At 35.4% G+C, this 144,179-nt stretch overlaps 5 protein-coding genes across 5 annotated transcripts; 3 read left to right on the forward strand and 2 right to left on the reverse strand.

Annotated features, from left to right (window-relative positions):
• Positions 1–19,850: 19,850 nt before the first annotated feature.
• On the forward strand, positions 19,851–57,823 carry LOC121369806 (protocadherin Fat 4-like). Its single transcript, XM_041494879.1, has 29 exons — positions 19,851–19,854; positions 20,581–20,853; positions 21,656–21,909; positions 22,784–22,951; positions 24,040–24,289; positions 25,784–26,053; positions 26,917–27,173; positions 29,212–29,379; positions 30,675–30,918; positions 32,236–32,520; positions 33,706–33,965; positions 35,594–35,764; positions 36,964–37,210; positions 37,721–37,990; positions 38,583–38,836; positions 39,393–39,557; positions 39,916–40,159; positions 41,095–41,370; positions 42,452–42,693; positions 47,645–47,812; positions 48,909–49,161; positions 49,619–49,897; positions 50,773–51,026; positions 52,192–52,353; positions 54,018–54,264; positions 55,443–55,727; positions 56,346–56,443; positions 56,976–57,053; positions 57,716–57,823. The coding sequence occupies exons 1-29, from the start codon at positions 19,851–19,853 to the stop codon at positions 57,821–57,823; spliced, it is 6,234 nt and encodes a 2,077-aa protein (XP_041350813.1).
• A 155-nt stretch (positions 57,824–57,978) lies between these two features.
• On the forward strand, positions 57,979–73,289 carry LOC121369807 (protocadherin Fat 4-like). Its single transcript, XM_041494880.1, has 13 exons — positions 57,979–58,221; positions 59,360–59,533; positions 60,336–60,588; positions 61,130–61,402; positions 61,844–62,097; positions 62,448–62,621; positions 63,140–63,392; positions 63,944–64,225; positions 65,234–65,487; positions 68,667–68,840; positions 69,446–69,701; positions 71,868–72,161; positions 72,685–73,289. The coding sequence occupies exons 1-13, from the start codon at positions 57,979–57,981 to the stop codon at positions 73,185–73,187; spliced, it is 3,387 nt and encodes a 1,128-aa protein (XP_041350814.1). The 3' UTR covers positions 73,188–73,289.
• A 4,769-nt stretch (positions 73,290–78,058) lies between these two features.
• LOC121370446 (leucine repeat adapter protein 25-like) lies at positions 78,059–90,329 on the reverse strand. Its single transcript, XM_041495674.1, has 2 exons — positions 89,647–90,329; positions 78,059–83,614 (listed from the first exon to the last, which is right to left on the reverse strand). The coding sequence occupies exons 1-2, from the start codon at positions 89,929–89,931 to the stop codon at positions 83,303–83,305; spliced, it is 597 nt and encodes a 198-aa protein (XP_041351608.1). The 5' UTR covers positions 89,932–90,329; the 3' UTR covers positions 78,059–83,302.
• A 6,287-nt stretch (positions 90,330–96,616) lies between these two features.
• LOC121369808 (uncharacterized PE-PGRS family protein PE_PGRS46-like) lies at positions 96,617–100,843 on the reverse strand (the record flags this gene model as incomplete). Its single annotated transcript, XM_041494882.1, has 4 exons — positions 96,617–97,025; positions 97,849–97,862; positions 98,448–98,468; positions 99,988–100,843. Coding segments are annotated over 4 exons (1,152 nt in total), but the record flags the coding sequence as incomplete, so codon positions are not given.
• Positions 100,844–100,891: 48 nt separating this feature from the next.
• LOC121369809 (mucin-3A-like) lies at positions 100,892–103,222 on the forward strand (the record flags this gene model as incomplete). The annotated part of the gene is made up of 1 exon (XM_041494883.1): positions 100,892–103,222. A coding segment is annotated over one exon (2,331 nt), but the record flags the coding sequence as incomplete, so codon positions are not given.
• Positions 103,223–144,179: the final 40,957 nt, after the last annotated feature.

Below are 144,179 nucleotides of genomic sequence, written 5' to 3' on the forward strand. Positions count from 1 at the left end.
TAAAACTTGCTCTAGGTGGGAGCCAGTACCGGCCTGCGAACCCAGTACCTACCAGCCTTATGTTCAATGGCTTAACCACGACACCATCGAGGCCAGTTTTATTTCACTGATGTAAATGGACAAATTATGGTCAGTTTATGAGCTGTATGAATCTTATGAAGGTGGGCTGGAGAAGAATTACCTATTGGTATTCAGTAAAGTTGTTTCTCTTGTTTTAGTCTTCTGAAAGTTTTGTCTATCACAGAACAAAATCATTTTTTTTCTTCAGTTTTTAAACTGTTTTAAATGTTAAATTATCTTTGTCAAACCCTTAAGATGAGGTCTTGTAAAAAGTAAAGTATAACAATAATTGTGAGTGTTTCTTATCTTTATTTGTTTCAGATTGTTGCTTCAGATGGTTTGCTGCAAGGGAAAGCTCTTTTATATGTTCTAGTTGAGGACGAAAATGATAATGCACCAAATATCATGCATCTTGATTTTAACGTCAGTCTTAACACCATTCCAAATGAGGTTGTTGGGACAATCCATGCAGTGGATGATGATGTATCTGAAATAAATGGAAAAGTCCGTTATTACCTCATGGGTGGAGGGCTTGATAAATTCAGAGTGAATGTTGACACAGGTATAGTAAATATAACAACATGTATATACAGTGGACTGTCTAAACCAGACTCACTTCGTACCGTCGAAATAGTCCAGTTTACATAGAGGACCGGTTTAGACAGAGTTCATCCCGAGTTATGGTTCTTGAATGATCGACAACTCGCAATCAACAATGACATTTGAACCCATTGATGGTTGGGAAACACAGTTATACAAGCCAGACTTGCAATCGATTATTTCACAGACATATAAAATATACCTAAAGGGAAATTCCTGAGTTTGCTGCAATTTTTAAGATGTTATCCACTAACAGAGACTTTTAACGATTGTAATTACATATCAAATATATTTTTCTGCATAAAATATTAGTGGCTGCATATTAAATGTGTTTCTGGTCGTTCTAATATTTGTACTAGGTTAAATTTCATTTTATTTCCTAAAACATTATTTATTCGTACGTACGAAATTATTTGAATACAAAATCCAGATCTAACGGCCTACCGCAATAAGAATAAACTTCACACGAGTGTGATTACATTTTGTATTTGATCTTGCGACGGTGTCCTGATTACTTGGCAAGTGACGATCATTGTTCAACTAATTACGCAGCCCGTCGTTAAGTCAAATCCCACTCTGGTGTAGACAGAGGTAATTAATGCATGAACGGTTCTTTCGTTCTTGATTTTTGATCCGGAGTCCGGAGTAGACAGAGTACGGATTAGGCAGAGATTTATACCTAAGAGATAAACAGTAGCTGGACGGGGCTTTAGAAATGGACCGGTTTACGCAGAGATCCGGATTACACAGAATCCGGTTTAGACAGAGTCCACTATATATGGAAAAAAATATTATTACCTCGTGGGAGGAGGAGGACTTGACACAGGTAATAATAAATATAACATGCATATAAATGGATATTGGCATGTTTAGGTAAAAGTTCCTATTACATATGTATAATAACACACATTTGTATTTGAATGTATAAATGTTAAAGGCAGGTATATGAGTGTCAGTAATCTCAATCTTATGTGAGACAAACCATTTTTTAAATTAATTTTTATAAATTTGTTTGACCTTGAACACTAAAGGAAACATTTTGTTTTCAATTATTGATTAGCAATATTTGCTAATCTGTTGACAATTGAATGGCAAATACCATTTAATAATAATGTTTAGAATTGTTTGGCAATCTCTGAAACATATATACATGTAGGTAACGAATATTGAACAAAATATTCTGTGCTATAAATAGATTGTTACGGGAGTGTGAGTGTTTGTTTTTTCAAATATGTGGAATGTGTTATAAACTGATGAGGGATATTTTTACAGTTTCAAATATAAGACAAAGTGAATGCTTTAATTAGTCTACATTTTTTGACATTTGAAGATTTAAAAAATAATAATAATTCACCCCAGCACATATTTCTATGTAGATTGCTTGATGTCATACTAAAGTGAAATCACATCTATTTTTCATTGAGTGTGTGTGACTTTTTCCATGCTCATATACCATGAAGATTTTGAGCATATCTGTTCTGGGTTCCGCATCTGGATAGCCAGAAGCCCAACACAAGACAGATTTCACTGAGTACAGGAATTGGCATTATTTAAACAAATTTAGTATGTGGTTGAATTCTAGGGGAAATAACTCTGCAGTCTTCACTTTTGGAGGAACCAAAGCTTGGACGGTATGACCTTTCTATTCGAGCTGTTGATTCAGGAACGCCACAGAAATATGACGAACAGATTGTGTCTGTAGATGTTCCAGTCAATTTTCCACCAAATCTGAATGACAGCTATGAGTTTAACATCTTGGAAAATGTCACAGTCGGCCATCTGATTGGCCAGATCACGGCAGTGGACTGGAATGTTGAAAATGGCCAAGATGACAAGCTCAAGTATTTTACTCATCAAGGTAAAGACAATGTTATAATAGAATAATTTATTGCCAACCCTCCACTTTCTTCGTAATGTTAATCACTAAAATATACCTTTAAGAATTTTTATTATTATTATTATTATTATTATTATCCCACTGCCCCCTTTCGTTTCTCTCCTTTGAATTCCATCTCATTTGAATTCCATCTCATTTGAATTCCATCTCATTTCTTCCCGATCTGGCAGCTTCTCCTATCTTTCAACTTCTTTTGCTGTCCACCTCCACATCCCAGTCCTTGTCTCTCCAACCGCGACAGGTGCTTGTCTCTTGTGGCTATCTGTACCACACACCTGCCATTCCCCATCAGCGTTTAGCTGTGGGCTTTGTCTGGCCACTTCGGGGAGTACGTGTTCAGTAGTTACTTCTGGCATTGTTAAGAGGCACTTGTAACTCACCTACTATGCACCCCTACTACCGGCGGTCGTTAGTGCCATGGGTCTGACCAGCTGTATTACCTTTAAGAAATTAGTTGACATATGCTTTGTTTGCATTATAGTAGATGCATATGATGAAGAATGGACTTTTTATATTTCAGAGTCACTCAAAAACTGTCTTAAGGTTAGGTGTTCAGTACCTGGTTGTAGTGTTTCTTTTTACTACCCTACCTGAGGGGACTATAGATTTCATCTTCATCCTTCTGTCAGTCCATCTGTGTGTGTGTGTCTGTCCATCCATCTGTCCCACACATAGTTTTCCGAATATTTTTTTCACAATGCTTTGAGATATTGAGCTGAAATTGTGTGTATAGCTTTCTGTTACAGATCACGTTATGGCCCTTGAACTTAGGAGATATGAAAATTTGTTTTCTGGAATTTATTTTTGTCGTGGCGGGACATAGCCCATGGTAAAGTGCTCGCTTGATGCACAGTCGGTTTGTGATTGATCCCCATCTGTGGTCCCATTGGGTTATTTATTGTTCCAGCCAGTGCACCACAACTGGTATATCAAAGGCTGTGGTGTGTGCTATCCTGTCTGTGGGATGGTACATATAAAAGATCCCTTGCTACTAATTGAAAAATGTAGCAAGTTTCCTATCTGACACTATATGTCAACTTTGATGGCGATCTACCCATTTTTCACACAGAGTTATGTCCCTTGAATTTAAGAGACATGGAAATTTGTTGGTTCCAGTAGGGGACATGTATTGCTTTAGCAGTGTTCTCGGAATGTTTGCTTGTTATGGGTGAATTTTTGTATTTTGTTTGATTAGCTTAAATAAAATCAATTCATGAATCATTCAAAGTGGTATTTTGATGTCCATAATTCACTGGAATTTTCTTTTAAATCTTAAATATTCCATTCAGTCATGTGCATTAACATAACACCATTTAAAGAGTAGCCCATGAAGTGGCGACAGCAGGTTTTCACTCTCAATATCTGTGTGGTCCTTAACCATATGTTTGACGCCATATAACCATAAATAAAATGTGTTGAGTGTATTGTTAAATTAAACATTATTATATGGTCAAAGGTCTTTATTTGGAAGCAAACTATGTGGTGTGTTGATTATCACCATTTTACTAATAAAATTATATGGCCAAAGTTCTTTATTTAGAGAAAAAAAAAGCAAGCGAAGTAAACTTTGTGATGTGTTAAATATCACCATTTAACTATTAATACATGACCAAAGATCTTTATTTAGAGACAAAAACAGCAAGTGAAGCAGACTTTGTAGTGTGTTGATTTTTTGTTATACACATGTTGGTGAGAACATCATTCTTTATTTTTTGATAACACATACTTGTTATGTGCATTAACATTTTAAAGACATATGACTGGCTGCTCCTAGGTGATGACCACATCACCAATATAAGATAATCTGAAACTGACTTGTCTGTGATGCAAGTTAAGGACAAGGGCTGTAAATAGGTTTTTGTTGGAAAAGGCATTTAAAAACAGTTTTTGTCAGGATATGTAAGAAATAGAATACAACATTTGTGTCCGTTAGATATCATTTATCTTACAACTTGTTCTTTAAAACATATCCCAAGCCATAGGATTTCAAATTTCATGGGAAACACTTTTTGGGTTCCGTGCCCTGAGATCATGGGAACCCATCAGAAGCTGTTTTTAGCTTCCATGAAAACAAGTTATGGGAACCCATTTCTTATACCATAATGCAATGTATTGTCAAAATGCTATGCAGGTTGGGTACTATGTTCGAATCTTGCCAACTGACTTTAAATGACAACAAATAAAGGTTCCAATCCAGCCAACTGACTGGTTTTTTTTACATCAAATAAAGGTTCCAATCCAGCCAACTGACTGTTATATGATGATTATGATGCACCTTTAATTCCACCTTCTGCGGTGACATATGTGTAAGCATCGTTCTGAGGCTTTGTGTCTGTCCTTGAATAAACTAAATGTGGAGATTCATCATTGTCGATTATTATATAATGTTAATAAGTTTAATGATGCCCAGTAGTTCTGAAAATCACCAAGTCCCCAACTGGCCGTTTGCACCATCACCGAGATACACCGAGTCACGGCGAGTGCTGAACGCAAGATACATCGATCTATTTGCATTACGGCCAGTTCTGGGCTGAAAAAGTTGAGTCTGCCCAAGCTACCGATTATCCAACGCACAAACCCATGGAAAGAGACATGTTTTCAAACTCAATATTTTCGACACAGTCTCTATCTCCAGTAGTTTTATATAAGAAACATTATTATTTGTATAATATATATATACATGTGTATATATATATATATATATATATATATATATATATATATATATATTACTTATAGATAAATTTTTTAATTTTTTTTAATCGACATAATAATCATGGGAAATGAAATTTCAGTTCTGTGGTTTTGCCAACACGCTACCGGTAATGATCGTTACCGTGAAATCTGATGGCCTGATATTCAACTTGCTTTCGCTCGTTATATACATTTTAAAACAACTCGTAAGATAAATGGTATGTAACGGCCACTCATGTATTATTCTCTATATAAACCACTGTTCTGCTGCAGCAGTCATGATTTGTTTTCTGATTACAGTTGCAGATTATCCATTTAAAATAGATGATGCTACAGGAATGATTTCCCTGACAAAGCCTGTGGACATGGAGTACATGGATGTGTACTACTTCAAAGTGTTTGTCAGTGACAGTGGACAACCAGTGTTCACGTCGTCCACCACTGTCACCATCCTTCTCGACAACGTTAATGACAACCCTCCAACATTCCCTGAACAGGAGTACACAGCACATGTCTCCGAGGATCACTTTCAGCCTGGACATAAGCAAATTCTTCATCTAGTATGTATCTCGAAGAGATTTGGCATAGATGTAGTTTTTGGCTTAACCCTATTGTTTCTCGGAACCTGACCTTATCTAGGAAAAAGGGACAACCCTAATTTAAAATGTTTTATTTATGTATTTCCCATCCACCCCTTTTTAAAAATTAATATATAGATGAAAGGAGTACATGCATAGTTGTAACATTTAATCAGGATTTTAAAAACAATTTTTGTAAAAGCTAATTTTAGCCTTGTATAATTATGGGTCTGTTTTAAGGTCTAATTCAGTACATTTCAGATGTAATTACAATAAAATGAGGATTTTGATCAGGTCAGTGGTAAATATAATGTGCATGTAGTTTCAAGGTGGGTGTATTTTGCCATGTACATGTGTTTAATAACTATATTTTTTGTTGAATAACTATAATAAACATAAAACTTAAAATGTTTGATATAATTTATTGACCAGAAGTTGAAATATATTACATTTTCCAGGTATGTGCATATGATTATTTCTAAAAATGATATTGATACTGGGAAGACATAATTAAAGCTGTTTGCCAAAGAATTGTATGAAAATATTTGACTTTATTTCATTTATTATTATTTTCTTTTTTCTTTTTTTCAGGATTACTCAATTGTCTTTTTCTTGAATAGCAAATTTTTACTATTCACTATAAACAATTTAGTTCACTGAAATTTTCTTACTTTAGTATGCTTGCAGTCATAAATTCACTTTTTTAATGAAATGTATTATTATTTTGGCTGTGTAGGTCCCAGAGCCGTATGTGATTGACAATGACATAATTGAAAATGAAGATGACGCTTATGCTGAATACAGTCTGACAGGAAAAGGCAGTGACCTATTTGACATTGATCCGTATAATGGCAATATAACTCAGAGAACTGCAGGGAGTTTTGATGCAGAGATACAACATATATTTAATTTAACAGTAAGATTTTGTTTCGTCCATGACATTATTGTGATATTGTGGTGGGACGTAGCCCAGTGGTAAAGCACATGCCTGATGCACGGTCGGTCTAGGATCGATCCCTGTCAGTGGGCCCATTAGTCTATTTGTCATTCCAGTCAGTGCACCACGAATGGTATATCAAAGGCCTGGTATGTACTATCCTGTCTATGGGATGGTGCATATAAAAGATTCTTTTGCTACTAATGGAAAAATGTAGCCGTTTTCCTCTCTGACTGTGTCAAAATAACCATATGTTTGACATCCAGTAGCCGATGATTAATAAATCAATGTGCTCTAGTGGTGTCATTAAAAAAACAAACCTTTCTTTCATTGTGATCTTTTAGTTTTATTATCTTGAATATACTATATTTTAGATTTATAGTTTAACTTATTTTTATGCTCATATCAAAAGGAGTTTAAGAGTACTGGGCACATTCCCCAGCTATCGATCTTGGTTTTTTTTGTCCAGGACTGAGGAATCCAAATATGGTACTATGAAAAAGTTTAGAATTTATATCCTTGTCAGTTGATAGAAATTTATGTAACCATTTTGAAGTGAAGTGTTAAGATAACTTGTACATTTTACCACAATCTTCAATAATTTAAGGTGTACAAATTTCCCCACAAATATTCATCTGATTAGCTCTACAGTAACTGTATTTTGAAATTAATATTGTTTTTAACTAATGTAGATTAATGACAGATAAATTTTAAGTTTTAAGTCCCACACCAGTCCAACCGGAATACAATTCGCGGGGACTGTAGGTTTTATCTTCATTGTCCTGTCTGTCTGTCTGTATGTCTGCCTGTCTGTCTCTCTGTCTGTCCCATATATATATAGTTTTCCAGATGCTTTTTTTAATATATACTAAGCTAACATTTCATGTATTGCTTTATTATGTTCTGTTACAGATCAAGTGTGACTTTCGTCAATTCCATTTTAACACAATTATGGCCTTTGAACTTAGGCAATATCAAAATTTGTTTTAGGGATTTTTAAAACAAATTGGCAATGCCTCAAGGTATTGAAATGAAATTTTGAATATAGCTTTATCATGTACTGTTAGACATCCAGTTTAACTTTCATGGCAATTTACACATTTTTTACTGAGTTAACTCTTTCACCACTAAGTTTTACAGTCTTGACCTTCCCTGCACACTGAGTTTAAATAGCAGATTTATGATCATGTTTGTTAAAGGATAAAACTACTTGTTTTATCATTAATTTTAGTTATAGGCTATACATTTCCAGAAAGGTGAATGGACGGCTGTCTAGATAAAAAAATAATACTTTAAAAATGTTAGATTCATCAGGTATAAATCTGGTAATTACAGGTAAACTATGCATATTACTCACCTATTTGAGTAGGTAGGACTGGTAATTTAAAAAAAAAAACAGTACAAATGTTTTTCTTGTTGGATAATTAATTAACATTCCAGTTATAATTTTAAAATATATATTTACAATGCTTTTGCAAAATTAAGCTTTCATTTCATCAACAGAAATATCATACCACACACCTTTGTTGTTAGCAGGATCTGTATCACGCTTTTTTTTTGGCATTCATGTTGGTAAATTACACAATTTTTCCATACACTGTATTGGAATAAAATAGCGAAAAGTACTCTATGGCGTTTGTGTTGACGTCAAACACTTTGATCTGCAGGTAACCGAATATGGCTCATGTGTCCAGGTAAACTCAGGCGCATAGTAAAACAGTGGCAAGTCATCTTGTAACTCGTCATCGGTCTTATTTTCTTCTAAATTGCCATGTTTAATGACATTTCGTTCACGATCGCCAATCTCGATTAAATCAAATGCACCAAAGTCCATATTATCCCACATTTCATCATCGGAAAACCCATCATCTGAATCGCAACCATTGTTTTCAACAGACGAAATTTCGTCACCTCGGTTCATGTTTAATTACAGTCAGAATATCAGTATAAACTTGGAAAAACTCATTCAAAATTCGCTAGAACATGGGCGCAGCCATTACAGTGTGTCACATGGCAGCTATGGTCGCGCGAGATTTTGTCTAATTATAATATTGACGCGTCACTCGGCGCCAAATATGAACAGGTGTTACAAGCCGCTAAACCGGCCTGTCGTGGTGAGAGGCACTGGTATCGCTAGCCGGTATACCGGCCTGTCGTGGTGAAAGAGTTAAGGTCCTTGAACTTAAGAGAGACAAAAATAATTAGGACCCTGTCAGTGTTTGAAATAAGCACTTGTCCCTTTGTTCCGACCGACAAGTGAAAATCTATTCAGCCAAGCAAAATGTGCCTCAGTGGTTGTCCAGCGGACAAATAAAAATGTTCAGTGCAGTTTCATTTTTAGCAATCACAAACATTATCCTTGTTGTACTTGAATAAAACAAACCATTTATTTGGACAAGTGAAACTTTTGGCAGACAAATAAATTTCTAGATGTATTTGTCCGGTGGACTAGTTTAAAGTCCCTGCTTATTTCTAACACTGCTGGTTTGGGACATGTATTGTTTTAGCAGTACTCTCAGAATGCTTGGGTTTTTTTTTCAGCTGTGGGTGAATGATGGTCTTCTCTCGAGCAGTGTACCACTGGTGGTCATTGTAGATGACTTGAACGATCATGCACCTGTGTTTAGCAATGTGAGTGACATCGTGGTTGATGCACACTTGGAGGTTGGCAGTGTCGTCACTCGGGTTCATGCAGTGGATGCCGATGTTTCCCAGCAAAATAGTGATGTTACATATTTCTTAATGGGAGGAGGTCTCGACAAGTTCACCATTAACTCTACATCAGGTCAGTGGTATTTTCAATAAAATATTTTTTTAAAAGTAATGGAAAGATTTCTGCCTGTTACCATCATTATAATGATACATGTATAAAGAGGGAACCTCACCATAACCCTAAAATGAACTCTAACCCAAAAATTAACTATAACCCTAAATCTAACCCTCTAACCATAATAATAGGGGGATAACAGTCAGATATTTTACCAAAATAATGGTGACTTAAAGTATATACATGTATGTCAGTCAACATATCCATTACTAAATTGGTGAATAGGGTTATTGAGAACCTAAAACTGAATTGTCTGTATACTTGATGTATTTCATCAACATCTGCTTGCATTTTTAGCAATTGATTCTACTATGTTTAGTAGCTTAAACTATATATTTGCCTCATTTTCCTCCTCCATCTTGTATATTTATTGTTATTTCTTGCTAACAGTTGTGTTATAATCAGTTTTAGCATTTAAATGAGATGCTGCTGCTAGGTAAATGGACTGCCAACCCTAATGCTGGATGTGCCATATTCTGTCAGTGTATATTCCTATTTATACATGTACATATATATACATATATTAAACAAGAGTCGACTGATGTCTGCATAATGACATGAGGTGGAATGCTAATGGAACTCTGGGGGAGGTTTGGAGGGGATCGTAAACAATTTTTAAAATTAATATATAATAAAATCATAACTCTTTTAAATTATGGTGGTCCTGGCCCCCCCCCCCCCCCCCCCCCCCCCCCCCCGATCCGCCTCTGCTTGTGTGCGTACATGTATGTGTGTCCATGATTTGGTGAGTGGGAGCAGTATGTGCTGTAAGAGTTGGAAGTCAGTGTCTGTTACTTTTGCTATCTGAGCTGCTGTTATCAGAATACACAAATGTAGTTTCACAATGGCTGTCAATGGTACAATACAGGTGAAATACAAGTCCAGACATCTTTGACTAGTGAGCCCAGATGGGACGAATACAAACTGAAAGTGAAAGCTCTTGATGCTGGATACCCTCCGAAATCGGCGGAATTAACTGTGTTGGTTACAGTTCCCCTGGAAAAGCCTCAAGCAGTAGCACCCATTCAGCTGCAAGTTACAGAAGGTGCAGATAATGGAACAGAAATTGGTTATTTCAATGTCACTGATGATGGCAAGGTCCACAGATATAGATACCAAATTGCAAAGAGAAATGCAGGTGAGTTGATTTTGTCTCAAGAGTTACAGTTTTATGCTTTCATATTTAGTGTGTACTTCACCAAAAGTTAGTTTGTTTTGTTTATTGACACCACTAGAGCACATTGATTAATTAATCATCGGCTATTAGATGTCAAACATATGGTAATTATGACTAGTAGTCATCAGATGAAACCCCATAAATGTTTCCTAATGCAGCAAGGGATCTTTTATACTATACACATTCTCACAGACAGGAAAGAACATACCACGGCCTTTGACCAGTTGTGGTGCACTGGTTGGAAGCAGAAAAATACCCAATCAATTGAATGGATCCACCGAGGTGGTTCAATCCTGCGATGCAGGCACCTCAAACAGGCACTCAACTGACTGAGCTAACTGCTGGCCAGAGTAGATCAAATGACACAGGTAACAAAACTGGGTGTCACTGGATTAATAAACGTAGTTAATTTGTTAAACACTTTACAAAAGCAAAAAGTGTTACCATTTTATGAATTATCAAAGTGGATGTAGCAATTTACATGCGCTACTAGTTGTGGCCAAGGGCACTCTTAGATTTATACTACTCAAAAGAATTTAAGGGTCAGACGATATTTTCGACATTATTTTCTGAATGTCAGTTATATTAGCTAGACCATAATGTCACGCATGGTATTGTTCCATTTTGACGAAAGTGGGTCTAAGCAACCCATAAATGAATTAAAATCCACTGTCATTGACACTGTCGACTAGTTCTAATGGCGAAAACATGCTTACATTTGCACGTAAATTAGGGCGAAAGCGAAAGGTTTGCTAAGTGCCCATAACTTGCTTTTTCACAAAGCGCTTCATTTGCACGCTTTGCACGTGTATACCATGTTCCCAATGCTGAATTTCTGTATAATTGGAGCTTGCCTTCGTGTACGGTGCACACTCCAAATTCGACAATGGTACGACTTCAACTGGCTATCGAAGATCGAGGAAGGGCTATTGCTTGGCTTCAGGATGACAATACGCAAAGAAATGTTGCTCTGAGACTTCATGTCAGTCAGAGTGTCGTTGGCCGACTGTGGCAACGGTACCAAGCAACGAATTCTGTTCGAAATCGTCCACGTTCGGGAAGACCCTGAAGCACTACAAATAGAGAGGACCGCTACATCACCAATATGGCTCTACGTCAACGCACAACCACTGCACGCCGATTACATGACAATCTGCGGACTGCGATTGGAACTCGAGTGTCTGATCAAACCATACGCAATCGTCTGAGAGCCAATAATCTACGCTGCCGTCGCCAGGCTGTTTGACCACCACTCCTACCATGTCACAGAATGGCCAGACGTCACTGGTGCACGCTTCATCTGTGGTGGCAACGTGTTCAGTGGGGTCGAGTGATGTTCACTGATGAGTCCAGGTTTAGTCTCCAGTTCAACGACGGTCGGGTTCGTGTCTACAGACGTCCTGGGGAGCGCTTCGCTGACGTTAACGTTAGACAACGTCACCGGTTCGGTGGTGGCAGCGTCATGGTGTGGGGCGGCATCTCTATCCACCACAGGACCCCCCTCTATGTGGTGGATGGCAATCTGAATGGAATCCGCTATCTGAATGAGATTATCCGGCCGTTGGTTCTCCCAGGCCTTCAGCAGATTGGCGGCGGGGCAGTTCTGCAGGATGACAATGCCAGACCCCACCGCGCCAGGGTGGTAACAGACTTTCTCAGACAACAAGGTATCGCCAGGATGGATTGGCCAGCATATTCACCTGACTTGGCCCCAATAGAGAACGCCTGGGACGAATTAGGCAGGAGAGTTCGGGATAACCATGCCCCTCCGGCCAACCTTCATGATCTGGGTCAACTTCTTATGGCAGAGTGGCAGGCCATTCCCCAAGAGTTCTTCAGACGTCTGATCAACAGCATGAGGCAACGATGTGTCGAGTGTATTCGCGCCAGGGGTGGATTCACACACTATTAAACGAATGTTCTAATGTGTAAAATCCATGTTTGACAACCTTCAACTTTGACAGCATGTCATGTGACTTTCTTGTATACAGTGACGTTTATTTGTGGGTTTTTGTAAATATGGAACAATAAATAAAAAAAATTGTGTAGTTTACATCATCAATCTAATACACTCTGAAACTTATTTGGTTATAAATTTTTGACCCTTAAATTCTTTTGAGTAGTATACATCTAACTTTACTCATAACTTAAGTTTACTCTTCTTTTTGAAATGCTCTTCAGTCATAGATAAATTTACGTTTATGTGCAAAACTACGTTTACTATGTTTAGTGAAATTGGGTCCTGGTTATCTGATTAACCCTAAAACAATTTTGCCGACCTTAAATATTTTTTTCACCTACTGATCTTCAAAATTGTAAGAGGATGCAAATTTACTTTATTGCTCTTTGCCATGACCAGTTTGACAGGTTTTAAAGTCCGAACCAAAATATTAACAACTACGATAAACTGCTCTACTACCTTTATTTTTTGTTAGATTTTAGCCACATTTTGTCCAAACAGAAATCTTGAAAAAACCATTACAATGATACAGATTCCACATACTAGATGATAACTGTCGCCTATATCAACTTCACTGAGATCGCATAGGGCAAAAAGCATGTAATTTTGTGCCAGCTGTCATTTTGACTTTTTATGGAATACTCTCCAAGAGGGGTGAAAGGATATGACTTAATCTAACAACATCAGAACATGTTACGATACAAAAGCAAACGTGATGACGCCATATTAAAAAAAAAAATTAATGTTTTGTTTACAGATACCACTAGAGAACATTGATTTTATATTAATTATGTCACTTACGTTGAAGGCTTTCACCCCTCTTGAGGAGTATTCCATAAAAAAGCAAAATGGCAGATGGCAGAAAACTGCATGTATTTTGGCCTATGCGATCTCAGTGAAGTCGATACTGGTGACATCGTTACAATCTCATATATGGAATCTGTGTCACTGTAATGGGTTTTTTCACAACTTGTGTCTGACAAAATTTGGGGGAAATGTAACGGTAATTAAAGGTAGGAGAGTAATTTATCGTAGTTGTTAACAATTTGGTTCAGACTTTAGGTATTAAAAAAATATATATATAAATATATATATAAAATAGTTAATACCTACCTACCCTAGTCTTTTTTCACATGTATCCAGAACCACACTAAACCTTCATAGCTTTGTCATGGTAGGTTTACTTTTTCTTACAGGAGGACAGAAGCTTCCTTTTGTTGTGGAGAGAAAAACAGGCATCATGAAAACTTTAACAAAAATCGACAGAGAGGAGGTGTCTGTGTACAACTTTTCTGTTGATGTCACGGATAAAGAAAATCCTGGTTTTAACTTCACCGTCGGTGTTGTCGTCACTGTTATTGATGTCAATGATAGCCCACCTGAATTCATGTCAGATATTTACACTGCATATTTGACAGAAGATGACTCAATGCCTGGCGAAGCAAGAGTTTTAAATATTGTATGTTTTTGAAAATATTAAATAAGATATTTTTGTAACTTTATAAATAAGTTTTGTTTATTAAATTAACTTAATGTTTTTTTTATAATATGGTGATTTGTAAAGAAGGATATGCTTGTTGAGTTCACAACTTTGGTTAACAAAACAAAAAAACCTCCAAGAATAAAGCATCCAATATTTATTTTTAAAATCATGTTACATGCTTAATGTGCAGTTAGAATGTACTGTGTAACAGTTAAAGTTTGTTTTGTTTAATGACACCACTAGAGCACAATGAGGGTTTTTTAATCATCGGTTATTGGATGTGAAACATTTGGTAATTGCTTTTATATAATAATTTGAAAGGAGAAACCTGCTACATTTTTCTATTAGTAGCAAAGGATCTCATATATGCACCATCCCACAGACAGGATAGCACATACTACAGCCTTTGATATACCAGTTGTGGTGCACCGGCCTGTGTAACAGGGTATACAACAAAATTTAAAAATCTAAACCATCTTTGTCCTTTGAACAGTGTGTGAAATTCTAAAAGTGGAAAGCCTATTGTATGTTTTGAGCCTGCTATTTTCTAGTTTATGTTTACAGATTTATTTTAAATTAGCAATACTTGTTTGTGTTCAGATACCTTTATTATTATAGTTTTAAAAATTACAATGTTGCAATAAATTTTTTATTTTTTTTTTATTTTTTTTAAATGACAATGTTACAGTACATAATTTTTTTAAATAATAAAATACCATGATTTACACTTTGATATTTTATTATTTGTATTAAAATATTGTATATACTATTATAGAAACGTTATTATTTCAGGTTCCGGAGTTAAAGGTTTCTGATCCTGATACCTTTGATTTGACTGTGACCTATAGTATAGCAGGTATTGGCAGTGAACTGTTTGTCATTGACCCACATACAGGAATCATTAAGCAGAAAGACCCAGGCAGCCTGGACAGTGAGAAAGACCAAGAATACAACATAACTGTGAGTTTAAAAAAACCTAAAATTGTTTTGTTTAACGACATCACTATAGAGCACATTGATGTATTAATCATTGGCTATTGGATGTCGAACATTTGGTCATTCTAACTAGTAGTTTCCTAATGCAGCAATATGCACCATCCCACAGACAGGATAGCACATACCACAGCCTTTGATATACCAGTCGTGGTGCTCAGGCTGGAATGAGAAATAGCCCAATGGGCCACCAACAGGAATCGATCCCAAACTGATCGCACATTGAGCAAGTGCTTTACCACTGGGCTCAGACCTTTAGTCAAGAGAAAGCAGGAGGTGTGTGTTGAAAAAGCAGGAGATTTTTTTAATTCACACAATTTAACCCAAAATCGCAAGATTTAAAAAAAACATTATTACAATAAGTTATATGAATACTTTATAATGTCATATATACTTCTTAACCTTAGATCTTGGCATTAAAAAAAAAAAAAAAAAATATTATTAATTTTTTCTTTTTTTCTTTTAAGTTTAAATATTATTATGATTTAATACATATTTAAAAAAAAAAAAAAAAATTTATCCAAAAATGTTAAGAACATGAACAAGAAATAAAAATTTAATTAGTACATTTATGGTATTATGGTATTATGGTAGCACCAAAGACAAATTTATATAAATCTTATAAATTAATATTCAGTTTTTACTACAATGAGGAACGGTGGCGTGGTACTTATTTAAAATCATTATAATGATGCAATAAACATTGTATTTTCATTAATCATAAGTAAAACCTCATTACGGACATCGTGTGAAATATACCGGAATTATACCCATTTCCGTGAGTAACTTTATGTCAGTGTCAAACACAACATTTTTTAATTGTACAAAAATAATTTCTAGAAGTGTACCCTTATAACCAACATTTTACCACACAAACATACAAAATTAACTGACACAAGTATGTTTATACAGCTAATTGGTCTTTTCGTTGTCTTGCTGTGACATGTGATTTTAACATGCATCTTGTGTATCGCTGTCAACAGTCTGGCAGTTCAGATTCGTCATAGTTGCATTATGTAATCCAGTGGGAAGACATGTTACAATTCAGAGGTGTTATTAGAACTAAATTGGATAGTTTAGGTTTTTTTATATGGCAACACTGAATGTCAATTCACAGCCTGTTGAATTAGCGGCAATACGCTTCGTAGCCATTACGATGACAACAAACATTATAATAACACGTCATTTTATAAACTCCATGTGCTTTTTTAACAATATAAATAGGCTATCCCACAATTCTCACTTCGGCAAAGGTAAAACAGTTGGGACAATTCGGCCTGTTACATTCTCAGAAACCAAAAGTAGTCGACATTTTCCGAATGAGAAAAAAAGGCAGAGTTACTTCCCTTCTGTTATTTTGACAAAAGAGGATCGATTTTTTTGTATGCTTACAAAAATGTCATTTAACAGGAGAAACTGTCTCCCGCACAGCAGAAAGGAGATTTGATCAAATACCGGGAGACTCCCGTGGAATCTGGGAGGGTTGACAGGTCTGACTGAGCTACGTCCCACATCCCCCCCCCCTGTAAGTTTTATAGACGCAGACCCCAGTTTCAACCCCAGAACATGGACAAAAATTTAGATTAATCTACCAACCTTGTAACTATAATAAACTATATGCTAGCTAGTCTTAATAACCATTAATTCTCAGATGTACGTGCATTTTTTAAAATATGAAAAATCCAATTTGTGGCATTAGAAACACTAGGATGATGAAAAACACTTCGGATGTATTGAATAGATAATCTAAACAATAGAACCTAAGAATTGTCTGATTTCATTTATTTGACAGTGGCTCAAATACATGTAGTTAAAAATATGTCATATTGTTTAAAACCTAGGGTCTGTCTAATTAAGAGGTCTACTACACTCACAAAACACTCCGCTTACCACATCTGAAAGCAGGGTCGTAACCTCGTGCATTCAAAATCATAGAAATAAGAATCATATTTATAAAGAGATTATTTCCAAAACACGATATGAGAAAAAACATGGTTTTGCTGCGAAATGATGTATCATGTACATGTATCACCATTAGCGATGGTGACATGGGGGAAGCTGCCACATCAGTGCTGGAGAAAATCCTCAAATTTGGATAAAAATGATAGAGAGATATTCAGGAAAAATTAGCTGACCTGAAATCTTTCACCATATATTTTCATCATTCTACCCACAAAATTAGTTGTAATCTATGTAAAAATGTATTGTGATTCATTTGCAACCCTATATAGCTGTTTGGAAGTAATGCTAATATTAAATATGCATAAATGTTACTATCCAGATTTTGAATTTTTTTAATTTGGGCAAAAATCAGCTTGCCCCCGTAAAAAAAATAGGAGCCAGTACTCCTATGTGTATCACATAAAAGAGTTTTAAATTTTTTGTTTATGAGCATAGATTGCAATTTGATGGAAACTGTTATCATATCATTGAGTATTACTAACATCAGTATAACTTCACTGCTAAACATATCTCCAAAATTTTGAAATGGGCATATATCATGTTTTGAAAATTAAATTTTCATATGTAGGCTTATATATACTCACCCATAAAAAAGAAATGACATTTCAAAAATTGACATATACTCTTCAAAAGAAGAAACGCAAAACCACATTGTCGTAACATTTGGAGAATTGATTTAATTATTGAATGGTGAGTCCGATAATTACCAAATGTTGCAGGATTGTTCACAATTCACTCTAGTCCATTGTGAGTAAGTGATAGGACACACCACCAAGGTCAAGGTCATCTGGAGTCAATACCGGGTGTGGCCTCCGCGTGTGTTGACAACTGCCTGGCACCGCCTGCCCATTGAAGCAACCAGAGTACGGATGACGTCCCGGGGGATGGTGGCCCACTCGGCCTGCAAGGCTGCTGCCAGCTCGGGCAGGGTCTGGGGCTGTGGTTGTCGCTGTCGGAGGCGTCGGTCCAACTCGTCCCATAGATGCTCAATTGGGTTCAAATCCGGTGATATCGATGGCCAAGGAAGGACATTAATGTTGTTGTTCTGTAGGAAAGCCGTTGTGAGACGTGCTGTGTGAGGCCTGGCGTTGTCATGTTGGAACACTGCGTTGGCGTTGGCCATAACTGGAACGATGTGTGGCCGGAGGATCTGGTCAATGTAGCCCTGTGCATTCAGGTTGCCCTGCACGTGGACCAGGTCAGTTCTGCCAGTGTGTGATATGGCTGCCCACACCATGACACTACCCCCGCCGAATCTGTCCACTTCCTGCACGCAGTTTGCCGCATAACGTTCACCACGACGCCTATACACGCGACATCTTCCATCATGATGTCGGAGCAGAAATCGGGACTCGTCACTGAACCACACCTGTCTCCATCGCAGTTGAGGCCATTGTCAATGAATCTGGCACCACTGCAGTCGGAGTCGACGGTGTTGTGGTGTTAAGATGACACGTCGAACTGGACGTCTGGCACGAATTCCTACCTCACGTAGGCGGTTCCGTACGGTCTGGTCGGATATCCTGCGCAAACCTGGTATTGCTGCGGCTGTGGAGGTGGCAGTAGTCAATCGTTCCCGAAGGTGGCGTACCCGGATGTAGCGGTCCTGCCCGGGGGTAGTGACCCGTGGTCGACCGGATCTAGGGAGGTCACGTGTTGATCCATGTTGCTGGTAACGGTCCCACAGTCTGGAGATGGTGCTTGGGGATACATGGAATGCCCTGGCAACGGCCGTTCTGGATTCGCCTGCGTCTAGTCGGCCGATGGCATTGTTTCTCTGTGGTTCACTGAGACGTGGCATGTCCTGGATTGTCAACTGTCGGCCAGATACAGAGGCCAGGCAATCGAACACCCTGCACTTTTATACTGTCGGTGTTCATGTTGCACGTGCAGACAACGCACGTGCAGTGGTGACATGGTTTGCACGTGGCTGCGTTTTTGCGAATATTCACATTTTGGAACTTTATTGTACAGTAGCTGCGTTTTATCGAATGTAACCGTGGGAATGTGTTTGGGACATGCAATGACCTTATATTCACAAAGCATGAACCGGTAGGAAACATAAAATCGGAGTTATAACCCATTTGTACCCTTTTGCGTTTCTTTTTTTGAAGAGTATATATAGAATGTATTGGTAAGTACAATAATTATTTCCACTTTTCTTTCTTGTGATATTCCTTTCATATTTAGAATATTTGTTGTTTGACATATTATTAATAATATGTATTAAATATACTTTTTAGTCATTGACGATGTCTTTTTTTTATTATTAAAAGACCCTCTTTCACTTTAGGTTGTTACAAAGAAGTTAATAATTCAAATCTTAATTTCTGGACTTGCCTTACAATAATGGGAAGTCATATTTTTCTTTTGTCTACTAACAACCAGTATATTTGTTTTCAGATTATTGCATCTGACGGGTTATTAACTAGCAACACAACTCTACAAGTCTTCATCACTGACCTAAATGACCACCCACCAGTCATACAGGCACCTGATAGAATGGTTGTGGATCCGAGCACACAGTTAGGAACTATAGTTGGTCGGGTTAATGGTTCTGATGCGGATATGACAAACGTGAATAATAATATCAGCTATTATCTGATCAGAGGTGCACTTGACAAGTTTGTGATTAATGAAGCAACTGGTAAGTATACATCTTTTTTAAGAATGTAAGAGAAAATGTGTAGGAGAACCCTTGCAGATGTAGCAGTAGCAAAGAAAAGACCATTTTAACTACATAATATATGCTACCCATATCACTAGAGTTTACAATCCACTACCTATCACTAATGATTACATCATGAATCTGCCCATTCTTATTGTTTTTGGTTTTCTTCAAGCATAGAGGGGAGGAGACGTAGCCCATTGGTAAAGCATTTACCTGATGCATTGTTGGTTTAGGATCGATCCCCATTGGTGGGCCCATTGGGCTATTTCTCATTCTAGCCAGTGCACCTTGATTGTTATATCATAGGCTGTGGTACATGTATGTGCTGTCCTGACTGGGATGGTGAATATAAAAGATCCCTTGCTACTAATTGAAAAATGTAATTGGTTTCCTCTAAAGACAATATGTCAGAAGTACCAAATATTTGACATCCAGTATACACATGTATGTATTGCCGATGATTAATAAGTCAATGTGCTCTATGCCATAGTGATGTATTGGTAGACAAGCATTGCTTTTAGGAAAGCAGTGATGTTTTGATTATCATTAGTTTCCGTTTCTGGTATCTCGTGGTTCCAGTTTCCCATATTGTTGGTGTTTTGTATCAGTTAATAAATTAACTATTGGAACTAGCTGTCAGTGTTTTGTAATGATTTGGTTCCGTGCCTTTAATACAGGCACTAGTGATGTTGTTAAACAAAACAAACTTAAGCTTTCTTCAGGCTTAATTCTGCATTTCAGGTGATATTGAAGTCCTGACTTCACTTTTGGATGAACCTAAAAGAAATGAGTACAACTTGACTGTAAAAGCTGTCGACTCTGGTTTCCCCCAGCTTTCAAATACAGCCATAATCAAAGTCAGTGTCCCTCTCAATTATCCACCAACATTAAACAAGAGCTTATATTTTAATGTCACAGAGAATGCTACTCTTGAAACCAGGGTGGGACAGGTTGTTGCAGAAGACAAAAATGGAGATGAACTTCACTACTTTATTAATGAAGCAGTTCATACAGGTATATTTATATAATAATATGAATGTTAATATTTCCTAATGATTTTTTATTAAAATAAGATTGTATGCGTAATCAGGGTAGCTGCAGATAGATTGAGGACATTTTTTTTTTTAACACCCATTGGGCTATTTCTCATGGTATGTACTACCCTGTCTGTGGGATGGTGCATATAAAATATCCCTTGCTGCTAATTGAAAAGAGTAGCCCATGAAGTGGCGACAGCGGGTTTCCTCTCTCAATATCTGTGTGGTGCTCAACCATATCTCTGATGCCATACAACCGTAAATAAAATGTGTTGAGTGCATCGTTAAATAAAACATGTCTTTCTTTCTTTCTTTTATTTTTTTACAATCATGATTACAAATCATGCACTGCATTTTTTTTTTCAGAATCATAAAAATTTTGATGAATTTTGTGACTGGTTAAGACAATTGATTGTTATAGGAAAAAAACAGGAATAAATTGGTGCTGGTTTGGTTAGGAAAATAGAATTTTTTTTTTTCATTTCCATATTAAAATAAATAAGGATGCACATTTCTTTGATTTCAGTATTCTATTCTAAATGCTTAAATATTAAGAATGTACTGAAGAGTGTATTGTTAACCTATTTTAAAACAGGAATAAATCGGTGCTGGATTTGTTAGGAAAATAAAATTTAGTTTTTTTAATTTCCATATTAAAATAGATAATGATGTACATTTCTTTGGTTTCAGTGTTCTATTCTAAATGCTTAAATATTAAAAATGTACTGAAGATTGTATCGTTAACCTGTTTAAAAAAAAAATTTAATATTCCTATACAGATCTTCCTTTTAAGATTGAACGAGACACAGGAATCATTACAGTGAATGCAGAACTTGATTGGGAATACAGAAGTCAGTACATGTTCGAGATATTTGTGACAGACAGTGGACAGCCTGCTGTCACGTCATCGTCCATGGTTACAGTTAATATAATGGATGAGAACGACAATCCGCCACAGTTACAGTCACAGCTTTACACAGCACATGTGAAGGAAGATGATTTAGAATATGGAGATATTCAAACTCTGACACTTGTAAGTCAGTTCAGTTTGTAATTAACTTGTTTGACAAAGGAAATGTAGGTATTTTTAAAAACAAAATTCTGAAGTACCACATTAAAGTTTGAAATGTTTTCTTACAAAAATGCAAACAACAATTGGTATTGAATGTAAATTTAAATATAGCACGGAAGATAATGTCTGGTAAATGCCAACAAAATGATGTGCTTGAACTCAAACATGTTTAACAGTTAATGGTTTGCTTTTTAAGCTACAGTTATTTAGCATTTGGTTTTGAAGTTCAACAACAAGAGTATGCTGTTGGGATGTTTGTTCATTATAAGAATTCGAGTCTTTGGTTATCAAACTTAATGTTCAGTGTAGACAAAAAACAACCATTTATCCCTACAGTTGTTTTTGCAGATCCTCCAGCCATAACAACACAAATTTATTCATGTCTCAATGAATGTAAAAATGTCAGCGAACACATATCTGATGACATCACTTACTATCAGTATTTAAAATTGTCTTATTAAACATTATTTTTTAACAACCAAAAATATAATCCAAAATAAAATATGAACTTTTAGTGTTAAATATTAGTAAGTATAAGGATTGTCTGTTATTTCTTTTTACATCCATCTGGGTATGAACAATAAAAATCATCCACAAATTTGTGTGTGAATGTCTTTGCCAATTCACACAGTTTCCTAATGATTTTCTTGGTTCATATTTTTGCTAATGATTTTCTAGGTTTATATATAATCCTGATGAACGTAAAATAAATTACACCCACAATCATGCATCTACAGGTAGTTTGTGTTCATTTGGAAGGTACCATTATTTTTATTTGAGATACATTAACAGTAGTTAATTTAAAACAATATTTTGAATTTATTTGGTCTTTTAGACACCATCACTTTCTGTCACCGACAAAGATGGTAGCACAATACCAGTGTATTACAGTATCCGTGGTGATGGGAGTGAATTGTTTCAGATTGATGCCAGCACTGGTATCATTCGACAAGCTGAACCAGGAAATCTAGATGCAGACATGCAGTCAATCTATAACATCACTGTAAGATTTTATTCTTTACATCTCAAGGGTGACTACACACATGTATGTACAGGGAAATGTTAAAAGTACTCTCAGGATTTGTCTTTGTCTTTGTAAATAATATATTTAATTGAAGTTGTGTAATAATATTCTTTAATTTACAAAAACTAGTGGATTTGTCTTCTCTTCTATGAAAAATACCTATATTAATTGTCTGTAATAATTATATTATTTACCACATTAAATTGCACTTATTCTAGTCATTTAAAAGATTTTTTCAAAAATAATTGTTACATGTATTATGTCACGTTTTTATTAATCTGTTACTGGTTCAAACAGAGATGACTATAGATTTCACCTCCATCCTTATGTCTGTCTGTCTGTCCATCCATCTGTTTCCACACATAGTTTTCTGGATAGTTTTTTCACAGTGCCTTGAAATATTGAACTGAAATTTTGTGAATCTCTTTATTGTGTACTGTTACAAGTCATGTAATTTACATGGTGATTTACCCATTTGACAGAGTTATGACCCTTGATCTTGGGAGATAATAAAATGTGTTTTTTGGAAGTTTTTTTTTTTACAATGCCTCAAGATATTGATCGAGCTTAAATTATGTCTGCATTTTTACTATGTACTGTTACAGATCAAGTTTGATGTCCATTGTGATATATACCCATTTTTAGAACTTTGAAAATATGAAAATAAATTTTTTAAACTTGTTTTGCAATGCCTCAAGATATTGAGCTGACATTTGTAGCTTTATCATATACTGTTACAGATCAAGTTTGTCTTTCATGGCGATTTACCCATTTTTGACAGAGTTATGGCCCTTGAACTTAGGAGATACGAAAATGTGTTTTTTAGACTTTCCAGAGTCCAACTTGGTTACACTGTATATGAAAAAACAATTGTTTCAGAATTATGAAACTGTCGTAAAGGATGAATTTTTTTGTCATATTTTTCATCTACTGGTACTAACAACATTGTATTTTTTAATATTTCTTGTTTCATGCATTACCTTTGCTATGCAAAACCTTATTAATCCCTCAGTAGGATATAGATTTGTTTAGCCATTGTTGGGTTTGTAATCATTTTTATTTTCCAGATTGTAGCTTCAGACAGTGTACTGTCATCTGAAGCTAACTTGTCCATTTTTGTTGAGGACATCAATGACAATACCCCAACGTTTAGTCCTGACACTAACCTTGACCTAGAGGTCAAACCTGAGACAAAGATTGGTACAGTTCTTGGTCAGGTCAAAGCATATGACAGTGATTTGACCAATATCAACAGTGATATAACATATTACCTTTTGAGGGGAGGATTGGACAAGTTTGGAATAAACCACAAAACAGGTAAAGAAGTTTTGTAACATTTATCAAAGGAATTGAATGCTTTATATGAAGTTTAAAGTTTGTTTTGTTTAGCAACACCACTAGAGCACATTAATTTATTAATCACCGTCTATTGGATGTCAGATATTTGGTAATTATGACATATAATCTTAGAGAAGAAACCCACTACATATTACCATTAGCAGCAAAGCATCTTTTATATGTACCATACCAGTCAGGATAGCACATACCACAGCCTTTGGTATACTAGTCATGGTACACTGGCTGGAGTGAGAAATAGCCCAATGGGCCACTGACGTGGAATGATTCTAGACGACCACACATCAGGCAAGCACTTTGCCACTGGCCTACATCCCACCCCCTGAATGCTTTATACAGTAAATGATATAAATTAAAAGTCAGTCAGGATATTGGGAGAAATGTATGAACCAACCAATAGTCCTAGACGAAGCTAAATGTACTAAAGTATGAAAGGAGCATTGGATTGGGGACTTGTGTTTTGCAGGACACAGTACTTCACATTAACTGTCACTCAGGGGCCTATTTCACGAAGGTCTCTTAGGCTCTGCTAGACAACAAAGCATCCTCTTTGCAAGTCTTTTAGCATTGCACTGCGAGATCGCAAAGTTGCGAGAGTTTAGTGAATTAGGCCCCTGGTTTGTTCATGTAGCGGATACAATAAGAATTCTTTGTAATTTTTAATGAATTTATCGATGTATAACAGTCACAAATTATATAAAATCATGTAGCATAGCAAAATAATTTTGTTACTAATTTTTTTACTGTTATGCATCGATAAATTCATTAAAAATGTCAAACAATTTTCATAATTACAAACAACATAACTTAGTTAAAAATACACATAAATTAGATTCTAACATCCATTCTATGAATGTTGCTCATGCTGGGGTGTCGTTAAACATCTATTCTATTCTATTCCTTTGTATGACTTGTTTTACGTAGTGACGTCCCATTTGACACATTGACGTCATTTTCTGAGGTTTATCGAAAGATAACATTCACTTTTTAATGATGTCATCCAATCCCAATTATTGGCAATGATTTAGCTAAATAAAATACATTTTAAAATCTTAAAATGCCCAAAGGTAACATGATGCCATCCTTCAGATATGTGAAATAGATGTCTTATATTAAGCATGTATTATGTGCCAAAAAAGATACTTAATACCCTAAGTTTGGGTTTAGTTGTTGGCTGCCTGACTATACATGTAGGTATATGGTTTACTAGACACTGGGCTTATTCCGATGTCTGTTTATACAGTAAAGTACTCTTATAACAAACCGGAAGGCACCATGATAGTTAGTTGTTAAAGCAGTATTTCGTTGTACACATTTGCATAATTTAAGTTGGTTGTTAATATATAGGGAGATAAAACGGGACTTCATGATCAGTTCATTCTATGCAGCTTTTCGTTCTAAGCATGTTGGTTGTAAGTGTTTTTTTACTGTATATGATAATTTATGTTTATACAGGAAACATAACCTTGATGGCTTCACTGTTTGATGAACCAAGACAAGATTTTTACCGTCTGCAGATTCGAGCAGCGGATTCAGGATTTCCACAAAGATATGAAGACATCACTGTGAACATTACAGTTCCAATTACGCTGCAGCAGAAATTAAATGATTTTTATGTTTTTGAGGTGCTTGAAAATGTGACTGTGGCAACAGTTGTTGGATCTGTGAAAAAACAGAGGTTGAACAGTACACACAAGTATTTTATTAATGAACTAGACAAGCGAGGTAAATGAAATTAAAAGTTTGTTTTGTTTAACGACACCACTGGAGCTCATTGATTTAGTATTGGATGTCAAGCATTTGGTAATTTTAACATGTAGTGTTAGGGAGGAAACGCGATATATTTTTCCACTAATACATGTAGCAAGGGATATTTTATATGCACCATCCCACAGGCAGGGTAGCACATACCACAGCCTTTAATATACCAATCATGGTGCACAGGCTGGAATGAGAGCAAGATGAATGATTAGAATCAACCAACTTTTATTGGTTTATTAATTAATTCTGTATTCATTCCGAAGGTCAGCTATTTTTAGTCCTCTACTGGTCCAACTGGAGGACACTGTAGGTTTTAGCTCCATCCTGTCTGTCTGTCTGTCTGTCCATTTGTCCCACATATACACATGTAGTTTCCCAGACTTCTACAATGCATCAAGATACTGAGCTGAAATTTTGTGTTTAGCTATATCATTTACTGTTAAAGTTGACGTTTTACTGTTATGGCAATTTACCTATTTTTGACTGAGTTATGTCCCTTGAACGTAGGAGTTATGGAAATTTGTTTTGCAGACTTTTTTTTGCAATAGCTCAAAAGTTTGAGCTGAAATTTTGTGTCTAGCTTTATAATGTACTACTACAGATCAAGTTTGACTTTCATGGTGATTTAATCATTTTATAGATAGTTATGGCCCTTGAACTTAAGAGGTGTGAAAATTTGTTGGGCCTATTTGGGGACATACTCAGAATGCTTGTTTTTTTACATTTCATTTTGAAATTTTTAACAAGAAGGCAAATTTATAATAATATTACATAATTTACAAACCCTCGACTTTGTTTTCAATTAATAGATTAAATGTGCCTTTCAGGCAGTTTCCCATTTGAAATTGAACGGGTGTCTGGTGAAATTGTGACAACTTCGGACCTGGACCGAGAGACGTCGGATATGTACAGATTCCGTGTTGTCATGATTGACACTTTCCCACCATATCAGACTGTATCCACAACTGTAACAGTGAACATTCTTGATGTCAATGACAATCCACCGATACTCAGCTCATCTTTATACAGAGCGCGGCTTATGGAAGATGACTCAAATCCAGGAGACAGTCAGACTCTCATCTTTGTAAGATACACATGTATATCTTAATTAATTGTAATATTTTGTTTTTGAACAAATCATTATGCACAAAATTGACACAATTGGTATGGATGCTTTACATTATATAATATAAAGATGGACCTAATCTCTATAAGAAAAAAAGTGTTTGCCTATTAAAGTGAAAGAACCTAGTTATTAAATACTGTTTTTCACTATTAAAGTTGTTTTTGATATCTGAAATCTGAGATAATGTAAATTTTATTGTTTAGATTATCCATTCTGTACATCCAAAGTGTTTCTGGTCATCCTGGTATTTTTAATACCACAAAAAGGCATTTTTCATATTTTTAAAAACTAATGGTTATGGAGATGAGCACTAGTCTATTTTTAAAGAGAATTTCTCCATTTCTACGTCACAGACTTATTTGACTTGTAACTTTATCCAAATGTGTTACAGGTTTGTAGATTAAAGGCACGGACCGTAGTTTTAGCCCGTAAAAATTAACAAACATGAAACACACATTTAGATAAGGTTATAACAGAGAGAAGCTAAAGTCTGTGATGTTTAAACTAAAGTAACTTGAGCTTGACTCAATAACCATTACTTCTAAGACAAATGTGCATTTTTAGAATTATGTAAAATGCATTTTGGGGTATTGCAAACACCTGGATGACCATGCTGAACCACCTCAGGTGTACGAAAATTAATATTCTAAATAATAAAATGTAAATACTTATAAATTTAATTATCAAAAACTGCTTTAAAACTAAAATATGTTGTATGTCGTAGTTGTTAAAAACTAGGGTATGTCACTTTAACCAAACTTCGTGTTAATTTTCACGAATTGAAACTGAGGTACCATGTGCAACTTAAATGGCATTTCAACATATTGTTTAATCATTGACTATATGCAAGTGTCTAACATATAGTAATTATTTTAAGTTCAATGTATTGGTATAGAGAATGAGAGAGAAAACCTACTGCTGATACATAGTCTATATGCTTTTAACTACAGACAGATACACATCCATGGCATTCATCAGTGAAAGTAGATAAATGACATATCATTATTTTTAATTTATAAAGCTGACAAGAGCTAAACCTACTACTTGAGCGTCCCATGCCATAGACAAATTGTTGAAGAAAATTTATTTCCAAAACAGTTCAAAGTGACAAAATTATTTTACACCAACTGAAAAATGTTCCAAATATTTCAGGGAGTTTTGAGTTATGATGGGAGGAATGAAGTCTGAAAACAAAAAAATAAATGGTATAATCTGTCCGTTTAAAGTTTGTTTTGAAATATTAATCTGCACCATAATAATGTTCAGGTATTTTTACTTAATATATAATTGCCCTGCCTAACAACTGTATTGTAATAATGGAAACCATGTTCTCTTATTGAAATCTATATATAATCATGCTTTATCTCATTTTAACCACATTTTTGACATATGCTGTTTGTTCTGGAAAATCTAATGAGATTTAATATTCCTTTTGGCCAGTTTATAAAAATAGCTTTTATCAGATTTTATTAAAACTACATGTATTTCAACAAGTAAAATGTCATGAATATGATTTTATAGTAAAACATACATGTGTACATTCATGTGTTTAATCCAGAATAAATATTTATCCTACAATCACTTTTTCTATTGGCCGATTATGATGACATTTTAAAGCAGAGTCATATAATAAACGTATACTAGCAGATTATGACTTTTGACATCACACATGTGATGTCATATGCATAGATACATTACAAAATTGCTCATTTGACTTCTAGGTCAGTGTACAATAATAGCTTTTCCTCTTAATGTTAAAGGATTGCAGGATAAAAATAGTAACTAGTTAATGACATGGGATATTGTCTTTATTCTTTTCGGGCAAAATGGGAAATTCTGCTCTGCAAGCCCTGTGGAATTTCCCATTCTTACTTTCACAGGATAAAGCCGATATCCTATGTTATTAACTAGTGATTCTCTTTGTAGCAATACAACAGACAGACTTATTGTCTATCCAAAAAGGTTTACTGGGTATTACCATTCTGTATATTTCCAGTCTCCTCAGCTTACTGTGAGTGATGCTGATAAAATCAAAACTGCAGTCAGTTACAACCTCTCTGGAGATTGGAGTCACTTGTTTGTCATTGATCATGACACTGGAGTCGTCCAGCAGAAGGAAGCCGGCAGCTTGGATAGTGAGAGTCAGATGGAGTATAATTTAACAGTGGGTGTTAATTAATTTGTGTACAAGTTTAATATAGGTTTTCATTTGTTTATTCTTTCATTCATTCAACATTAGGGGCAGGACGTAGCCCGGTGGTTAAGCGTTCGCTTGATGCACGGTCGGTCTAGTATCGATCCCTGTCAGTGGACCCATTGGGTTATTTCTTGTTCCAGCCAGTGCTCCACAATTGGTGTAACAAAAGCTGTGGTATGTACTATCGTGGTGCATATAAAAGATCCTTTGCTGCTAATCGAAAAAAGTAGCCCATGAAGTGGAGACAGCTGGTTTCCTCTCTCAATATCTGTCTGGTCCTTAACCATATGTCTGACGCCATATAACCGTAAATAAAATGTGTTGAGTACGTCGTTAATAAAAACATTTCCTTCCTTCTTTCATTCAATACTGATATGTTCATTTATAACAGTTCGTGTGATACTATATTTCTGCAAATAAATAGTGTGAAATCTTTTATTTTCATGAGCTTAAATTTCTGTGGTCTTGCTAAAAAACCCACATTTTGTTGGGTACTGTACTTTGTGGATCAAAACTGCAGTATCATAAATTTGTATTGTATGTATGCACATATTATATTTTAATTGTTCTTAAATTTGTTGACTGCACCAGTTAATTTCACAGTAGACCTACATATAGTTTTTATATCTACATCCTGTACAGATCATGAACCTGTTGTTTGTCTTCCATTTGGTCACATCCTAAGTTAAGAGAAACTGTGTCTGCTACTACGGTACTATTAATTGTCACAGTAGTACTTTGTTAAAATTGTTGAAATTACTGATTAAAATCATATTATCGATTTCTTGGTGCTTTTAATGGGACAAATGAATCTATGATCACAGTATTTTATATAATTTACAGTTGGTTTCATTCCAGCAATTTGTCTTATTCCACAAACCACTTTATGACAAGTTCAACAAACCCAAGTCACCAAGCCATTTTGAAGATTAACTTTTTCAACAGCAACTGATCCAATCTCTTTCTCTCCATAAAATATCCTCACCATTTCCTTTTAGCCTGTCTCTCACTCTATATATACATCTCTCTATTCTCTGTTACAGTTGTGTTTGAATTTGATTACATGAATTTTTATTTGTTAATATTTTACTGTGATAATATTCTGTATTGTTGCATCCATGTTTGTAATGTTTAAAAAGGTCTTATAATAGGCTATGCATGTTGACCAGTCGATAATCAGATTATAATAATAATCCATGTTGTTTAAACCAAGAATCAGCTAGTACATAGCCCAGCTTTAACCAGATGTCAGTGTTTTTTAGCTGCTGGTATCAGATGGGACACTGTCATCTTCAGCTGTGCTGCTTATCCAAGTGGAAGACGTCAATGACCATGCACCTGTTTTTGAAGATGACCGTTACATTGAAGTTGATCCTGCCACAAAAGTGGACACAGTGATTGGTCAGGTGAAGGCCACAGATGAAGATGTATCTGCCAGAAATAGTGAAATCAGCTTTTATCTTCTCAGAGGAGGCTTGGACAAATTCGCCATAAATGAAAGCTCAGGTTTTTGTTTATTTAATTCTTTATGTTCATGATTTAGGAAAGTGGTAGATTGTGCACCTGACATGAATGAGTGGTAGATGATTTTATTCAGAAAATTAGTCAGTGCTGACATATATAATTGTGGACTGGCCTTAGTAGTTAACAGGGCCGTACCCTTGGGGGGGGGGGGGGGGGGGGGGGGGGGAGTGGCAGTTGCCCCCTGAGAATCTCACTTTTCTTTTTTAACTCCAGAAAATAGTATATACATCTCAGGCTTTCATTTGTTTATAAAAAATAGTGCCCCTCCCCCCTAGGATTTTGATCAGGGTACGGTCCTGGTTAATCAGCCTAAATTCTGTTAATTAGTACTGGGTTCACATCCTAGTACTGGATCCCACCCAGAATTGAGTTTTAATGGCTCATTAGGGAAGTGTAGGGCCACTACACCAATATTTCTCTCACAACTCGCAGAGTCCAAATAGTTGAGGTGTGTATCCAGGACAGTATGTTTGGACCTTTATTGGTTATATAAGCACAAACATCAGTTTTTAATATAAATGATTGTGACTGTAACTTCACATGTAAATCTGAATTAGAATAGGATTAAGCAAAAACAACATGGATAAGAAACAAAATTTTATAATACTTTTAATACATTAAACTTGGAAATAATTTAGCATAATGTGCACTTTTTTCTTCTTCTTTTTTAGCAAGCCATATTGAAAAAGAATTGAAAATAATGATTAGATTTGTCATTGGTTTTAGCATGCTTTACCACCACAAATAAATACAGGTCTAGCTCTGGCACTCACCAAATTCGTCATTGGTGAATTTTATTTAAATTTGGCGAAATAATTTCATAAAATAATTGATAATTTGTTAGAAAATAACTGGGGTTTTGCAAGTTTTGAAATTTAATAGATAATTTAGCAAAACAAAGTCTGCTGACCCAGAGCAAGCCCTAAAATAGTGTGTTAATTTAATTTCACTTGTCAGGTGAAGGGGTGGGACGTAGCCCAGTGGTAAAGGGCTCGCTTGATGCGCAGTCGGTTTGGGATTGATCCCCGTCGGTGGCCCCATTGGGTTATTTCACATTCCAGCCAGTGCACCACAACCAGTATATCAAAGGCCGTGGTATGTGCTACCCTGTCTGTGGGATGGTGCATATAAAAGATCCCTTGATGCTAATTGGAAAGAGTAGCCCATTGCATGGTGGCAGCGAGTTTCCTCTCTATATATATGTGTGTGGTCCTTAACCATATGTCTGACACCATATAACCGTAAATAAAATGTGTTGAGTGCGTCATTAAATAAAACATTTCCTTCCTTCCTTGTCAGGTGAAATACTACTGGTTACTTCACTGACTGATGAACCCAGTCAAGACGAATACACTCTCCAAATCCAGGCCGTCAGCTTTGGCACACCCCTGCAATCAAACAAGACATTAGTGAAAATCAGAGTTCCTTTGAATCGTCCACCAACACTTGACAGTATTTACACATACGACTTGTTAGAGAACGTGACGATTGGGACTGTTGTAGGAACCATTAATTCTTCTGACCCTAATACAGAGCCGGGCCAGGTTGATAAACTGCACTACACTATTGGTTTTAACGAGACAGGTGTGGTATGGTTTTGTATACTGAATGCCAAAAGAAACTATATACACTTAATATTTATCACATTAAAAAATCATAACAAACCAGGGGCTTAATTCACAAAGCTCTCTTAGGCTCTGTTAAACAACAAAGCAACCTCTTTGCAAGTCTTTTAGCATTGCACTGCGAGATCGCAAAGTTGCGAGAGTTTAGTGAATTAGGCCCTAGATTTTATTAACAAACAAAGTACTTCACAAAATTTCATTACATTTCTAAATTGAAAACAACTGTTATTCATCATGGGGATTAATAGAGTGTGTCTGTGTGTGTGTGTGTGTGTGTGTGTGCGTGTGTGTGCGTGTGTGCATGTGTGTGTGTGTGTGTGTGTGTGTAAAACTAACTGTAAAATTGTAACACATTTGACAAAATTAAATCCTCAATCAGAAATTTGAGGTAAAATTTTATATGGAGTGAGTGATAACTTGATTAAATAGATGCATGAGTGTCTTTAATCTTGTTTAACCACATCGAGGGGGTACAAATTTATAACTTTTACTCACATATTTTCAATTAAAATGTTTATAAATACATAAAATAAAGTTTATATTTAAATCTTATATATTGAAGTATTATTTTGGTGTGTTTTTCTAATTTTCATTATATTTTAAATTAGTTAATGTTGATGAAAATCAAGCAAAAAATCTAAAAAGTTGTGTGTACTTTTGGCCATTTGTGTCCAGTATTTATATCCATTATTATTCCCAATAACTGTTTTTCTTAACTCAATTTTTTTGAAAATGAACTGCAATTCATATCCCAATATTTCATCAGTTTCGTTGTTGTAAAACAGTCAAATTTATTATAAAATTAGCTGTCACAATCAGCTATAAATTCCTGAAAATGACTGCAATGTTCTGCCATTGTTGTCAAGCAAAAAATACTTGCCAAAAACCACTTTTCCAACTCAAAATTCCTAGATAGTCTTCAAATGTATAACATGTATATATTATTTTAAACACATAGCCAACTTTACAAAAAGTATTTTTTTGCTAGTTAAAGTTATCTAACTTTCTTAAATAGAAGTGTATATTTATTAATAATTTACAGTAAACACAGGTGTTTAGTTATGTTTTGTCCACATATAAGACTTAAGCTCATATTACACAGTTGCACAATGCATGATCACATTTCATGTTTGTTATACAACAGGTGAAAAAATGCCATTTACAATTGATCCTGACACTGGTCAAATCACCACCACTGGAACTCTAGATATGGAGAGGATTGAATCATACAACTTCCCAGTATTTGTCTCCGATAATGGAAAGCCAGTATGCACATCATCAGCGACTGTATACATCAACGTGCTGGATGTTAACGACAACCGGCCACAGTTCGCAGCTCCCATACTGGTAGCATCTGTCAAAGAGGATCATAGAATGCCCAAAAAGCCTCAAATTCTAGATGTTGTAAGTTTTAAAATTAGGTAATTACGGCAGTCATCTATTTTACCTTCATGTTTCATATTAAGTTCCTGAAACTTGTTAACATTGAGTATCTTTTTGCTTTACTGTTGTGCAGGGGCGGGACATAGCCCAGTGGTAAAGCATGATTGATGCACCGTCAGTCTAGGATCGATCCCTGTCAGTGGGCTCTTTCTCATTCCAGCCAGTGCACCACAACTGGCTATCCTGTGTGGAATAGTGCATATAAATGATCTCTTGCAACTAATGGAAAAATGTGGCAGGTTTCATCTCTAAGAGTATGTCAAAATTACAAAAAATTTGACATACAATAGCCGATGATTTAGTAAATCAATGTTGTGCTCTAGTGGTGTCATTAAACAAAACAAACAAACACTGTTGTGCAGACTCCCATCCTTGGGAGAAAAAAAACACTCGCAAAAATAAAACAACTGAAACAAATATGCTTTTTGGAGTGCTTACTTGCTATCATGTCAAAATGTCCACTGAGCCCTATCATGTGCTTGTTCAGATTGTCAGACCAGTTTTGGGAGTAGCAGTCCTCCTACAGACAAATTAGCACTGGGATTTAGCTCAGTCATTTGAATGCTCACCTGAAGTGCATGTGTTGCAAGATCGAACCAACTGAGGTAATCCATTCAACTAATTGGGGTTTTTTCATTGCAACCAGTGCACCACAACTGGTCAAAGGCTGTGGTACAGTATGTGCTTTTCTGTCTTTGAAAAAGTGCATATAAAAGATCCCTTGCTGCTAATGGAAAATTGTAGCAGGTTTCCTCTGATGACTATGAGTCAGAATTACTAAGTGTTTGACATCCAATAGCCGATGATTAATTAATCAGTGTGATCCAGTGGTGGCATTAAACAAAACAAACTTTAACAGACAAAGTAGGATCATTGTTTGTTGTTTACACTTATTTACATGGTCTTAGCCAATTAAGGTTCAAGCATGCTGTCCTGGGCACACAACTCAGCTATCTGGGCTGGTTGTGTAGGACAGGGGGTTAGTGAAAGAGAAATCAGTGTAGTGGCTTTATACCTATCCATTGAGACATTAAACCTGCTCTGGTTGGGAGCCCAGTACCTACCAGCCTTATGTCCAGTGGCTTAACCACTACACCCCGAGGCTGATATAGGACCATTGGTCTATCCAGGATTTTATGTGTAGGGGCCAACCACACTGTCTATAAGTCATTTTATGGTGCAACAGAAAAATATAAAAGTATCATCCTGGCAATCCTATAGATAAAGCATGTGACAGTAATTCATGTGCAGAGATATGAACTTGAAAACACCAACAGTTTTGTTCAGATTTGAAAATGTTTGCATCTCCAAATTACATGAAATGCCTACAGGTATGTTAAAAAGATTTTCTTTTCCCACTGTATCTTTCTTATCTTGCTTAACTCCTAGTACTGGTAGAAGCTGAAGTGTTTTTTGTTTTTTTCTTCATTCAGGTATGTTGTCATATTTCATTCATCCAGCAATTTCTTTCTTTCTTTCTTTCTTTTTTCTCTATTCTATCCATATTTGCAGTGTCAACTTGGTTTCATTTTCATTGAGGTCAAAACACTATTTATTGTTTAATGTTTATTTTAACATATTTATTGCAGCATCCCCGAGTAAATGACATTACTGATCGAGATGCTGCAGTAGAACAGTGGATCTTTAGTATCAGTGGTGAGGGTAGTGATTTGTTTGACATAGATCCCAAGACTGGAGTCATCACTCAGAAAATGGCTGGATCTTTGGATAGTGAGATGATAGACCTCTACAACTTTACGGTATGTACATTATTAACAGGGCTTCTAGATTATGGTAGCCCCATTCCCATGGCTAGTGATATTCAGTGTTGGGCTAGTAAACAACTACTGTCGCCCGATGGCTATTGACATTTTTTGCTCAAATGTTGCAGTAACTCACACCCCCACCCCCAATGTTAGTGCTTTTAAACTATATCTCTCTTTTTAGATAATATATCCAATACTAAAATTGTATTAACTTAAAGTAAAGTAGGGCCAGTGAATTTTTAATCGTGGCTAGTAAATTTTTAAATCACTGATCCCATGGCTAGTGGATTATATAAAAATTCTAGAAGCCCTAACATTAATGTCCAAACAAAGTCAAATATCAAATATCATATAAGATATGAATGAATATTTATATTAACAGTGTTTCTCACAACAAACTAACTGAACATCATTTTGTAAGGAGGTACTGTAACATAATGTAAAATAAGACCATCAAATCCCATTTTGTTGTGATATTTAATTTGCTGCAGTTTAAACTCAATAAGCTGTATATTTTGTTGAGATATTTAATTTGCTGCAGTTTAAACTCAATTAGCTGTACATTTTGTTGAGATATTTAATTTGCTGCAGTTTAAACTCAATTAGCTGTACATTTTGTTGAGATATTTAATTTGCTGCAGTTTAAACTCAATTAGCTGTACATTTTGTTGAGATATTTAATTTGCTGCAGTTTAAACTCAATTAGCTGTACATTTTGTTGAGATATTTAATATGCTGCAGTTTAAACTCAATTAGCTGTATATTTTGTTCAGATATTTAATTTACTGCAGTTTAAACTCAATTAGCTGTACATTTTGTTGAGATATTTAATTTGCTGCAGTTTAAACTCAATTAGCTGTACATTTGCAAGGACCCTAGCACACATTCTGGCAGAAAAGAATCATTGTTGCCAATCTGGAATATGTGGCTGCTATTCCTCTTTTTAACTGATATGATTTTAAGCTTTTTGGTCTCTGATGGCAAACAAAAATATTGTCAAACTCTCAGGGAATGTTTTGAAGTGTATGTATTTTACCATTGCACATGAACATACATGTAAGTGTTTTCTATTGTCTTCACAGTATTGTTGTAACAGCTACATTCTCATTCTTCAGTGGATTATGGTAATTAAAGATGAGATTCTGAAAACATGGACTCATTAAAAAACACATGCCGTAATCATTGTGTTTCAGATCATGGTGTCAGATGGACAGTTGACTGGAGATGCTGTGTTACAAATACGTGTTGAAGACATCAATGACAACAGCCCTGTGTTTGATATGGCCACCTTAGAGGTGGATGTTGACCCAGCAGTGACACCTGGCTCTGTCGTCCTTCGTGTAAATGCCAGTGATGCGGATCTGTTAGAGCGGAATCATGAATTACACTACTACCTTGTTGAAGGTGGTCTTGACAAGTTTGCCATTGATGAATCTTCAGGTTAATGGCTAGTTTTGAATTGTCTAATGCAATAAACTGTCATGTCTAGGGATGAGACAATGTGTTTTTTAAATTTTCAATTCGATTTTTAATATTTGTTCCACAGTTGATTTATCACAATACTTTTCTCAAGTACTCGAGCAATCACATATACATTTTAATAAAGTATTTTAAGAGCAACACTTGTGAAATAATTGTCAATAAATATATCATAAAAAGAGAAACTAAAGGATAAAACTATGTCTTGAATAAAAAAAGAAAAATATCATTTTAACTATTTTACCACACTATAATAATGTAATGGGTTTGGGGAAAACCCATGCAAACATGTCACATGCATCAGAATCATCTATTGAGGACTGTGATAGGCTGAAATGCAAGCTACATAAACGCTAATGTACCTGTTAAAACAATTTAATACTATGATATAAAAATTGAAAAACAATGCATCAAACTGTGAGCCTAAGACTACAAATTTAATATATATACTATTTTCATCTCTAATTGCAGGTGTCATAACAGTTGCCAAGCCACTACTCGAAGAACCACTAAAGCCAGTGTATTATTTAAAAATTCAAGTATCCGACTATGGCAGTCCACGACTATCAAATGTCACACACATTGTCGTAAACGTTCCCATAAACTTCAAGCCAGAGCTGAAAGAAAGTTACAGATTTGAAATAGCTGAGGACACACCTGGTGGAGTGGAATTTGGAGAGATTAATGCAACAGATCAGAATGTGAAAGATCAGCTCAAATATTACATAGATGAATCATCAAGTAAGTACACTGATTTAGATATTCAAGATAACTATAGTTTCTCATGTATAATAATTTTTAAAATACCACACACTAGATTAAAAGTGGCTTTACTGAAATACGAGATAATCATGGCAATATTGTACAATATAGTAAGAAGTGTTTCACTGTAAATCTAGAAGTAGAAGATAACAAAGTAAGAGAGTGTAAAATGTTGGTAAGGTTAGGATTTCCAAGGGAAAAGGAAGGAAGGAAATATTTTATTTAACGATGCACTCAACACATTTTATTTACAGACATATGGTTAAGGACCACACAGATATTGAGGGAGGAAATCCACTGTCGCCACTTCATGGGCTACTCTTTTTGATTAGCAGCAAGGGATCTTTTATATGCACCATCCCATAGACAGGATAGCACATACCACAGCCTTTGATGTGCCAGTCGTGGTGCACTGGCTGGAGCGAGAAATTTCAAGGGGGATTGCTGGAGGCAAATTATGTTTTTTTTACTTGGAAACCATTTCTCGATCACTGTTAAGTCACACATGCTTATAATATGTTCTTAAGAATATGCCTATTATAGTATATATGTTCTTACATTGCACTTACAGGCAGCAAGCTGCCATTCATCATAGACCGAAACACTGGCATGTTACAAACTTCAGGTCCACTGGATCGTGAGACTCGAGATCAATACAAGTTTACAATCTTTGTCACAAATAGTGCAGCGTACACATCTTCAGCTCAAGTAACTGTCACCATCGGAGATGTCAATGACAATCCACCCATGTTAACATCGTCAGTATACACAGCTCACATCACAGAAGATCATTCAAATCCAGGGGAAGCAAGAACGCTATTTTTTGTGAGCATTTGGTTCTATAATTGGGTTTTATTGCAGTCTTTAAATGACATGAGTAAAATCAAGGCCAGCTGAAGATCACTCTCCTGAAATGGTGCTAAGCAAGCAATCACATGCAGGTTCAAATAAAATTTATTAAATCGATCTGCTCTTGTCCTAAAACATTCTAGGCTAGTGTGGAATGGTCACGAGTGATTACTGGCTTTTCTTGGTGAAGACTGTTATTATCATTTGGGCTTTTTTATCTTCTAGTGTTAGGATTACACTTTGCAGTGTTTGGAAATTTCTGATTTAACACACCAATCTGACTATCTGTACCTTCAGCAGGGTCATATTTTAGCCAAGCAGTTGATTTTTTCTGAAGATTTCCTTTACATGATGAGATCATTTCTATTACTGTTCAGACTCGGTTCATTCTCCCTAAACTTAATTGTATTTCTGTTAAAGCAAAACATTCATCCATATTTCTAGCTAAGATATATACAAGTACTAAATTTTTTATTTTTTTACTTAACTCAGCTCTGTCTATTTAATGAAACCATTTTTTTTTAAATTTCAGATGCCTGCAATATCAGCATCAGACCTTGACTTACATACCAAGATTTCCTATAGTCTGGCTGGTGAAGGAAGCAACTTCTTTAACATTGATACTTCATCGGGAGAAATAACACAGACAGTTCCTGGCAATCTGGACAGTGAAGCATACACAAACTTTTATCTAAATGTATGTGTAATTCATTTTGGTCAACAATAACTAATGTTCTCAAATGTCATACAGACATTATCATTTGTTATTGCTATATGTTCATGAAGAATGTTTTTAAAGAGTTTTATTTCATTTTGGCAAAGAGAGTAGTTAAATATAATGTGCATTTCATGCACAATTGTATGTATGAAATTAAAAAGTATGAAATGTACATCATAAACTTCCTTTAGTTTTTTGTGGAAGTATTACAAAATGTAATAGAAGAGCCATATATAAAATATTTAGCTGTTCTCAACAACTATTTTATACTGTTTTGCAATTCAGCATAATTATCTTGTACTTTACATTATTTAATACAACAATTCCTTTGTATTAGTTAACGGCGACCGATGGAAACTTGACAACCTCTGCTAGATTGGAAATCTTTGTTGACGATGTGAATGACAATGCACCAGTATTCTTGGAACAGTATAACTTTGAAGTGAATTCTTCGGCATCCATTGGCTATCCAGTTGGCAGAGTGTCAGCAAATGACTTGGATGTATCGGATAGAAATGGAAGAGTTACATATTACTTAATCCAAGGAGGTCTCGACAGGTTTTCTCTTAATTCACAAACGGGTAATGAAAATGAAATATGAGGTTTTTATTATTATAGTATTTGGGTTTTTATTCTCTTTAAAGGCATACTGACACTGATTTAAGGACCTTATTTCTCTAAAAATGGATAATAAATAAAAATTACATTAATTGTTGAAAACCAAATCTAGCTATCGCATCACCTTAACGGAACCATGGTGGAGTGAAATCCATGTCATGCCTCTCGACAATTTTAGTTTTTGAATTATGGACCATTGCAATAATTCAATTATTTTTACAAAATGTCATTAATAAATGGAGTATGGTGCTTATGAAGATGGTTGAATAAAGTACATTTAGGGACAAATCAAATTATTTTTGTTCAGGTAATACTCTGTGACAATATGCCTTTAATCTGTATGCCTTTGAAACTGCAATCTGAGTTGGCAGATGTAAATTGTGTAAAACTTGTATATATAATCATTTGTTGCATTTCATGTCATATTTTATGTAATAGTTCAAGATACACCAATGTAACAATTATATTTGCAATAATAAAAATTGTTGCATATATTTAACTAATACTGTTATAGAGATTGTATTTGCAAATAAATTCATGTGTTTCAGTATTTGATATAAAGAATATTAGAAAACGAAACATAAAGATTAAATTAAAATTAACTTGAAATTGCAATATAAATAATGTGATTATTTTTTTTATTTTTTTTTTAAGGAGGATGGGGGCTGACAAAACCTAGTAGTTTATGTTTTGGTGCTAGAATTTTTTTTTAAACTTGACACATTAGTTTCAGCATATCCATTATTTTATAATTATGAAAATTGTTATCTATTTTTACTACAAAGAATATTGTTATTTGATGGACAACGTAAGTAAAATTTAGTTATTTTGACTACATAAAATGCATGTGTACAGGGGATTTTAACTTTTTTTGTTGTTTGTTTTGTTTTACATATAGGAGACATATCAGTAAGCGAATCTCTAAACAGTCCTCCATATATTAGTAACTACCAGCTACACATCAAGGCCATGGATTCTGGACATCCTCAACACACGGATGAGACTACAGTAAATATTGTCGTCCCTCTGAATAAGAAACCTTATGTATCCATGGAAACAGTGTTAACTGTTAAGGAGAATGAGACTATTGGAACTGAGATTGGAATTGTCACAGTTTCAGACCCAGATGGGAATACAACTGCAGGATTGTCTTTCGTCATTGAAGGCAACAATGGCAAGTATTATGATTGGTAGTTGGGATATGTATCAGATTCTGATAGATAGATAGATTGATTGATTTGCCAGGACAGCACAATACAGATATATATATATATATATATATATATATATATATATATATATATATATATATATATGTGCTGTTGTACATTATACATCCGGCAAGGGGAGATAATTCTGCAGCATAGGTTATGACTCGGGATTGTATAGCATTGTTGTTGTGCTAGTACTAGCTAAGTATAAATAATAATGAAAATTAGAAACAAATGTTCCAATTCACTAGTCAGAACCGAGGGCTAGTAGATTTGTCGAACCCTCATTGTAGCATAAATACAGTAACATACTTGGAGGATATTAAACAAGCTTCCTTTTCGTATCATGTTTATGTCCCGATTGAAATAATTTTCAGTTGTCACAAGCTTTAGCGAGTGACAATGAAAATTATTTTACGAGGGGCATAAACATGATAAGAAATGGTAGTGAGTTTAATATCCTATTTATTACCCATAATCGATCTTAATTTATATCACTCAACTCGTTTGGTTGACGTTCCTGTAATGTTGTAGTGCACCAGTTGATGACGTCATGAGATGTTACATCCCACTTGGTGTTCTAGTGGGACCTATCACTTTGATATGTATCAAGATATTTGTAACCATATGGGTAATAAAGCTGTTAAGTAAACAGACCAATTTTTTTATACCAGTTTTATTTTGTAATGTGCATTTATATGTACTCACTAATCCAAGGGATTGTGAATGACTCATATTTTATTTACATGTATTTATCATTTCAGTGGAACAGGACGTAGCCCAGTGGTATAGCGCTCACCTGATGCTCAGTGTTTGATCGATACCTGTTGGTGGGTCCATTGGGCTATTTCATGTTCCAGCCAGTACACCACAACTGGTATACTAAAGGCCATGCTTTGTGCTGTCTTGTCTGTGGGATGGTGCATAAGACTATATGTCAAAATTACCAATTGTTTGACATCCAGTGGCTGATGATTAATAAATCAATATGCTCTAGTGGTGTTAAACAAAACAAACTTTAACTTTTTAACTTTATTATTTCAGTGCCTTTTGAAATTGATCCTGCCACTGGTTCTCTCAGAGTTTCCTCCCTTCTAGACAGTGAAAATGTAACACAGTACAGGTTTCCTATTGTGATTTATGATGAGGGTGTACCACGGCACACTGTCACCACCATGACAACCATACATGTGGAAAATGTCAATGATCGAAGTCCGCGATTTTCAGCACTCAGCTACACAGCAACTTTAAATGAAAACCTTTCAGACAATGATGCAATGAACCCAGTAAAAATTGTAAGCAAATTATAGAATACTGTTGAACTTTTACATTCATGTTAACCATCAGTTTTTTTTTTACATATACTCAATATCTGGGAATTGACACCCAGTAGCCAGTATGTTTTTTATGCTAGGGTGTTAATGAAAATTTTTAGGGGGCTTTCCCCCCCCCCCCCCCCTTCTCAACCATTGGGGGTGTAGCGATACAATAGGGTGACAAAATAATATGTATCCAGGGCTTCTAGAATTTTCTAAAAATCCACTAGCCATGGGATTGGTGATTTTCAGAATTCACTAGTTAAAAATCTACTAGCCCTAATGTACAGTACAGTATATTTGTACCAAAAATACTACAAAGTAAAACAACCCAAAGCACTTTATAATCACTATTAATAATAGTATTAATAATTATTAACATGTAATTTGTAATATGTTTATTTATAAGTGCAAATACTATTAATTATTCCAAATAAATTAATATATTTCATTTAGTGTATAATCGATATATGCACCTACTATAGGGTGTATACTACCAAATCAAATCCCATAGATGACAATAGTAACATATGTGGCTAAAACTCCTACCTGCAACGTATCAACCGACATAAACACCATGGATATAAATACTACCACCCCTTACACTTAAAGTGAATCAGAAAAAAATGGGGGTCAAGTTGCTCATTTCTGAGATAACGGGTAGCGTCTATGACTACCCTAGTTTCGCACAAAATTCGAGTACTTTTTTTTACAGGTACCCCATACATGTTTCAAGCACAAGGCTACTTGACACATTGGTACTAGATGAAATAAAATTGCACATTTTTTTTTACCCAAATGAAACTATTATTTTTTACAACCAACACACTCACATTTATAACCAATCACAGGACTTGTGGTGTTCACTTCTCTATCAAAAGTTCGGTGCACCTCGAACTTTGACCCAGCCGGAAGTTATTTGGTTTAGTACTACCTATACTGATAACATACATTTTTCAAAAAGTGTCCAGCTATGTGTCTTTATGACAACCAGGATCTGGTGTATTCTGACATAAACTGACAACCTCACTGAAACTGTTGTTTCTACAGTGCAACCTAATATAATGTACACCTCAAAAAGCATATATATTGCATATATTTTTGTACAAATGCAATATGTCATATTAAACAACAAAATGTTTTAAAATAAAACTCCTGAAGATATTTACTTTCAGTTGGGTGTGTGTACCCAGTTATATATGTAGAGACAACAAAGATAGTCAGAGTACCTCTACCCCTTTAAAGAGTTCCATTAAAACACATGCACTTGATTGACCCCTAGATTATTAAGACCTTAACAGGCACATGAAAGAAATATCAGTATTAAAAAAATACACTGTCTAAGGAAGGAAACACAAACGTGACTGTACCTGTATGAAGTAATGACTTAATGTCCTGAACATTAGTGTTGGGAGGAAATCCTGTATGCTGGGTGTGGGTGTCTTCAAGTTACCAGGTGTGGGAATTTCAAATCCATCGGCCATGCTGATTTTCATAATGAACCATCAAAACTATTGGCAGCCACCAATATTCCTGACTATATTTTATTTATAGCCTACTGTAGTTGGAGGTTTTAATAGTTGTGATATCTGGAATAATCATGCAGCTTTAACACATTTATTTTTGATTAATTACTGAAAAAAACTATTTTTAAATGACAAAATTACCCGAACATCTATTTTCTTGCATTATTTTCTAATCCAGATGAATACAATATGTACATTAGATGTATTCCTACAATCTGTAATCCAGCATTTTATTTAGCTAGTAACATTAGGTAATACAGCTTTAACAATAAAATAAATTATCAACTTAATCCAAGGCAGATAATCAAATCTGAAAAAATTGGTTCTGAATCTAGTATAAACTCAAAATGCTTTTCATGAGAGCTAACTAAGTGATTATTAAGAAAAAAAAAAGATCTGGAGATCTAAGTATATGTTTAACAACCTTATTGTTATGTACAAATAAGAACAGAAGGCACAATAGTGACAACAAATTTAATTATGTTTTTGGTAAAGTTTTTCTTCAAATTTACTTAAAATTTTGCATAAAACTACATATTTGTCTAAAATATAACTTAGCACCCTATAAATATGTCAAAATGACAATAAAAATCAACTTCTTTACAAATTTGAGTTTTCAGAATTTCATACATAAAAAATTAACAATGTTAATGAAAACTAAAGACATTAACCCGATATTGGCACATGCTATTTTTAATATAAAAATAAATTGCTATTAAAATCTTAGTTCAGGTTGCCTATATATAATACCATATTTAAGAGCAGTTGTATATGGCAAGTCAAATACCATGTAAAAAGAAATTATTGAAATCTTTACAGTATGAATTATAGGCCAAAACCAACTTTTCTTCAGTGCTAACTTTGATTCAAACTCCATTCAGAGCCATGTACAGAGATTATTGTCACGGTCAAGGTCATTGTGAACTTGCATGATCGAGTGATGGCTAATTAATCAACCAGTATAGTTTAATTAAATAAAATGACAAAATCATAATATTTTTTATTATGCACTGAATATGTGCTAAAAGGTGTATACTACCAAATCAAATCCCATAGACGACAATAGTATCAACCGACATAAACGCTACGGATATAAATACTACCACCCCTTACACTTAAAGTGAATCAGAAAAAAATGGGGGTCAAGCTGCTCGTTTCTGAGATAACGGGTAGCGTCTATGACTACCCTAGTTTTGCACAAAATTCGAGTACTTTTTTTTACAGGTACCCCATACATGTTTCAAGCACAAGGCTACTTGACACATTGGTACTAGATGAAATAAAATTGCACATTTTTTTTTACCAAGATGAAACTATTATTTTTTACAACCAACACACTCACATTTGTAACCAATCACAGGACTTGTGGTGTTCACTTCTCTATCAAAAGTTCGGTGCACCTCGAACTTTGACCCAGCCGGAAGTTATTTGGTTTAGTACTACCTATAGTACCATTTGAAAAAAAAGTACCTTTAAAAAAAAAAACCTGTTACATTTTGCAAAACTGGAGGTTGCTAACATACACATTATTTAATGCCAAGTGCTATCCTATTTTGCAAGTAAATAAAATATATAGAGGTTATTACCAGAGTGTTTTTCGGTATCGTCAGTATCATATATTAGGAATAAAAATTGTATTATGCGAGCCTCTGGCGAGCATAATACATTATTTTTATTCCTAATATATGATATTGACGATACCGAAATACACGAGGGTAATAATCTCTTTATCATATGGGCTCAAGCTTAATATAACGTGTTTTTGTAAACTGTACAGGCAACTTTAATTCCAGTCTGCCATTACTAGATATTCAAATGACGTAAGAATGTGGCGCGGTGTATTTTTAAATGGAAATGACATCAAACTCGAATGACATCATTTTGGATGTCCTTATATTAAAACAAACTAGGGCTTAACGTTTTTTGTTTTCTGAATGCTGGACTGCTTTCAGTGTCAAATTGCCATTGAAATGTTTTTATTCGATGACTATGAATGCATACGTCAATTATGGAGTGTCACACAAGTACGTTTGCTTAAATGTCAATAAACCTAGTGCTGTGACCTCGACTAATTTACATCTAATTTGCAAAGTTATCAAATTCTTAAAGTATGTGATCTGAAAAATATCACATACTTTGATTGCACTGAAAATGTAAGATATTATATGATATAAGTAGGTATAAATAAAAGTAGGTATCACATGCTTTTTATATGTACTGCTCCAGAAGTGGGTGGTATTTAGCTCAGTCATTTGAGCATTCGCCTGAGATACTTGCATCGCAGGATCGAACCGACTTAGTGGATCCGTTCAACTGAATGGGTTTTTTCTTATTCCAACTAGTGCACCACAATTGGTCAAAGGTGGTGGTATGTGCTTTCCTGTCTTTGCCAAAGTGCATATAAAAGAGGAAAAATGTAGTGGGTTTCCTCTGTTGACTACGAGTCAGAATTGCCAAATGTTTGACATCCAATTAGGAGATAACCATATGGAGTTTTTAGATTTGCAGGTGTTATTGTGTATTTGATCCCAAAAATGAAACATTTGCGGGCATCAAATAGACAATAACACCCGCAAATCTAAAAACTCCATATGGTTATGTCCATTGTAAACTGAATCGTTTTTCTACTGAACTAACTGTATATTTGGTATTTCTTGAAAAAAATACTTGGCTACAATCTAACTGTAGACCCTTTAATCGTCAACTTTGCCTTTTCCAATTGCCGTAACATCATTACAACATGACGTCATTAGCTTTCGGGGTGTTATTGTCTATTTGATCCCGGAAAAAGAATGTAATTAACCAGTCACAATACAGAACACACTCGCAGTCAGTTTACAATATCCAATAATAAAGTTATCAATGTGCTCTTGTGGTGCCGTTAAACAAAACAAACTTTAACTTTGCCCCAGAAGACCGATACATTGTTTAGATCATTACAAAATGTTAACTTTGTCAGCAATGAAAACTAATTTTGTGTACTTGATGGTGACTGTTTGCATTAATGATAAAATTATTAAATTTACATAGTAATGTGTCTTATATACAGGTACCACAGACTGGTGTACTTGACTGGTGACTGTTTGCATTAATGATAAAATGATTAAATTTACATAGTAATATGTCTTATATACAGGTACCACAGACTGGTGTACTTGATGGTGACTGTTTGCATTAATGATAAAATGATTAAATTTACATAGTAATATGTTTTATATACAGGTACCACAGATTGATGTACTTGACTGGTGACTGTTTGCATTAATGATAAAATGATTAAATTTACATAGTAATATGTCTTATATACAGGTACCACAGATTGGTGTACTTGATGGTGACTGTTTGCATTAATGATAAAATTATTAAATTTACATAGTAATATGTCTTATATACAGGTACCACAGATTTATGCAAAAGATGAAGACATCATTCCGACACCAATTGTCTACAGTCTTAAAGGCAATCATAGTGACCACTTTGTCATAAATGTGTCAACAGGGGAGATAACTGTAGCTGCAGGAACATCTATAGATCGTGAATATATCAGTGAATATGATCTACAGGTCAGATATTATATGCTACTGATTATTTACTTCTAAACATACTTTGTTTTTCTGAATTCTTGTTCTCATATAATTTTAGCTGTATTTACTGTATATTGTAATATAAAGAGAATACGTTAGCAGAATTTTAAGTAAATACATTTTTAAAAATGGAGTATATAGTTCCTACAGTTTGGACCTAAAAGTGACACATTATTGTGTAAAATCAGTAAATGTTTAACTGATGAAGAAGCATTGATGTTCAATACAAGGTTAGGTTTAAAACTAGCTCAATATTTCATTATGATTTGGCTGAAGATTGATCAAATTTACAGTTTTCACAAACTTAGTTTAGTGTACCAAACTGAACATGTTTTAATTTTTAATAGATGTTTGCTTCAAAGTTACAGTTTTTCCCTTAGTTTAGTGTACCAAAGTGAAACCATTTTTAACAGATATTAGCATCAAATTTACAAACAATTTTCTGTAACTTGGTTTAGCTAGTGTACCAAACTGAACATGTTTTAATATTTAGTAACATACACATGTATATTGGCATCAAATTTACAAACAGTTTTTTCCCTAATTTAATTTAGTATACCAAACTGAACAATTTTAATTTTTAACAGATATTGGCATCAAATTTACAAACAGTTTTCCCCCTAACTTAGTTTAAATAGTATACCAAACTGAACAAGTTTTAATTTTTAACAGATATTGGCATTAAATTTAATAATTTTTTTTTTTTCCTAAGTTGGTTTAGTGTACCAAACTTAACGTGTTTTAATTTTTAACAGACATTGGCATCGAATTTACAAACAGTTTTCCCCAACTTAGTTTAGTGTACCACACTGAACATGCATGTTTTAATTTTTAACCGATATTGGCATCAAATTTACAAACAATTTTCTTTAACTTGGTTTAGTGTACCAAACTGAACTTTTTTAATTATTAACAGATATTGGCATCAAATTTACAAACAGTTTTTTCCCTAACCTTGTTTAGTATACCAAATTGAACAAAGTTCAGTTTTTAACAGATATTGGCATCAAATTTACAAACAGTATTCTTTAACTGGTTTGGTGTATGAAATTGAATATGTTTTAATTTTTAACAGATATTTGCAACTGATGATGATGGGTTAGGACTTCAGAGTGAAAGTTCTCTACAGATTTTTGTTCAGGATGTTAATGACAATTCTCCCGTGATGGATCAAGATATGAGTTTTGAGATTCATCCAAGTGCAGCCATTGGTGATAAAGTTGGCAAAATTGTAGCAAATGATTCAGATGATTCTGCTCAAAACAACAGAGTAACCTTCTTGCTGTTAGATGGAGGATATGGAAAATTCTTTCTTGATTATGACACAGGTGCCATTTATTTTGTTAATTTCTTATATATGTTTGTGAATTATGATGGGTGTACAAAAGCATTTGCTTTACTAGTAGTCATTTTGTCTCTAAAGGTTTTACTTGTAAATAGATTTAACTGATTGTGAGCATATTTTGACCTTTACAAAAGAAAAGAAAAATGTTCCTGTGTGCTCTCTATGTCTATGATCATAATATTTGTAATAGTTTGGGTTATTCTTCAAATGGTGGTAACATAAATTATTCATTTCAGGAAATCTATTTTATCCACTGTCCAAGGGGTGAGGTTGAGGTAGAATATGTTTCACGAAAAGACAAAAGACTTAGAGCCGAATTTACAAAGCCTGTTTATGCATGTAACTACATATATAAACTATGCTTAAAAACCTGCGTTTAAGAAAAAAGAGGCTTCGTAAATTTAGCCCTTATAGTTTTGGGCATTTATTTTCTTCTACAGGTGTCATTTACGTAGCTGGCAGTCTCGTGAATGAACCATATCTTGAAAATTACACTCTCACAGTCAGAGCCAAAGATTCGGGCATTCCTTCTCTTTCGTCTGATGCTAATATCGCCATCACTGTTCCCATAAACAAGCCTCCTGTAGTGACACCGCAGTTTACTTTCAAAGTGGAAGAAAACAGGGATATTGGTACAATCATTGGTGATGTCAGCGTGCAAGATTCTGACAATGACACTTCAATTTCTGATGTTTCATACTCCTTGGAAGGACATCAAGGTTAGATACTTTAAGTTTGATCAGTAGTATTTGATTACAATATTGAATGGAAAAAGTTTGTTTAACATTTGTTTTGTCTAACAAAACCACTAGAGCACATTGATTTATTAATCATTGGTTATTGGATGTCAAACATTTGATAATTTTAAAATATAGTCTTAGAGAGGAAACCTGCTACATTTTTCCATTAGTAGCAAGGGATATTTTATATGCACCATCCCACGGACAGGATAACACATACCATTGCCTTTGAAATATTGAATGAAGCATTTATATATACCTATGTCGGATCAGAGCATTCCAAGCACAAATAAGTGGGGTGGCAATACAAAAAGAATCAGACTAAACTTATAGATAATCTTCTCCAAGTAGACAAAAGGACACTATAAACTAAAAAAGGACACTTTATTTTCCGGTGGTTTGGGGAGCAACTGTCTCTTTGCCATCCCCACCCCTTTACTAGATCAGACCCCGGGGACATGGCTATCAAATTATGTACCCTTAGGTGGAAAAGCCCTATCCCAAATTTCTGCTGCATACAGTAATGAAAAAAGATAAATAATTAAACAGGTAACCTTTCATCAGTAGGTGAACCATTTCCATCAACCCGGTTGTTTGCATGTTTCCTTTTGAGTGAACAGAGCTTCACTGCATTTTATATATTCATATGGTAATATTGTTCAGTTTATTGCTAAGGTATACCCGAGGTATTGAAGGGCAAAAATAATTATTCTTTCACAATGTGACAAAAATCTTTTAATGTTATATAAATGCCGAAAACTAAAAACAGTGGGTTTTGGGGTGAGGTTTTTAAAAAAATAAAATAATCACTGTCAGTATGTAAATTATAATGTTTATTTTAATTTGTTTTTCAGGCCTGTTTAAAATTGACCCCAGTACTGGCATAATTTCAACACTGTCGGAGATTGATGCTGAACAGATCAGTGGGATAGAGATGAGGGTTGTTGTGCTTGACACAGGTTTGCCCACCTACAGACGAACATCTCAAGTTAATGTCAGCATTGTGGGAATCAATGACAACACACCAGAGTTTTCATCTCCATCCGGCTACACTGCCGACATATCAGAGGATGTAGCAATGAAACCAGGCAACGTGTCACTGCAACTGGTTAGTAACACTTGAAAATAATTACTGAGAAACATTTGGTTAAATATACATGCTAGTCTTGAATTAGTAAACTGGTCTGGGAAGTGGCAGTCCTCTTTTTGACAGTTCAGGAGAAATGAAATCTCCAGTAAAGGATCTCCTAGGGAGTGGCTGTCCTATACACAAGGCACTAGATTGTGATTTATGGAATCAACCACTATTTTTGTCAAATACCCATTTGACTCTGCACTGTACAGAGATACGACCTTGATCAGTACTGGATGACCCCACCTATATGTAGCTAGGGTGTGTTTTAACAGCTCAATGTTAAAGTTTGTTTTGTTTAACGACACCACTAGAGCACATTGATTTATTAATCATGAGCTATTGGATGTCAAACATATGGTCATTTTTGACAGTCATAGAGAGGAAACCCACTACATTTTTCCATTAGTAACAAGGGATCTTTTATATGCACCATCCCACAGACAGGATAGGGCATACCACGGCCTTTGATATACCAGTCGTGTTCCACCGACGGGGATCGATCCCAAATCGACCGCACATCAAGTGAGCGCTTTACCACTGGGCTACGTGCTGCCCAAACAGCTCAATGAGTAGATGGGAGACCACTACACCAACTGACCAACTTCTCTCTTACCAGCTACTTACCACTAACCATCAACTCCTGTTATGGACTGACAGCCTAGATAGCTGAAGATGTGTGCCCAGGGCAGCATGCTTAAACCTTAAATCAGATATAAGCATGAAAATCGAGTTAAAATATAATGAAACTAAAATTAATTTTCTTTCTCTTTCTAAAATTGTATGCAGTGTTTCATCTTCTAGTCTATTGAAAAACACCTGAAAAAAGTATATAGTTAAGATTATAACATCATTTATGTCATTATAACAAGTGTCACATCAATAGCTGGGAAACTGGGAAACTCTTTTTACGTGCCCCTATCCACAAGGGTTCAGGCACGCCCACCCCGGATTCAGCCTCTGACTACGCCAGTGACCGACTCCGGGGCGGGAGGGTCAATAGCTGATATGAGTGGAGAATTACAGTTAATCACTACAAAAACCTAAAATAGTATTTGAAAAAACTTGGCTTTAACTAATAATACGGATATTTCTTAAGTTCGAAATGCTAGTATTTCAGTAATATTCTGAATTGTTTCAGCAACCATCATTCAGTGTGAATGACAAAGATGGTGGTGAAGTAACCTACACCATGGAGGGTGATGACCTTGTCCTTTTTATGATTGACCGTTTGACCGGACAGATTGTTCTAGTTCGACCTGATGAGATTGATGCTGATGTAAAGGCTGTGTATTATTTACAGGTGAGAGTTATTCTCTTCAGGAATGTGATATATAGAGAATACTACATGAGTGCCCATTAGATACCATTTATCTTACAACGAATTGTTTTAAAACGTATCTAACGACCAAAAGCAAGTTGGATGCATTTTTTAAAAATGAGTTGTAAGATAAATGGTATCTAACTGACACAAATGTAGTGTTCTATTTTTTACATATCGTGAAGAAAAAAACCTTTTCTAGCTAAAACCAATTTACGGCCCTAATTGTATTGTACATTACAGAGTGATCAATTTGACTGTGCTTTTTTTTCATTGAATGGTATGGCATTATACTAGAAGCAGCCAGTCGTACGTCTTTAAATTGTAATTGCACGTATATGTGTTAACAAGTATGTGTTATCAAAAATAACAAACAATGTTCTCACCAACAGGTGTGTTAAAATAATTGTTTACTTACTAGCCACATATGGCCTATTCCAGAATTAATTGCATAGAATGGTGACAGGGGACAACATAATGATGAATCCCCTACCAGTCCAACTGGAGAGTACTATTATAGGTTTCATCTTCATCCTTCTCTGTCTCTGTCTGTCTGTCTGTCCCACATATAGTTTTCTGGATGGTTTTTTCACAAAGCCTTGAGATATTGTATAGCTTTATCGTGTACTGTTACAAGTTTGACTTTTATCGTGATTTGGGGCAGGATGTAGCCAAGTAGTAAAATGCTCGCTCGATGCGCGGTCGGTCTGGGATCGATCTCCATCGGTGGGCCCATTGGGCTATTTCTCACTCCAGCCAGTGCACCACCACTGGTATATCACAGGTATGTACTACCCTGTCTGTGGGATGGTGCATATAAAAGATCCCTTGCTACTAATTGAAAAGAGTAGCCCATGAAGTGGCGACAGTGGGTTTCCTCTCTCAATATCTATTTGGTCCTTAACCATATATCTGATGCCATATGACCATAAACAAAATGTGTTGAGTACGTCGTTAAATAAAACATTTCTTTCTTTCTTTTTTTATCGTGATTTACCCAGTTTTGACAGAGTTATGGCCCTTGAATTTAGGAGATATGAACATTTGTTGGTCCCAGTAGGGGACATGTATTGCTTTAGGAGCACCCTCAGAATGCTTGTTATTTTAGGCCTGCTGGGTCTGCTTCTTCTATGCAATGTTCATTTAAATAAAAATTTATTTTCATGGTGGTTGGTATATATATTTAAAAAATTGTTTCCAGCCTATACTATCCATGTGATTAGTTCTATCATAACCCTAAGACTAGTAAGACTTTAATTAAGTGTGCTTATTGGGCTATTTCTCATCACAGCCAGTGCACCACAACTGGTATATCAAAGGTTGTGGTATGTGCTATCCTGTCTGTGGGTGCATATAAAAGATCCCTTGCCACTAATGGAAAAATGTAGCAGGTTTCCTCTTTATGACTGTATCAAAATGACCATATGTTTGACATTCAATAGCCGATGATTAATAAATCAATGTGTGCTCTAGTGGTGTCATTAAATAAAACAAACTTATTAATTAAGTGTGGTTTAGTTTTGAGCTTTTAGAAAATCATTTCAGCTGTTATTTTAAACAGGTATCACACAAAAATAAATCAAATGTTTCACATTAAATTAAATTTGTGTTTTTATGTATTTTTGGTGTATTTTTTTAAATATCAGATTGTAGCAACAGATGAAGGTGGATTATCAACCAGAGCTAATGTCACTGTTTTGGTTGGAGATATAAATGACAACAGTCCTCAGTTTGAGAAGAACTTCACATTTGCTGCTGCAGCCGATGCAAAGAAAGGCACAGTTCTGGGGAATGTTTCGGCAGTTGATGAGGATGTCAGTGTACTAAACAGTCAAATACGGTATACACTAAAAACCGGAGGCTTTGACAAATTCACTGTTGATCCTATGTCAGGTACAGTTACTATATGGTTTGATTCTATTTCTCATGGAGTTTATTTAATATAAACATGGTGATTATCAGATTTCTTCACTTAATTGTAGCTAGTGTTTGGTTTCATTAACTGCTTCATAAAAACAGACTTGCCAAGTATAAAATAACTAATGGTGCCATCTGTCTCTGCCATGTGATTAATTCTGTAACAGGCCTTTAGACATTTATCTTTAAATTCTGTCATATGAGGAAACATGTGATGAGCTTTGGTTAGGTGCCTCCGTACAAGTAGTATAGCCCAGCTTATTTGTCTTTGGCAGTGATCCATATTAGTATAGTCTCTATCCTTTGACCAATCCCACTTGGATGACCTGGAGTTATCCAAATTAGTGTAGCCTTAACCCTTTGACCAGTCCAGCTTGGGTAACCTGGAGTGATCCAAATTAGTCTAGCCTCAACCCTTTGACCAATCCAGCTTGGCTTGTTGAAAGTGGTGACTTACTTGTTTAGGTATGTTTTAGTTACTTTAATATATAAATATATTAACAGTTAAATGATAAAGTGTACCAAATCTACAACAGTTTACTTTTCTTTTGGGTTAACCTATATCAAATAGCGTCTTGACAAGTCAACTTGCATGCCCCCAACTTCAAATAAAACACTGAGTACTACTTCATCTGTCATTGATGATAATTTAAATGTGACAGAACTGGTGTTTCATCCCATTAGTAAATTCATATAATTTAATTCGAACTGGTATAATTCTGTCCAGTACTATTGTGTTTCAAGAATGCCAGTGAATTTAGCAAGATAATGTTTGTACAGAACTCTAGGGTAGACAAGACAAGACGACTTTTTGTATCTAAAATAAGCAGCATCACTTTATGGTGTGAGTTATTTTAATGCTATCTTAATGCTGAAATGGCCGTATCAAAGTTGCTGAAAAGCCTGTGTGTACATGTGCGTGTTCAGTAATGTTATCCTGAGTGAGTCTAGCCTGGTGGCCAATGTTTATAGGGGTTTAGAGTCATGCTTTTCAGGAAAGTATATGAAAATATATTTGAACATTTTTGTTTTACTTGAGCAGGAAGGTGTTTTCACCCCTGAAACCATGCCCTGCATACATGTACATGTCTGGTGTAATATTATTAGTAAAATACAATTTGTTGTTTTTTTTTGTTTTTTTTAAACACTGACAGGAGAATTAACAGTCACTGACAGCCTTGTGCGGGATCCTCAGCAGAGTGTGTACAGCTTAGTGATCGAGGCTGTTGATGGTGGGTACCCACCACAGTCGGCTCAAACCACAGTGGAGGTAACTGTGCCCATGAACTACCCTCCTGTCGTGCCCAGTCTCTCAGTGTTCAATGTTTCTGAAACATTCCCAGTTGGTCATATCATTGGTGTCATTAATGCATCAGATGCTGAAGCAAATGACACAGACTCCAAACAGGATTTGTCATTTGATTTCCATGACAACAATGGTATGTATAAACAAATTATTTGTCTATCACAATAACTGTGTTTCAATAATTATCATGTTAACAAGCATCATCTAAGTTAAAAAAGTAAAAAATGACATGAAGTTGCCAAAAATAGATTTATTATATGTATATTATAAAGTTTTAAAAGTAAGTTTTGAACATCATGTTTTATAATGGTTATCTAGTCACATCATTTGACTACAGAATGCATTTATTTTTGTTAACTGGATGTGACAAATTAACAAAATTATGACTGAAAAATAAAAATAAATTCTTATTTTTTTTCGGTTTTTAATATTTTACAACACCACACTACATTTTTGGTGCCCTTAATTCACTTTTGCTTGGGAATGTTAGACTTTTACACATTAGCTAATATCATCTCTTTGAAATGAGCTCTTTTATACATCTGTACTTGATGCTGATACTGTCAGCTACTATTCCCTGACCATCATTGTAATGTTAACTTCCATTCTGTTGTATTGAAGATGACCACCCATTCCTCATTGACAAAACGACTGGCATTGTGACCCTGGGGAGAGTACTTGATGCTGATACTGTCAGCTACTATTCCCTGTTTATCATTGTAATGTTAACTTCCATTCTGTTGTATTGAAGATAACCATCCATTCCTCATTGACATGATGACTGGCATTGTGACCCTGGGGAGAGTACTTGATGCTGATACTGTCAGCTACTATTCCCTGACCATCATTGTAATGTTAACTTCCATTCTGTTGTATTGAAGATAACCACCCATTCCTCATTGACATGATGACTGGCATTGTGACCCTGGGGAGAGTACTTGATGCTGATACTGTCAGCTACTATTCCCTGTTTATCATTGTAATGTTAACTTCCATTCTGTTGTATTGAAGATCCCCACTCATTCCCCATTGACCCTGGGAACAGTACTTGATGCTGATACAGTCATCTTCTGTTCCCTGACCATCATTGTAATGTTAACTTCCATTCTGTTGTATTGAAGATAACCACCCATTCCTCATTGACAAGACGACTGGCATTGTGACCCTGGGGAGAGTACTTGATGCTGATACTGTCAGCTACTATTCCCTGACCATCATTGTAATGTTAACTTCCATTCTGTTGTATTGAAGATAACCACCCATTCCTCATTGACATGATGACTGGCATTGTGACCCTGGGGAGAGTACTTGATGCTGATACTGTCAGCTACTATTCCCTGTTTATCATTGTAATGTTAACTTCCATTCTGTTGTATTGAAGATCCCCACTCATTCCCCATTGACCCTGGGAACAGTACTTGATGCTGATACAGTCATCTTCTGTTCCCTGACCATCATTGTAATGTTAACTTCCATTCTGTTGTATTGAAGATAACCACCCATTCCTCATTGACAAGACGACTGGCATTGTGACCCTGGGGAGAGTACTTGATGCTGATACTGTCAGCTACTATTCCCTGACCATCATTGTAATGTTAACTTCCATTCTGTTGTATTGAAGATAACCACCCATTTCTCATTGACATGATGACTGGCATTGTGACCCTGGGGAGAGTACTTGATGCTGATACTGTCAGCTACTATTCCCTGTTTATCATTGTAATGTTAACTTCCATTCTGTTGTATTGAAGATCCCCACTCATTCCCCATTGACCCTGGGAACAGTACTTGATGCTGATACTGTCAGCTACTATTCCCTGACCATCATTGTAATGTTAACTTCCATTCTGTTGTATTGAAGATAACCACCCATTCCTCATTGACATGATGACTGGCAATATGACCCTGGGGAGAGTACTTGATGCTGATACTGTCAGCTACTATTCCCTGACCATCATTGTAATGTTAACTTCCATTCTGTTGTATTGAAGATGACCACCCATTCCTCATTGACAAGACGACTGGCAATATGACCCTGGGAACAGTACTTGATGCTGATACTGTCAGCTACTATTCCCTGTTTATCATTGTAATGTTCTTTTCCATTCTGTTATATTGAAGATCCCCACTCATTCCCCATTGACCCTGGGAACAGTACTTGATGCTGATACAGTCATCTTCTGTTCCCTGACCATCATTGTAATGTTAACTTCCATTCTGTTGTATTGAAGATGACCACCCATTCCTCATTGACAAGACGACTGGAAATATGACCCTGGGAACAGTACTTGATGCTATTACTGTCAGCTACTATTCCCTGTCCATCATTGTAATGTTCTTTTCCGTTCCGTTGTATTGAAGATGATCATCCATTCCTCATTGACATGAAGACTGGCATTGTGACACTGGGGAGAGTACTTGATGCTGATACAGTCAACTTCTATTCCCTGACCATCATTGTTGAGGATCATGGACTACCCTCACTGACTTCAACTGGAACTCTCATCATTAACGTGGAAGATGTGAATGACCATCATCCGAGATTCAGCTCAGACATTGGCTACAAATCTTCCCTTCTGGAGCATACGTCATCAGCAAATGCATCAGAGACACTAACCCTTAAGCTGGTAATAATGTGTTTATGATGAAGTCTGAAACGATTGTGGGTTTTAAAGTGACATACCCTAGTTTTTAAACACAAAGGCATATTTTTTCACTAACAGATCCATTTTTTATTTAATTGAAATGAGATATTATTTAGATTTTTGTTTGTTTAGAGTATCTATTTTTGTAAATCTGAACTGTTTCTGGTCATCCTGGTGTTTCTAATATCATGAAATGCTTTCTTGATTTCTTTAAAAACACATGTTCATCTGAGAAGTAACAGTTATGGAGACGAGCTAAAGTCTATTTTTAAGGGTATTTCCCTGTTTCACTCTGTTGTAACTTGATCAAAATGTGTTGCATGTTTGTAGATTATATATATTCCCAACTTAGGTTCCATTTGTATGGGTTAAAACTAGGGTCTGTGACTTTAAATTGATGTATGGTTTATTTTGTATATTTAAAATATCAGACCACCTTTCATCAGTAATATTGCTTTAGTTTTAGACCATTATTATATCTGTCTTGTGGTCAGTATTTGTGATTAAACATAGAAACATTTATCATTATTTAAGGAAGAATAGTATCTTATATATACGAAAATAAGATATGCATGCATACATGGATAGGCTGGTGACATTTGTATACATTAAGCATTATGTCAGACACTGTTTAAATTCAAAATGTTTGAAGTTCACAAGAAAACGTTCATTTTTTTTTTCCACACTGTGTAATAATGTTTTAGCCAGTTGAAACAAAAGCCTTTTCTTGATTTAAATTGCAGTAATAATGCTTGTATCAGAGCCTTTGATTGTACCACAGCTGAGCCGATAAAGGGTATGCCCAAAATAATCAAGCCCACATTAAGTACAAACATGCTAACCTCAAAACATTTTACCTCAAAATCAACAGAATGTTAAAATGCAATTACATTAAAATAACTTGAAAAATGCTTTTCTGAATATGTACAACTCTTTATTGGCTATTCTAAACATTAATTAAGTGCATAAAAAGGCCTTAATTAAGGTGTGCTCAGAACAGACAAAAATCTGTGGTGCCCAAATTAGTGTGATCTAAAGCCCTGCTTGTTGTAACTTTAGGAAGAGTGTTGATATTTTTAGAGATGCATGTCTCATTTACAGACCATGGTATCATCGATAGGTGCCAGCGTTGGCCGTGTTTGATGATGACATCACAAGCAATGCCAGTGATATCCGCTTCAGGCTAGATGGTAATGAGTCAGGAAAATTCTCTGTCGATGAAGTGTCAGGAGAAATAACTGTGGCAGCTAAAACAACCTTCGATTCTGACACAAAGAACAAATATTTGCTGAAGGTAATTGTTACAATATTTCTTTTAATCGACAGTTTTAGTATTTAAATTGTTCTCTCATTACTTGGGTATAGACTTTTGAAATCTAAGCTCTGTGCCAGAATCTAGATATCTGGGCCCCGTTCCACAAAGCGATCTTAGCCCTAAGATCACCGTAACTGCATAGCTACCTTATGCACTAAGGTGATCTTAGTGCTAAGATCGCTTCGTGGAATGGGGCCCAGGGCCATAGTTAGTGGTAAAAATAATAGAAACTTACTGATTATTGATATTGATGTGTAAAGTATGTAATCTCCCTGAACAGGCTGCAAAATGGTATTTCAGAGCCTCTAGATTTTAACATTTTCTGGGGGCATGCACCCTGACCCCCTAGTGTTTGCTCCTTCCATGCTTATTCATTTCCAAGAATTCATCTGTCCCCCCCCCCCCCCCCCCAAAGTTTTAGCTATGGCCCTGGATATCTATGGCATGAAAGGAATGGAAAGTAGTGGAGTTCCAATGATCAATTATAATTTTGAACAGATTTGACTCTTATCAGCAAAATCTACAGAACTTGCGAATTTCTTTCATACTACATTTGTATTACTAACATTTTGTACATCAGATTTTAATTATATTATTAAAATATTATTATTTCTACCAACAAAAAACAACCCCAGGCATCCAGCAGTTACTATATTTATGCATAGTATTTTGAAAATTATGAACATAATCTTTAATTTTTCTGACGCCATATAACCGTAAATAAAATGTGTTGAGTGCGTCGTTAAATAAAACATTTCCTTTAATTTTGAAATGTCTGCAGTTGATTGCGGAAGATGAGTATGGTTTAGGACTTTCCTCGGCCACCATAGTAGAAGTGTTTATCGAGGACATCAATGACAACGCTCCAGTCTTCAATGAGATGTATGTCTTTAACGTCACGTCATCAGCTGTGATTGGATCACAGGTTGGAAGAGTGATGGCCACCGATGCAGACTCTTCACCTCAGAATAGTGCCATTCTGTACTTCATCGAAAGTGGTGGATATGGAAAATTCAGAGTAGATTCACAGACAGGTAAATTGGGAATATTAATTGGTTTCAAAATAAACAATATGGGCAGAAAAATTACAAAGCCCGTTTTTCTTAAATGCAGGTGTTTAAGCATTGTAAATGCATGTACTTACATGCATGTGAGACCCCCCCCCCCCCAAAACAAAATTGTTTTTTAAAATTCAATGTTCAATTTTTTTTGTAAGAAAGTCACTAGCCTTCATAGAAGGCTAAACACTACTACCATATAGGCTTATCCTATTGAAAAGTGGCAAGTGATCTATTAACTGTATTCCTAAAGAAAGGACAGCACATATCATATGCCAGTTGTGGGGATACTGGTTGGAATCTGGGAAACAAGCCAATACAATGAGTTTGTGAGAGGTGAAACATGATGCCACTATGTGGACTATCATTTAGCAACAAAGAATATTTGACATTTACTTGCTAACCAATATTAGCAATATGATAGTGTATACTGTGGCATAAATCAGCCATGGAAAACTGAAATCAGTGATGCTGTGTATGTTAATTATTAGTACTGGTATTTTGCCCTTTGTTCCAGGTTTGATACGGGTGTCAAGCAGTCTTGTACAGGAACCATTTAAAGATGCCTATGAGCTGAACATCACAGCTGTTGATTTGGGAAACCCACCTTTATCATCCCAGACAACTGTTCAAATTGTGGTAGATACATCTGATAACAAACCAGCAGTAATTGCTCCATCTCAAAACTTCCACCTCCCTGAAAATGCAAGCATTGGAGATGTTGTTGGTCTGATATCTCTTGGAAATGTTACATCAGATGACTTGGAATTCAGGCTGGCTATGTCAAATAGTGAGTGTATTTGACGTTGTATAAGTGACAGAAAATGTGTTGATTCTATTTGGAAAGAAGAAAATAAATCTATAGGATTTTTAAATCTTTAAATACTGATAAAAAGTGTTTTATGTGTTATGTTGTCTGCAACTGGTTAGAGAGGTATTATGTGTTACATTCCATAAACGTTAAAATAGTTTTTGTACACTTGTCTGTTTAAAATTGTATCCAGTTTAAAAATGTATTTAGTTCTGTGAAAACCTTTTCTTTAATGGGCTTAAATTTTCATGGTTTTGCTGAAAACAACCCATTTCATTGGGTACTTAAATTTGTGTATCTAAAAGGTATTATTATAAACTCATTCTTGTGGAAAGTAACACATTAATATGAACCAAGATATTTTTAACCATATGGGTAATAAATTATTTTTATTCATGAAAGCTGCAATTGATGTTTCAGTTCCCTTCAAAATGAATGCAACAAGTGGAGAAATACTGCTAACATCCTCAGTGGATCGCGAACAGACAGACGAGGTTTCATTCACAGTTGACATTGTCAATCATGGTGTCCCCACCTTCACAGTCACCACAGAGGTCAAGGTGACCATTGATGACGTCAATGATAACTGGCCACAGTTTTCAGCTCCTGGAGGATACAGAGGGGTGATTGTGGAGTATACAGATACCATGATGACAGATGGTTTGGTGTCACTGGTAAGAAATTCTGCACCAATTATTACATACAATACATTCAGCATATATCTACATGTACATGTACCTGCCATTACCAATAAATCAATTGTAAAAATTCTCACCTCACCTCCCAGTCTCCAAAAGCCTTGGACATATAAGGTTTTTTTATATATGGAAGGGACTCACTTTGGTTTTCCTTTCACTATCAAATTGGTTAATATATTTGCTTGAATCTTCTTTCTTTTTCTAGTTTTTTGGGGGGGAAACTAGAAATCCAGCTTTCCCTTACCTCCATACCTATGTTCCCCACCCCAATCTTTACCTATAAACTGACACGTCTGTATTTCTACTCTTCATGTATTTGTTTGTAGAATCAACTGATCCATGTGACAGATAAGGATGTAACTGAAGTGAACCGCAATGTGAGCATCTCCCTGTCTGGAGTGGGAGCTGACCTGTTTGTCTTGGATGAAGCCAATGGAGAGATCCGGGTGAAACAGCCACACCTGCTGGACTTTGAGCAGACAACCGTCTATAATCTACAGGTATGCAGAACCATGCAAAATAAATGACATGGCAGAAAAAGAAAATCAAGGCACAGTAATATAGGATCTATTCCACATGGATAAAATAGTATTTTTAAAACTAAAACGGCACTTTTAAAAATATTTTCGGGGGGCACAATCGCCTCTTCTTCCCCTGTGTAGTGTTTAAGCCATTGGCTTTATGGTTTACAGGTTTTAGGTTTATGTCCCAGTGCCAGCTTCAACCCAGTGGAAGTTTTAACCCTTTGAACCCAAGCGGCCGGAAAACCGGCCGTGACGTCAACTTCCAAATACCCCGGTGGCCGGAAAACCGGCCGCCACGTGTCTTTGTTTATAAACAATATCGCTAGGCAACTTCCTGACCAATCAGCGGCTTTGTTTCCAGAAAGTATTCCAATGAGAAGTTTGGAATTATATAGTTATACACCTTGCAAAACCAGAGCCACAACCAGTTTGAATACTGGATACCTTGATGCACATTATTATCATATTGACTGGGTTATTTTTGTATCTTGTAGCTCACAGCCACTGATTGTGGTGGAGGAGGATTGAGCACCTCGACAAATCTGACAATAGAAGTAGAAGACGTCAATGACAATGGACCACAGTTCGAGCAGAATTACACATTTTCTATCTCCCCGTCCGTACAGATGGGTTCGTCAGTTGGAAACATAACGGCGGTCGATCTGGATTCATCGGAGCGGAATAACCAAGTCACTTACATCTTACTGAGAGGAGGATTTGGAAAGTTTTTTATTCACCCAGACACAGGTAACATATTATGAAATGCCTTTAATTCAGTATATATGTTTTTTTAAGTGAATTTATTTCACTATTAATTCTACACTTGTTAAACGAGGAATTCATGTGTACTTTGTGTGTAATGTGTTATGCATGGTGCATAAACAACAGTTTATTTAGAAATCAATTTAAGTGCTTCAATATGTACGCAGTGCGTGTTGCCGTAGTGTACAATATGTTAAATGCCGAACTCTTCAGTGATCATTCCAATACGCATTATGCATCACATGCATAATCTGTACAAATGGATTCCTAGCTTAATGTGACTATCTGTATGATGTTGTTTCATGGGAGACAAACATTACCAATGAAAAAGGAAAGATGCATACATGTATATAAAAACATAAGTAAATAAGTTTATTGTATCATACTGTACAAAGTATATACCAACATAGTCTATCTACATACCTACTTACATACAATCATATTTTAACTAGTTGAATACTTACATTTCAGGGATGTTAACTCCACTGAAACATAAAATCATATTTTGAACCATTTGAATATTGTTTTTATTTCAGGGGAGATAACCACTACTGATTCACTGACACACGAACCTCCCATTGAGAAGTTTTATTTGGAGGTGGTAGCTCTAGATAATGGTTTTCCCAGACAGACAACATCAACTGTTGTTGAGGTGAACGTAGCTGTCAATCACAAGCCAACGATGCCTCTAAAGCAGGAATTCAATGTTGATGAAAATGTTGTGAACGGCACTGAGGTCGGCATCGTTATGGCCAACGACACAGACATTGTATCAGGTGGCTGGCAAAATCTGACATTCTACATGGAGGATAATACAGGTATGTGTCTATTATTATGATTTGTCGTATTTTAAATAACTTCTAGATTAAAAATTACTGGGTTTTCTTCTTATTTTCTTAATTCATATTTAGGATTGACTATCCTGTTAGCTCTTAAAATTATTAATATCACATTATGAAATTGTTTAGTTTGCCATTTGCCTGTGGTATTATAGTATCATGATTCACCTAATACACATGTATCACATCATTAACCTATCCACAGAAAGCTTTGTGTTATCTGTTGGTTCAAGTATTACAATATTTATATTGACAATCAGGTGTGTGAAGGAATTTAAGCAGGGGCGGGGGATCTAGACTGGTGAGTAAAGTTTATACGGTTGTCAAGTCATGATCCCCAGGAGAATATATTGCAGTTATGTCGGAAGGTGCCAAAAAGCGTGTGAGGGGGTGTGCACACTTTTATATTTACACACTTTTACACTATTATAAAGCAAATATAAAGCAAAATATCTGAAAAGTGGCCCCCCACTTCCTATGCCAGTGTATTGAAAAAAAAGAACATTTGTGCGAGCAGTGGGGGGTTGGGGTGATGTTCAACTCCTGAATCCTTCCCCTGCACACTCCCCTGAAAATATTAGAAAAAGCTTAAATGTGTTTCCCTCTCTGCTGGTTTTGAGAGATATTTATTTAATCGGCATTTTCATATTTGTTGTTATGCAATCATGTACCATTTACTTTTTATATACAGAGCTGTACATAGCCTAAACTAGGAGTGGGAGTAAAGAAAAAAGGATCACATCACTAAAATATAGGGTCTTTTCCAGATATACCAAAAGAACATTTTAAAACTAAATAGAACACACACACACACACACACACACACACACACACACACACACACACACAGACACACACACACACACACACAGACACCCCTTCTTGCTAGGTGCGGCTCTGATATATACTACTATATCTGGGTAGTTTTCAAACTGACAGTTAACTGTGTGTATTAGACAATACCTGACATATATTGATTTTGTTCAGTGCCTTTCACCATTGACGAGGAAACGGGACTCATTCAGATAGCTGGTGACATTGACAGAGAGGTGGAAGACAGGTTCTTCTTCAGCGTGTTTGTCGTGGACAGTGGCACACCTCGGTACACTGCGACATCGGCAGTTGTTGTGTATGTCAATGACGTGAATGACAATGCCCCAGTTCTCTCTGGAGGAGACCTCTATCTGGGAACGGTCAAGGAAGATGATGTTTGGGCTAACGGCAGTCAAATAGTTCAGATGGTTTGTTAACAATCTTTTATTACACTCCAGTGTAAGATATTGCTCATGTCATAACAATCACTCAATATCTAACTAGTGTATTATTGGCGTGATGTACAGGTAGGTCACTTGCTGACCCAATTCGTAGAAAAATAACGTATAGTAGGTCTCGGCATCTGCTTACTTCTGCATTTCGGGTTGTTTGCATTTGGTTTGTAATAAATAAAATACTAAACTAGCTTGCCTGTCGTACCATTTTTATGAAACTTGTGAACAGTGTTGATATCCTACTCACTTTCGCTCGTCGGATACCAAACCTGTTCACTCATTTCATAAAAATGCAACTGGAAAAAAGTATCGCAACACCCAAAACAATCAGGCCTCATATCAAAATTTCAAAATATTTTAAAAGTGTTTGTGGGGTCCACAGTCATGACCCTTTTGCTACACCATATATTGAGATACGGTCTGCACGTGCTACCGCATGCGGGTAGTGAAACGTGCATTACGGGTACCCCGCACTGGGCAAAACATGTGTTTCAAGTCACCGTTCTTACTGTTAGAAAACTGAGAAGATTTTGTGAATTAATTGATGTTATTAGAATATGGGGCCTCCCCAACTGTCAGATGCTGTCAGATGGCAGGTTATCGGCATGCGGAATGCGGGTATGTCCCTGAGAGCCATCGCAAGAAATGTTGGCCATCATGCATCCACCATCAGGCGATTGATCCGGAAACATCAACAAACCAATGACGTTAAGGACCGTAATCGTTCCGGACGACCACGTGTGACAAGTCATAGGGAAGATACCGCCCTTCTGAGACTCACCAGGATTCATCCGTTCATGAGAAGTGGTGTGTTGAAACAAGAATGGCTGCCAAATCGTCGTCTTTCAGACAGAATGGTGCGGAATCGACTCAAGACAGCTGGGTATAGAGCCAGATGACCCGTCGGACGTCCGTTGTTAACCCGTGCTCACATTGCCGCACGGCTGGCCTGGTGTCAACAGCGACATCAATGGAATTTAGCATCATGGCGGAGAATACACTGGTCGGACGAGAGTCGATTTCTGTTGTTCATGACTGACGGTAGAGCCCGTGTCTGGTGCCAGAGAGGTACAGCTTATGCCTAAAGGTAGTACTAGACCAAATAACTTCCGGCTGGGTCAAAGTTCGAGGTGCACCCAACTTTTGATAGAGAAGTGAACACCACAAGTCCTGTGATTGGTTATAAATGTGAGTGTGTTGGTTGTAAAAAATAATAGTTTCATCTGGGTAAAAAAAAAAAGCAATTTTATTTCATCTAGTACCAGTGTGTTAAGTAGCCTTGTGCTTGAAACATGTATGGGGTACCTGTAAAAAAAAGTACTCGAATTTTGTGCAAAACTAGGGTAGTCATGGACGCTATCCGTTATCTCAGAAACGAGCAGCTTGACCCCCAATTTTTTCTGATTCACTTTAAGTGTGAGAGGTGGTAGTATTTATCTCCGTGGCGTTTATGTCGATTGATACGCTGCAGGTAGGAGTTTTAGCCACATATGTTACTATTGTCGTCTATGGGATTTGATTTGGTAGTATACACCCTATAGGCACATCTTGCAGCAGGTTCCGTTTGGTGGAGGGTCCATAATGGTGTGGGGTTGCATGTCACACGATTGCAAACTCGACCTTGTAACTGTCAGGCAAAATCTAAACGGACAACGCTATCTCACAGACATCTTGGACACGGTTGTTGTGCTACTTTGATAATCATCCTTTGAACACAAGGCCAATTTTCATGGATGACAATGCTAGGCCGCATCGTGCACGTGTCGTCACTGACTTCCTACACCAGGAGGCAGTCACAACGCTACCCTGGCCTGCCAGGAGTCCAGATTTAAACCCCATAGAGATGATCTGGGACATCATGGGTTGCAGGGTACGTGAGAGGGAGCCTCCAGTACAGAATCTGGCGGAATTGGAACAGACTCTGCACCAGGAATGGAACCGAATACCTCAGCGTCAGATGCAATGTCTCGTACAGCCGATGAGGAGGAGGGGACGGGAAGTTATCGCCGTCGGAGGAGGTTACACCCGTTAATGAGGGTCTGGGAAGTCGATTTTGATGAGGGTTCTGGATTTTATTCTGACTGGAAGGGGTTCCACAGGATCTTGATAGAATGTTATGGTTTGTGTACTTGGGTCATTTGTTGAGGACTGGAGGGCAAAATATTGACAGTGACTGCACTTGCAAACTTCACACAACAAAACTTAACAGCACCTCATTTTTTTTAGGTTTTTCATCTTTTTGAGTTCTCAGAATAAAATGCGTGTTTTTGTTTAGTATGTTGTTGAATTTGTAATTTAATTCTTCCCTGAGGTGTATTTCATCCAAAAAGTACACTGGCATGACGTTTTTATTTGCATTTTGCATATGATTGACGATAGCATTTGGCTATTATCGAAAAGTTCGGGGTGTTGCGATACTTTTTTCCAGGTGTATATATGTAATCACAATTTACTCAGGTTGAAAGGAAAAGCATATTTGTTTTATCGGTGAATATTAAACGTCTTAAAATTAATGAATTGAAAGGTTATATGTAGTTTTGTTATATCGTTACATTTGTGATTTGATTTGGTAGTATACAGGAATTATCCCAATTAAATGAATACCATTAGAGACATTAACAGAGACCACTGCTACAGAACTGATTGGAACTTGGGAAATCACACTATATCTGAGATATATATTGTTATAGATGTTTTAACTCTTGTTCACTATGTCAGTGGAAATATTCTTCAAATAGTCACACTTGGTTTTACTTGTAATTTATATCTGCGTATATGTGTATATACTGTGGTGGGATTTATCTCAGTCAGTTGAGGTGCTTGCGTTGCAGGATCGAACCATCTCGGTGAACCCATTCAACTGATTGTTTTTTCTCATTCCAACCAGTGCACCACAACTGGACAAAGACCATGGTATGTGCTTCCCTGTCTGTGGGAAAGTGCATATAAAAGATCCATTTCTGCATTAGGAAAAATGTAGCGGGTTTCCTCTGATGACTACGAGTCAGAATAACCATATGTTTGACATCCAATAGCCGACGATTAATTAATCAATGTGCTCCAGTGGTGTCACTAAATGAAACAAACATAAATAAACTTTTGTATATATATAATAACCACTAGATCAAATTTTCAAAATTTTTTAATTTCAGGGACTGAATATCACAGCAATTGACCTTGATGCGACCTCTGAGAACCAGCAAGTTGTGTTGCTGCTGGATGGGCCGGGAAGTGAGATGTTTTACCTGAACAATGAGACTGGTACTGTACATCTGACCAAACCAGGATCAGTGGACCGAGAGTTAAACGAGACATTTTATTTAAGGGTATGTATTTACAAGGCTTGAAACGGCCTGTGGCTAGGTCGCCAAATGTGACCATTGTCCTGTTTGGACGACTTAAATATTAAAAAAATAATGGTGTTAGTCGCCCAAATAATATTATCTTCTTTAGAGCTGTAAGACATAAGCCACTATTAATATATATATTACACATTAAAATCTTGCTCGTTTTTCGCTTACATAATTTGTCAACATGCATTATTATTTTTTGGGCCATCATATTTTTCGACAAGTTTCAAACCATGATTTATATTTAATGTTAGTGTAATAAGCAGTCAAAGTTGTATGCTCACATGATCACCAGTATTAAGTTGCTCTCTGTCATATTTCTGTTATTTTAAATCATCTATTTGATCTAGTATATTTGGCATCCATCTGTCTTATTAACTTAATAGGTTGCTACATACATGCCTAATATAGGTTTTACTGTTATAATATATATGTCTACAGTGGGCTTTCAGAATCTTTTTCAGTTATTGACCAAAATATATGTAGATATATCTTTTTTTTAATTTCATTTAATATCACTCATAATTGGGATTTATGTATGCTTTTTATCAATGTAATGTTTGTTTTCTTATTTTAAACAGATTCTTGCTATTGACAAAGGGGGTAAAGGGTTAACATCAAGTGCCACATTAAAAATAGATGTTGAAGATGTGAATGACAACTTCCCCAAGTTTGTCCAATCGGAGTTCAAATGTACACTGTCATCATTGGTGGGGCCTGGTGATGTTGTAGGAAGAGTTACTGCCCATGATGATGATGCCACAGAACCAAATAACCAGTTGCTCTATTTACTGACCAATGACACACTAGGAAAGTTCAGAGTCGACATTAATACAGGTAGGTATCTATTATAGAGAATGACACACAAGGAAAGTTCAGTCGACATTAATACAGGTAGGTGTATATATAGAGAATAGCACATTAGGAAAGTTCAGAGTCGACATTAGCACCGGTAGGTACCTAACATTGGCCCCTTCCCAATAACTAATGTCAATGAAAATTCCAAATTTCTCGGCTATAAATTCCAAATTTGGTGAATAAATATTTTGGTAATTATGTCTATTCTGATAAATTAATGTATTATATATTAGCTAGCATATCCAGTGTAATTAAAGTATGTGATATGTTTTAGATTACATACTTTCAGAATTTGATAACTTTACAAATTAGATGTAAATTTATCGAGGTCACGGCACTACGTTTATTGACATTTAAGCAAATGTGCTACGGTGACACTCCATAACTGACATATGCATTCATAGTCATCATTCAGAAACATTTCAATAGCAACCTTACACTGAAAGCTGTCCAGTGTTCAGAAAACAAAAAACGTTAAGCACTAGTTTATTTTTATGTAAAGATATCCAAAATGACGTCATTTCAAGTCAAAAAGACACTGTGTCACATATTGTTACGTCATTTGAATATCTAGTAATGGCGGACTGGATTTAAAGTTGTGTATACAGTTTACAAAAACACGTATTAAGCTTGGGATTTTATGATAAAGAGATTATTACACTTGTGTGTTTCGGTATCATCAGTATCATACATTAGGAATAAAAATAATCTATTATGCTCGCCAGATGTTCACATAATACAATTTTATTCCTAATATATGATATTGATGGCACCGAAAAACACTCTGGTAATAACCTATATTTATCAAAGTAAATAATTTATGAAGAATTCTCAAAAGAACTATTGATAACAGCTGTGGTAATTCAACATGTGAACCAAACAAATCCTGTTGTGACTTACCGTATTCACCTAAGATTGACTAACAAACTCTCCACCAGGCAGCATGTTACTTGGTATTTCTTGTGACATACAGTCAAACCGGCACAACAATGTCTTGTATAGAATCATGGGCGGATCCAAGGGGGGGGACCAGGGGGACGCGTCCCCCCAAAAAATTGTTCAAGTGCCCTCAAAATGTCCAAGTGCCCTTTTTGTTTGTAGAATTAATTTTTTTTTAAGTAAACAATAATTATATTGTAGATAAATGAAATCAAGATTTTCGTGTACATGCGCAAGCTTGCAGATATGTGTCTGTGTTATTGAGTCTCAATGGGGCCCCATTGAGGTTCTAACGCGAGTGACGCCAATTTACTTCATTATTGCTAGTATATTATGACGTAGAACTGTAGGAATTCATATTAATTGTAAATATCAAAACTTGTAGTAAGGTGCCCTTTTGACGAGTCAATGTGCCCTTCTTTTTTGGTCCCCCCCTAAAAATATTTCCTGGATCCGCCCATGAGAATTACATGTAAGTGGCCTGTTTATAGAAGTAACACTCCTGAAGAAGTCTCTAATATACATCTGACATGTCAAGGTTTAAAAGGTTTATATGATTACTTTTAAAGTGGGTGGTTTTACACAGATTTTAGTTTTAAATAGAAAAATAATTACCATCTGTTGTACCCTTTATAGCTTAATGGGTATTACACAAAATGCCCATTTAACTAGAATGACACAAGTATTTACCAATAAGACTGCCAAAAGCTGACATATGCACAAGATTGATAAACATGTCTGTTAATAGTATTTGTGTGATATCAATGGTTTTGGGTTGGGACGGGTCGTAGCCCAGAGGTAAAGCTCTTGCCTGATGCACGGTCAGTCTAGTATCAAACCCAATCGGTGGGCTCATCGGGTTCTTTCTCATTCTAGCGAGTGCACCATGACTGGTATTCAAAGGCCATGGTATGTGCTATCCTGTCTATGAGATGGTGCACATAAAAGATCCCTTAAAACTAATAGAAAAATATAGCTGGTTTCCTCTCTAGGACTACATGTCAGAATTACTTAATGTTTGACATCCAATAGCCAATGATTAATAAATCAATGTGCTCTAGTGGTGTTGTTAAACAAAACAAACTAACTTTAATAAATCAGTGTGCTCTAGTGCTGTCATTGAACATGACAGACCTTAATTTCAATAAATCAATGTGCTCTAGTGGAATCGTTAAAAAAAACTAACTTTACTTTTCATGTTTTTAGGAGATCTGATTGTCCTGGAAAGTTTTTTCTCCAGACCTAGACGAGATGAGTACAGCCTGACTGTGGAAGCCAGAGATATGGGATTTCCATCACGGACGTCTTACACCAAGGTGACAGTGAGCGCTCCAGATCTCCAGTACAACGATTACCCACCCGACATCAGAATTACGTCCTTCGTGATCAAGGAGGAGTTACCCATAGGAACAATAATAGGAAATCTTGATGTTGTGGACAAGGACGTGGAAAACACCACTGAGAATATTGTCGACTTGGAACTGATAACAAATGACATTGGTGAGTGACAAATCATTGAAAACCAAGAACGTAATGACGTAAACAGCTGCTGTGATAGTAGTCCGTGAAAATCAGTCATTAAAATCTGAATGACCAATTGGTTAAAATGTATGATTTTTGTGTACCTACATTTGCATGTAGTGTCTAATATATAATATAAGGAATGTGTGTTTTATAGGATATTAAACAAGCTTCTATTTCATATCATGTTTATGTCCCGAGTGAAATAATTTTCATTTGTCACAAGCTTTACCCATAATCAAATCTTAATTTATATCACTCATCTTGTTTCATTGACGTTCCTGTAAGGTTGTAGTACGCCAATTGATGACATCAAAAGTGTTACGTCCCACTTGGCATTCTAGTGGGATGTATCACATTGATGAAATTGGTTACTTAAAAATCATTTTTTGCATAACCCATGAATAGATATAGAATCCAGCATTTAGCCTTCTGCATAAATAATTTACATTTCTGCAAAAATTTGTATTAATCCTAACTGACTATTTCATCTATTTTTCAGATCCTGTACCATTTGAAGTACAGCCAACTGGATCCATTGTCACTACTGGTAAAATTGACAGGGACTCGAAAACTACTGGAAAACGATATTTCAACTTCAAAGTCTGTGCTACTGATAAAGGGACTCCACCATTCAATGTAACTCGAGACATCAGTGTTATAATCGAAGATGTGAATGACAATCCACCGACATTTACTATGAGGAAATATGAACATATGATATCAGATAGTTTTCCCACAAGAACAGTTATAGCAACTCCATTTGCTTTTGACAGTGTAGATGAAACCGATTCGGTCTATGAATATTCAATAGCGGGTGGCAAAGCAGGAGTGATTCACATTGATAAGTCCACAGGTGTTGTCATAACAACCGACAAAGCAAAAACACTGAAGCCAGATACCTTGACATACACTGTAAAGGCTGTTGACAAAGAAAACAACCAACTTTCAGCTGAAGCCAAATTAATAATCAAAGTCATCAAGTCTGAATCACCATGTAAATGATAAATATGATGAAATATTTTTAAAATTTAGTTAACTGAGAAAAACTGTTCAGTATAAAACTTTGTTTATAATACTAATGTAATAAAAGTAAATTTTCACCAATATACCGTAGTCATTTTGTTCAATCACAGTATTACATTTGTTTGGACAACTGCACCTTTCCTCTGACTGTATTGGTAGTATATCGTTTAATTATAGAATACAGGCTGGTGGACCAGAACTACCTTTATGTGGATACTTAATGTTGGCTACATTTGATAACATTATGAATTTGTAATGCTAATATTAGTTTATCAAGTGTTATTAGAGACACACTTTTGAAAGCTTCTCTGTATGGAATACACTTGCTGTAGCACCTCCAAGTTAGTTATGTTTAAGGCTTTTAAACATTATGAGTCCCCTACCGGTTGAACTGAAGGGGACTGTAGGTTTCATCACTGTCACATATAGTTTTCCGAATGTTTTTGTTTAGAATGTCTTGAGATATTAAACTGAATTTTTTTTATATAACTTTATCATGTACTGTTACAGATCATGTTCGACTTTCATGGAGATATACTAATTTTTGATGGAGTTATGGCCCTTGAACTTAGGCGATGTGGAAATTAGTTTTCGGTACTTTTGTTTCAGGCCTTAAAATACTGACCACCGTTACAGATCAAGTTTAACTTTCATGCCAATTTACCCATATTTGACAGAGTTATGGCCCTTTAAGGAGATAAGAAATTTGTTTTACAATGTCTCAAGACATTGAGGTGAAATTTTTTATATAGCTTTATCATATACTGTTACTGATCAAGTTTAACTTTCATGGTGATTTACTCACTTTTCACAGAGGTTTGGGTCTTGAATTTAAGAGATACGAAAAATTGTTAGGTCAGGCAGAGGACATGTATTACTTTAGCAGTACTCTCAAAATGCTTGTTTTAAATTTTATATGTTGATGGAGCATTCCACATTATTTTAAAATGCACCAAATTCTAATGCTAATATCCTGAATGCTTCTATAACTTTCATATAAATATTTCATCAACAGGCCTGTCTGGGAGTATATTGTTAGTGTGTAAATAAAAATAATGATAAATATTAACGAGCTAGGCCTCTGCTATTGAATGTTCCATTTTGTCAGTAATAGGTAATTAATTCATTTGTAAAGACCACCTAATGTTGTTTTATATATTTATTTTAATTTAATAAAACTTCAAAAATTGTCCAACAGATTGTGAAGACTGCCCAAGAGAATCTTCGTATCATTTTTCAGAACTATCCAATCAGAACTTTAGGAAACACTATCTGTTGCATATTAGTTGCTAAAGGTAGTACTAAACCAAATAACTTCCGGCTGGGTCAAAGTTCGAGGTGCACCCAACTTTTGATAGAGAAGTGAACACCACAAGTCCTGTGATTGGTTATAAATGTGAGTGTGTTGGTTGTAAAAAATAATAGTTTCATCTGGGTAAAAAAAATGTGCAATTTTATTTCATCTAGTACCAATGTGTCAAGTAGCCTTGTGCTTGAAACATGTATGGGGTACCTGTAAAAAAAAGTACTCGAATTTTGTGCGAAACTAGGGTAGTCATAGACGCTATACCCGTTATCTCAGAAACGAGCAGCTTGACCCCCATTTTTTTCTGATTCACTTTAAGTGTAAGGGGTGGTAGTATTTATATCCGTGGCGTTTATGTCGGTTGATACATTGCAGGTAGGAGTTTTAGCCACATATGTTACTACTGTCGTCTATGGGATTTGATTTGGTAGTATACACCCTAAATGACATCATTTCGGTAAGCAATGTCATCTTCCTGGTCTTAATTTTGTGCATTTCCATTTCTTATCGAGTTTTGTTGGAAGTAAGATTTTGTTAGATTTTACATTTGAACTTTGGTAGCAACTACCTAATAATAAATAAAATACCACTCATTTTGGCTAGATATCATTTTCATGAAACTTGTGAACTTTCCATGGTATTTGACCTCACTTCCGTTAGATCAGTTACCATTGGAAGTTCACTTGTTTCATAAAAATAAAAACTAGTAAAAACACATATAGTATTCTACATGTACAGTGTATATCATCAAAAAAGATAAATGATGTCATTCTTTATATTAACAAGCTACATTCATGTAAATTTTGTCACATCAAAAAGCATTTCTAAACTAATTCATCAATAAATTTATCTTGCCTTCATGTAAAATTCTTAAACCCTCGTGTTTCTACAACCTGTAAAATTCTTAAACCCTCATGTTTCTACAACCTGTTTGTAATGAAAGTATTATACATTGTATCTTTATCACAACACAAAACTGTTTTGAATATACTTTATTGAAATTAACAATATAAAGAGTATGCAATTGAAAATATAGTACAATTTAAATGAGACTTTCAAGAGAAGACCAGGTAATAATGATGGGACTGAAAACAGGCCACTATAGACTCAACTACCACATGTATACCAAAATCGGAGGGAAACAGTGGAACCTAGCTGCCAGTGTGGTACAGCATCCATGACTGTGGAACATTTCCTGCAGCATTGTCCCACCTACCAGAACCAGAGAAAAGCAGTCTGGCCTTCAGATGAACCCCTGAAGGAGAAACTCTTCGGTCCCTTGGAGAACCTATGGAATACAGCAGCTTTTGTTCGAGCCATTGGGGTCCCTGTGTGAGCGTACGACAAAGAAGAAAATGAGACGACTTCGACTTATGTTGCAAGAGGCAGGACCTTTTATATGCACTTTCCCACAGCCCTTGATATAATCGTCGTGGTACACCGGTTGGGATGGGAAACCCCCCAATCGGAGAATGAGACGATTCGATCCTACGATGCATGCATCTCAGGTAAGCACTCAAGACGGCTAAATCCCAACCCTAAAATGAAATGGTAAATCCATTGCTTGTTAATAAACATAACTACATGTACATATGTATGATTTGACAAATTAATTTTTTTTACATTTTGAGTTGAAAAAACAACAACTTGAAACATTAATTAAATAACCTTTATTCAAATTTGGTATCAACAAGTTGAATAATTATACAATATAAAAGTACAACCCAAACAACCAAATACTTAACAAGATACAAGAGCTGTATGTATTTACATAATATTCATATTCGATTCCTGAATATAATCACAGGTATATTATATATAAAGGACAATATGATGATTAACAATCAACAAAATTAATTATGGTAAACTCACAGATGTATGGCCCAAGAACAAGATGATGTCTGACCTGGACATAAAGTTTCTAGTTATTGCCAATATCTTAAAGCATGGACCGAGAAATTCACCTAACCATATGTTGGTCCACATTACATACCATCGTATACATAGCACCATCCCAACAATCACATTTTACCAATCTCATATGGATTAGGTACGGGTTCGCTACAATGTACAATATAAAAAATAAAACATTCAAGGCACCAGGCCAAGTTTCATCCACCAAATACCATGGTTACAAATTATGAAAAATAATTTTACATGACAACAAACAACCAAGGACACCATCAAAGTAAATTTTTATTCATAAAAATGATGCTGTAAATATTTTAAATCAAAAATACATCTTCACCATTTAACAGATGGAAGTTAAGTCTTCTTTTGGTATCTGCAATTTGATAATAATTAGACATAATCTTCTAAACTTGTTTATTTGAGTATTTGTATCAAAATATTTGTAAACTTGTTTTATAAACACCAAACAGCGTACATGAAAATACATAAATTTATATAAATTTTTTTTAATAAAACCATAAATTGTTATTTACTCTTGTGAATTTCTTCAGACAAAATCATAATAGTTTTTAACAGCAAATTGTTGACTTCATGTATTTTCAATTTTTATACCAACCAAACATAACAGATTGAAAGAGACCGGTATTATATTGCTATAAATATCAACAAATTGTATTTCAAATATTAGCCGAAATCTAATACATTAAATTTCAGTGAATATCAAAAATCAAGTTTCTAGCCTACATGTACCTGTAAATTAACTTATAGAAATGTCATATATATTTTTCAATGCCTACAATATTGTATCTCTAAATAGATGTATTGACCTATTAAACAGATCATACTTGTAGGTGGGTAATAGCAAGAAAGACTGTTTAACAATATCACTGTACAGTGGTCCAGCAGCAACTATTGACAGGCATGGATCCAGAATGTTTTTCAGGGGGTGATACATGATCAGGACTCACAGTAGAACAAATTTTGGCTTAGCCAAAACTTCAGATAAACTTCAGATATGTAGAGTATTTCCTTGAACATTATTAAAATGTGGTTAATTTAAGGAATATTTTATTAGCCAAACACTGAATGTTATAGCCACTTTGTACCGCAACTGGCTAATTTGTCAACGGACAGGGTGAGCCCTGCATGCAACTACTTAAATGGAAGCTTTATATTAGCAGGGAATGCACTTTAAAGTAAGTGGGACAAAAATTGTAATGAGTAAATGGTTCAGATTTCTTCAACCCCACCCTGGATCAGCACCTGATTGAGCATCTAACATGACTTCTTCTACCTGTATCTATTGAGAGGTATCAAACCAGTCGCTCTTCGACACTATGCTCTATACCACAGAGCTGCACAAGAACTCCCAACACCAAGAAGAAAGATATAGAAGGCAAAAGTCTGAGGCAAACTTCGACTTTAAACCAGCCACCTATGCACTCTCATACATTTCAAAAACAAGAAGTTTGTTTTGTTTAACGACACCACTAGAGCACATTGATTTATTAATCATCTGCTATTGGATGTCAAACATATGGTCAATTTAAGTCATAGATAGGAAACCTGCAACATTTTTTCATTAGTAGCAAGGGATCTTTTATATGCACCATCCCTGACAGGATAGCACATACCACAGTCTTTGATATACCAGTCATGATGCACTGGCTGGAACGAGAAATAGCCCAATGGGCCCACCAACTGGGATCAATCCTAGACCAATCGCTCATCAGGAATGCACTTTACCACTAGGCTACATCTTTAAAAACAGTCATTTCATTTCCATGCTATACAAACCAAACACATACATTACATTTCTTTGTTGACTGTTTTTGTTTTATATATACACACTAATAATTAGTATTATGCTAAAATACCTGTTCTGAACAGGCTTTCTGCCAGATAATAATTTGAGGGTATGTAACAAAAGCAAAACAGACCATAAGTGCCCTTACTCTATATACATATAGTCTGTCCCATACTGCTATAAAAAAAACATTTGTAAATAATTACAGTTTGGCTTGACATAAGTAGAAAAGTAAAAGTGTGTTGGAAAGGACAAAAATATACAATTTTTTGGTCCAATTTAGAAAACAATCAGCTTAGAAATAAATAACTTGTACCGGGTAGTTAATTCCATAGTATAGAAAAGGCATTCCCTGTCGGAAGGACTATAGGTGGTTATGGGTTTAAAAGTTTTGAAATTGGACACTGCATTTCATGTGCTTTGACAAACGGCAGTTCTCTTAGTATCGTCCATCTAAAAATTAAAAAAAAAAATTCCATTAATTCCACAATTTTAGGATACACAATTTTACCCTCTGTACCCTCTTGTAAACAAAAATAATGATTTAGGGTTCCACAACCATAACCAGCCTGTGACTATCCAACATAATCATTACTTTATATTAATAATAATTTTACACAAAAGATTATTGTAATTAATATGCGAGCTTAAATGGAGAACTGCTACTACTATTACTACATGGAGCATTTTGTTTTTTAAATTTTGGTTAGCTAAAGTTGGGTGATCAGTTGAAAATTGAGTAGCAATCACTGAAATGTGTGTAGCGAATCACAACGCAATAATACTGAACAGAGTTTTTCCTGTACTACTACTAACTTTAAAAAAATATATATATAATGTCAGCTTAAAAAAAAGTACTGGTCATGTAGTGGAATCTCAGAATTTTAAAAATGTATTTTCACTTTCAAGGGAGATCCTGTATATGCATCTTGTTTGAAATGGTCCAAACATACATGTATATTTGTTACAATAGTGGAAGGTATTAATCACATTTAAATAACAATTTCTGTTGTAGATAATAACAATACTAAATTAATGATGAAAATTAACAAATGTCCAAAATAATTTTTATAATATATAGGTATGTAACTTTAATAAGTATTATAACATTATTTTTTAACTGCCGTCTCCTTCAGAAAACTGGTCAAACAATGACCTAAAGAGTACAAAAATAGCCTCTGTATACTGTACATTAGTAAATTATGCAATTTGAAGAAATTAAATGTGGTAAATAAGATTAATAACCCAACACACCAAATTTTGTGCAATGTGAATGCAAAATATATAGTAAACTTCTTATATAGGTACATGTATAGATAATAATATTAAAATACATCTATATGTATGCTCTCAAAACACAGTCATGTATCAGTGCCATAATAACAAAATAACAAATATACATTATATACACTTCGAACAATCTTAACAGTTCATCAAAAAAGCAGTGTTAATCTAATGGTAAACCTGTACCTTATGTCGTATAAAAAATAAAAATAAAAATAAAATTTCAAATGACTAGTTAAAAGCATTTATACCCAAAGTTCATGACATTTTCTACATGTAATATAACTTCAGTATATAATACTGTAAAAAAACAATATACACACAATACAAAATACCTGGAAAGCAGTTAGTTCAATTTTCAAATCTATTTTGAGCATGACCAAATCTAAATACCAAGTGAACATGCACTTTGCCGCCCCAGATTATTATATTAATTTCCTCTATAAGCCTTCGCTCGAACTAAATTATCGGTTCCCGTCTGTGTTATTAGCTATATTTCCCTCGAATGGGTGATCCATCAAATATTAAATGGGGAAACCACCGAAAAGGATGAACAATTGCTGCGTTTGCACAGTTGGTTGTTTAAACCTTCTGATTAATTATTTAGGCAGAACAAACTATAGATGAATCAGGAAATCGCAACAATAGCCATACAATCCTTTTTTTATGTTGTTTGTTAGACGGCTATAATTATTTAGGCGGAACGAGCTATAAATGAATCTTTGCCATACCTGTCATATTGTGTGTTAAGCGGGTATCGGTAATGATCTTTCAAGTACAGCTAGTGTTACAGTAACTGTTAGATCAACCGTGATACCAATCAAACAATTAGAGCACAAACGGGCCTCGGCATAAAGCGTGACTTTAAACATGTCTGCAAGACCAGTTTTAAATGAAACAATGGGCGAGTTAATCAGCTGTCATCACTTCAGCAACCACACATTTAATTAATACCGACAAGGGCTTCTGCATCACACAATTGGTGTAATTTCTAATAAATTCTTTCACTCAGATATTTTGCTATATAATACATTGATGAAATTTTAAAGTTTGCAGTTACCAAAATAATATATATCTAATTTAAATTTCTGAAAAAGTCACTGAAATATCTGATGTTGATCGAATGGTTCGGTTGAACTACCTGATGGGTCGAACACTTTCTCGAGCACCGACAGGGTTTAAGCCAACGAAATTCAACTGTATATATATATATATATATATATATATATAATTGTTTAAATTTATACTTCTGTTCAAGGATTTTGGGTGCCATTTAACAATTACAGAAGGTTCAAGGAGGAAGGTGCTATTATTACAAAACATGGGGAAGGGAGTGAGTGTTTGTCATGTCAAATGAGTTATTTTTCAAACAATTGCCTAATATTTATTTAAAAAGTAAAATGTAACCAAATGTTGCAATTTAGGAATTTAGATTCTAGTATCATGACAGGTTTTCTGTATCACAATAATTATTTACTTACCATTTTAAGGAAGGTGTGTAACAAAATAAAGGCAAGTTGGAAAGTTATTATTTAAATCATGAAATATATGGGTCAATCGAGGTACTAAAGAATATTTGAACAGAGTTATGAAAACCATTTGAATCAAAGAGATAACAAAGTTATGAAAACCATTTGAATCAAAGAGATCAGGGTTTCCGTCTGACAATAAACTTAAAACAGACTTTATTAGAAATGAAAACATCTGTAATGTCATCTCTGGATAGTTGACTACAACTTGGTAAAACATATTTCGTCTGGTTTTGCTCTCTTATAATATTAACTATAATGGGGCCGTTCAAATATTACGTAATGCTATTTTGTTGTGAAAATTAGACACCCACTCCCTTGTAACGCTAGGCCATACACCCTCCAAAATATTACGTAATGCTTGGAGATACCACCCCCCAACACACAAACAAAACAATGTGGCAATGTTTATTTATACCCATGTGTACTACAATGACGTCATTAAAGTGACATATTTCTGTACAATGAAAAAACCCTGCAGGTTTTCACTTGTGCCATTTTAATTGATCACCGTCATGGTTGACAAAGAAAAATTATACCAAACCCTAATTGAAGGGTACGGAGTTGTCCAAAAAGACAGTTCAACTTGAAGTTGCCAAAGTTTGGAAGGAAATGGCACATTTAAGAGAAAACAAAATTGTGTTATGTAAGGCTGTTCAATACACACCCCCACCCCTTGTAACGCCACATAATGCTTGGACTTACACCCCTCACCCACCTAAAGCATTACGTAATATTTGAAATGCCCCAAACAAAATGATTTTTATGTAAAAATTACTTCTGGTCACACGATAAATACCAACAGAACATCAAATAATATTGGTCAAATTATGTCACAATGGCAATGAATGTGGAAGATTATTGACAAGTGTTATATAATATTTACATGTATTCCTGTGTGGTCTTTGCCTTAAAAATGTTTTACATGGAGGGGTGGGGGTGGGGGAGAGAGCCATTTATATAGGCTTGTTGCCTGTTTGCCGATTCACTTCATTTATTAGTTCCCTACCAGTCCAACCGGAGGGGACTATAGGTTTCATCTGTGTCCGTCCGTATGTGTGTCTGTCCATCCATCTGTCCCACATATTTTTTGCAGAAGGCTTTGAGATACTGAGCTGATATTTTGTGTATAATATCATCATGTATTTTTACAGATCTAGTTTGACTTTCATGACGATTTACCCATATTTGACGGAGTTATGGCCCTTGAAATTAGATGTGGAAATTTGTTTTCCACACTTTTTGTCCCCCCGACCTTTAGATAGAGCTGAAATTTTGTGCATAGGTTTATCATGTACTGTTACAGATCAAGTTTAACTTTCATGGCGATTTACCCATTTTTAATGGAGTTATGAACTTGTTGGGCCCGGTAGGAGACATGTATTGCTTTAGCAGTACTTTCAAAATGCTTGTCTGAATGAATATTGTTTTTAAAAAAAACATTGGGGGGGATTTTGCATTAGATTATTGTTGAATGATGGGTACCATATTACAGCAAAATAAAATTATAAATACACATACATGTTGTATGCAATATTTAACAGTGAAACTGCAGTCAGTTTTTTCATATAGGACTACAAAAGGACTATTTTATATTGAAACAAATAAAATATTTTAAATTAAACTAAGTTACAGATTGGTCATACAATAGTGCCTGTGATGTGATGTTGTTAATGTCCTGCATATCAACTGTAAATACATACACATATAGTTCTAAGCAATTATGCTCAAACATTCAGATTATTAAGGACTACATTGTACATATAGTACACATTATAATGTTTTCCCTAGGTTGTTTTAGCATGGTGTAGCACCATGCCTCAATAGTATAATGCCATCTTGTCTTAGTCAGTGCCATGCTGCCCTGAGATTAAACAAGCCTTTTTCAATACATTTTCTAAAATTACCTTTATAAAACACTCAGAAAATGCATTATTAATTAATAAAATATGCCTGTTATATATTTGCCATTAATTTTTTAAAGCAAGTACATTAAATACATTTATTTTTATTTCAATTAATGTTTTTTGTCTTAAAAAAAGTTCTCTACTCTACCATGTCTTGCCAAATTTCTAGGGCAACCCCTGCAATTAAGAAAATGTCCATAGCAAAAAAATATGTCATGTGGGGGGGGGGGGGAAGGAGAATTAACGTGGAGAATTAAAAACTCCACGGCATTGCCGATTGTCATGAGCAATTGCATGGCTTGTAGGGAAAACACTAAATTAATAAGTACTACATGTACACGTCCCCTTCATTAACAGAATGAAAACTCCGAGTCGACCCTCTCCTTAAGTTCGTTGATCTGCTGCAGGAGACTGGATGTGCTGCTGTGCATGGACTGTCCGTAGATGGTCAGGTCGTCCTGTGTGGCGTAGTCCGGCTCGTTCCAGTCGCTTTCGTCGTTCGACTCGTTGAGGCTGGAGAACGAGCTGGCACGGCTGCTCATATCCGTCCCAAACGAGTATTCAGAGTAGTTGTCCTGCAGCACCGTCTTGTAGTCCTGTATAGACTCGTGCAGCGACCACAGCTGACAGAGCAGAGACACGTCCATCTGTCTCAAGTCAACCTACAACGTATATAATTAGGGGATAACTATGTTGTATTTGGCCATTTGCGGACATTCATGTTGGTTTTACAGTCGCAAATTGAGTTTTACCAGCAATGCAGAGCAAAGACGAATTGATATTTGCAACTGTAAAACCAGCATGAACAACCACAAATGATCAAATACAACATAGTTATCCCCATTCTAAATCAATAAATGCATGTTCTTTCTAAAAATCGTTTAAATAATAATTTTTTAATGAATGCCCCGTTCTTATAAAATAATTATAGTGCAAACCATTAAAAAAAAGATTTTACATGTAATACAACTGTTGCTCCTATTATCGGTTTTGTATTTTATTGTTTTATTAACAACAATACCAGTTATTACAGACCTTCGTTTTTGAAAAACCCAGGTGTGCTAAAAATCGCACTCCTCAAAATGCTTACGAGGGGGGGTGGAAATCAAAACGACAATTAAGTTCATTGTGAACAGAATGGAAACATTTGTGGCGTTGTGGATTGGATTCAATAAACAATTTGTTCACTTCAGGGGCGCGTTATTTCGCGCCCGTCAGATTGAGTTGACGGGGGTTCACGGGCGTGATAGCGCTCGCGCCCGTCAAAAACAAAGGTCTGTTATTATTATTGATATTCCACATACTCATTCCACATACTCATCACAACAATTAGTGCTCGATAACGAAGATTCCTAATTCGGCATACTTACTTCCACATTCCTGTCAGCATCACACAAATATTTGTAATTAATTAAGTAATACAATTTAGAGGAGCACACATTTTGCTTCAGAAAAAGATTGAACATTGGTATTTTAAAAGTAGGCTAAGTACATCCAACTAAACAGCGAGAAGTACTAGTGTTTTCCCTAGCTTGTTTTAGCATGGTGCAGCACCATGCCTCAATAGTCTAACACCATCTTGCCTTAATCAGCACAATGCTGCCCTGAGATTAAACAAGCCTTTTTCACTAATTAATTCTAAAATTGCCTTTATAAAACACCAAAAAAATGTATTATTAATTAATAAAATATGCCTTTTATATTTTTTGCCATTCATTTATTAAAGAAAGCCCATAAATTACATTAATGTTTATTTAAATTAATTTTTGTGTATTTTGAATGAAAAACAAGTGCCCCGAAAATGGTGAAAATGCCCCAAAAGTGTATGGTCTACCATGTCTTGCCTAATTTCCCGGGAAATCACTAAGTACCATATGAATATGTAAATAGACTCATGGGTAATCCCCAAATTTCTGACATGGTATGCTTGCTTTACTGTACTATATGCAGAGTGAATTAGAATATTGTACTCATGAATGAACATGTACTTTATTGGCAAGGCTTTGGAATTAAAAAAAAAAAAATCATTAGTGTTACTTTATTCACAATTGGTCCACTTTGGAATATTGTAGTCAGTATCTTGTAGGTTCCCTGGTAAAATACTACATTACAAGACGTATGCATTTATGTATCAGAGCTCGATATAGGAAGTAAAATATGGCCTTCTAGCTGTTACTTTTATAAAACAGCAGGCTAAAAGAAATATGACCTGCTAAAAAAACATGGCATGCTGGAAATAAGGCAGCACAGAGTTAGTGTAAGATTAGGGACAGCGTGTAGACAAGTAAGACATCCTAGATGTAATTAGAGCATTATTAAATTAAAATATAGCAGAATCACGATCTTAACCGCAGCTAACTAAAAAATGAGATGATCGTATATGCACAGATGTCTCTAGAAAAATGGACTGCAATTGTTTAGGTAATTTTAGCAGGTGATGTTTTATTTCACCTGCTAGTTCTAAAGAATGGACTGTTTTTCGCTTTTCACAGGCTATTTCAAGCCCTGTGTATACATGTGTACACACCATCTGACCAGATATACATGTACATGTAAGTTTAGTGTCCAGAGCAAAGCAACTCACTTCATATGTCTGCCTTAAATTTCCAGGGAATATAGACTGACAAGTATTTATTTAAAAGATATGGATGATGGAAAAGAATCCTAATTAAGTTATATGCGAAGTTACTGGCAGAAATATGTAACACATTGTCAGTGCCCCACAACTGATGAGAAGAAGTCAGAATGGAGGCAGGAGTATGTTCACTGATGAATGTGGAGTATGGATATATACATGTATATAATAAATCATCATCCACAAAGAAAAAACTAATATTTTCTACGATAATGGTCAAAACTTTAAGAGCGTGGAGCAAAAAAATGGCCTGTACTGCACTGTACTGTGTGTCAATTTTTCCACAATCAAATGATGATGCCATTGCTATCATGAGACGATTCTATTTCTATGATATAGTATATGCCAAATTAAAATGCAAAGAGGATTTCAAGAAAAAGGTTACATGGATTGAAAAACCATCATTAAAAATGGTCAGGAATAGCAAATATAGGCAGGAAATATACATCAGGACATATCTGAAGGCAAAATGGAGATAATTGCTATGAATGTTGAACAGCAAGGTCTGAGGAATGTTTATTCTGATATATTACAGGGGACGATATTTCGAAATCTGAGGTAACCGAAAGTCGGTTCACGTGGTTTGTACCTAGGTAACCAAATGTTCGGTTACGTGAATTATATTTGGGTAACCCATTGGTTACCTGATCGGTTCCCTAAAAGTTACATTGGAATTATATTTTAAATACATAATTTTTACCTCAAACATGAAATTAAAACTAAATACAAAAGAAAACGCTTTATAAATCAGTTTCTTTAATGTTTGCTAAAGTTAACAATATTGTAAAAGGACTAAATATCAGCCCCATTAGATACAGCCCATTCCCGGTCTCGCTGAAGAATAACACGCAAGACTCACAAGACTAATAATAAAAAATAAAAAAAATAAAAAAATAAACAAATAAAGACTACCATTTGGCACAGATAATATGTAACATTTGGTATACAGCAGATAAAAAAATATATAAAAACTAACCCAAAACAACTGTCCAGTTCCTGTGAACACTTCCAGATTCTTTTGCTACTTTCACTTTCTCTATACTACAGTGACGTTCCAAATGTTTGTTTTTTAAAGCCCATTATGTGATGTTACTATTTTTCAACTTTTGTGACACTTTTGGATTACTGTTTACATTAAAACCGTTTTCAACATTTGTAAAATTATTGGAAATCCAATATTATTTCTCTATATCATCCTTTAGAGATAAAATAGCAGTTGATAATTTAGCCATCCCCAGCGGTACGTGCACATTTCTTTAAAACGTTTGGCTCAAGTCTACACTGAGCATTTAAATGATTTTAATTTAGACTGGTCGCACGTTACAACTGTTGTTTACTGGTTTGTAGCATGCTGCGTATTTAGTATCTAAAAATCAGTCTAAAACATTTATTGAAATACTATTCGGTCTATTGGAATACTAGTAGTAAGTCTGCGTGAATAAAACTTCCGGTAATCGTAAAGTTTGCCATTTTTAATTTCTGAACGTCTACAGGTCACGACATAACCGATCTGCGGTTTGCGTGAATTTAATTTTGCGTAACCGACACGCGAACAGAACGGCGGTTCGCGTGAAATATTGTGCCCTGTATTAAATGCTATGAATGTTGAACAGCAAGGTCTGAGGACTGTTTATTCTGATATGATATTAAATGCTATGAATGTTGAACAGCAAGGTCTGAGGACTGTTTATTCTGATATGATATTAAATGCTGACAATTCACTAGAAGTACAGGAGCACAATTTGAAACAAGTACAGAATATAAAGCATCGGATCGCTTGTGAAAACTGAACGGAAAGGGGTGATGAGTGTCACAGAAAAATGCAGCAGATTGATTGCAAACCATATTTAATATGCTGAATGATCACCTGTTTGTGCAGAAAGTGCTTGGAAATAAGGGCAAGCCACCAAGTAATGGTGATCCTGTATACAGACAACCAACTGAACGATATAAGGAACTTCTGTACATCTACGGTCTAGTGGAACAAACAGTCTGTGCTGGGGATCAAACATCACGCCACTGCCATTTAGAAAAGAATGTCCAGAGATACTTGCAGCACAAGGTGGGGGTGAATGACAAAATGAAAAAACTGATTTTCACCTCAATATTTGGAAAGGATGGCCTACTTCAGACAAAAGATTCCTTTTCAAGAGTTCAATTCCAAATTTAAGCAAGACATTTTTGGACATATAGTGATGCAATTCATAGACTACATGTATGTACTTCGAAAAACTTCTTCTGTGTCTTTGAGATGTGTTTGAGCCATCCAAAAAAGATTATTGGCTACCCATGAACTGGACCAATAATAAATGAGTTGATCAACATCATCATCAAGCTTTCTACCAATTTTAATACTCACGGTGCCAGACATAGAAAATCTGTACTGTAGAATTGACAAGCTACAGAACACGGATATTATGAAGTGGTAAAAAGATTGAAGCATATGACATATTCAACGTGGCATGGGAAAACCAAGGAAAAGAAAGATGTGTATGTCAAGAAGTTCCTATCAAAGAAAGTGCACAACCTCAAATCAGAGAAAGTGTAAGTAACATCAACAGACAGACAACTGACTATTACCAGAATGCCAACCACTGCAAAAAAGCCAGAACAATGTCAACATGTAAGAATTGATTGAGCTAGATCAAATAAAAAGGTTGAAATTGTAAAATGGACTACTTCTAAACATATCTGCACAAACCAACAAAATGTGTATCAGCCCCTAATCTAGAATAGAAAAAGTAGGAGAAGTGACTTCTATCTTCCTACAAGAAAGGGGAGAAGTTTGATAAAAATAGGCAAAGAGAATATTTATTGTTACATTTAGTAACATTTCGCCATGTTCCACATTCATTCGAAAATATTCTGATTTATACACTCGGTTCTAATCGTAATATTTTGATATAGAATAATACTTCCGGTAATACAATTTAAACAAAACAATTGTATGTTTCATTAAAAACATTATATTATTAAGTAGTTGATAATGTGTCGCTATATTAAAATGAAAGCAATAATTAGTATGTTCTGGCATAAATGAATGTGGCCACGGATTAACAATGCTTAACTGGAGTCTGGTCAAATTTTGCAACAAATAAGTGGGAGTTTTTAGTCGGAACAATAAAAAATAAAATGTTTGCATTGCTCAAATAAAATATAACTTTTATTGTGTGCATCAAACATACAAATGGATACTGGTATGGGACACAATAGTAACTGTTAAAAATATGTTACTGTTAAATGACATAACGGTTTTTGTCAGTTGCGTTTCTGTACACACCGTAGCTTGTTTCCTTTGATGTCCAGTGTAGACTGATCAAAAAAAAATTCAGTGTGTGAAAAAAAAGTGTGCATTTCGAAATAGTGGAGCTGGGTGCTGTAAAATATAGTAGGATGAGGGAAAATAAAGAGAGGCACAGAAAAATTAAAGGTGATGGCTGAGTGTGAAAGGTGTGCAGCAAAACGTAATAGTGGGTGGGTAATTTTTGACATGCTTCCATCAGAGAACTATTCAAGCATGCCTGTCGTGGGCACAACCTCTGACTTCGCCAGAGAGTTCTATCCATGACAGGGACTAGGGGCAATAGTGGGGCAGCCCGTCCCCTTAAATGGAGCAGCGACAACACCGATGTCGATAACATTTTATTGTTGTTATCATTAATTCTTGGTTTGTGGGCAGTAATTCTGAGGTTATCGTCAGTATTTGTCAGTCGTTGGTAATTAGTATGACTGACCATTTATTTCCTATCCCATGCACGTGCTGTAACCTCACCGTGGTACAGGGGTGTAACATGATCTTTGAGAATGGCCAATACAGCACAAAATTGAAATTTTGAGTAAAAGTCAGTATCTATCTGAGATATTTGTATTTTTGCACAGTTCTTTACACTGTAACACTGTTTTTCTTTAAATCTTGAATTTTTATATTGATGTTGATCATCACTTTATTTGTTTGCATTACCATAGTTTGACACCCAATAGCCGATGTATTTTTCGTGCTGGGGTGTCGTTAAACATTCATTCATTCATTATGTTCTATATAACATTTTTAAAACTTACCATTTCCTTCCTCAGTTTTGTCAATGTTGTGTTCAGTTGACAAAAAGGAGACCTATCACTGCTCGCCTCTCCGTTACAGAGGTTCCTGTTTGTATTACTATCTGAACCGTTTCTCACAACATCACAGTTTTGCGAAGAGGTGTCCTCTCTGTTTGCCTGTTCCTCTACTGAAGATTGTGCGTGCGGTGAAAGGAATTTCTCAGTTTCACGCGACTGGGATGTGTCCGACCCTACTAAACCGCTGAAACATGCAGGCAATGGTGGTAAACCGGGAATCACAGACATTTTTGGGTTGCAGTAACTACAACACCTTTGTTTACTTATCTGCAGTTTTAAAATCAGTTAACGTTGTACTTTTCATTTCATCAACACAAACACAACTTCCGAAACTTTTAGTTTCCGCTCCCACCTGTCAAAAAGCGCCCTCAGGGAATATCTCCTATTAAAGGGAAACAACTCTAATAGAAAAGGTTTTTTTTTTTTTTTTTTTTTTTATAAGGAGGCAGTGAAGGTTTTTTTTACTGTTTTGTTACTGTACATAGTCCTGTGCTACATTTATTCCTTGTCAGAAAGAAAGAAAGAAATGTTTTATTTAACGACGCACTCAACACATTTTTATTTACAGTTATATGGCGTCAGACATATGGTTAAGGACCACACAGATTTTGAGAGGAAACCCGCTGTCGCCACTACATGGGTTACTCTTTCCGATTAGCAGCAAGGGATCTTTTATTTGCGCTTCCCACAGGCAGGATAGCACAAACCATGGCCTTTGTTGAACCAGTTATGGATCACTGGTCGGTGCAAGTGGTTTACACCTACCCATTGAGCCTTGCGGAGCACTCACTCAGGGTTTGGAGTCGGTATCTGGATTTAAAATCCCATGCCTCGACTGGGATCCGAACCCAGTACCTACCAGTCTGTAGACCGATGGCCTAACTACGACGCCACCGAGGCCGGTTCCTTGTCAGATGCGGATCAAGGCAAAACCGTTGGGAGAGTATCTGGAGTGGGGAGCACACTCTGTAGTGCAGTAGGCAAAGTTTTTAGTGGGGCTGGGGCACAAGCCGGATTTTTTTGTTTTTTTTTTACCGTTATTTATATAAAGTAGGACAAAAAACACGGTATATTTGTGTCTTCGAGTGGGTGGGGGGGGGGTCACAGTCCCCCCGTCCCACTCCTCTGGTTCCTACGGGCCTGCAAGGGAGGAAGGGTGCAAGGGTGCGCAGTTCAATGGTGTTTTTACATTTTCCGTAAAGTAACGAAAATTGCCAGAAACGTTACCGTGAAATGTCAACATTCCTTTGACGTGACGTCAACAATGGTTTGGCGTGACGTCAACAATGCTTTAATATGTTTATTGAAGTCAAAGCGATACTACGTACATTCATCTGGGTATAGAAATGTGCGAATATAATCGCTTTTCGGCATTTATAATCATATTTATTTTAAATGTGTATAAATGTAAAATATCTGTGCATGGATCTAATACTACTGGATTTAATGACGACAGCTAAATACTGTGCTGATTGTTGCAATGTTTTCTACGAGTGCTGAGTGGATATGGTACATATTACATGAATAGAGGTAAGTGTTGAATTACTGAATGTTTGTTTATCAGGATCGTTGAAGACGGAAATTGGGGTGTGTAGGTTTTTATATAGAGAGGCTACCCACAATGGACCGGGGGGGGGGGGGGTGCGAGGAAGACTATCCCCCTCCGCTACGCTAATGTATATATACATATATTAGTAATATATATATATTAGTAAGAATGTACAAAAAATGTTCCCGAGGTTAACGTCGCAGATTCTAGTTTCAACTTGTACAAAGCTGTAACACATTTCGATAGTTACAACATAATGAATCAAGTCTGTGACATTAACGTTGAAACGGAAATATCCTTTAAAATAGATCAGCGCTCAACTCCATAACCGTTACTTCTCAGACGCACATGCGTTTAAAAATATATAAAAAAATGCATTTTGTGGTATAACCAGAAACACTTTGGTTGTACGGAAATGGATAATCTAAACAATAAAATATAAGTAACGTTTCATTTCAGTGATGACAAACGACTCCAATAGTGACAAATATGCTTTAGTGTTTAAAAACTAGGGTCTGTCACTTTAATTCAGTCGCAGGAACTGCAGTCGAGGGTGTTGGAGATGCGCACACACCCTACAAAGTTCGTCGTTCGAAGTGCCTCGAAAAATCCAACGTTTAGCAGATGAACATGATGCATTTAATACATTTTATTGGTTTTTAGTGGGGAACATGTTTACAGTGGTCAGTTTGATATTTCTGTAGAAGACTGCTATATAGACAATACATGTTAGTGTACTTTAAGCGTTGCACTCCCTCCCTAAAAAAATAATGAATCCGACCCAGCTTGTTTTGACCATATAAAATTGGAATATTACTAGCACCCATCTGCCCGCATCACAGACTCGTTATAACACCTGTACGATTTCACGCTGAATCCGCAACATGGAAAAAACATTATTCCGTGGGCTTGCAGAGGGAAAACTTTAATGAGCCCCATATGCCATTTTGGGTATACTCTTTCAAACTTTGAAATATGATTTTCAGCCCATCAAGGAACAAGAAAACCAGTGTTGGCAATTTTTCAAACCACTGAAACGTCCGCCATCTTGAATTTAAAAATGGCCGCTATATCAAATATATATTAACCCTCCTATTATGAGTTGAAAAGGTTTGTAGCAAATACACAATGTAGCTATTTTATATAGCCGCCATCTTGAATTTCAAAATGTCTGCCATATGAAAGTGTTTGTATCAATATATCAGTTTCTAACTGATCTAGAAACGTGATTTTAGTGACTACACTCACATCCCATCCCCCATTTTCTGGTCAAATCGTAATGGTAAAACCATTAATATCAAAATCAAAATCGTATCTCTGTACAAGTTATAGTCAAGAGTTGTTTTTGACCATCATGACTGGTCAGGTGTTTTGCCATAAAAAAACGACTGCCGCTTTTCAGGACGATGCATACGTCCTTCTCACTTTGTCTGAAGGAGTACTGCTACTTTCATTACTGACTAGACAAATCTAAAGACATTTAAACATCTGTGATGACATACACTCACGAAAGAGTGTTAAAAACGTGGCTCTAGTCTGTTGCGAACAAAGATTCTTGATAGTTCGAGTCATGTTCCCCCCGGGGGGCGGGACGTAGCCAAGTGATGCGCGGTCGGTCTGGGATCGATCCCCGTTGGTGGGCCCATTGGGCTATTTCTCGCTCCAGCAAGTGCACCACGACTGGTATACCAAAGGCCGTGGTATGTGTTATCCTGTCTGTGGGATGGTGCATATACAAGATCCCTTGCTGTTAATCGAAAATAGTAACCCATGAAGTGGCGACAGCGGGTTTCCTTTCTCAATATTTGTGTGGTCCTTAACCATATGTCCGACGCCATATAACCGTAAATAATATGTGTTGAGTGTGTCGTTATATAAAACATTTCCTTCCTTTGCTCCCTCTCCCCCTCCCGAAAATATATTATAAAAAGAAAATCCTCTATGAACAGGAGGGGTTTGACCCCCCCCCCCCCCCCCCCCCCCCCCCCGCCTAACTATAGTCTCTGCCTCACTGGCAAATCAAAGCATGTAGTATTTTATGTCACTGATACCGCTTTGGGCTCTAAGGTTTTGTTTTGCTGCTCCTGGTATGATCATTACTAATACTTTAAGTGAAAGGAATCTGGTTAGATATATTAACTGTACAGTTCCTTCAGAGAATTATATTCCAGATTACTGGATCATATAGGTAACATACTCTGGAATGTATTGTGCATAATCAGTGCAATCATATCGAAAGAAGTAAGTTAGTGAATAGTTGCTCAATGGTCAATCACGGTGACGTGTGGTACTTTAGAGCTGAAGCAATGTCACAATCTCCTCGATGTCCTTAATCCATACCTGTGGCGTCACACCATTGTTCTAGGTGTAGATTATTTTTTCTAAATCGATACCTGTGATGCAATGTGCCTGCCTCTAGTGAACTTTAGGCCTACATAACAACTGTGGTGCTACACCAATTTGTTTTTAATTTACTGACAACTGATCATATTCCTGTTAGATATAACCCACAATCAGATATGCACAAACCGTTTGAATACAATATTTCTTTTTTGTTGTCAGTTGCCCATTGTTGAAGTTTATTCAAAGTTACTATTGACGTTTTAAGTGATACTCATATTAGACGATCTGTTGCAAGTCTAAAAAATCATCCACATATAGTATGTACAATTTACTATTTTGGATGAATAAATACGTGTATTATCCCCCCTTTTTTACATTCAGTTCATGCTTGTATAATTGTTTTGTATTAATACATATCTGAAACAACGTTTGCGAGGCATACATAGTATAGTTGAAACTTGCATTTAGGATCCTCCAATGTTTAATAATAGGAGAGACTGTTAATGTTCTCCGTGTTCATTGTTTTTACCTTTCTGCTTTGGCAAAGATGTTTCCATCTTGTGTTCAGTAAGTATGTATTGTGTTTTGTATATGAGCAATAAACACCAGATTTAAACACAGAGTTATGGATAATTTTGGCAGCATGCAACTTTTACTGGTGGAAATAATGATAACGCCGATTCCACTCTCACTTTGAAAAGTGTCGGTTAAACGTTTAGAACTTAAATCTTGCAGTCAACATCTAAGGTCCATTGCCATGGAGGTATTTTAAAAGTCCATACTTTCATCTGGGATCATAAATAACGAGAACGACCAATACCAAATGCTAATTATCAATGGAAGCTTCCTTGCTAAACGTTTCAACTCGTAGCCAGATAACCCACCGTGATATGAATGCGTTGCATGTAAAGCCCCGATCACACTGCTAAGGATCAGGACGCCGGGTTAGTCACGGATACGATCCGGTATCATTCGTGACAATTCGTTGTGGTGCGTACTAAACTGTACCGATCCTTAGCGATCCGTAGCGACCCGTAGCACTCCCCGTTGTCAACTAACCCCAATCCTTAATAATCCTTGGTTTATCTGTTGAAAACCGTAGTTAAACCGTGGTGCATCGTAGGGGTCCGCGGATAGACCACTATCCGGAGTTACTCGATTCTTTCCATTTGATTCTACTGATCGCATTCCAGACAGATTTTATAATCACCAATGACTGACTGTACCCTCTATGAGCCTTAATCCCATCAGTACTACAAACATTCAAGTTATCTGAAGAGTTTTCATAAAAAGGTTGTTTTTTTTAATTTAAGAAAAAACGTAATCGAAATTGGGTGTATATATATATATATCATTGGTGTAGCCAGCATTTCATACTGGGAGTGGGTACACTACACTTCCCCAGAGTCGTGTTATGGGGTAATTAACAAAATAAAAGGTGGTATGTGCATTCCTATTATTTAATAGGAGAGACATGGATCTATGCCATCCTACCTGACGACGCCAGTAAACAACTGACGGGAGGCTATAGCCTACGTGTATACACAATGTAGATGCATTTTTAACAGACACTGAGTACGTCTCCATACTATTACTACGTTGTTTTTGGTTATTTAGACAACAACATTATACATAGGAAATATGAGTACACTTTATTTTTCAATACATTTATACAATATAAATATTGGTCGATAAATGATGAAAAAATGTTACTCGATTCTTTCCATTTGATTCTACTGATCGCATTCCAGACAGATTTTATAATCACCAATGACTGACTATACCCTCTATGAGCCTTAATCCCATCAGTACTACAAACTTTCAAGTTATCTGAAGAGTTTTCATAAAAATGTTGTTTTTTTTAATTTAAGAAAAAACGTAATCGAAATTGGGTATACAGTGGACTCTGTCTAAACCGGACTCACTTCGTACCGTCGAAATAGTCCGGTTTACATAGAGGACCGGTTTAGACAGAGTTCATCCAGAATTATGGTTCTTGAATTATCGACAACTCGCGATCAACAATGACATTTGAACCCAAGGATGGTTGGAAAACAGTCATATAAGCCAGACTTGCAATCGATTATTTCGCAGACATAAAAATATACTTAAAGGGACATTTCTAAGTTTGCTGCAATTTTTTAGATATTATCGACTAACAGACTTTTTAACGATTGTAATTACATATCAAATATATTTTTCTGCATAAAATATTAGTGGCTGCATATTAAACGTGTTTCTGGTCGTTCTAATATTTGTACTAGGTTAAATTTCATTTTATTTCCTAAAACATTATTACATTTATTCGTACGTACGAAATTATTTGAATACAAAATCCAGATCTAACGGCCTATCGCAATAAGAGTAAACTTCACACGAGTGCGATTACATTTTATATTTGATCTTGCGACGACGACCTGATTATTTGGCAATTGACGATCATTGTTCAACTAATTAAGCAGCCCGTCGTTCAGTCAAATCCCAATCCGGTGTAGACAGAGATAATTAATGCATGAACTGTTCTTTCGTTCTTGATTTTTGATCCAGAGTCCGGAGTAGACAGAGTACGGATTAGGCAGAGATTTATACCTAAGAGATAAACGGTAGCTGGACGGGACTTTAGAAATGGACCGGTTTACGCAGAGATCCGGATTACGCAGAATCCGGTTTAGACAGAGTCCACTATATATATATATATATATATATATATATATATATATATATATCATTGGTGTAGCCAGCATTTCATATTGGGAGTGGGTACACTACACTTCCCCAGAGTCGTGTTATTACCCCAATTAACAAAATAAAAGGTGGTATGTGCATTCCTATTATTTAATAGGAGAGACATGGATCTATGCCATCCTACCTGACGACGCCAGTAAACAACTGACGGGAGGCTATAGCCTACGTGTATACACAATGTGGATGCATTTTTAATAGACACTGAGTACGTCTCCATACTATTACTACGTTGTTTTTGGTTATTTAGACAACAACATTATACATAGGAAATATGAGTACACTTTATTTTTCAATACATTTATACAATATAAATATGCAAGAAAATCATGAAATAAAATTTTAAAAGTGTATGTAAACTTCAAAAGAACACCAGTCTGAATACACTACAGCGTTTACATAGTTCATGTGTATAGATCAACTTGGATTATCTGGCAGGGTGAACTCTGGGTCTAGAAATGGGTAGTCTTCTCTTTGGTGCAGGTTTCATTCTTTGCAGTTTACTGACGATAATCCAAATGAGAGCAGCAAGTGCCATGGTGGTTATTCCTCCACCAAAACCAAGCGCACCTGCCGTCAGAAGCCGCTGGTTGGAAATCCTTGGTCTGATGAGCGTGGTAGTCTTAGTTTCTCCAGTTACAGGGTGAATGCAGGTGCAGATCACCGTGCCGTATTTAACTGCTCTTTCCTAAACAGAAAAACCCTATATATTTCACTATTACTTAGAAGAAAATAACAACACAGATATGAAGGATTGATATGTGGAGATATGTGGAGAACATAGAACCAAATGGGGAGGTGGGTGACAAGTGCATTCCCCCCCCCCCCCATCCCCCCACCCCCTCCCCTGCAGTGCAATAATTACTGATATTTAAAAAGGTTATGTCTCCTTCCCAGCACATAATTTTATTAACTGCTGCAAAAATCCAAACACAATTTATATATAGTTTTAATTTAAAAAGTCTTATTGTTTCAACCAGGTATGTTAAACCAACTGACTTAATTTAATTTTAGTCACCATTTTGTAGTCAAAACAAGTCATGAAGAATGATGAGGAATTTGAAATGTTTTTATTATTTTCCCTTTTGGCTGCATAACTTGAACAGCATTGCGAGACAGCATGATTAAACCATAACTGCTTATTAAGCACAACAATAATTTGGAATGTAACTGATCAGGATTACCAAACATTTATATAGCTACCTTTCCATATTTCCTTTCTGGTGTTACTGCTCAACTTGTTCGTTAAGACAATTTGTTTACATATAAGCAGTGCGACATCCGAGTCAGTTGTAGTACAGTAAACTACTTTGTTTTTAAGTGTATTTATTTATTAAACTGTATTAATTTATTAAAATGTATTATTTATTTTTAAAACTTAAACGTTTATTTGAATTAATTGTGAATGTGTGGATCGACATATATCTTATACTATAAGTAATCTTTTATTTTTGAGATAACAAGCGAACAATGACTTTAGAAGAAAAAAAAGGATTATGCAATATACTTACAGCATATGCTCGATCTGAAATATCAAACGTATACCATTTCAATGTGTGATTAAGTAAACAAATAAATAATGCAAGCTTTATATGATAAATATATATTGATTGTAAAACCTAAAAAATAAATACAATGTCTAACCATAGTCCATATCAGCCAGTTTGTTAAAATACAGGTCCGTTCCTGCTTTGATCATCAATAAGCTGTAATATTTAAAACTGTAGACACAACTTACAAGATGCATATATATATATATATATATATATATATATATATATTCTTGTTATATTAAAGCTGCTGAACGTGTTTCTGATGTACGTGCCTTTGTTTCTTATAAAATGCATTTTGATCTACTACAAACAGTAGCACGACCAGCAACACGTTAGGTTTGCAAAACAATTAATAATTTAAGCAAGATGTTATATGTACTGTTAAATTCAATTAAATGGTAAACCAAAACAAAAATGTAATAACCTAAAATATGTTACACTGCCCAAAAACTAAGGTCAGCGGTAGTGGCTCTGTTTTAACTTAACCAAATTTCTACTTTCCAGTTGCCAAACACATGTACTGAATATAACCCAGAAATATAATCATTATAGCTTACCTACTAGCTTGCAGGATCCATCTGTAATAATGTAACACAATTTAAATTTAAATGTTAAATTAAATATTTTTCAAACAGGTGCTATTAAAATACCTTTACGTTTTGACGAAACATTAGGTCAGTAATTTGATATATTTAACAACTCGGTATATAGTCCTGAGTTGTGACTGTCGTTTGCATTTATTACTACATAAATAATGTATCCTCTAACGGGAAATGATTTCAGCGCACGCGCATTAAAATGTACGCTCGATTTGATAAAATAATGTTTTACCTTGTTCAATTTACTATCGAAATCAAGTAAGAAATGTTTATAACGTTGTCAGATTATCTTGTGAAGAGGTTAAATGCAAGCCGTGGTCAAATGTTCACATTCCTCAAATACTCCCGTAAAGCGGGGTATTGTTTTTCAACAGTGACGCGTGTCACGTGACTTCACTAAAACCTTTAAGGCAATGACTTTGCAAAGCATACGAGACTTCGACAATGACAGCGTTGTAAAACTGTTCCATATTTAGGTTGTTTAATATAGATGTAGTCATAATAGCTGTTGATACATGGTATTGTGGTCTATTAGAGTGCGCCGTGAGGCCCAATACCTCTGACTTCAGCACTTGAGGTTTCTATTAGGGTTATCCCACCCTTAGTCCATATCAGTCTAGCCTCTACCCATTGACCAGTCCAGCCTGGGTATCCCTAACAGACGCCAAAGCTCCTGCTTGCATAGCTCTCTGGGTCACTGAGACATACAAACCCCCTCACCACATCAAGGAATGGACTATGAAGGGGATTTAATATAGATAACATTTAATATTTTAAAGCAACAGTACAAAATGGCCGTCGTGTATACATTTCTCTCTGTATAAAATTAGTTTTTATGCCTACCTGTTTTTCGCCTCATTTATGCAGTTTGGATTTGCAAGATTTAAAGTCACCAGAAGTATTCCGATTTCAGGGTTCACGCGTGTGAAGATTCAACAAGATATATGTATATAGACCACTTTATGGGATAGCCCACTTCACGGTGTTCACGATACAAGGCACTTGTTATCCAGATAAAAATAGCCATTGCTTAAGTTTATGATGGTCGATTTATAGATGAAATATGTTTTTGAATTAGTGATATACTTTTCTCAAACACGTTTTATTAATGTTTTTAAAAAACCTCCCATAGCTTCCAGTAGAAACAATTATGGTGAGTTACTTCCAAAACCCTAAACTTTTAATTTTACTTATATGATTATTAAGATAAAAAATTTAGAAATTAAAAACGTTTTAACACTTTTTGTGTTCAGAAATTACATATGGAATTCTATTCTGAATTTTTATAATATTTTAAAATCAGTATTTTCCACAAAAATTACCCTCAATTTCTGTCACATTTAATATGAGTTACTGACCACATCAACAGAACAAGATTGTCCTTTTTATGTTCATGGTATTTTTATGGATGGACGAACATTCACCCTGCAAATGTTGGCATCTGTATATGTACTTTCATATTAGAAAACGTTTTTTTACAGAAAAACCTGGCACACACCTGTTTTGTTTCCACCCATGCCATCAAGACCAGATGAAGTCCAAGGTACACTGCTTCCACCTTTGGTCCCAGTACCACCATGTCCAGCTGTTGTCCGAGGTGGGATATTTCCACCCTGGCCCCAACTGTTCCCAGTTACACCACTTCCACTCTGGCCCCAACTGTTCCCAGTTACACCACTTCCACTCTGGCCTCCAGTGTTCCCAGTTACACCACTTCCACTCTGGCCCACAGTGTTCCCAGTTACACCACTTCCACTCTGGCCCACATTGTTCCCAGTTACACCACTTCCACTCTGGCCTCCAGTGTTCCCAGTTACACCACTTCCACCCTGACCCACAGTGTTCCCAGTTACACCACTTCCACTTTGGCCCACAGTGTTCCCAGTTACACCACTTCCACTCTGGCCCCAAGTGTTCCCAGTTACTCCACTTCCACCCTGGCCCCCAGTGTTCCCAGTTACACCACTTCCACCCTGGCCCACAGTGTTCCCAGTTACACCACTTCCACTCTGGCCCACACTGTTCCCAGTTACACCACTTCCACCCTGACCCCCAGTGTTCCCAGTTACACCACTTCCACTCTGGCCCCCAGTGTTCCCAGTTACACCACTTCCACTCTGGCCCCAACTGTTCCCAGTTACACCACTTCCACTCTGGCTCCCAGTGTTCCCAGTTACACCACTTCCACTCTGGCCTCCAGTGTTCCCAGTTACACCACTTCCACTCTGGCCCACAGTGTTCCCAGTTGCACCACTTCCACTCTGGCCCACATTGTTCCCAGTTACACCACTTCCACTCTGGCCTCCAGTGTTCCCAGTTACACCACTTCCACCCTGACCCACAGTGTTCCCAGTTACACCACTTCCACTCTGGCCCACAGTGTTCCCAGTTACACCACTTTCACTCTGGCCCCAAGCGTTCCCAGTTACACCACTTCCACCCTGGCCTCCAGTGTTCCCAGTTACACCACTTCCACCCTGGCCCACAGTGTTCCCAGTTACACCACTTCCACTCTGGCCCACACTGTTCCCAGTTACACCACTTCCACCCTGACCCCCAGTGTTCCCAGTTACACCACTTCCACTCTGTACCACACTGTTCCCAGTTACACCACTTCCACTCTGTCCCACAGTGTTCCCAGTTACACCACTTCCACCCTGACCCACAGTGTTCCCAGTTACACCACTTCCACCCTGACCCCCAGTGTTCCCAGTTACACCACTTCCACTCTGGCCCACAGTGTTCCCAGTTACACCACTTCCACTCTGGCCCCAAGTGTTCCCAGTTACTCCACTTCCACCCTGGCCCCCAGTGTTCCCAGTTACACCACTTCCACCCTGGCCCACAGTGTTCCCAGTTACACCACTTCCACTCTGGCCCACACTGTTCCCAGTTACACCACTTCCACCCTGACCCCCAGTGTTCCCAGTTACACCACTTCCACTCTGGCCCCCAGTGTTCCCAGTTACACCACTTCCACTCTGGCCCCAACTGTTCCCAGTTACACCACTTCCACTCTGGCTCCCAGTGTTCCCAGTTACACCACTTCCATTCTGGCCTCCAGTGTTCCCAGTTACACCACTTCCACTCTGGCCCACAGTGTTCCCAGTTGCACCACTTCCACTCTGGCCCACAGTGTTCCCAGTTACACCACTTCCACTCTGGCCTCCAGTGTTCCCAGTTACACCACTTCCACCCTGACCCACAGTGTTCCCAGTTACACCACTTCCACTCTGGCCCACAGTGTTCCCAGTTACACCACTTTCACTCTGGCCCCAAGCGTTCCCAGTTACACCACTTCCACCCTGGCCTCCAGTGTTCCCAGTTACACCACTTCCACCCTGGCCCACAGTGTTCCCAGTTACACCACTTCCACTCTGGCCCACACTGTTCCCAGTTACACCACTTCCACCCTGACCCCCAGTGTTCCCAGTTACACCACTTCCACTCTGTACCACACTGTTCCCAGTTACACCACTTCCACTCTGTCCCACAGTGTTCCCAGTTACACCACTTCCACCCTGACCCACAGTGTTCCCAGTTACACCACTTCCACCCTGACCCCCAGTGTTCCCAGTTACACCACTTCCACTCTGGCCCCCAGTGTTCCCAGTTACACCACTTCCACTCTGGCCCCAACTGTTCCCAGTTACACCACTTCCACTCTGGCTCCCAGTGTTCCCAGTTACACCACTTCCACTCTGGCCTCCAGTGTTCCCAGTTACACCACTTCCACTCTGGCCCACAGTGTTCCCAGTTGCACCACTTCCACTCTGGCCCACAGTGTTCCCAGTTACACCACTTCCACTCTGGCCTCCAGTGTTCCCAGTTACACCACTTCCACCCTGACCCACAGTGTTCCCAGTTACACCACTTCCACTCTGGCCCACAGTGTTCCCAGTTACACCACTTCCACTCTGGCCCCAAGCGTTCCCAGTTACACCACTTCCACCCTGGCCTCCAGTGTTCCCAGTTACACCACTTCCACCCTGGCCCACAGTGTTCCCAGTTACACCACTTCCACTCTGGCCCACACTGTTCCCAGTTACACCACTTCCACCCTGACCCCCAGTGTTCCCAGTTACACCACTTCCACTCTGTACCACACTGTTCCCAGTTACACCACTTCCACTCTGTCCCACAGTGTTCCCAGTTACACCACTTCCACCCTGACCCACAGTGTTCCCAGTTACACCACTTCCACCCTGACCCCCAGTGTTCCCAGTTACACCACTTCCACTCTGGCCCACAGTGTTCCCAGTTACACCACTTCCACTCTGGCCCCAAGTGTTCCCAGTTACTCCACTTCCACCCTGGCCCCCAGTGTTCCCAGTTACACCACTTCCACCCTGGCCCACAGTGTTCCCAGTTACACCACTTCCACTCTGGCCTCCAGTGTTCCCAGTTACACCACTTCCACCCTGACCCACAGTGTTCCCAGTTACACCACTTCCACTCTGGCCCACAGTGTTCCCAGTTACACCACTTCCACCCTGACCCACAGTGTTACCAGTTACACCACTTCCACTCTGGCCCACAGTGTTCCCAGTTACACCACTTCCACTCTGGCCCACAGTGTTCCCAGTTACACCACTTCCACTCTGGCCCACAGTGTTCCCAGTTACACCACTTCCACTTTGGCCCCTCGTGTTACCAGTTACACCATTTCTACTGTGACCCATAGTGTTACTGGCTACACCACTTCCAGTCAGTCCACGAGTGGTAGTCCATGAAGTCATAGCCCCAGGTACATTGCTTCGACCATACGGCCCAGTGCTACTTATTCCAGTTGTAGTTCCGTGTCCTCTGCTCACAACTACACCCATGGTTGAAGCTGCAGCAGTTGTTGTGGTAGGAGAGCTGAGCAATGATTGTGTAGTTGTATAGTCTAATTGAAAAACAAATCAAAAGCTTTGCATTTGGAAGAACTGAAGTTTTACACATATTTAATATTGTCCTTTCATTAGAAATAAAATCAGTTGTAATAGTATACATTAAAATTTAGTTTGCTAATTACAGTATTATATGTATATCTTAAGTTTATTTTTTAATGATGACCAGTTATTGTTGGGGAAATGACTGCATCCTTTCAGATAGTTTTCTTAATACCTTGCAGGCACAAACAAATGGTTTTCAAATGTGGTTAATTTTTCTAATGTGGATCTTCAGTAGAAAAATAAATCTTTCTTTCACATAAATGAACCTATTGTTAGCTTTTACATAGAAAATGAAGTGCAATGCCTTAATTATATGTGTGGGGATGTATAGTGAAGGAGGGCTGTATATCTAGTCCGATTGTTTTTTGGGTTTTTTTGTTGACATAATGATATATGGCATTTATATTATGGCATCATGTATTTGGCACAAATTGATTTATTTATACCAGTTTCACATTTTATTCCTTGTAATCCTATGACTTATGTGTTTATTGTTGAATGTACAATTTGTTTTCGAAATATATGATCTCATATGCTATCTCAGTGACATCTTGTCAATCATACCAGAATAAAGTAAAACTTTATAACATTGTAGTTTATGGCGCACACACACAGAATGTTTTCCTAAATAACACAAAACCTTACCAGTTTTACACTCTGGTCCTGTAAAGCGTGGGTCACATTTGCAGGCTGCCTTATTGCCAGTAATTAGACAAGAACCGTTATGGCATGATGGTGGACATGGATCTATATGGTTAAGACGATAAAAGGTTCTAATTACAAATATAACTTGATAATATTGATGTTTAGAAACAATTAAAACATAATTTTAATCCGAAACCCATAATACAAACATTCTATGACAAAAATATTTTTTTATATCAAATTGTCCTTTTTTAAAATTTCCGATTATATTTTATGAAACTATTATCACTATGATGAAAAAATAATTTAGGATAAACTAAACACATACTAATTACTATTATTAAAAACATTTAAAGCCCAAACATTTGAAACATATCAATATAAAAATAAAATTTTAGGTAAAATATCTTACCCTGTGCTGTAGATGGAACTATTTCAAAACACCTTTGTGCATCTGATGGACTAAGAATTGAAATAAAAACTAATTATATAATCAAACGATAGGTGATGGTTTTTTCAAGCAAATAATACACATTAAAAAAATATTAAAAACGAAAAAAAACAGCACATTAATCTACTCACCAGTCATACACAAAAACAATATAAAATTTTTAAAAGTGTTAAAGAGAAGCCATAACATACTAGTATGCATAAAGAGTTGTGATATTCTTGAAGGTTTTTATCTACAGAGGACAGCCAATCTTGACTATGATATATGATTGGAACTCCATCAGTAGCAGGACTGCCACTTACAGTGCATATCAATACTGGTACCAACAGTTAATTTCTACAGCTTTTGTAAAGAGATGACTGAATGCACACAAGGATGTGCATATATAATAAGTATTCTAGGATGTGCATATATAATAAGTAATTCTAAGAAATATTGCCTTCAAACCATATGATTATCAGCAATATTGGACAAGTAAAAAATCTTCAAAACTACATCTCCTCAGTAATATCATTTCATTCATTTCAACTTATTTTCGTGCTTATATCCAATTAAGGTTCAAGCACGCTGTCCTGGGCACACACCTCAGCTATTTGGGCTGTCTGTCCAGGACAGTGGGTTAGTTGTTGATTGTTAGTGGTTAGTGGGAGAGAAGAGGGTGTAGTGGCCTTACACCTACCCACTGAGTCATTAAAACTCTCTCTGGGTTGGAGTTGGTACCGAGCTGCGAACCCTGTACCTACCAGCCTTATGTCTGATGGCTTAACCAAGACACCATCGAGGCTGGTCAGTAATATCAGTGAACACATTATATGCTAGGCAACATAATCGGGCAATCATATACATGTACAAGGTTTTTTCTGTATACTGTTACAAATCTCAGCTGTACCTCTATCCAAAACAGACATAAAACTATTTGGCAATTCAGAAGATGTTTCTAAAAATTATCTTTTTAAAGCAGCAGTATCCGGAATATTTTTTATTATTTAAGCATATAGAACAGAAAATCCAATTACGTTTGGTACATATATGACGCCGCACTCCGCACTGGTTTCACTACGCTGGCTTATCCAGGTCAAAAACAAAGCCAGTATTTTGAAAGTGGGACACTTTTGACGGGCTCGTACCGATCTCGGTTTTCATTGGCTTATCACAAGTATAGAATTCCCCAACAAGAGATCACGTGAGATTTCGCAATTTTTGAACAAATTTAACAATTTTGATTGAGGGGTCATCTCATATCTTCAAAACATATTTATATCCATGGAGGTATGGTACAACGCCTTTCCAGGGGTCGGTGGGTGGGGGATTTGCCTTGAAATGTTGACAGTGGCCAGCTGTTGGCATACGCGTTACATGTAAGGGGATGTTACTAATTACGTAACGCTCTAGGAGTAGAGGAAGAGGGTACTGTGTTCGATTTACGTAACATTTTTCAAGACTATATGCTATTTTTATTCATTACTTAGATCTAAAAAGGTTTTTTTTGGAAATATGCGGTCAGTCTAGAATCGATTCCCTTCGGCGGGTATATAAAAGACCATGGTATGTGATATTCTGTCTGTGGGATGGTACATAAAAACGATCCCTTGCTAAAAAAAAAATGTAGCGGGTTTCCAAGGCGCGTGTGCAGGGATTTCAGCGGGGTTAGGGTTATAGACTGGGTTGAGCGAAGTTTATATGGGGCCATGCTTCCCCCAAGAAATACATTTCAATTTTTTTTAAGCTTGGGCAAGTAAGGGTTTCGACCTCCAATACCTTCCCCCAGCACATGCACCCGATTCCTCTCTAAGATTATATGTCAAAATTACCAAATGTTAGACATCCAACAGCAGATGGAAGGAAGGATAGGATATATTTTATTTAATGACACACTCAACACATTTTATTTACGGTTGTATGGGGTCGGATGATTATTAAATCAATATGCTTTATCTTTGATGTCGTTAAAGACCCCCCCCCCCCGTAACTTTACCCTTTCCAAACGAAATAATATTTATTTGAATTTGTCGATTTTAACACGTAAAATTAAGAAGTGAAAACGTTCATTGTCTACTTTAGTATATTTTATTTTTAAAATATATACATGATTAATGTGTTACTAGTATGCAAACTAAACTTTGAAAGTTCTACTAACACTTTATAAAATATCAATTCTGAAATAGGAAGGTACGACTGTCGATAATACGTTGTGGAGATCAAACCGGTTTTAACTAAAGACTGTAGTACCGTATCCTCAACCGAACGTTCTTCGTACAGCGCAAGATTTCTCTTTTAATGTTTTGAGACGAACCCTACAATTTGAAATCGGCAAACGCACGTGTTAACTGAAACTGACAACAGGCTGTCGTTTGTGCTTTGCCGAGCTATGGCGGCACAGGCGACGAATCAAGCGTATCCTTTTGACGATCTTTGTTCATAGCGAACACACACGAGTTTTTTAAAAGTGCATTTGAGTTTGTATTTCACATTATGGTAACCAGAGAATGTAACTTTAATGTACTAGTACTTACTTTACAGCAAATGTTTGTTTTCATATTTGTGGACATTTGTTTTTAAAAAACATTTCTTAAATCCTGAAGTATCATTAAGAAATACACACCTTGCCTTCAAACACACATTTGCATTATTCTGCACTCCGTTTGACAGTAATACGTCTGTTACACAGGTTCCATTTGAGTTTGTCGTGTGAAAGATGGCTGCTGCATTTCCAGAGACTTGGTCACTGTTTATAAAAATAAAAATGTTAAAAACATAATGTTAAATTCATTTAGGAAAATGTTTCCTTTTATTTTCTGCGATTTTGTAGTGTGTCAGTAAGGTTAATGATAAATAATAAAAAATAAAAAATATTTAAACAACTATGATAATACTGAAATATTATTGCTGGTCAGTGGTATAAGCTTGTATTAGTAGTAGTATTTTTAAAAATGAATTTCATTTATCTAAGACAACAAAGTTGTTTTGTTTGTTTGTTTTAAATAGTTTATAACAGCTTACCATTTTGAACTTTGAGGATTTGAAAATACAAGCAAATGACATGGCTCTCCATCCATACATCTTATTTTAGACTTGTCTGGCAGAGTTGGGTTCAGAAAATTATCCTGCAAATACAACGGGTGTTCTTAAAAATTATTATGTAGTTTAAAATGGTTGAGGAATCAAATACATTAACATGCAGCAGATGTTTCCTAACTTTGTGCTTCAAATGTCGGAAAATCATGTTTTACGTCAACAAAAATTCAAAATGTCCAATGTACGAGATTGTGATCCCAAAACACATTAGATAGCATGGCTATAGTTTAGTCTTCACCTCATCACCATGTGGGATCGATCCCCGTCGGTGGGCCAATTGGGTTATTTCTCGTTCCAGCCAGTGCACCACGACTGATATATCAAAGGCCGTAGTATGTACTACCCTGTCTGTGGAATGGTGCATATAAAAGATCCCTTGCTACTAATCGAAAAGAGTAGCCCATGAAGTGGCCGACAGAGGGTTTCCTCTCTCAATATCTGTGTGGATCCTTAACCATATGTCTGACACCATATAACTGTAAATAAAATGTGTTGAGTGCGTCGTTAAATAAAAAATTTCTTTCTTTCACCTCATCACCATAATATTCAGATATAATTTCCTTCTTACAGAATTGTTTATTCGATGATAAAGGAAAATAAATAATTATAGGACCTTTTAATTTAGTAAAATTACATCTTACCGATTAGTGACAAAAGTGTTAAAACTACCAACCCTTATATTCCAGTAGTTCTTATTACTTAACTTCTTTGTACATATAGTTTTATAAAAAGAACAAAACAATAATTATGGACTTTTTCAATATCATATCTTTAGGTGATTTTTGTTTTATAACATGTTACGTTAAAATGACACAGTAAAATTGTTACTGACTTATATGCAGTTATTTAAACAATTATAGTAGTAGTTTTCTACTCAAAGCTAAGAACAGACCAAAATCGCGTATTGAATTATTCTAAAACATAGTCAAGGACTGATCCAATTATTATAAAACATAAATAAAGATCGACTATCTATATATTAGATTTACTATTTTACTTACTTTTCCACCAACTGCATTTGAATTGCCTACGGAAAAAAATAAGAAGATAAAAACAATATAGAAACTTTAAAAATAAAATAGTATTTAATATTAGAGAGCTTATATACTCTTCAAAAAAAGTAGGGGAACCTGAAATATTAATGATAATATCAACTATTAGACTGAACATACGTTTTGACCACACACATCCTAGTAAAGAACGTTCGGGTCTGCTTATCAACACACCGAAACACATTCCATAGTTTGCACGTACATCACGCAGTTGCCCCGTACACGTGCGTGGGGTGTCATTCTCGATTTTGACCATTTCCAGGAAGGTCGATTAATCACTGTGGAACATTATTTCTATCAATCGTTTTCATTCTGTTGCTGATACAGTTGTTATTGTTTTGGTTTTAGTCATTTTTATAACATTTTCTTTCTTGAATTTATGTTCATATCTCATAGTAGTAATGAATGCACTTGGTTAACATGTTATTTGACATTAACCTTTGACCTTGTTTCATTTGACCTACTTAGATGTTTAGAGAACGATGTCACAGTACTGAGACCCTTTGACTAACTTACTTAGGCGGTCCTTGTTTTATGGATTAAACACGTTATATGTTTCTAAATTGAAAAACCCCGAAGTAAAAACTGCTTATATCGGGTATTTGCATCACTGAATTATTTATGCTATCACTTCTTGGCACTGTTCATCAGTATTACTTACCATTTTCCACAACATTCAAATTGTAACAGATACTGGTGGGCGATGAACTGAAAATGAAAAAGGTGTTCTGTACTATTATGTTTATATTGTTTTAAATGTTGGGTTTTCTTCTGCAAACCAATAGCATTTTATGTCACCATTAAACTCAAATAAAACAGTTTAAAAAAAAAAATATTTCTTTATTTTTATTTATGAAGACAAAAAAAACCCAAACATATAATGATTCTTCTTATTATGTTTGCACCAATATTTGATTTGATGAAAACACTCATTTGAAAAGTAAACCTAGTTAAGACTAATTCGGCCAGTTCGTTTCTCTGCCATTTCATTTGTAATTTGAATGATAGCTTACCTACTTCTAGCAGCACCGACTCTAACGCAGACGTGTTTGTTACCACTCTCCTGTGGTGTCACACTAACTTCGCTCTTAAAGACAGCGGGTGCACCAGGAATTACCAGGTCTGGAACTGGCTTGGAAATCGTCACTTGGGTCAGATTTGAGTGTGGACCAGCAACAATGGACGGATGTGTTCTGTTCAAAATAGGCCGTGGGTCAAAGAATGTATAATACAATTCTACTTTGTATTTTTTAACAACAAGACTTTCATTATATATGATGTAAATATAGGAACCACAAGTATGATTGAGAAGGAACTGACATGGGATGGCATTCACAATTTGCTTCTTTTTGTTCAACAAGTAAATAAACTGACCATCGGCTAAATAATTTAGGTAATGACTTTATTTTATGCTGTAACAAGTACAAACTACACAAAGCATCTATATTTGTATGTTGGAAGGAAGGAAAATGTTTTATTTAACGACGCACTCAACATATTTTATTTACGGTTATATGGCGTCATACATATGGATAAGGACCACGCAGATATTGAGAGAGGAAACCCGCTGTCTCCACGTCATGGGCTACTCTTTTTGATTAACAGCAAGGGATCTTTTATATGTACCATCCCACTGACAGGATAGTACATACCACGGCCTTTGTTACACCAACTGTGGATCACTGACTGCAACGAGAAATAGCCGAATATGTCCACCGACGAGGATCGATCCTAGACCGACCGCGCATCAAGCAAACGCTTTACCACTGGCCTACGTCCCCGGTATGTTGGGTGCTAAAGATATATCACTATAATGAATGAATGAATGTTTAACGACACCCCAGCACAAAAATACATCGACTAGTGAGTGTCATACAATGGTAAAAAAAATGTATGAATTGATTATCAACATAAATATAAAATTTAAAAAACAAAATTTAGATAGCTGTGCAAAGTATAAATATCACAAGTATATTAAAATTTCGAGTATATGAATATCACAGATAACTATTAAAAATTGGAATAAACATCAACGTGTCAAAATAAGTTGTGGGTGAAATCGAAATGATTCCATCACATTTTCTCTTCCAAATATATCAAATATATTTTTCTATGTCTGTTCAAAATGATTACACTCCACCATATATCACTATGTGACAGTAGGCAGAAGGAACGTTTTATTTATTTATTTTGTGCTGTTACATGTATTTGAAAAGAAATGTATTCCATACCCCGTCGATACAGTGTACACAGGAAAGCTGCATTTGTGCCCCTTTACACATGTAATAGTTGAGCCTTTTGGCATGGTGGGTGTGACAAATGTTGGCTGAAAATATGTATGGCATTACATATTAAAATGCATAATCAAAGAAAGCATTGGTTAATTTAGTTATTTAAATGTAATGTTTACAGACGAACATTTGAGGTCAAATTGAGACGTTTCAACAAAGTCGTGTTAGCATGTATGCATTAATCACTGTCAATATGGTAGTCATAAATATTATACAGATCAACATAACATAATTTAAATACTATTAAAACTGCAAAGAGATCAGATCATGAACATTTGGAAAACAATTCGTGACTTTAGGAAGTTGATATTAAAATATATTCAGTGGTTAAACGAGTTTGATCGAAGTGGATTTTAAATTAAGACTGTATTAATCCACTGGTATTTACTTCAGCTAAGCATGTTGTTTGTAGCAGACTACATGTACTTACTTTAGAACCAGATGGTACAGTAGCTGTTGAAACAAGAAAAGAAAACCAAAACATCTGTTAAATTTAGACAAAACGTTTGAATAAATAGATAAAATTGCAATATATTAATTTGAGAACAAATGGATACCAATATATAAGACAGCAGAAAATAGCGTACGGTCAAATGTGCATGCTGTTGGTATGATGATCATGAGATACGCGGCAAAGAAACGTAATGGTGCAATATATGACTAAAAATAAATTTTAGACCAATTAAAAGTCTGCTAATTATACATGTATTTATACCTGTTTGACATTTATTTCCAGACAGTCCCACAGGACACAAACACTTGTTTGATGTCGTTGGTTGAGGGAGGCCACCATTTTGACATATTTCTGAAATATATTTTTAAAACTGTATTGACGTTTTTTACACTTCGTCTTTCAACAGCAACAACATAACTGATTTGGTAGGGGTACTGGTGATGTTCAGTTAAAACAAATTTAGTGAACAATAAACAATGCAACACGAATTGTATAAAAGATGATAATAACTTAGAAGGAAATTGTTCCATTGTTGATGGATAATGTATCGAGTATTTTCCAAAAATAAAATTAATATAAAAGCATTAAATAAATATCATTATATATAATGGGAATAATCTGTCTGGTTTTCACTGTTGATAAGAGCTGGTAAAATATGATATACTTTGATGCAATTTTTTCTTATGATTGCTGATGTTCCTTTATCCACGTTAAAGTGTTTCAAGTACTAAAATTTGAAATATTTCTGTCTAATACTGATGTGTTATACTTTTATAAGTGGGTACATCTAAAATTGAAAATTATTGTAAATTGATCCTTACCTTGATCACAGTTTTGTCCATTAAATTTTACTTGACAGACACAGCTTGCTGAATCATCACTCTCAATTATGCATGATCCGTGCTTACAGTCCAGATTATCACATGGATCTAAATTGAAAACAGCAATGCAGAATACAATTTATTTGGTTAACATCATACGCACAATAATTACAACACCTCGTCAGTGGACTCATTGGGCTATTTCTCGTTCCAGCCAGTGCACCACGACTGGTATATCAAAGGATGTGGTATGTGCTGTCCTGTCTGCGGGATGGTGCATATAAAATATCCCTTGCTACTAATGAAAACCAAATATAGGGGGTTTCCTCTTTAAGACTATATGTCAAAATTACCAAATCTTTGACATCCAATAGCCGATGATTAATAAATCAATGTGCTCTAGTGGTGTCGTTAAACAAAAAAAACCATTTGTTTACAGCAATTATATATTATATTACATTTAAAAGTAAAGACAAGCAAAGTTCATGTGATTAAAAAGTAGTATTTTAATCAATTCAGTTAAATGTGTTTGGATAAAGGGTAAGATTGGATGAAGATAAAAATATATTGTAAACCTCACCAACAGTATAGGAAGGTTTTGTTACACTGTAACATCTGGCAGAACCGGAAGACCTAAAAGTGATATGTCATGCATTACATCAATATTTAAGTATTAATTTCCAGCTTTCTTGACATGGGTTAGAACCAATATAGATAACAGTTTTATGTGGAAACTTTGATGCCATTTAATGTTAAACAATTTATTGTTGACTAAATGTCATAGTTATGGCAGTCGTGCATACTTACATACATACATACATATATTCATACATACAAGGTATGCTGCATTTGTGTTTTCAATTCATTCATACACACATACATCTTGGTTTATAATTATGCTGATATAACCATTTTATATATTAGGAACAGTACTAGTTTCACAAGAAAATCCTGGAACATGCCATGTATGCACACTACTATCCTTCCTTAGGACACAGTTCTGTATTTCATAAGAGAGATATAAAAATATTTTCTAGGCATACCAGATAGTGATGATATTCTTTCAGTATATATATAATTTTTATTCAATATTGGTAGATTTTAGAATTAGGTTAGGACATTTTTCGAACATGTAACGTACCTAGCCTTGAGGCAGAAGTTGTGATCACCAAGTGAAGCATCGGGTCTGAGGGACACATCAGTAACACAGGATGTACCCTTTGGTTCCGTTTTCATTACGTGTACAATGCCACCTTTTGAGTTCTCGCTTATCACCTGTTTACTGAACAAAAGAATTAACTGTTCTTGTATTATATTTTCAATATAGGTTTTTTTTACATGTAAAAGAACAATAATTTTGAGAGAATGTTAGAAACAATCTTAACTCAGATAAAAAAAAAAGAAGGTTATACCACGTTGTTAACACAATAATTCATTTTTTCACAATATTTCTCTTTTGATTCACAGAAACATATGCTATTAATTCCAATTATCCCCTTAGACCCACAAATGGATAGTGTGGGTGTGAGTATATTCATTCCAGTACTAGTATAAATTAAAAAATAATACAATATCATTTATGTTTTAAAGTTTTATCAAATAGCATATTTATAATAATACTCTTCAAAAAAGTAGGGGAACTCTAAGAAGAATTTACAATTGCCAACATTGTAAGGTATATTAGCTGTGGGGAATGGTTATATGATAATAGTGAATTAATTGGACAAACATTACAACCGGTAGTTCAGTATTACAGTAGGTTTTATGACCACCAAAGATCTTGAAGGACAATTGGGGTCAGAAGTGAAATTTGAAAGTTGACGGGTTTTTTATCAGTAAATCTCTAATTCAAACAATAAAAATGACTAAAAACAAAACAATAACACCTGTATGATCAACAGAATGAAAAAGATTGACAGAAATAATGTTCCACAGTGATTAATCGACCTTCCTGGAAATTGTTAAAGGGGAGAGAATGACACCACACGCATGTGTACGGGGCAACTGCGTGATGTATGAGGAAACTATGATCTGTGTTTCGGTGTGTTGATAAACAGACCTGAATGTTCTTTACTAGGATGTCTGTGGTCAAAACGTATGTTCGGTCTAATAGTTGATATTAACGTTAATATTTCAGGTTCCCCTACTTTTTTTTCAAGAGTATATATAATCGTTATACTGTCCACGTACCACTGGCCAGGGTTGGATTTCTTCGAGTAGACAAACATGTGGCAAGTCTTGCCGATGTCACACCTCAGTTTACTGCCACTGAGAGGAGTTGGTTCTTCAAACGAATCCTTTGTTGTATTCTGATGATCAAACAAACAATACTGTGGTGTATTTGATTTTATTTGAACAATAAATCTGAACGACAAAACCGCAACACATGAACAAGGCCACTTCTTCGCAATGCACAGTCGAATGGGCATTTAGCAAAATAGTGATTGATTCCATATCTCTATCCAGTGCCTCGTCTAGAGGACAGCCACTCCCGAGGAGATCCTTTACTTGAGATTTCATTAACATTCCACAGAGGACTGCCACTCACAGACTAGTTTACTAAAAGCGGTACTCTCGTGTATTTATATTACTCTTATTGTTTATGCTCCACGACAGTATCGTTATGCAGTGGATGACCGTATAACAACAAAAAAATAAGTTTATTACACACCCGTTAGTGAGAACATCATTCGTTATTTTTTATAACACATATAGTGTCAACACACATACGTGCGAAAACATTTTAAAGACATACGACTGGCTGCTCATAGGTGATGACCAGATCACTAATGCCATACCATCCAATGAAAACAAAACCACAGTAGAATCGATCACTCTGTGACGTACAAGTTAACCTGAAATTGACTTTAAGCGCTACGGCCGTACATAGATTTTAGTTGTACAAGGTGTTTAAATTTATTTTAAAACTGTTTTCTTTAGATATGTAAGAAATAGAATACTACATTCGTGTCCGTTAGATACCATTTATCTTACAACTCGTTGTTTAAAAATATATCTTTAGCTCGTTGGATACGTTTTTAAACAACTGGTTGTAAGATAAACGTATCTAACGGCCGCTCATGTAGTATTCTCTATATATCGTAATAGATACGCTGAAGTACAATATAGCATGCATTTGTTTTGAATAGTGTAATTAATTAATATAAAACACATCATACACTTAACCGAAGACCATCAATTATCCTCAATTCAAATACTGAACCTTAACTATTACAAATTAATAAATAACAGCATTTACCGTAGTTCCTGGAAGTCCTCCCAAAATTCCTCCTGAAAATATAGGCATAACAGCACATCAGCCAATATGTTATATATAGTGTACACATGTATGTATGACCTGAACTGCATGTAAGGGGTCTGCCTAAACTATGACGATAACAATAGAGAAAACAAATTAACATGTTGTTATTTTACATTTATTGTTACCGTTTATAATTCATGTCTTATTAGCTACAAGAAATCATATTGGGAGATATGGAAGGCGAGTTCAGAATTAGAGAAAGTGGGGATTTACAACATTTCCACTTTTATTTAAATGGATTACTACACGTGCACGAAGTTACATGTACTTCATTTTCAAATTGTAAATTGTAAAATCTACATAATATTTATTTTGCTTCTGTCGATATTATCCTTTTGATTCTGATTTTAATACCACTGGAAAACATATATAATACTTTGACTTATTTATAATATAACACGGCATCTTGAAATAACTAGTTGCCTAAATTGATATGTTACATATTAATGTGTTCCAAATTTAAAACTAAATTCTGAAATAACGAATTGTATGAACTGATGTACAGTATTTTCATTTACTTAGAATTTAGCATTGCATTTTGATATAATTAAATAAATGAACTGATAATATTACACTGTACTTTAACGTCTGAAAATTTAATACTAAATTTGGACATAATTAAACGTCCAAACTGATATGTTGTACTTTAGTTTATTCAGAATTGTTAAATAACTCATTATCTTAATTAATTGCCGCAAACTATACCTGGTTCGGTGATATCTAGGTGATAGCATACACTTTGTTTTGAACTGCTGAAAAACATATATAATATACACCTTTTTAAAGCAAAAATATAAAAACTAATAAGATAATTATGAAATAAATATGTTCACTATAATTTAAATACAAAATCAAATTAAATGTCATTAACAGTAATATGTTTATATCACAGGAATAGATATCTAGATAAGATGTACCATAACTGTATAACCCCATTTAAGAGTCTGATACATCATGATCAAACTCTTTATAAAATGAATCCGAACATCTTGCTTTAAAACAATTTAATTTTAAAAAACGTTAACATCTTGATACTTTCTGTACAATTACTACTACATGTACATTTAGCATATATACTCGCAGAAAACAGTTCATGTGCATCAAATAAAATGGTCTCAAGTCAACTGTAAAGTTTGTAAATAATTGCAATTTATGACTTGTGTAGATATACCATCATTGTGCAGATCATCTCATAATGATTACGAATGACCAATAAATAATTTCTTGAAAACGATTTGATGTTTTTCTTCATTACCGTTAAATATACAATTTGTGCAATACATGCACAGGAAGCCTTTTCCATGAGTATAATTTTGGAGGCGGGTTCAAAAACTAATGTAAGATTCAGAGAATAAAGTGAGTTTTAAAAGAGAATGAATGAAGGAATGAATGTTTAACAATACCCCAGCACGACAAATATATCGGTTATTGGTTTTAAAAGAGAAAGCAAAGGCACACAGAACTATTTAAAACTATTTTTTTGATCTACCGTTTGGAAGTATTATCAGTTCTTAACATTTTAGGTCAAAGCTGCAGTTTATGCAAACATAGTAATATCAAAATGAATTCTTGATATGAAGAAGTCAAATTATTTGTATCAAGAAATACAAACCAAATAGTAAAACGGTTCTCCAAATATTTGTCAAAAGTCCAAATGTATTTCTACATCATGATACTAGAAGTTTTATTCAACCTTACAAAGTACAAGTTGAGTTATAAATATTGTATCTACAGAGATACATGTGCTAAAATACATTTTGCATACCACCACCGAAAGTGCTTTTAAAGATTCACTAATCCGCCCAAAATGTAACGACAAAAAAATGGTTATACAGAGCAATGTGAAATCATGCAGGGTACATGAAATATATTTTAATGTATTTGAGATACTCACGCGTCATTGGTGTAAATAATAACAATTATTAATTAATGTGTATTTATTTTTATTGGATTATATAAATGTAACACAGCATACACCTTTTTGTACTGGTATCATTGATTTCAATACATATTTTCTTGTTTCCATTTTCACTGGGTGTAATCTGAATGACTGCCTTAACAGTGGAACCTGAAGGTCCAATACCAGGAGATGATAATGTTGGAATATTCACTTTTAACCCAGGACTGTGTGCTCCAGCCATTAATTGTGGAATATTCCTGAAAATCACAAATTATAATCTGCGTCATATATTTGTCATATACATGTGTATAATAGAAAGTATTACCCTTCTTAAATTGTTTTAGTTTTTCTTAAGGTTTTTTTTTAAGTTGTATACATTATTTCACTGTTATACAAGATATTTCACAGAAAATTGTAAAACATTATTAATCAAATTATACAGATGCACTTATACATGATAATTAGCTCGTATAATACACATTTTAAAGGTCATAGTAAAACCTAATATCATTATTATATCATTCTTATTAATTTATTGTTTACAAATAATAAAATAACTTCAACATACCCATTGTTACTAGACATATAGACAGGTATTTCACACATTGTGTTCCTAATACAATGAAAAGTTGCACCATTCTTCATACTTGGTCCTGTAAACGTTGGCTAAGCAAAAGGAAAAAAGGCATGCATATACCTGGGCGTCGTTCTACGAACCAATCTTAGTACTAAGATCACCTTAGGTACATAAGGTAGTCATACACTTAAAGGCGCAGACCCTAGTTTTAATCCGTAAAAATGAACACCAAGTTTAGTTAATTTACAAAACTGTAACTCATTTGGATAAAGTTACAATAGAATGAAAGAAGAGTCTGTGACGTTAAAACAGGACTAGAACTCGAATCAATAAACCGCTACTTTTCAGACGCACGTGCGTTTTTGAAAATATGAAAAATGCAATGTTTGATACTACAAACACTAGGATGATCAGAAACATTTCGGTTCTACGGAAATTGATAATCTAAAGAATTAAATATTTCAGTGATCATAAACGGCTCTAATAGTGAAATATATGCTGTAGTGTTTAAAACTAGGGTCTGTCCCTTTAAGGTGATCTTAGCGCTGAGATCGCTTCATGGAACAGGACCCTGGTAAACCCAAAGTTAGTAGTAAATATAATACATAATGAAATATATTGTTATGAACGTTATATTGTTAAGAGTTTCTTCTTGTTAAGAGTTGTGAAATTCTATCTTTATATATATATATTTGTTTATTTCAACAAATTTATTTTGATTTATCCTGTTTATTATTATGTAGGCCTATAGTTTTAAACAAAATAAACTGAAATAAATTTAAAATAATAGTAAGTGGATTTCAAAAGGAGACTAGCAACTTACAGCAGTCAGTGATGGTTGCATGCTTGCTGAAATAATGACAAAGATCTGTGTGAAATTTAGATGACACACTATTATTGAAATATTTTTTTTACCTCTTACCTCAAAGTCTGCTACATGTATGATGTAGTATTAATATTGCAATGTGATAAGACAAACGTCATCAAATTATGTAGTGCGATTCCAGTATTAAGTCAAAAGGTACCAGCCTGACTAATTCAACCAAAAACAATGTAACAAATATACTATTTTAATTTTATTTAGCTAACAAATATACAGTTAATACCCACAGACAGAATAGATTAGAATAGAATAGATATTTAACGACACCCCAACACAAAAAATACATCGGCTATTGGGTGTCAAACTATGGTAAATCCAAAACTAAGTGATGATCAACATCAATATAAAAATTCAAAAATTAAATAATACACTTAATACATTCTCTTTCGTAGAACAAGACCTGAGTATTTTAATGTATTTTGATTTACACAACCCTGAATTAAAAGCAACAGGATATTTTCGTATGTCATGAAACTGCTAGAGTATGTGTATTATTAATAATAAGACATGGAATAACAATACGCCTCCAAGATATTCAAACATATTTCACTAGCATTATCATATGTATGGGGTAGTCACTATACCTTACATATTTTTGTAATACATTGTAAGTATGATACATAGCATATATACCTGTGTCACAGACGGATCCAGTGAAGCCAAGAGGACATTCACATTTATAAGTTGAAGCTTGAGAATGGCACACTCCTCCATTTTTGCATGGATGAGATGTACATTGACTTTTGTTAACTGTAAAACAAATAATTCATTATGCCAAAAAAAACATTTATTGTTAGTTATTAGGTTAATAGGGGGATTAATAGGAGGTATGTAGAACATTCAGCCACTATACATTCATGTCACTAATTGTATAAATGTTTTTTTCTTAAAGGGACATTCCCGAGTTTGCTGCATTGTAAGATGTTTCCGACTAATAAAATATTTCTACGATTAAACTTACATATTAAATATAGTTTCTTGTTTAGAATACCAATGTCTGTATATTCAATGTGTTTCTGGTCGTCTTAATATTTGTAAGAAGCCCAAATTGGATTTTGTCTTGAAATAATTTCGTACGTACGAAAAAACTCTTTTTGGGAAATAAAATGAAATTTAACCTTGTACAAATATTAGAACGATCAGAAACACGTTTAATATACAGCCACTAATATTTTATACAGAAAAATATATTTGATATGTAATTACAGTCGTCAAAAAGTCTCTGTTAGTCGATAAAATCTTTAAAATTGCAGCAAACTCAGGAATGTCCCTTTAAAAGCCCACTTTTCCTTAACTAGGTTTTCAAGACTCATTATTATATGCCTTATTTCAACGATGTAAATAAGTAAAATCCTTGTGTTTTATTAGGTATCAAGAGATATGTTGTTGTTCATCGAAATTTTTCTGGAATAGGGTCATGTTGAGGTTTGAATTGTAACATCACATAAAAGTAGATTACTCTTCACCATTTAATTTTCAAACCATATTGTTTTCATTTACATCTAGGGCGACCAACTTTCCGGAATTTTCAGAAAAATCCGGAATTTTTAACCCATATCCGGAATTCCGGAATTAATGCCAAATGTCCGTTTCGTTCCCGATTCAGTTAACCGCAAATTAATTCGACCCCACTGATGAAATAGTGCAAATATGGCAATGTACCTACATAAAAATAATACTGGTCCCAAGTTTGTCACTTTATTACTAATCTGTAGGTGGGCGTGAAACTGTAATACACTATTTGCTGATAAAGTGGGGCTTTTAGGGGTTTTTTTGGTGATGAGTTTTGATGTTTGGTCTGTGTGTGTGTATGTGTGTGTGTGTGTGTGTGTGTGTGAGAGAGAGAGAGAGAGAGAGAGAGAGAGAGAGAGAGAGAGAGAGAGAGAGAGAGAGAGAGAGAGAGAGAGAGAGAATGATGTTATATTGCTGTACTAGGTAGAGTAATTTTATTTACACTGATGAATATATTTATCATGTTTTGTAAACTAGACAAGCCATAAAGTATGGCTATGCTTAAAAAGGAAGTAGAAATTTGTTGCCACTTATGTGGATTGATTTATACTTTTATTATTGAATATATAACATTCCAATAAATAATACAGTTTTTTTATTGTTATGTATTTCTTTGGTTGTTGTTATTTTTAAAATATGTCAAATATGGCGCTATTTAAATTATTTTTTATACGTTTGAAAATTGCGTTTTCGCGTGCTTTAAACTATTGCTTTGAAAGTGGTGTTCGCGCACTTAAAATTAAAATACCAGAAAATTCCGGAAAAATATTTCCATTAGGTCGGTCGCCCTGTACATCCCAATGCCACTGTAACATAATACACTACACTCCTAAGCATATACTCTAAGTATGTCCAACCTATACCAGAATAAGACAGAACATCAGGGCATAAGCCTGAACAATCAGAAAAAAACCTTTGAGGTGAAACAGACGACACTGCTGCTGACCGCGGAATTCGTGAATCTCAACGACAAAACTGTAATACATGGTCAGAACCATATCTCTGCACAATACAGTCGAATGGGAATTTGGCAAAATAGTGGTTGATTCCATAAATCTCTATTATGGTGCCTCATCTGTCGGAGGACAGCCACTTCCAAGGATATCCTCTACTGGAGATTTAATCTCTCTTGTAAAAAGAGGACTGCCACTACCAGACTAGTTTACTAAATCAAAATCAGCACCGGACAGAGCTCATCAGTAACACTCCCAATTTGAATTTCAATGAGTGTTAAAAAGACAGAACACAAAATAAGAAGAATATTTGCAAATTTCCTTCTAGTAAAACGTACTTGTTTGGTGTGTAGTTGCTTTGATAGTTGTATCATATAACAGACATCAGTATCATTGTTTTACCTACCTATTTCACACTTCCTTCCCGAATAATCTGATGTGCATATGCAGTTAAATCCATTAAATGTATTTAAACATAGTCCACTGTTCAAACACGGACTGGATTTGCATGGATCTGTAAAAGTGATTAAACACAAGTTTCTTAATCTGAATAGCAAACGTGGTTTAAAAGAATAAAATGTCTGGAACAGAAAGAAAGAAATGTTTTATTTAACGACGCACTCAACACATTTTATTTACGGTTATATGGCGTCAGACATATGGTTAAGGACCACACAGATTTTGAGAGGAAACCCGCTGTCGCCACTTCATGGGTTACTATTTTCGATTAACAGCAAGGGATCTTGTATATGCGCTTCCCACAGGCAGGATAGCACAAACTGTGGCCTTTGTTGAACCAGTTATGGATCACTGGTCGGTGCAAGTGGTTTACACCTATCCATTGAGCCTTGCGGAGCACTCACTCAGTGTTTGGAGTCGGTATCTGGATTAAAAAACCCATGCCTTGACTGGGATCCGAACCCAGTACCTACCAGCCTGTAGACCGATGGCTAACCACGACGCCACCGAGGCCGGTGTCTGGAACAGATGATTAATATTATAAGAGGAATCTGACTTGACAAATACTTCAGTGATGTACAACAATTATTAGATTCTGTAATTAGGTTGGCTTTATGTTATTATGCTCACAATTCATTATGATTTATTTTAGTATTTTTCAAACTTTTGTCTTTTTTATTTCTTTCGAATAACACTTTTCATTACCTTTTGTTGGATCAACAGAATGGACTGTATAGCAACGTTTTTCACCAGAAGGTCTGAAAGAGTAATTACAAGCAATATATTATCAGGCATGGTTTGACTTCTTTCATACTGGTACCATCTTATTCAATCAAACATATTCTAGCTGACATTGGTTAGTTTAATAATTTTGATGTATTTCCACTTTGCTTCCCTTTGTTACCATAATCAACACTGGCGCACTGTGTTCTTGCATTGATGGTTTTGAAACAACATACTGCACTTTTAAAATTTGTGTTTTTGCATGAGATTACAGTACACAATTCGTAATTATAAAGCTGTTTATTCAATATTTTATGCATTACAAAAACATGTTTTCTGTTATCAGTTTATCACTATCAACATACCCTGCTAAAATACATGCTTGACTTCCTTTCTGAACTGTAGGTGTCAGTAAAACGTCAGTTGTACACTTTTGGTTTTTATCGGTTTCAGTATGAAATACCAGGGCCTGTGTGTCTAGGCTGATGAGATTTGAACTGTGAATATAATAGTGTTAGCTATGAAACATTACTAGTATAATATTTGTTATTGAAATAATTATTCACAGCAAATGTCAAAAACTAATCAAATCACTCTTAATGCATTGCATTCACGCTCGAATAAAAATTAAATTAAGCATATTTAAACAAACCCAGGTTTTTGTCATTTTAACTTTTTGTAAGATACTTTTTCTGCATACAAACATGTTTCTTTAATTAACCCCCCACCCCCTTGCTTAATGTTATGTAATATATATATATATATATATATATATATATATATATATATATATATATATCTGACACTATATGTGATTGTAAGATGATATTACCATGTGTTCTTACTGTCTTTTGATGTTGTCAAGGACATGTGGCATGGTTGGTTTGTGTAGCATACAATATTGCTGTTATTAGGCAAGTTGCCAGGCAAAAAGTAAGATGATTTCTGTAAAGTGAAGACACAGAATCTTTAACGATACCCCCAACACAGTGTTTAATCAATAGGCATAAACAGAAAACATTCACACTATAAATTGTTACGTTCTGTATTTAGTTTTTAGTGTTCAACATTTTTATTTTAAGCATACTACCGTGGTCACATAACCTATTAGCTTATGGTGTTTTCATAGAGATGAGATAGAGAAACATATTTTAAAATAATAACACCAAAAAATAAAATCAAAATAACAGTGACACTAAACGGCAGAAGAAAGGCATGATTAAAAAGAAAATGTTTGAAATGGGGTGGGGTGTGTGTGTGTGTCAATATTATCAGAAAATACTCACGGATGAGCCAGAATGAGAAACTGAAATATCAAATATCACTTAAATATCAGCTGGTTCAACATTTTTTTATCAAAAAATAATTATACAACAGGACAAACCTATTGATATTATATTTCATATGCATACAATATTGATATAATAATTTAAAATACCCAAATATTGCCTCGAGATATAACCTGCAAATTCTTGCGACATAAGTGATCATTTGATAGTTTTCGCTCCTGGTGAGCCTGTGCCATACATGTGTTACCTTGTGATGTCTGAATGTCTGTTATCTATAATCTAAAAACTAAATAACACTGTCAATCTCTGAATGGTTGTCGTATTTTGACAACATTTTTAGTAATTTATTCTTCTTACAATATTTGAAGAACGGGTAATGTGGATAATCAGTAACTCCAAAGAAAAACATTATCAAGATTTACAAATTTACTTACTTGAAATTATTCTATTTAGTTTACTTAAATACATTTCTAAAATCAGAATTATTTACCAATGTCTGAACAATTATTTATTTGCGTAACTTATTTTGTTAAATGTATATTCCAGACAACAGTTAAGAAGCATTTAAAGGTACTTTACAACGACATGTTACCTGCACTTGTTGTGTTGATCGTGTAGCAGATGTTGTCGGTTTCAAATCTGTAACAGTATATATGGACGTAATTATTAAAGTATCAAGTCGAACATGTACATGGGTTAGCCAACAAGAGAACTATTTAATGAAACAAGTAGCTTAGAAGAAAGTGTACACTTAATAAAGGTCAAGTGTTATTATATTAAACATATGTAGATGATTATATTAATATATAGATGATTTACTAGTGCATGTATTAAAATTATAGTAAACTAAACCATGATTGATGACTGCTTTAGCTACCAAATTGTCTCTGTAATATAGAATTGTTAGAGGAAAACTAAACTTAATTTTATTTTTAATCTTGTTTAATCTTGTTTTTCATCTCTTTGGTGAAACTCCTGCATATTTTTCATAGTTTTAGATGAAGTGACAGACTGCTGTGGTGCATGTTTGATGCCACCGGAGGGGCAGGATATGCCCATCTTTCATGAACACCTGATAGCATCAAATAATTTTTTTTATATATTAAACACACCTTTAAATCAAGTCAGCTATTTCACTTCCCAAAAATGTCAAACAAAGAAATTATGTACATTTATTTATTTGATTAAATATGTGTTTAAAAATATTTATTTCTCATAAGTTACCTATTTGTAAGTTTAATTATATTACATGTATATTGCTGTGAACATTTGTGAAAGTGATTGACTATGTGTCGTAAATTTATTTAGTTAGTTAGTTGAATATTTGATTGTATTATACTTTTAAGCAGTATATTTGCTGCCAAAATGTTTGTAAATCACCCCAGATATAATAATGATGGTGTTTTGAGCAAATAAAGTTCTGTAGTGTTTTGATAGTTATTCACGAGTGCATGTCATGACAAATATATTTATGCCAATGAGCTCTGTCCTGTGCTAGTTTTCATTTAGTAAACTAGTCTGGGAGTGGCAGTTCTCTTGATCGGCGCAGAAAGATGGCATTGTATTGTCAAGTAAAGAATCTTCTCGGGAGGCTCTTGATAGAGAATCTTTTGTCAAATACAGTTTTGCTCTTTAATAGTTTGACACCACATAGCAAATGCAGAGCATTAAAGGTTTAATGTATACCATTAACTGCAATGATGGATTATATTAGTCTAGCCACAATTTATTAATATGTTTAACTGAACAGGTCATACAATCTACCTCACCCCTACCAGAGTGTCAAATGGTGTAAATAGACAAAATGAACAATGTCACTTTACAAGACATTTAAATATATTATTAAACAATGTATAATATTTTATTATAAGTGATGTACCTGTTATTTTTAGTCCTCACGCAAATATGTTGCTCCCCTGTTTTTTGTGGAGTTACTTTCAGTTCAATGGATACTGTGTTTTCTAATCCTGTAGTATTATGCGTCCGAGTTGACGAAAGTGATGCGTTCACACCATTTGTTATTGGCCCAACAACCAAACTTAGAACTTTCCTGCAATTAATGGTCGATTATGCACATATGGACATCAACAACATCCTTTAAGCAATAGATGATGTCACGTCAACTTTTATTATCAGACACAGTATGCACTACGGCTTATTCTTTTTATATGTCACAATGTGAATTTCTTAAAAATAATGTGTCATTCATTTTGATCATAAAAAGTAAATCATATTCACACGCACACGCACATATGCATGCGCACACACATTTCAATTGCTTAAATATTATATATATATTCTCATAGAATTTGCATATATCATTTAAGATATTTATTCTGTTTATGCATATTAAAACCATATTTATATACTTACCCATTCGTATTCTTTTTGAAAAACAGTGGAATAGAGCATGTTTCACCTACACTGCATCTTATAACTGCTCCGTTGTGTGGCGTCGGAATGAGGAAATGTGGCTGTAATAATGAAATACTGGTAAAAGGCGAGTTATACTTCGTAACTGATTTCAGCTTTTCAGATGATTTCAGCATTTAAAAACAAATTATTGTAAACCAATTTTTTATTGAAAAGTTGATTTCACTTTTGTCTTTAAAACGAATACGTATAATCACATCCGTGGTTACAATGTGTGATTTGATGATTCAATTTCTAAATATGATTTAACTACAACTGTGTGATACCCCCTCCCCCCCCCCCCATTCCCCCCGACCCATTCCCTCAGCCACTATTAGTAAACTGCATATTTTTTAGGGCACAGACCGATTTGTTTTAGGGCACATTTTCTAAGACGTTGTATTCTTTGAGGGGTATTACTTGAGGTGGTGTATGTGTTTGGTACTATATATGTACGTGTCTTCTTTTTCTGACTTTTCTGTGCTAAATCTGGGGAAAATATTTTTAAGCCACCAATAAAGTGCTATCCTGCAGGTTTACAATGTATGATCTAGATAACAACTAACGGTTTTTTTTTTTTTTTTTTTTTTTTTTTTTTTTTTTTTTTTTTTTTTTTGTTAGTATGGTTTTTTGTAGTTAGACTTTTAACATACATGTAATACCCTTAATTACAATTACATAGAACAAACCTGAAGTAGACCCTGTATATTGTGTGTAGCTTTGGTCAGGTTTTGTCTTCCATCTATAAATAAAATAACCTTAAAATATTCATGTATGGCAATGAGCAGAAATGTCAAGATCACATTACAGAATGATATTTAAGTAACTATTAGATCTCTCTCATAATGTACACGGACGGAGCCAGAATGAGAAACTGAAATATCAAATATCACTTAAATATCAGCTGGTTCAAATTTTTTTTATCAAAAATAATTATACAACAGGACAAACCTATTGATATTATATTTCATATGCATACAATATTGATATAATAATTTAAAATACCCAAATATTGCCTCGAGATATAACCTGCAAATTCTTGCGACATAAGTGATCATTTGATAGTTTTCGCCCCTGGTGAGCCTGTACCATACATTTGTTACCTTGTGATGTCTGAATGTCCGTTATCTATAATCTAAAAACTAAATAACACTGTCAATCTCTGAATGGTTGTCGTATCTTGACAACGTTTTTGGTAATTTATTCTTCTTACAATATTTGAAGAACGGGTAATGTGGATAATCAGTAACTCCAAAGAAAAACATTATCAAGATTTACAAATTTAGTTACTTGAAATTATTCTATTTAGTTTACTTAAATACATTTCTAAAATCAGAATTATTTACCAATGTCTGAACAATTATTTATTTGCGTAACTTATTTTGTTAAATGTATATTCCAGACAACAGTTAAGAAGCATTTAAAGGTACTTTACAACGACATGTTACCTGCACTTGTTGTGTTGATCGTGTAGCAGATGTTGTCGGTTTCAAATCTGTAACAGTATATATGGACGTAATTATTAAATATCAAGTCGAACATGTACATGGGTTAGCCAACAAGAGAACTATTTAATGAAACAAGTAGCTTAGAAGAAAGTGTACACTTAATAAAGGTCAAGTGTTATTATGTTAAACATATGTAGATGATTATATTAATATATAGATGATTTGCTAGTGCATGTATTAAAATTATAATAAACTAAACCATGATTGATAACTGCTTTAGCTACCAAATTGTCTCTGTAATATAGAACTGTTAGAGAAAAACTAAACTTAATATAATGTTTAATCGTGTGCAGTATTGTTTTTTATTTACTTGGTGAAACTCTTTTATATTTTTTATCATTTCAGATGAAGTGACGGACTTGACAGCTGTGGTGGAAAAACTCATGACTAGTGCCACCAGCCGGGCAGGATATGCTCACTTTTCATGAACACGTGATATCATCACTGTTTTCACAGTGATTCACGAGTGATGTAAGTAGTGTACCTGTTATTTTTAGTCCTCACACAAATATGGTGCTTCCCTGTTTTGTTGGAAGTTACTTTCAGTTCAGTGGATACTGTGTTTTCTAATCCTGTAGTATTATGCGTCCGAGTTGACGAAAATGATGCCTTTAAACCATCTGTTTTTGGCCCAATAACCAAACTTGGAACATTCCTGAAATGAATGGTAGATTATGTACATATGGATATCAACAACATCCTTTAAGTAATAGCTGATGTCATGTCAACCTTTATTATCAGACACAATATGTACTATGGCTTATTCTCTTTGTTGCGATGCGAATTTATTAAAAACAATTCGTCATTTATTTTGATAATAAAACGTAACACATATTCACATTCACACGCACATATGTACAGTCATACACACACGCACGCACGCACGCACGCACGCACGCACACACATTCCGATTGTTTTAATACTATTTATATTCTCATAGAAAACATTGCATATATCATTTGGGATATTTATAATGAGTGTTTATGCATACCCAAACCATATTTATATAGTTACCCATTCGTATTCTTTGTGAGGAACAGTCGGATAGAACATGTTTCACCTACACTGCATGTTATAACTGCTCCGTTGTGTGGCGTCGGAATGAGGAAATGTGACTGCAATAATGAAATATTAGTAAAAAGGGAGTAATACTTTGTAAATTGATTTTTGCAATACAATTTAAAAAAAAGATTATTCTGTATAAAATAATTTTCACAGTAAAGTAAAGTAAAGTTTGTTTTATTTAACGACGCCACTAGAGCACATTGATTTTTTATCCTATCATCGGCTATTGGACGTCAAACATATGGTCATTCTGACACTGTTTTTTAGAGGAAAACCGTTGTCGCCACATAGGTTACTCTTTTACGACAGACAGCAAGGGATCTTTTACTTGCGCTTCCCACAGGCAGTATAGCACAAACCATGGCCTTTGTTGAACCAGTTATGGATCACTGGTCGGTGCAAGTGGTTTACACCTACCCATTGAGCCTTGCGGAGCACTCACTCAGGGTTTGGAGTCAGCATCTGGATTAAAAATCCCATGCCTCGACTGGGATCCGAACCCAGTACCTACCAGCCTGTAGACCGATGGCCTAACCACGACGCCACCAAGGCCGGTCTAATTTTCACAGAGTAAACTGCTTTTTAACTGAAAAGTTCATTTCAGTTTTGTTTTTTAAATATATATACAGACGTGGTTACAATGTATGATTTGATTATTCTAATTTCTAAATATGATTGTAACCACAAACGTGTGATAAATACCACCACCCATCCATGCCATTCCCCTGCCGCACTCCCTCTACTATTTTGTAGGGCAAAGACGGATTAGTTTTAGGGCAGGTCGTTCTAAGACGTTGCATTCTTTTGAGGGGTATTACTTGAGGTGGCTTATGTGTTTCAAACTATGCATGTATGTGTCTTTTTTCTGTAATTGTATGCCATATATAATATGTGTGCTAAATCAGGGTGAAATACATTTCAGCCACCAGTAAAGTACTATCCTGCAAGTCTATGATCTAGAGAACAACTAATATATAAGCGACTTGTGTTTACACCCATGAAAATACGAACTATACACAGTGATTATGATTGCCTTTTGAAAAGTTTGTTGTGTTGTTTTTTGTTGTATTGTTTTTTGTTTTGTTTTTTGTTGGCGGGGGGGGGGGGGGGGGGGGGTATTGTTTTTTTGTTTATTTTGTTTTGTTTTGTTGTTTTTGGTTTGTTTAAATTTTGTTTAAATTTATTTGTGTTTTTGTAGGTAGGATTTTAAAATAAATGTCAATACCCTTGATTAAAATTACACAAAACAAACCTGAAGTGGACCCTGTATATTGTGTGTGGCTTTGGTAAGGTTTTGTCGTCCATCTATAAATAAAATAACCCTAAAATATTCATGTATGGCAATGAGATACACTGACATAACTGAGGTATCAAGATTAATAAAATATAATAGTGGTATTTAAGTAATTCTCTCGCTCGCTCGCTCTCTCTCTCTCTCTCTCTCTCTCTCTCTCTCTCTCTCTCTCTATATATATATATATATATTATACGTGTACATGGTTGGTGGTTGTGATGTGTGTGTGTGTGTGTGTGTGCGTGTGCGTGTGTGTGTGAGAGAGAGAGAGAGAGAGAGTTAGAGAGAGAGAGAGAGAGAGAGAGAGAGAGAGAGAGAGAGAGAGAGAGAGAGAGAGAGAGATTTTCTTGTACAGGTATATACCAAGCACAGATATATATAATATATATATATATATATATATATATATTATATATATATATATATTTGTTGTTGTTTTACTACGTTCTTCTTCATTAATATCCTTATACACTGTAACTAGTATCAGTAGTATATGTGTAGCATGTAATACAACTAATATACCTGTGTTGTTGTTGTTGTTTCTAAATTACCTTTGTTACAATGAGGACCTTGAAATCCAAGACGACAGTGACAATATGCAGTGCCATTTTTAAGTTCACACGAGCCGCCATGTCCACAATGATTAGATGCACACGTGTTTGTGGCTGGAAAACAAGTGTGAAATATTAGTACTTAGCAGTAAAATACTTCTAGTAATACCAGTACTTGTCCGAGTTGTGGTGATGGTGGTGCTGGCAGTCATAGCAATAGCAACAGCAGCAGCAGCAATAATAGTACTATATTTAGCAATAATAATAATAATAATAATAATAATAATAATAAGCAGCAGCAGCAGCAGCAGCAGCAACAACAGTAGTAGACATAGAAATTTATATGTAATTAACTTTGTCATGAATATGTTTTATTAAGTAGAGTATATCTGTGTTTTTAATGCATTTGCATTTACAATTTAATGTGGTGACACGGTAAGTGATCCTTCGTGATCCCAATATTATTACTTTCAGCTTGATGTTCAAAGCTTCGTTTTATAAAAAATATATTGTAGACCAACATAATATTAAATACTATATTTATTGCAAATATTATTTTCCTACATTTGTTTCTTAAATATACTAAATAAAGTGAAAAATGAAACATTTTCTTACCATTTTGACAGTTGGTTCCAGTGTAACCAGATCGACAGGTACACGAATAGCCTTCTTTTTCATCCTTACAAACACCTCTATTATGACAAACGTCACTCACACATTCATTAATATCTGGAAGTCAGTGGAGATAGTATTATACATGTATATAATTTTAACATAGAAGGTTTTGGTAGCACGCGTGGTACAGCCCTATATATCAGACATGGAATATTGAATTACACCAATAACAACTTATTGAAACAAAATGATATTGATAATATTCAACCATAACTCGTTGGAATAATATAATATTGGTAATATTCAACAGACTATGTTCAGTAAAAAGTAATTATCATGCTGAAACAATATTATACCGTATATCATTACCGAATATATATTTTACAGTTGGAAACAATTTAAATACAAACCTAGTATAAGTGTCCGTCATTAACATTAAAGGGACATTCGTGAGTTTGCTGCATTGTAAGATGTTTCCGACTAATAAAATATTTTTACGATTAAACTTACATATTAAATATATTTTCTTGTTGATAATATCAGTGTCTGTATATTCAATATGTTTTTGGTCATCTCAATATTTGTAAGAAGCCAAAACTGGATTTTATCTTCAAATAATTTCGAACGTACGAAATTTTTTTTTTTTTGAAAATAAAATGAAATTTAACCTAGTACAAATATTAGAACGATCAGAAACACGTTTAATATACAGCCACTAATATATTATGCAGAAAAATATATTTGATATGTAATTACAATCGTTAAAAAGTCTGTTAATCGACAACCTATTAAAAATTGCAGCAAAATCAGGAATGTCCCTTTAAGAAATAATGATGTATAGGAATTCCTATTTAGTTATTTGTTTTCTTTATTTTAAATTATATGGAAAATTAATTCTGCTTTGTGCTTGTAGCACGCACATCATACCTAGAAGACACAGAAACACAGAATTAATTAAACACTGCCTAAAGCTAGGTTCACATAAGCGCGTATAACTCTGCGTTAAATGGATGCATAATACGCGTGCGATTTACTGGTGAAATTGAACACATACTAAAGTACTGGCATGTACACTTCAATCCGAGAAGCGCGTGAAATGTATGCAGCAATACGCAAGCGTTGAACACGGGGAACTTTTGGTGCGTCAAAAGTATTGCATGAAACAATACATGATACTTTAGATACCATCACAGTGGGTATTCGAAAGGTGACATGCCTCGACCAAGCACTGTTACACCAGAGTTTGTTGAATTGTTGGTGGAAAGCTTTACGAAACGCCCTTTTCTGTACAATCCACAAGATATTTCATACCACGATGCTAAAAAATGTGCTAATGCATGGTGTGACATTGCCAACGAGATGAACTGTGATGTAACGGGTTAGTATACATATACATATACATATACATACACATACACACACACACACACACACACACACACACATACATACACATACATATATATATATATATATATATATATATATATATATATCATAACGAAATATAATGTTAGAAAAGTGTTGCATTAATACATGTTTTATATGATAAACATTGAATTAAAGTACCTATAAAATTAATAAGAAGAAGAAAAAGAAGACTCAGTAGTAGTAATAGTATAATAATTGTAGTAGTAGCAGCAGCAGCAGTAGTAGTAGTAGTAGCAGTAGTCGTCATCGTCAGTGTATGCATTATGTTCATATGAATGTGTAATTATTGTAGGTGCAGAATGTAAGAAGAAATGGCGAACACTTCGAGATACGTATACCAGGAAAAAAAGGGAAAATAAAATCAGGAGTGGTCAGGCAGCTTGCAATACGAAGCAATGGGAATACATGGATTTATTTGCCTTCCTGAAACCAATTAACCCATACGAAGTTTGGTAATGATATAGATATTATCCTAATTTTTAAAATTAATTAACTAATTATTTCAAGTTGATTAAATAATGAAGCCACAAACTAATACATGATAAAACACTTTATTTGTTTATTTTTGTTATTTTTAGCATGGCATCAAATATTAACAACTAACCACCCACAGCTGATGATCCTGTAGAAAATGAAAATAAGCTTGACGAGTTGCCTGATGTCCAGTCACAGTCGGTGCACAATGAAGATTGCAATTCTGACAGGTTAGCTGTTCAATTCACCTCTTCTCACTAAGTAATTCTGCCATGGAATCGTACCAATCCCAGGAAAGTAAGTTTTGAATCGATCCCTGATGGCCTTGCCCGTAGCTATTGTTGTGTTCCCACCATAGACATGGAAGTTATCAAAAGCCACCTTTGAGGAATCTCCGCAAATGTCCTCTAACAATGTCCTACATTGTGCAGGTGTCGTATTTGCTTGAACAATGTTGTGAAGGAGGCAGGCTGTTTTAACCACACTGATAGCTATATTCTTTTCAAGTGCCATTTTGGTATGGAACACCCTCCATCTTGCAGCTAAAATGCCAAAAGCATTCCCTACAATGCGTCTAGCCCTTGACAGTATATAATTGAAAATATGTTGATCCTCTGGTCCACCCCTTCCAGCATACAGTCTCGTGATGTGAGTGTTCAAAGGATATGCTGTATCAGCAACAAAAACATATGGTAAAGGACCAAGCATTTCTGCACCTAAAATAACTTTACTTTCTGGTAAATTTATAGTACCCTGAATTATACCTTGACCCATAGCACTAGCATGGAAAACACCACTATCGTTATTTCTGCCACATAATCCAACGTCGATGGCGATGAACTGCATCCACAATTGCTAGCAAGACAATAGAAAATGTTCCTTTGTAATTATAGAACATCGACCCTGAATATCGGGGACACTTTAGAAGCACGTTTTCCATCAATAGCACCCACACAATGTTGAAAGTTCCAAAGGCTTTCAAAATTGGCTGCTTTGACCTCCCACTCTACTTTATTATGGGGAAATGTCATGTATACAGGTGATAACTGATCCCAAGTTGCTTCCACACGAGGGAAAAAAATATGATAGAACATCAGAGGATGCCTTTTTTGAGAGTTGTGCTTTAAGAATGAAAAAATTACCTGAAGAGGTTAAGTCTGTACTACAGTTTCAAATTTCTCAATTATTCTGTAATGCTGAACACAGAAATCTACCGCCTCAACAGATCACACCTCTTCCATGGCAAAGTCATTTGATTTTAGGGCGAACCCCCACCTACACTTACCCAAATTTGACAACCAATGCAGTGAATTCAAACGATATCATTGGTGAATCAATGCGACTTGCCAATATGTCAGCGTTTATCTCCCATTCATTATGTAGTAACATTCATGTAATTCTGAACCAATTTTCACGCTAATAAAATAGTTGCTAATTGTTGTTGTTGTTTTGTTTTTGTTTTTTTTTAAACTATAGCTATACTTTAGACTGAATATAGTAGTTTGTTTATACATAAATGTTGGTAATACAGGACAGTATATTTATATCGTTTCTTACCTTAAGCATATGGCGAGTCTATGTCTTAGAAAAATTACTTCACGGGATCGGCATCGTCGCTGTATAATAGATCCAATATGGTCCAACACCATAGAAAATTGATCTCTATTAAGTCTAAAGTACTGTTTGAATTTGTTGTCATCTAAATACAAATCACACATGACTAAATTAGCGAATGCCCCTTTTTCTCTCCTCTTTTTAACCAGTTCATGCTCCCAAAATCTTCTCTTTTTTCTCTTTCGTGTGGTCTCATAGGCCGCTAAGAGTATGAGCAGTTCGTCTTCACTGCTAGACGAAGCCATGGTACGAGAGAGAGAGAGAGAGAGAGAGAGAGAGAGAGAGAGAGAGAGAGAGAGAGAGAGAGAGAGAGAGAGAGAGAGAGAGAGAGAGAGAGAGAGAGCCTTGCCGTCACTTAACGTACAAGTATTTCTATTTTAAACGCATTGATGTGTCCAGGTAAACACGGATGTGTGGATGCATCCGTATAAACGCATCTGTTTTTGCCGTACAGTTATACGCGCTTATGTGAACATAGCTTAAGTTTTCTTTTAAAACACTATATAATACGAGTAAATGTTTTTATTATTATTATTATTCCCATTTTTATTGACATGATATCCACACACAGATATATACAGTGAATATGACAAAGAGATATTTAACTACATGAAAAATAAAGTAGTTAAAGATATATTTAGCTACAAAATCAAATATATGTGACTAATAATCCAACATACATGTATGAAAAATTCAAAAGGAGACTGAGAACATACTAAGTATCAAAAAGAAGAGAAAAAATACAATCTAAGTTTTAAATAAATTGTGACAAATTGACCAAAATTTGGTGAATTTATCATAATTGCACGTGGAAAAAGCTGTTGCTTTTGTCACATAATAGTATTCAGTCAACTCTTTTTGAATCCATTTCAAATTGGGTACATTGAAATGACTTTTAAATAGTAAGTGTTTTGTAACAAGTACAATGGCATTAACGGGATCATTATTTCTGGTTTTAAAACCAAAAATTACATTTTCTTTATTACATTTAATTGTGCTGCCTGTTTTTACATGAATCCAGTTCTGAATATCAGTCCAAATTGAGTTAACTAAAGTGCATTCCCAAAATAAATGCATAATTGTACTAAGTTCTAAATTACAAAAAAATACACTTCGGACAAGAAATATAACTAATTTTATATAAATAGGTATTAACAGGAAGTATATTATGAATTATTTTAAACTGATACCAGCGCAATTCACTACTATCAGTACAGCATAAAGGAATTATATTTATATTTTTCCAATCAGAATTTGAAAAAGTACAGTTTAAAATGTTTTCCGATTTTAAGTTGTACGCCGATTTTGAGAACGACGAATTTAGTAAAGTATTATAGTAATGTTTACTTCCTCTAACAGTTGTATTTAACATTGTAATATTATATGGCAATATAGGAGACGGCAGCTTATTTTTCAGTTTAACTTTACACAATTTGAAATATTGTTTTACCACATTAATTACACCTTGATAAGTTAAAAATTTACCTCTATCGTGAAATAAATCATTAATAAATTTTATCCCTCCTTCGAACCAGTCTCTATAGAATATTGAATATCCATTTATTTTTATGTCATTATTATTCCAAATATATTCTGACATTATCTTTTCAAACACGGAGTTTGATTTGCATTTTTTAAGATATGTTCCCCACGCCATTAATATTTCTTTCCAGAAATAATTATAAATATAGTGACAGTGTTTTTCTATTCCTTCAGAGTCAAAAACCATTATATTACCTTAAAATTTATACTTATGAATAATCAATCCCTTCCATTTTGAATCGGTATTAACTAATCTTTTAATCCAAGCAATTTTTTGTGTTTTAATAAATTCTTCTATTAATGTAATTTTAATACCACCATCTTTCATATTTTTTGACATTTCAGTACGCTTAATTTTATTAGGTTTCCTATTCCATACGAAAGAAAAAAAATTGCCTCTGTAGTAGTTGAATATCGTCATCAGGTGGATTAGGAAGGGTTGAAAATACATAATTTAATTTTGGTAAAATAAGGCTCTTTATTATTATATTTCTAACCAATGGTGTTAAAGTTCTACTAGACCAAATTTTTTACAAATTCTTTATTGAATTTAATTTATTCTTATAATTAATCTGTACCATATTTTCTAAGTCAATATCAAATTTTATACCTAATAAATCAAACGTTTGTGTCCAATCAAATTTCCATTCTTTACATAATTTGTATCTACTCCTCTTAGAACCTATCCATATTAGCTTAGTTTTCTCAACGTTAACTTTAAGGCCCGACAATCTTGCATAAATCTCCAATGTATTTAGAACTGCATAGAGGCTTTTTTCTGTTCCATCTAAAATTACTGTTGTGTCATCTGCAAATTGAGTTAACAAAAATTCTACATTTCCAATTGTTAAACCTTTCATATTTTAGTTTAGTTTTTAGCATCCTATTAAGAATCTCACCACAAATGAGAAATATATTTGGAGATATCGGATCCCCCTGACGGCAACCTCTTTCTAATTTAAAAAAGGATGAAGCAAACCCATTAACAAGAGCAGTAGATTGAGAATCTTTATGAAAAATAGAAATCCATTTTTGTATTGAAGGACCAAAACCAAAATATTTCAGAACATTAAAAATAAATCCCCAGTCTACAGAGTCAAATGCATTTTCAAAGTCAATTAACAATAATAAGCCAGGAATTTGTTGAATATCTGTATACTCCATGATGTCATATATTAGTCTTGTTAACTCACCTATATATCGTCCTGACATGAAACCTTTTTGTTCTTGGCTAATTATAATAGGCAACACTAATTTTATCCTTTGTGCTATAGCAGCAATCTGATTAAAGTTAGCTCTACTGGTCTCACCAGTTGATCTAACAGCATTGCATGAACTCCCATGTCCAGGTGACATTTCATCTATAAATAATAATTTAAATATCGACCAATTACACTTCGCCTTTTATAATTATAGCGTTATTCGGGAGCATACAAATTCTAAAAATATCGGGCGAGACTAATTATGCAATAGGCGAACTTGTTGGTCTATTTCAACATTGAAAAAGAGGGATAAAAGTGCAGTAATAAACTCTAGATTTTATACTAGTATAAACAGATTTTATGGCTGTACCATCACGGGTATTAGTTTCGTCTTGAAACGAATTTTATATAAAATTTTATATTGAAATTAGTTTCCGGCATACTTCGTAATTCACCCGAATCATTTCGTATACCCTCGGCATAATCCCGAATGTTTTCAAATTCTTTTCATATCACTGGCATGATTTTGCAAGTAAGGTTTTGATTGGTCGAATGAAAGGTCTACTGGACATGAGCTCCAACGGGCTGCTGTTTGGCCTCCAATTTTTAAAAAACTCTTTAGGCTTATTTCCCTTGGAAATGCATGTAATAACACCTTGTTTTTAAGTTATAGAAAGATTGTCCGTTTGATATGCATAATTCAATTATCTTAATAAATATTTATTTAAGTCATGCCAAAAACTTTTTCAGAATTCTGCGGTAAACTCATCAGATACTGGACTCTTTTCATTTTTCATCCTTTTTAATGCTATTAATATTTCATCATATGTCAATTCACCTTCAAGTTTTTCAGTATCTTTTTCATTAAGTCTAGAAAAAACATTTTCATCAAATAATTTATTAAAATTTATTTCACTAATATCTTTTTTAGAATATAATTTTTCATAAAATATTTTTGTTTCATATAATATATCTGATGTTTTATTAATAATTTTGCCATCCTTAGTTTCTAATTCAGTAAAGGATTTATTCAAAACATTCCTCGATTCTAACTTAAAAAAATATTTTGTCGGTTTCTCGCCTTTTCCCATCCATTTAGCTTTAGACCTTATAAAATTTCCTTTTGCTTTTTTAATACTTATATCTTCTTCTTTACTGTTTATCTATTTAATTTCTTTTATAATATTATTTTTTACTTCATTATCATTTGAAATATCTAGATCTTTTGTTAAGTTATCTAGTTTTGTACTTAAGTCTATTTCGTCTTTCATTTTAACTTTCTTTTTAGTTGATGAATATAAAATTGTTTTTCCCACGTATCATAAGTAGTAATATTTCCCATAATAATTGGTCGTTTATGGTAAAGTCTGAATTATTTTCTGTATCTTTATATTGTTCCAGAGTTTCTTTTATAGTTTCTTTGACTAAGCTTACATATTTATGATCATGAAGTAAACAATTATTAAATTTCCGAAAACCTTTTCCTCTTTCAATTTCTTTTAATTTCAATGTTGATGTAATTGGTGAATGATCAGACTTAAAACTTGGTAGAATATTACTTGAAGTAATTGAAGATCAAAGGTTATGCGAAATAAGAAAAAATATATAACCAAGACTGTTTTATTGCGGTCTGTTGCCTCCAGGAGAAACTTTACAAATTTGGGTTTTCAAATTCTAATGTTTCTTTAAAATCGATAACTTGTTTTCGAGCTTTTGGGTTATTCAATGTTTTGTAATTAAATAAATCAAGGGCGGGATCTTGAACAAGATTCCAGTCCCCACAAACAATTGTATATTTATTTTCAGATGATTCTATAATATTTTCTCTAATTATTAGCAGAAAATCGTGGTGTATTTGTATTAGGGCCGTAAATACAAATGAGTAATAGTGATTGAGCATCTATTTCTATTGTTAATGCCAACAGATTTTCCCGCATTATCATTACATTCCCAGTCTGGAGCTCGTCGCGGTAAGACGTGTTTGGGCACACTGCACGTGCTTTCGCGGCTTGACTTGGGGATCCTTCATTTTTGTTGTTTTTATCAGCGAAGTGAAGTTTTCTACTGGGATGTATGCGGCCATTGGAACTGATTGAAGGCTGGAACGCTTCTCGTTTCGACAGTCTGCACCACCAGGTTGGATTCTTTTTTAGCGAGATTCCTTGCCTCCACGTCATTTCTCCGTCTGACTATGTTGACTTGCTTTTTTCGTGACTCGTATGACGGCCATTCTGCAGAACGCCACGGTTGTTCGCGTTTAGTCTCTACATGTCCGAGCCTGTCCTAGCAGCACTGGAAGATTGAACGCCCCACTCTAAGAAGAAATAGGTCGGCCCCTACTACTCTTTTCTAGACTTTACTTTGTTTTATTGTGATACCATCTCGTATCCTCCGGAGACGGGCCCCTCCGCACCACTATACCAACCTATGACGACTGGACTATACCCTAGTCTGATTCTCTCTCTCGTTCAGACGGATCCGGCTTCTCAAGATCTGTATTTCAGCACAGCACTACACCTTCAACGTCTATTGACCGTCAATTTAGGGGTTTTCTTGACGGGATGCAACCCATCTCGTCCCTACAAGCTGTTCACCCTAACGGCCTTAACGAGGCCACTCACGTGGACATATAGATCGGACTTTAAACTTTTAGACCTTCATTCAAAATTTTAGGTCAAAATTACTTTCTTTTTTTAATATTATTAAATAGTCCGATCCTCTCTTCTTTCTCTTATTTATTTTTGGACTGTCCTTCTAAAATGCTCCAAATTATATAAATATTCGACCGAGCAGTCAATTCTTTTTATTTTTGGCTTGTAACTTCTTTTTTTTCTTTTCTTTTTTAATTCTATTAACTTTTTTTACTAATTGCTATTTTCAAAATTCTGCCCATTTTCAACTCTACTTGTCCCCCCCCCCCCCATCTTATCTAATTTCTTTTTGACCACCCAATCTAATCTAGCGACCAAATTTAATGAGTAGAATTTTCTTTATTAATTATATTAGAGATGCGCATCAAAATTTTAAAGGCCCACTATTTAATTTTTGGATGTAAATTTCAAAATTGTCCGCTTAATTTTTTTTTCTGTCCCGGGACAAGCCCCTGGCTATCCAGAGACAGGCCCCAGGACGGATATGCTCGAAAATCTAGTGGTATATGAGCATGTAAAAATTATTCGCACTCGCACTCGCATTATCATTAATATTGTTTGTAACCTTAAATTCAAAATTATTATTAAATAATATAGCTATGCCACGGGCATTAGATTTATATGAACTAAAATATCATTGACTGTAATCCCATTGTTGCTTAATAATTTGTTCTTGATCTTTGGTAACATGTACATCTTGAACACAGTATATATTTGCCTGTTTCTTTTTAAATATTGAAAAATTTGCTTTCTTTTCAAGAAATCATTTAAGCCTCTACAGTTCATTGCTAATATAGTTATGTCATTATCCATTTATAATTTAAACACTATTTATTGAAAGTATTGTATTAGTGCAATATAGTTTTTTAAAGACATCTATGAAAGAGCTCCAATTTCTGTTCGAAAGATATACATGTAGTTGTCAACCGACAAGTGAATAACATTTCGATAATGTGGCAATCATGTAAATTTAAATAAAAAAGACTTCCAGAGTGGATAGTCGATAATGTAAAAAAAACAAATAAATAACAAAATCACATATAGTGAGCAACACATTAAACAGAGATGAATACCATTATTCTCAGGTCAACATAAAGTACATGTGTATAATAGCGACCTTTTAAAAATACATGTTTCAAGCTTTCGAAAAAAATAAATAAATAATAATATAATAATAATAATTAAATAAAAAAAAAAAAATAAAAAAATAAAAAAATATATATATATATATATATATACATTTGTGTATATATACTGAACCGCAAAAGAAACGCGACACATGTGTGGCTGAGAAAATATGTTTCAATTTATTAATATCAAAGATAAATTTTGAAACATCTGATAAAGTCAATTTATTGGATGCACTTTGACCACAGTCTCTGGGTCGTTTGCCTGTGTTCAGGTAGTGGGGGGATCCAGCACATCGAGATTGTAGGGCGTGACATGTTCAATACCGTGTATGTCCTCCCTGGGTGTTCAAAACGGCCATACACCGTCGGTACATGGAGTGCACGAGGCGGTTCACAAAAGCCATTGGCACCTGTGCCCACACCCTCAGGAAAGCTGCCTCCAGTTGCACACGAGTTGTCGGCCGTGGGACCACCTGGTTAAGCCGTCTCTGGATTTCATCCCACAGGTGTTCAATCGGGTTCAAATCAGGGCTGAGAGCCGGCCACGGCATGGTTCTGATGTTGTGCTGACGCAGGAAGTCCATGGTGATCCTGGCCATGTGGGGGCGAGCATTATCCTGCTGGAACACGTGGTTATGGTGACGCGTGAAGAAGGGCACTATGTGAGGTGTTAGAATATGGTCAACGTAGCGCTGCGCTGTGATGCCATTCCCTCTGCCTGCACCAACATTTTGGAACAAATGGGGCCCAATTCTCTGATTCAGGCCTATAGCACCCCAAACCATGATGCTTTGGCCACCCCACGGGTCTCTCTCCAGGACACATGCGTCTCTGTAGCGTTCACCCCTCCTACGCCACACCCTCACTCTGCCATCCGAGTTGGAAACGCAGTACCGGCTCTCGTCAGAGAAGACTATCAACCTCCATTGTTGATGCCGCCAATGTTGGTGCTGTGTAGCCCACTGTAGTCGTGTCTGACGGTGGCGGGCGGTGAGGACAGGTCCTCGAGCGGGACGTCGGCAAAACAGGTTGTTGGCGGCCAGTCGACGTCGTACCGTGTCGTCACTGATGGGTCGCTGTCCAGTGCCAATGGTCGCGCGAGCTGTCATGCTGGCCGTTCTGAAGCGATCATGGAGGTGTTGCCGGTTGATGTAGCGGTCCTGCCTGGGCGTGGTCACCCGGGGTAGCCCGCTGCGGTGACTGTCTGCAGTGCTGTTGGTGTTGATGTACCGCTGCTGTAGACGATGGATGGTACTGACATGGACATTGTAAGCGTTAGCAACAACCAGGGCACGCTGCCCGGCTTGCAATCGGCCGATAGCTTGTTCTCTCTGCGCTGCTGACAATCGGGTCATACCTGATGCGTGCAAATTACGAATGTCAGGAACGCGGTTCAAGTTGGTTTTTATACCCATAACCTCCACGAGATGCACGTGCATTTCGGTTTTCATGACAATTGTTTGCGACTGCCACCCACGGCCTTCGAGACAGGTGCGTTTTGGCGTGTCGTTTCATGGAAAGTTGAAAGGGTACCTGCAATTTGGGTCTCAGTCATAAACCAGCATGTCTTGTAATATTGACAGTTACATCCCCGAAATAAATTGTTATAATTTACCATATAGAAATGACATTTAAAAATCTCGCGTTTCTTTTGCGGTTCAGTATACATCTACAATAAAAACCTCAAAAACCCACTGGCACACCACTGCAAATTATCCACAATATACAAGAAAGGCAAGAAACAAAAGACCAATTCTGTCTGACACTGGTAGTTCCCTTCTTCGATAGGAATCACGAAAACACATTGATTTGCATATTTTAAAAAATCCCAACTTCGAGTTCCATATGTTATTTTAAATATGTGAATACTGAACAATATTTAGTCCTGCATGTATTTCGGTTGGCACAGCCAAGCATAATTTAATACTAATTTAATAGTGCAGTACAAAAAAAGGGGATTTTCTAAAGACTGGCTTTCATTTTGTCATGTCACACCACCAAAGGTGAAAAAGGGTCACAGCAAACAGCCAAAGATATTAGTTTACAAACAACAATAGCTATTTCAACATAGTGAATGCATCCGAGGTTGGAACGGGGTTTTTCACGAGTAAATGTTGATGACAATTGTACATAAATGTATTGTGTTCACTGTATTTAAATAATTTTGGTGAAGTGAATTTCTGTTTTAGTGTTATCATATGGATTATGTTTCCTATTGTTAGTTATTTATTTACGTTTTATTTACGGTTCTAGATATTGATAATTTTTACTGAAGTTTTAATAGATTAATGGTGATTTGGTCTTCGAGAAAGTACTGAGTATTCATTATAGTATATATTTAGAACAAATACTACTTTACTTACTTTTATCACAGTTAGGTGAAGTCCAATACTGTGTGCACTTACAGAAGTACGAGTTTATTTGAGGTGCAGATGAGAAACATGTGCCTCCGTTTTTACATGGATTACTTTGACACTCGTCTATATCTGTAAAAAAAAAACCCACCACTTTTGGATAACGATTAGTTTAATAGATATACGTCTTTTACCTACATGTATATATTTCATATACATTAATTATGAATAATAAAATTACTTTGACACTCATATATAGCTGTAAAATAAAATGGATAACGATCAGTTTAATAGATATACGTATTTTACCTACATGTATGTATATATATATATATGTGTGTGTGTGTGTGTGTGTGTGTGTGTGTGTGTGTGTGTGAGTGTATGTATATATTTCATACATTATAAAACATACATCTTTTGATATTTCTATGAATTTACCGAATGTACATGCGTAGATAAGTACATCACATTTCCTTCTATTAGTTAAAGAAGTATTACCAAA

Source organism: Gigantopelta aegis, chromosome 4, assembly GCF_016097555.1.
Source record: "Gigantopelta aegis isolate Gae_Host chromosome 4, Gae_host_genome, whole genome shotgun sequence".
Lineage (NCBI taxonomy): Eukaryota > Metazoa > Mollusca > Gastropoda > Neomphalida > Peltospiridae > Gigantopelta > Gigantopelta aegis.

Bases quoted from the DNA above. Each gene is read 5' to 3' on its own strand.
- LOC121369806 (XM_041494879.1), top strand. The intron at 39,558-39,915 runs GTATGTGTAATT...CCTTTGTATTAG, and splicing joins ACACAAACTTTTATCTAAAT to TTAACGGCGACCGATGGAAA. The intron at 52,354-54,017 runs GTGAGAGTTATT...TTTAAATATCAG, and splicing joins AGGCTGTGTATTATTTACAG to ATTGTAGCAACAGATGAAGG.
- LOC121369807 (XM_041494880.1), top strand. From the start codon at position 57,979: ATGAAGACTGGCATTGTGACACTGGGGAGAGTACTTGATGCTGATACA. The intron at 61,403-61,843 runs GTGAGTGTATTT...TTGATGTTTCAG, and splicing joins CAGGCTGGCTATGTCAAATA to TTCCCTTCAAAATGAATGCA. The intron at 62,098-62,447 runs GTAAGAAATTCT...ATTTGTTTGTAG, and splicing joins CAGATGGTTTGGTGTCACTG to AATCAACTGATCCATGTGAC.
- LOC121370446 (XM_041495674.1), bottom strand. From the start codon at position 89,931: ATGTCTGTGATTCCCGGTTTACCACCATTGCCTGCATGTTTCAGCGGT. The intron at 83,615-89,646 runs GTAAGTTTTAAA...TATACGTTGTAG, and splicing joins CAAAACTGAGGAAGGAAATG to GTTGACTTGAGACAGATGGA.